At 33.8% G+C, this 115,608-nt stretch overlaps 15 protein-coding genes across 26 annotated transcripts in view; 5 read left to right on the top strand and 10 right to left on the bottom strand.

Annotated features, from left to right (window-relative positions):
* The first annotated feature begins 4,957 nt into the window (after positions 1-4,957).
* LOC130803847 (nuclear transcription factor Y subunit A-4-like) lies at positions 4,958-9,916 on the top strand. 2 transcript variants are annotated; one of them, XM_057668050.1, is made up of 7 exons: positions 4,958-5,377; positions 6,104-6,478; positions 7,144-7,253; positions 7,430-7,498; positions 7,903-8,067; positions 8,787-9,227; positions 9,481-9,868. In XM_057668050.1, exons 2-6 carry the CDS (start codon positions 6,202-6,204, stop codon positions 9,177-9,179), a joined length of 1,014 nt encoding a protein of 337 aa, XP_057524033.1. In that variant the 5' UTR covers positions 4,958-5,377; positions 6,104-6,201; the 3' UTR covers positions 9,180-9,227; positions 9,481-9,868. The 2 variants fall into 2 exon arrangements, with proteins under 2 accessions (XP_057524033.1, XP_057524032.1); XM_057668049.1 differs by having other exon boundaries at positions 4,959-5,280; positions 9,481-9,916.
* Positions 9,917-10,168: 252 nt separating this feature from the next.
* LOC130803846 (carotenoid 9,10(9',10')-cleavage dioxygenase) lies at positions 10,169-17,633 on the bottom strand. The gene is made up of 14 exons (XM_057668048.1): positions 17,176-17,633; positions 14,224-14,294; positions 14,096-14,110; positions 13,128-13,239; positions 12,892-12,991; positions 12,553-12,615; positions 12,170-12,280; positions 11,902-12,086; positions 11,545-11,683; positions 11,218-11,335; positions 11,043-11,144; positions 10,713-10,964; positions 10,490-10,601; positions 10,169-10,326 (listed from the first exon to the last, which is right to left on the bottom strand). The coding sequence occupies exons 1-14, from the start codon at positions 17,422-17,424 to the stop codon at positions 10,297-10,299; spliced, it is 1,659 nt and encodes a 552-aa protein (XP_057524031.1). The 5' UTR covers positions 17,425-17,633; the 3' UTR covers positions 10,169-10,296.
* A 7,336-nt stretch (positions 17,634-24,969) lies between these two features.
* LOC130804775 (uncharacterized) lies at positions 24,970-31,892 on the bottom strand. The gene is made up of 3 exons (XM_057669365.1): positions 31,606-31,892; positions 28,414-28,769; positions 24,970-27,081 (listed from the first exon to the last, which is right to left on the bottom strand). Exons 1-3 carry the CDS (start codon positions 31,802-31,804, stop codon positions 25,216-25,218), a joined length of 2,421 nt encoding a protein of 806 aa, XP_057525348.1. The 5' UTR covers positions 31,805-31,892; the 3' UTR covers positions 24,970-25,215.
* An 827-nt stretch (positions 31,893-32,719) lies between these two features.
* LOC130804776 (aspartic proteinase CDR1-like) lies at positions 32,720-34,301 on the bottom strand. The gene has a single exon (XM_057669366.1). The coding sequence runs from the start codon at positions 34,122-34,124 to the stop codon at positions 32,838-32,840; it is 1,287 nt and encodes a 428-aa protein (XP_057525349.1). The 5' UTR covers positions 34,125-34,301; the 3' UTR covers positions 32,720-32,837.
* An 87-nt stretch (positions 34,302-34,388) lies between these two features.
* Positions 34,389-34,859, bottom strand: LOC130804779 (photosystem II 5 kDa protein, chloroplastic-like). The gene has a single exon (XM_057669371.1). The coding sequence runs from the start codon at positions 34,857-34,859 to the stop codon at positions 34,551-34,553; it is 309 nt and encodes a 102-aa protein (XP_057525354.1). The 3' UTR covers positions 34,389-34,550.
* Positions 34,860-35,762: 903 nt separating this feature from the next.
* Positions 35,763-42,075, bottom strand: LOC130804777 (uncharacterized). Of its 4 annotated transcripts, XM_057669367.1 has the most exons (13): positions 41,835-42,075; positions 40,750-40,810; positions 40,524-40,650; positions 39,216-39,343; positions 39,017-39,086; positions 38,801-38,903; positions 38,309-38,426; positions 38,019-38,100; positions 37,692-37,753; positions 37,029-37,098; positions 36,856-36,939; positions 36,245-36,325; positions 35,763-36,089 (listed from the first exon to the last, which is right to left on the bottom strand). In XM_057669367.1, the coding sequence occupies exons 2-13, from the start codon at positions 40,782-40,784 to the stop codon at positions 35,925-35,927; spliced, it is 1,125 nt and encodes a 374-aa protein (XP_057525350.1). In that variant the 5' UTR covers positions 40,785-40,810; positions 41,835-42,075; the 3' UTR covers positions 35,763-35,924. The 4 variants fall into 4 exon arrangements, with proteins under 4 accessions (XP_057525350.1, XP_057525351.1, XP_057525352.1 ...); XM_057669368.1 differs by lacking the exon at positions 41,835-42,075 and having other exon boundaries at positions 39,017-39,343; positions 40,433-40,650; positions 40,750-40,771; XM_057669369.1 differs by lacking the exon at positions 41,835-42,075 and having other exon boundaries at positions 39,017-39,338; positions 40,433-40,650; positions 40,750-40,771.
* Positions 42,076-47,030: 4,955 nt separating this feature from the next.
* Positions 47,031-50,365, top strand: LOC130803492 (protein TAB2 homolog, chloroplastic). The gene is made up of 5 exons (XM_057667607.1): positions 47,031-47,655; positions 47,767-47,836; positions 49,093-49,264; positions 49,398-49,541; positions 49,963-50,365. Exons 1-5 carry the CDS (start codon positions 47,135-47,137, stop codon positions 50,220-50,222), a joined length of 1,167 nt encoding a protein of 388 aa, XP_057523590.1. The 5' UTR covers positions 47,031-47,134; the 3' UTR covers positions 50,223-50,365.
* Positions 50,366-50,533: 168 nt separating this feature from the next.
* LOC130803491 (uncharacterized) lies at positions 50,534-59,982 on the bottom strand. Its single transcript, XM_057667606.1, has 13 exons — positions 59,753-59,982; positions 59,275-59,617; positions 57,088-57,265; positions 56,970-57,019; positions 56,211-56,303; positions 56,038-56,126; positions 54,739-54,817; positions 54,380-54,462; positions 53,888-53,966; positions 52,716-53,430; positions 52,233-52,313; positions 51,559-52,147; positions 50,534-51,140 (listed from the first exon to the last, which is right to left on the bottom strand). The coding sequence occupies exons 1-13, from the start codon at positions 59,782-59,784 to the stop codon at positions 51,005-51,007; spliced, it is 2,547 nt and encodes an 848-aa protein (XP_057523589.1). The 5' UTR covers positions 59,785-59,982; the 3' UTR covers positions 50,534-51,004.
* Positions 59,983-61,491: 1,509 nt separating this feature from the next.
* LOC130804177 (DNA topoisomerase 2) lies at positions 61,492-70,302 on the bottom strand. 3 transcript variants are annotated; one of them, XM_057668531.1, is made up of 20 exons: positions 69,568-70,265; positions 68,417-68,721; positions 68,255-68,333; positions 67,905-68,175; positions 67,612-67,814; positions 67,301-67,519; positions 67,088-67,201; positions 66,856-66,978; positions 66,603-66,767; positions 66,182-66,523; positions 65,942-66,075; positions 65,466-65,859; positions 65,197-65,383; positions 65,043-65,092; positions 64,532-64,954; positions 64,291-64,456; positions 64,132-64,196; positions 63,924-64,029; positions 63,223-63,734; positions 61,492-61,839 (listed from the first exon to the last, which is right to left on the bottom strand). In XM_057668531.1, the coding sequence occupies exons 1-19, from the start codon at positions 70,150-70,152 to the stop codon at positions 63,223-63,225; spliced, it is 4,443 nt and encodes a 1,480-aa protein (XP_057524514.1). In that variant the 5' UTR covers positions 70,153-70,265; the 3' UTR covers positions 61,492-61,839. The 3 variants fall into 3 exon arrangements, with proteins under 3 accessions (XP_057524514.1, XP_057524515.1, XP_057524513.1); XM_057668532.1 differs by lacking the exon at positions 61,492-61,839 and having other exon boundaries at positions 62,995-63,734; positions 63,924-64,026; positions 69,568-70,302; XM_057668530.1 differs by lacking the exon at positions 61,492-61,839 and having other exon boundaries at positions 62,995-63,734.
* A 7,539-nt stretch (positions 70,303-77,841) lies between these two features.
* LOC130803986 (protein DUF642 L-GALACTONO-1,4-LACTONE-RESPONSIVE GENE 2) lies at positions 77,842-79,952 on the top strand. Its single transcript, XM_057668245.1, has 3 exons — positions 77,842-78,086; positions 78,669-79,160; positions 79,432-79,952. Exons 1-3 carry the CDS (start codon positions 77,984-77,986, stop codon positions 79,950-79,952), a joined length of 1,116 nt encoding a protein of 371 aa, XP_057524228.1. The 5' UTR covers positions 77,842-77,983.
* A 26-nt stretch (positions 79,953-79,978) lies between these two features.
* Positions 79,979-87,834, bottom strand: LOC130803987 (cytochrome b5 domain-containing protein RLF). Of its 3 annotated transcripts, XM_057668248.1 has the most exons (7): positions 87,496-87,816; positions 86,490-86,567; positions 83,156-83,233; positions 82,702-83,074; positions 82,077-82,211; positions 80,719-80,769; positions 80,199-80,399 (listed from the first exon to the last, which is right to left on the bottom strand). In XM_057668248.1, exons 3-7 carry the CDS (start codon positions 83,192-83,194, stop codon positions 80,314-80,316), a joined length of 684 nt encoding a protein of 227 aa, XP_057524231.1. In that variant the 5' UTR covers positions 83,195-83,233; positions 86,490-86,567; positions 87,496-87,816; the 3' UTR covers positions 80,199-80,313. The 3 variants fall into 3 exon arrangements, with proteins under 3 accessions (XP_057524229.1, XP_057524231.1, XP_057524230.1); XM_057668246.1 differs by lacking the exon at positions 86,490-86,567 and having other exon boundaries at positions 79,979-80,399; positions 87,496-87,834; XM_057668247.1 differs by lacking the exon at positions 86,490-86,567 and having other exon boundaries at positions 83,156-83,287; positions 87,496-87,834.
* A 7,123-nt stretch (positions 87,835-94,957) lies between these two features.
* LOC130804259 (cycloartenol-C-24-methyltransferase) lies at positions 94,958-100,279 on the top strand. The gene is made up of 14 exons (XM_057668639.1): positions 94,958-95,114; positions 95,230-95,322; positions 96,816-96,882; positions 97,596-97,669; positions 97,781-97,865; positions 98,049-98,104; positions 98,584-98,638; positions 98,769-98,816; positions 98,928-99,011; positions 99,110-99,226; positions 99,345-99,428; positions 99,518-99,643; positions 99,736-99,833; positions 99,928-100,279. Exons 2-14 carry the CDS (start codon positions 95,240-95,242, stop codon positions 99,986-99,988), a joined length of 1,038 nt encoding a protein of 345 aa, XP_057524622.1. The 5' UTR covers positions 94,958-95,114; positions 95,230-95,239; the 3' UTR covers positions 99,989-100,279.
* A 9,457-nt stretch (positions 100,280-109,736) lies between these two features.
* On the top strand, positions 109,737-115,594 carry LOC130803486 (pentatricopeptide repeat-containing protein At3g53170). Of its 4 annotated transcripts, none has more exons than XR_009039912.1 (4): positions 109,737-110,275; positions 112,114-113,209; positions 113,315-113,430; positions 115,456-115,594. XR_009039912.1 is itself a non-coding variant. In XM_057667599.1 (3 exons), exons 1-3 carry the CDS (start codon positions 109,937-109,939, stop codon positions 113,335-113,337), a joined length of 1,458 nt encoding a protein of 485 aa, XP_057523582.1. In that variant the 5' UTR covers positions 109,737-109,936; the 3' UTR covers positions 113,338-113,772. The 4 variants fall into 4 exon arrangements, 2 of the variants coding, with proteins under 2 accessions (XP_057523582.1, XP_057523583.1); XR_009039913.1 differs by having other exon boundaries at positions 113,315-113,436; positions 115,456-115,593; XM_057667599.1 differs by lacking the exon at positions 115,456-115,594 and having other exon boundaries at positions 113,315-113,772.
* Positions 113,914-115,068, bottom strand: LOC130803487 (ras-related protein RABA4d-like). The gene is made up of 2 exons (XM_057667601.1): positions 114,827-115,068; positions 113,914-114,747 (listed from the first exon to the last, which is right to left on the bottom strand). Exons 1-2 carry the CDS (start codon positions 115,066-115,068, stop codon positions 114,300-114,302), a joined length of 690 nt encoding a protein of 229 aa, XP_057523584.1. The 3' UTR covers positions 113,914-114,299.
* Positions 115,443-115,608, bottom strand: part of LOC130803488 (membrane steroid-binding protein 2-like) — a 1,621-nt gene continuing 1,455 nt past the window's right edge. Inside the window, exon 1 of the mRNA XM_057667602.1 lies at positions 115,443-115,608. This exon is cut by the window's right edge and continues 1,455 nt beyond it. The gene's annotated coding sequence lies outside the window, so the exon portion shown is untranslated.

The following is a 115,608-nucleotide window of genomic DNA, read 5'->3' as shown; positions in this document are numbered from 1 at the left end:
CTTACGCCCCTCTTATGAACCGGGCACCTATACACGTTTAAAGTAAGACTAATAAGCCTACTTCACATCATTTACGAAGCACCGACTCCATACAAGCTACGCTATTAGCCAATTAAGTTTCGATTCAAGCTAATACGCATTCTACGCATACTCATGTAATAAATTCAACCCATGTTCATACATGAACTACGCCATCAATTCCAATCAAACCATAACATTAGATTCTAGTCAGGTTTATATCAAGATATGTTCAAGAACACGTAATACATGACGTTACACTTAATAACAATCATATCACCTATGATAGTAGTGGTTTATTATTTTTCCAAGGTTTTTAGAGTGAAACGATTAAGAATAAATTAGATTTGTAGCTTGGCGAATCAATAACGATTCGTATAATTTGGGTCAAAGTCACCCAACTTAGCAACCGAGCTCAAAACTAACCACCTCATCAACGACTATAACCACGATAATACTTTCATTAATGACAATCGCTAACTTAATCCATTTCAGTAATTATTATTATCGTTTACTCTACAACAATGGATATTAACAATACTAGTCACCATTCATCCAAACCACAAAAATAGTATATACTACTTTTAATTCATCCACCCCTAACTTATTCAAGTTCAATTCACACTTTCAAATGCTTACCCACTTTAAATCCTATTAAGATATAACTTAATCCAAGCTAAGATTCATGAATTTACCCAAATTACTACCTTTAAATTCATCATAATATAAACCCTAATCATTTTATTTCAATGATAATTCTTTTAACTACTACCCATACTATAATTCAATGAGACTAATACAATATACAATCAACACACAACTCATGAACATGGTAGATTCTAATTAAAATTAGCAAATCAATCAATTGAAAAGTGAGATGCTTACAAAGATCAAAACTAGCAAGAATGGTAAAGAGGAGGATGAAGGTCGTGGTGGTGGTGCACGAAAGCCAAGAATGGCTGGAGAAGACCTTAAATCGATAGCAGCTAGCGGCTGCTGCTGGTTTGGCTGCCGGCTAGACACAGCGAGAGAGGAGGGGGTGTGCTGCGGTGGCTGCTGCTTGCGTGGGGAAGGAGAAGCCGGCTGCTGCTGCTGGTTTGGAGGAAGAAGAGCGCAGCCCTTGCTGCTGCTTGCGAGTGAAGCTGTCGGTTGAGGGAAGTGGGAAAGAGGCGCACGGGAAGAGAGAGGAAGAAGGAGAAGGAGAAAACGGCTTGTCTTCAATGTTTAGGGTTTCGTGGGTCTTTAACCGTTTTCTTTTTTTTTTTTTTTTTTTTTTTTTTTTTTTTTTTATCTCGGTTCATTTTGTTGCAAGATCCAACTAAGAGACTCACCTTCGCGGCCTCATACATTTTAATAAAATAATCATTTTGATTCGAACCTCTTTATTTGAGAAGTCGTAACTATATTTTTAGTATATATATAAGTCGACATTTAAATCCATATGTGAAAGAAATTTATTAAAACTAATTCGGAAATAATTATATAATAATTGTAAAATCTTTAAAAACTATTAAAATATTAAGTGATTACGTCATTAAAATGTCGGGGTGTTACAGGTGTTTTTTTAGAAAATTTCTAAAATGTTAAAAATCTTACTATAGATGATTATACGACAAAAAATTGGTAAATTAGTTAAGAAAAATTTGCAAAAAAACACCTTATTAACACCAGTTTTTTTTGTAAAAAAACACCTTAAATTTTTTTTTTTGTAAAAAAACACCTTTTAAGAGACTTTTTATTAAAAAAAAAACACTTTAAATCAGTTTCCTGTGACTTGTCAATTTTCCGGCGTTGAATATGCCATTTGAGCTCAAAAGTCAACGCCTGAAAATTTGAAAAGGTGTTTTTTTACAAAAAAAAACTAGTTTTATAAGGTGTTTCTTTGCAAATTTTCCATTAGTTAATAAACTAAAGTTAGTACTCCCTCCTATTCAGCTTATGAGTCCCATTTTCTTTTATGGTCAAGTTATTTTAATTGTCCCATTTCTATTTTTGGTATGGGTTTTTGACTTTTATGCCCTTTGCAACTTTATCCGATTTTCAATTATATCCTCCATTACCCATACTAATTTTCCTTCCTTACATTAAAAAAACTCATAATACCACTTTCTTTCCTACCACTTTTGACTCTTCTTAAAACCCGTGAAAAGTCAAATGGGATTCCTAAGGTGAATAGGAGGGAGTATTATTTTAGAAAAATGCCCCTCTAAGTTGGTACTCCTTTCGTTCTCTAATGTTCTTATCATTTAGAATATTCCACCTAAAATGGAGAGAAATTTGATTATGTTTTTGACATATTTAAATGGTAAAATATATCCATGAAATCTCATTAGATTCGTTTTAATATATGCTTTTTTATTATATATTTTTTATAATTTTTTATTATATGTATTTAGAGATATTGAGGTTTAAAATTTACATTGAAAATTGTGCAAAAAATAAATGGGAAGAATAAAAAGAAATAAAGAGATATTATTTATGGTTAATCAATAATTAGTATTATTATAAGAAAATAATTCAAAAACTGCATTATTTACGGTAATTTTTCTTTATTTTATTTATTTAATATAAAAATAAAGAGATTTACGGCCACGCCGTCCTTGCTATCATTTAACTCATAATATCTATTCTCTGGTATCAACACCTGTCCTTTTAGAGATTTTGTACTCGTGTCTTGTAGTTGTTGCTATGATCCCCACCATATTCGTATATCATGTTTCCCATTACACGTGGTTGCGTGGTAACCAATTTCAATATCACCATTCACCGCCATCCGCCAGCTTATTCTCTCTTCTCCTCTCTCCTCTCTCTTTTACAACTCTCCACTACTTTTGTATATTTGTACTATTACTAGTACGAGTATGCCTATATCTATGTGTTTCGAATATTCTCTTAGTCACACTATTTTCTTTTAATTATTATCACTATCACTTATTATTCAAATCATAAACTATGAGCTTTTTGAGGAATTCAGACTATGTACAATTCACAACTATAATTACATAACCAATGTCTTAATGTTTATATTTATATTTTATATCATTGTATGTCCTCTTAATTGAAGTTATTTTATTTGTGGCAGAGAAAATGAAATACATTGAAATAACCATGGGTTAGCTTAATGATTTAAAGCTTTTTTTTATTTTTTATCCTTTTAATACTTCACACTGATATTAAAAGTCTAACGTGATAAGAGGGTATGACTTGAATTTTATCCATTCCTTAGTTTTAACTAAATATTCAGAATGAAGTTTGAGGAGAGTATGTGTGTATGTACATTTTTAATCCTAAAGAGCACTTGTGTTTTCAACCAATAAATGAAATATGTAGGCATTTGTTGAGTATGCTTAGATGTGAAGATATATATTGTGGATTCTGTCATGAGGTACCAATCCACATTAATTGGTGGGATCGACAGATTAATGATGGGTGATGTCCTCTCAGTATTATTTACGTTATAGACAGCTGATATCTCGTCGCATTTGTATTTAGTGTAAAGGAGTATTATACTATTTTAATGGCTTTGTTAGTATTGGATTTGGAGGAGGAGGAAAGGGGAGGAGAACGGGAAGAAGAGAGTTTCCCCGTGAAATTTGGACCCAACCCTCACTGTGTTTTCTCTTCTTTATTTATGTAATTTAAATTAACATTATTAATAATTAAACTGTAACTTGTTATTATTTGTTAAAACTTTATTTTGACTGTCAAATGTGAATGCTTTATTTGTAGTTGTTAAAAATTAGAGTATTCTAAAAGTCATTCATCGTGCTTTTATTTACTAATTAATACTCCTACTTACTTGTATGACTTATGTTAATGAAACCCATGTGTGAGGTTGATTTTAACTATTTTTACTTCTTTATTTATTGATTGACTTGGTAAATATAAATACTCTGAATATCCTAATTCCTATGTGCGATTCTGTGGAAGGATTTACCAAAACAAAGACAACACTAGGGAATTGTTGACATCGTCTTGCTTTGTGCTTCTCCTAAACACACATCTTTTTACACTGGCTGGAATTAGATTCATCTTTTTTATTAATCTTTTCCCTCATTATATGTCTTATTTCAACTATTCTTATCTAATTAACTATATTTTTAGTGTGTCATCGCCAAAATACAAATAATAATACAATCATACAATTATAAAATATAATTTCATTCTAATATTTATAATTATTTTCTTTCTATACTTATTAAAATAGGAATATTCTATTCTAAGAGTACATAACAATAAACGTATAACTATGGTTATGTATTTCATTGATTCAGTCGTCCTCGATTTGATATATGGATATATGTATGTTTTCCCTATCCTCCATTTTCTATTATTATGTACAATTATTCCATCTTCTATTATTGTGTATGTACAATTATCATTATGTATATTAATTTAGTTGCATAGAATCTCCTTAATTAAACTTTACATACAAAATATACTAACAAGAAGAATTATAGTCTGGTAGTTGAAGGTTTCCTTTGTCCTTGTGATCAACATTTGATTTTCGTCATTTATAAGGAGTAATTATCGTTGCATAAAAGATTCTATAGACTTATCCGAAGATAAAAAATAAAACAAGTTGTTGCATCACCTACGCTATTAAAACTTGGCTTGAAAATACTTCTCCCCTTGTTTTTTAGGCTTCTTAATCATTTTCATGCTACATTAATGTTTTTTAACTTTTCTCTCATATCAATACAATACATAAAAGTAATCAAAACACTGTTGATTGAAAAGTTGCCTTGATTAAAAGTTTCAACAGTAATTTTGTTAGTGACTAATCCAACCATGGACGGATGGACCATTTCCTTGGTGTTGGCTGTTGGTTCACAAATCAAAAAAAATAAGTTTTTACTCTATAATGAAGCTCTTAGTCTAATGCAAGGAGATAGAAATTTCCTTAACAGGGACACCAAAGTTTAAAGAACAAGTCTTGCTTGCACATACCAAATAAAAAACTCCCAATTATTACGCTCTCTTGTAGTTGTAGTTATAGTTGTCCTCACCTTGTTTTATTATTATTATTATTATTATATTATTATTATTATTATTAATTAAATTAATTAACGATAAACCTTTCATTAGTGAGAAGTAGTATTAAGTAAATATTAGTAGTTGTTACTCTATGATTTTAAAAAAAAATAATTAATGAAAAGTTGATATCTCTCATTCTTATTGTGTGTCTTTTTTCCCCTCTCTTTACTGTATCCTTGTTCTCCGATGTTGGTGGTGCTGTCTCTCTTAAGGATGCAACTGCAGGTATCAACACTTACATCTCACTTCCATTTTTTCTGATTTCCTCTTATGAATTATCCTCTGTTTTTCTGCTCTAACTCCAGTCCTACTATACTTTTCTGTAAGCTTTCATTTCTATTATCTCTACTTGATCTTTATTCTTTTTTCAATTTTACTTACTGTGATGCTTTTTAGATGTTATACTTACTCCTTTCTGGGTTTCGATCCCAAAACTTCTCTTTCATATTTTCATGAATTTATGTTTTTTCATGTCTTGATTGTGACAAATTTATAATTCTCTTTGTTGAGTATTTAGATGTTGTCCTGAATTTCAAGGATACCTGGAATTTTAATCAAACATCAGAAGCATATTTTTCCTTTTTATTGTAAGCAGCAAGTAATTCAATAGAAGTAGTTCTAGTTTTTTTTTTTTTTTTACATTTAAAACTTATGTCCTCTTCATGGGTAGGTAAGGAACAAGGATTTTTGTTTGCTGGGCTGTTGAGATTGATCATCTGGGATAAATTATCAAGGGTTTCCATGTGTAGTTAGTTTGCTTTATCTATCTCCAAAACACTTTCTTTTGTTGCATTTTTACTTTTTTCAATTAGTTCTGATCTTTTGCCTTTTAAGAGGTTTAGGCTGAATTTTTTTATTTGTTCTCTGTTGAATTCTATTAGATAAATTCAAGTTGAATCATATTGTGATTAATGCGTCATCTTATGTTTCAAATCTGTGAATAAACTTTGTATTTTTGAATTCCCATACATCCAACGTACTTTCTGCTACCCTTTCTAAAAGCTACCATCTTTGAAATTGATGTAGGAATTTACCTTGATTTTTGCAGGACACCAATTTATAAATTGCCTTTCCTCTTTTTGAATTGTACGATTTATTAGATCTTGAGTTTAGTAGTATAGATAGATTAACTCAGGCTGTGGAGAAATGCCCACAAAAGCCGGAAATGTGGAAGATGGATTCAAATCTGGTGGAGGGTCTAAACAAGTAAATATGCTGTTTGGACAGCCATGGTGGCGTAGTCTGAGTAACAATGGAATCTCTGCAACTTCAACTTCAAATGATTCCACAACTAGAACATCTAGTGGGGAACCAGTGAATGGTTCTGCCTTGGCTGGATGTTTTTCGGTGCATATCCATGGGATGCAGGATACTGGAGCTAGTGCTTGTAGACAGATCCAAACTGCATTGGCCCCTCAATCGGGTATGCATCTCTTTCTATTCATGCTGTGAGGAGAAGTTGTCCATTTAACCTCCATCTTGAGGAATATATTTTAATTGACATGTAAATCTTATACTGCTTATTCATCTTGTCTTGTCATTTGACAGTTGGATGAATGTGGATGATACTCTTGCTAATGTTTAAGACATGCTTTATTGAATATCAAGGACTATATTTTGCTGCTGAATATTCTGAGAGACCATTTTAATCTTGTAAAGTAGCCCAAACTTGAGAGTTTAATATCACTTTTGAATCTGTATCTGAATCAAAATAATTTCTTCATGAGATTGTTTGTCTTTATGTATGTGCTGCACATTTTAAGAGAGGGGGAGCATATTATGGACTCCCGCACCTTCCTGTCAATGAGAGCGGCTATTGTGAATTTCAAAATGAGATGTACTTATCTTGCTGCAAGATTCTGTGAATTGTCATAATCCTAATTATGTTCTATCGTATAGTAGGCAAGTTCGTTGTGGTTTGTATTGACCATATTCTGTAACCAATATGGTGGACTATGTTCGATGTGTTTAATCAAAGTTAATTGGATAATTGTTCCTTTCATTTTTGAGATTCTAATATTCTTGTTCTCTGGCAAGTGTGATGTATATTTACGTACCTTTCAATATGTGTTTTTTTTGTACAATCAGATCGGGATAATGCACATGGTCAGCAGCCTTGTAAACAATTGACATCCTCAATGCCTCAAAATATCGCGGACCAGTCAAATTCACAAATGGAACTCGCTGGCCACTCGATTGTAAGAATTTCCTTGTGAATTGTTTTAAATTATTGTTGACCTGTATTAGAGTTTATTATTATTATGGCTATGTCGTGGTATACTAGGTGGTTCTCATTATGACGATTTTGATTTGCATTGAACTTTTTGATTCTTACGATGTTCATGTGATACGTTCGAATCTGTTAATTTTGCAGGTATTGACATCATATCCATATCAAGATCCAACATATGGAGGAGCAATGGCTTATGCCCAGTTACAACAGGTGTGCTTGAAAGAGTTGATCTTTATTTTCTGCTACTGAAAATTGCCTAGATTGTCCTTGCAGTGATTAGAACTTGGGATGTTTTAATGTTTTCTTGTGAACTTTTTATGTTTGGTTTTCTGTGGATTTCTTCTCTGATTTATCTTAATAGGATTCTTGCAGTGTGGTTAGCTGTTGGAAAGTTTTTCTTTCCTCTTTTTGGGTCAAATTTTGAAAGATTAATGGACTTTTTCTCTGATTTTTTTCTTTCTGAACATGGTTGCATGTGGTTTTATGATAGCAAATATTGCATCTCTTCAATGATAAGCAAGCTAGATTGCCTCATGTTAGGATGTATTCTGTTGTTATATGCTGGAAAGTCCCTCACCAAATATTCTTTCTTTTCCCCTCTCGTTTTGCCTTAGGTGAATCCGCAGTTGTATGGATTGCACCAGAGCAGAATGCCACTTCCCCTTGCGATGGAGGAAGAGCCAGTTTATGTAAACGCCAAGCAGTATCATGGGATTTTAAGGCGCAGGCAAATACGAGCTAAGGCTGAGTTAGAAAAGAAAATAATAAAGTCAAGAAAGGTATATGGTCTTCTAGCAATTTAGTGTATTAGCTATCGTGTTTGAAGTTCAGATAAAATTCCTTGCATATACAAATAACCACTAGTGGCTTTTTCTTCATTTGGCTTTTTGGTGGAGCGTGGGAAGGCACAGAAGAGGATGTATATCTGTTGTTGGTCTAACTATTTTACGAAACTTTTATTTTTTTTCTTCTGGATAGTTTATTTTATTGAATTTTTCCAACTTAACATGGTAGAGCAACTTTCTTCCTACTCACGGAGCGACGGCTCACATAATTGATATCTGGAATGTTCGGATACGTGAGATCCATTGCCATGTTTTTGTTCATTGCCTGGCTCAAGACGCAAGTAGCCTTGTATATATCTTTGGTGGTAGTTATCAGATAATAGACCTAACCGAGTTGTGTTTTAGTTATATTTTTCTTCCATCAAGTGAAGCTTGTTGAGTTTTGGAGACCAAAAGAAAGGCTATTCATGTCCCTCCCTCCACTTCCTAGGTTACACCCAACGACATAATTAATTCTTTAGTGTTTACTGGTATATTCTGAATTGTTGTGCAAGAATTTCCATGTAATATTTTGATCGACGTCTTCATTTGAGTTGAACATCAGCCTTCTTTCAATTTTAATCTAAGTGTAATAAAGAAATTGCAGCTCTGTCCTGTTGGATCTGAGTTTAAGGATTATTTTAACGAGTGTTTTGGGTGCCTTTTTCCGACAGCCATATCTTCATGAATCTCGTCACTTGCATGCTTTGCGAAGGGCTAGAGGTGCTGGAGGCCGTTTTCTGAATACAAAGAAGCATGAAGACAATACTGCTGATTCATCAAAAACGGATGGAAATTTAGCTACCAACCTTCAGATATGTTCTGCTAGTTTAGGACATTCTGAACGTAAGTCATCAACCTGCAGTGCAAGTGCTGGTTCTTGGAATCAAAAAGAAGCAAGAGGAATGATGATTTCAGACATGCACAAGGCAGAGTCACATTCTAGTAGCGGCACTAATGTTCATGGTCTGTCATCAACATACCGTTCCTTTTCTGGTCCTAAGGAAGAAAGAAACAACTATGGCCGGGGAGGAATGAAACTGAATGGCGTCGTTTCAGTCAAGTAGCTAGGAATCACTTAATGCTTGAAGAGACGGCTGCCATCTTACAGTCTGGTACTACTTTTAACTCACGAAAGATCCATGCTGTTCATTTTCCCAACTTTCCTGAATCATATTTCCATTAAACAGACTTTCTGTGGCTTTTGACGTGCAAAAGCGTAGGAGTTACAATCTCAGCGGATAGCTGGTTTATATTGTTTGGGCATTTGTTTTTTACTTCTGAAATTAGTAGATTCCCAGGAAAGATGAAGATAGCTGAACCTGGAACCTTACTGTCTTGTCTAAATGGATATCTGTGTCGATGCAGGTTACATGAGCAGTTATGGGCCCATTCCTTAAAGAAAGTGGAGTCCCAGGCAATTCATTCTTGGCTTTGGTGTGTGGTTTAAAGTGGTCTGGGTGTAGGAGAAAAAGATGGAGTATGTTTCTTCTACCTGCTGTTCCTCCTTTCACAACCAAGTTATGTATTGTGTATAATGTAGTCAGCTTGTCATGTGAAATAAATAAGGATTTTACCCTCCTTTCAAATTATGTGTGAATTACTTTTTCATTATAAAACAAATGTTAAAATAGTGTTTCTCTTGGATTTTGTCAATGCTTTCCTTTTGGTTGGGAAGATAGCATTGCCTAATCTATCCACACTACAGTTTCCCATTCTTCTTATAAATTATAAACTGACCATTTTATTTTACCCTATGTTATCAACTTTTCCTATAAATTCACTCATATATATATATATATATATATATATATATATATATATATATATATATATATATATACACTTTTTTTTTTTTACTTGAAAAGCAAATTCTTATCATCCCTAGGCAACCTCTGCTCACTCTTAATAATATTTGCTCACTTTTTACGTTTAAAATAAATTAAAGTAGTATATTTTACTTTTGAGAAAAACCAATTTAATTTTATAAAAATTGGAAAGCAAAGTGAGCTTAGGCAACCTCTGCTCAAAGGTAATATTTTAGAAGATTTGAATGTAGTTTAAGAGTTGTATAAATTATGGGAAGAATTAGTGAGAGTAGTACAACACAACTTGTATTGTCTGGTGCAATAATTTTACAGCGACTTCCATTGTTGGAGTTGATTTATCCACTTCTATCTTGACTTAAAATGCAATCTGTTGTTTTAGTTGTTCCTGCCGACATTAACACAACCAAAAAACTCTCAGATATACTACTACTACTACTACTTCTTTTTTGTTTGAGAAAGGCATAAAAATGACTAAATACATTTAAGAACGATGGACTTCAGAAACTTATTCAAAGAAAATAGCAATAATGATGATGAACAAAACTAACCTCTGTTACAAAGAAAGCATGAAACCCGTAGGGAACTCTGTTAGGTAGTTTCACAACTGCAACTGGATCAGCAGACATTGTTTTTGCATCAATTACGTTCACGAATGATTTCCTGCAAACACAAATTACAAGCTCCATTCATTGTCACACTCAAAAGCCAAACCCTCAAAGCTTTGGTCTAATAATACATCTAAAAAAGAAAATTGCAGGCTATTGGACTTACCCTGTGTTTTCATCGTGCACAAAGAAGATCAGATATCCATCATCCTCTTCACTGGTAGTACCTTGTTCACGAGGAACAAAGATAGCCTCTGATCCAAATCTTCCTGGACCAAGCTCAAAGATACCTTGCACTGTTCCTCCTACTTCCAGCTTAGTTTTGCTGGAATCTGGTTCGGCATGCAAGTCAAATTTGACTATTCCTTGTACTTTTGCAATGCTGTCCAAAATTGTGCCATAGACATATCTCTGTCTCCTGTTTTAGGTACCCAATGGAAGATGAATAAGAGGAGTTTATAAAGGGTGTACATATAATACTACCAAAACTATGTACCTGCCCGTGTAGTTTTCATTGACTCTAGGGAAATCCACAGCAGGTGCTGATAGTTTTCTTTGAGAAGCAAGACCATTTTTCATGTTGAATCTCATCTCGTACCTATTTTAGAATATGACTAATAAAGAAAAGATTGAAAGAGAAAGATAATCTCCAAGTATAGAAGAGTCCTTACAATTCATTTGAAAAATTTTCAACTCTATCTTCAGCAGATCCATTGACCATATCCAAATCTGGATTCTCAATGCGACAAGTTATTAATACAACCTCATCTCCTTCTTCCCATGCATTGGCTGTCAATGTAATCAATACCCAATTAAGAAGTGCATCAAACATATCATAACACTAAGATAAAGCTTAATCCTCTACCAAAGCTAGCTTTCAATGATCTTACTTTATTCAAACACAAACTGCTAAACTACATGAGCACAAATGCCCTTTATAATTGTAAAGCCAAATGCATTAACTCTCTAAATTACAGGCAAAAGGTGACTAGACGCACCATTATGGAATATGAAACAATTTGGCAGCTCAAACCATTTAATTGTACTCTCATTCTTTGCATATCGTGGTAATACACCAAAGCGAGACTTTTTTGAGGAGTCAAAAGTGAATATCAGTTTCTTTTCCTTCACCATTTCCTGGATAGAGTTAAAGCATAAGATCAATTAAAACCAAAAGTACCAGAGTCTCCATATCAAAAATGTGGGATACAGAACAGCAACATCAAGCATTAGATTTTAGATTTCAGACACGGTTACATGAATGTGATCTCAATAGAGAAATGAACATAGATCTTGACAGATTATGGTAAAATAACGAAGACCAGTTGCTTCCTTAACGGGAAAAGTTCCAATACCTTAGGTTTAAAGTATAAAGGAAGATCCATGATAATAGCATAATTCTCAGTGATGGCAAAATCATGCATCATGATAGGTGCTGGGATTGTAATTGGCACAGGGTCATGCATAAATCCATCCTTTGAAATTACTCTGTATGTGATGTATGGTGGGCTGTGAGAATAGCCAAAAGTAAACATCTCCCCTGTACCAAAAGTTTGGTCAGTGAGACTATAAAAAGACAAATTCCAGATCAAAGTGTGCATACATGTGAAATATAAGTCTCACCTGTGAATGGATCAACCTTAGGATGAGCGGTAAAGGAGTGGTTCAATCTTTTATCATAATCAAGCAATCCAAGGGTTTGCAGATCCCCATCTTCCAAAACACGAAGAACATCTGCATTATATGGAATGTACGAATTATTGTCACATACAACTAGCATTGGCAAGAAGCTATCATAAGTCACTCTTCACATCAAAAAGCACAAGAGCAAGATGGTGTCAGATGGCCTGAAGGAACCCTCCAGAGCTTTAATGAAAACGTAAAGCCAGCCAATATACACATAAGGCAAGGCATAAAGTGGCTGGTTTTGGGGGGGGTCGAATGTACGTCAACAAATTGGTACTGAGAATCAAAAATAGTACCTGAACAAATTAATACATACTTACATGGTTTATCTGCCTCTGAAAGTGCTAGAAGCTTCCCATGATGATATATAAGAGCAGTATTAGCTGAAAAAAAGAGGCAACATTAAGAAACATTCCCCAAATTCAATTAAAAGCACACACAACCGCAGAATGTAGAAAGAAAGGGAAATGTTCCTTTAATAAATGGAGTACAATTTCGCGGTACATGTTGCAAGGTAGCCTACAATAATGCCAAACCCTTAATCCCAATTCCCAACAATATGCGGGTATGAAAGTAGTCAAGCAATATTTATTTTCTACTTTGTTAGTTTCTGTTAAACAATATGAAAGATTTAAATAACATAAATAAGAGAACAAAACCTGTCCCATTTCCATACGACATATCAACTACTTTCAGTTTAGCCCTGAGCAATTGCAAGTTGACTGTAAGTAATCCAAACAGCCCCTTCAGATCTCCAATCTGCAAAAACAAATGAGAAAGGAAAATATGGAATCTCCATCAAAATTCCACAATATATTCATTAAAAATAAGGAACATGAAAAAGAACATCTATACTAGATGTCAAGTATTTCAGTAGGTCTTTATTAATGTCCACCTTCATAAACTTAGGGCCTTTAAAGAACTCCTCTTGTTTCAGCCTTGATGTTTTAACATAACGAGCGACGTATGTTGCTTTACCATCTTTAATACGCATTCCATGAATCATGCTGAAAGAAAAGAAAATAGTCTTTATTGTAGTCAAAAGTAATCTGGATTGTCATATATATAACAGCAAATAATAGATCATCGAATCATGCGTCTTTCCTGCATCTCTGTAAGGCATATAAAGATAAATTTAGGAACCCATCAATTGTAAAAATAAGTAACTCTTCAGAAATGGCCACTTGTCAAAAACAGATATTCAAATTCCAACTTGAATAGCAATTTGTAACCATGCTCGCCTAACAAATAAGTCCGAACTACCTTCACCAATTGTGTAAATGGAGCGAGGACTTTGATGGCGTATAGCTGAACAGAAAATAATCAAATTTAGAGGTTTGACCTCAGTATTCCTTTCATTCAGGATGAAATCAATTTTTCACACCATCAATGCCTCGCAGAAATATGGGCTCATCTTAACTCACAGCCATGCAACTTGCCATTTAGCTGACTTGATTGCAATAAGACCTCCACTGGTCTACTTCAAATAATCAGTCATCTTGGTATGCATCCAACCTGAACCCTGATAGATGACTTCCTTCTGTACATATCCAACCTTTATATCTACTGTAGTACTATTCAAATCATTCCACAGTCTCCAACAGCAATCGTCAAATTATTTTAGATTGGAGATTTAGAATTTATTGAAATTCAAATCTTGGCTCTCAACTCAAAAAATACTTCAAAATGATTTAGATAACTGAATCAGAAGCTAGAAATATAACTCATAGGCCCCTAGTTCAACCCCAAGACATCACAACCACATGCGGTGAAGTGTATCATGGTTACCAAACAAAACAAAATACAGAGCTCAATTTTGAAAAACCCTAAAGCAGGTACAAAGAAGAAAAAAAAATAACATACCCATCACCATCAAACCTGCAAGAAAAAGTATGAAATATTAGCATGATCAACAGGAAATCACCCATCTTCTTCTCTGCCCAGTTGAAACTACATTAATCATAACAGACCAGTTGACTAATAGCACTTACCAGTGATAACCAGCCACAGGAGCAAACTTTGGATTGGGTCCAACCCTGACAAACTCTCCATTCAAGCATTCCTGCAATAATTCTAACTTAATTACTACGCACTCCTATTAAATGGGAAGTAACTTGAGCCGAACAACCAGAAGGAAAGCAACAGAGAAAATATCGTAGCAAAGTTACAGAGAGTATAACAATGTATTTTAGTTTCTTAAAGAACCAAATCAAATTTTAAGTTAAAAAAATTATAAGACCAAAATTAAAACCATATGATTAGCTGAGCACAATCAGACTTTCAATTTACATTCATAAACTAGAAAACTTTGATACGTCTTCATGTCTTTTTTCCTTTCTCATTTGTTCCATGTCCTTAATAAGCTGCAAACTCCCTCTGTCTCCTTGAGTTTGCACCATATGAGTAGAATATGTTTTAAAGTTTTTTTTGTCATATAGTGTAAATCCAAAGGGACGGAAAGAATACTTATTAATAATATACTTTTAGTTTTGATCTTAAACATACTATGCATGTTCTAAAGCATCTAGGAAGACGCGCTACAGCCAGTCCAGAAGCAAACATACCGCTTAGTCCAGTTTCATTTACTCAAATATTGACAGAATCATATTCAGGACTGGTAAATTAGAAGCAAGAAAAAACATAATAATCTATTTTTTTTCTTTATAATTAATATTAAATGCGACCTTTTAACGGTCACAATAGAAACAAGAAAAAACATGATAATCTAACGTTTTCTTTGTAAATTTAAATAAAATGCTATCTTTAAACAGTCACAATAATGCATACGCATCATGACGTAGCAATAATGCAACACGGATAAGAAAATAATACTCCAATGAACTTTTACTTGATAATCTAAGAACGACACATGGAAGTGCTTCAACCATGCAAGGCTCTCATACTAAAACATTCAAACATTTAGTAAGGCTTATCTTTTAATTATAAGAAAATTTTTCACTTAGAAATGTGAACAATAAAGACATTTAGTCTCTAATAAAACATCTTCTCATATGTGGATTTACAGCAAAAATATAGCTTGTTGTAATATTTATTTGTTCACCATCTGCCCAATGGAAGTATCAACCATATGAGGCTTATCTATTAGGCTATGCTTGGATTGAGGGTAAATATTTAAGGAAGAATAAAGGTCCAAGTAGAAAAATAGAGGTAATTAGATATGAAACTAATGGAATTTCATTGTTGGAGAGATGGAAGAATTAGTTGCAAGGTAATGAGAAATGAATAAAATAGCAACTAGTTCTCTCATTTTGGAGTAAAAATTTACCCTAAGAGAGGGTGTGGGAATATTTTCCTCCAAATAAGGGAAATCATCCTCTTTTTTATTCCTTTTTTATTCATCTTATTTAGTTTACTCTCGTTTTGGTGTGACTTTGAGTACACCAATGGTGTATGATGAGTTTGGTGTTGTATGGATGTGTGTATGTGTGTGTATGATGATGTGAGAGTCATTTTGGGTCTCTAATGACCAGCTCGACCCATCTGAAGCATGCTCGACCCGAGCCAGTAGGCTCGACTGAAAAACAAGCCGCTCGACCAAGGCCATTTCGCTCGACCGGTCGAGCGGGAGTCTAGAAAGCACTTTGTTTCCTTGCGTGATAAGTTTTACGGGAATGTTTTAGTGTGGGCCTTTACCCAATCATTGGTACACGGCTACTAATATAAATAGGAGCCTCATACACTCATTTCTAAGAGGATTCTTAACCCTAGCCAAACACAAACCCATCTCCTTTATCTTCTCCAAGTGTAATACTCCATTGTAAGAGTTCTTGAGAACTCAATTGTTATTCACATAATCAAGCAAGCTAACCACCACCGAGGACGTAGCCTACATTGGGGTGAACCTCGTAAATCTTGTGTCTTTTGTTTTGCTTTCTTTCTTATTGTTTCTCATTGTTTATTATTGAAGATTGTTGTTTACTTGCATTGAACAACCTTGCCATTAGTCTTGGTGTTTTCTAGGGATAAAGTTTGAAACTTTAGGCCCTTGTGTGTTGGTTTTATCAGTAAGTATTTCTATTACTTCAGTTGCTCCTCTACTTATTTTTATTTTAATAGTTTGATATAACTCAAAAAAAATAATTTGACTTTTTTTACCTTGAATACTTACGCCGCTCAATCCAAGTGAGCCCTTAATGTTTGTTTCTTCCTCTCAATTTCCTAGGTTAAATTATGTCATATTGAGCTTCAGTAATCACTGATCACTTAAAATAGATTAAATCATCCAAGAGATTGCCATTACAAGGGGTAGATCAGGGAATTATTGACTCACCACATGAAACTTATTGATATTACTAATACTACAATATGCATAGCCGGAAATGGTGAGATTAAAATATTAGCACAAATCCTTGAAAAAATGGTCCCTCACTTCTATACTATTAACAAGAACTATGCTTATGTACATCACCGAAAACTCCCAGAAAACGATCTTTAATCCCGAACAAAGTAACAAGAAGATTTTGTTTGAACTTGATATTAATTATAATTTCCGATGACCATTATATGCTCTAAATGAGCACAGTTAAAACAATATCCATGCACATTTGGTTTACCAAAAATAAAATTGGTCATATCACAAACACAATTGAAACCAAGGATACATTTCGTTCATTCCAAACGACAAAAAATTTAACTAGTCATTTTAGTAAAGACTGTATAGTCTGTATAATCTGAAAAATCTTGGGGGTTGGGCTCTATCAAGAATAGACCTAATTCTACTAAAGATTTTGCAATTAACATAACCACCATAGCTATTGGAAGCCATAATTAATCTGACCCCAAATTATAATTCATTGGAAACCAGAAAGTTAGAAACATGATCATCATGAGTATGATAAGGCAAACAAACAGTAGAATTGATATCAAACAAAGGAGAGGGGTAAAATCAAGAGAAAAAAAAGAAGGATGAAAAGGGAACGAACAGGAAGATGGCCCTGAACAGGTAATTCCTTGCAAGGAGGAGTTTCATCTTTAACAGGAGCAAAATTCCCAGAAAGATAATGAAGAGGTTGTGAAGAATCATACATCAGTTTCACAATCAGTTTTTCCAACAAATCGATTGCTTTAGAAGTGAAACCTTTGCTGGGTTTTGGATTAACTTCCACAATTCCATGTGTATCTTTAACTTCCATGTCTTCCTTGAGTTTCTTCGCTTCTTCTCCTCCACCCATTTTCAATTACACTCAAATTTTCTTCACTTCCTGTTTAAATGGAGTGGAAGTGTAAGGGTATGTGTAGTGATATTTCAGAATTCATGAATGATTGATTGGTAATCGTGAATTCTGGCCAGAGACCTTTCCATGTTCACAATGACAATAATCTTTGGTTGCTTTCTGTAGAACTAGGCGAACACCATGACACGTGGTCGTTCATATTTCTGACAAGTGTTTTAATGATTTTCATGTCATACGAGCATTAATATTATATTACCAACTAGATTATCTCCCTACAATGCACGTTATTTTTTATTTTATTGTTTTGATTATTAAAAAAATAAATTTTAAATTATTGGTTATTTATTTTCAATGAATTAATAATTGCATATAAGAGCTAATATTTAATTTATTTTTAATTTTAAAAATATATTTTACAAGTTCTGTATGAAGTTTAACAATGTTATTTTGATATAATTTTTGACTAACTAGTTCATAACAAACAATGTTAAAAATAAATTACATTCAACATATATTATAATCTTAAATTAACTCAAATATTTCAAATGATGATAACATAAAATATTTTAAATAATAATATAAATATAAAATTAAAACTAGCTTGTTTTGTATGAAACACTACTACAAATTGTCACTTGTGCCATTAATTATGCCACAGAAATTCAAAATCTGTAGCAAGTTTTGATCTTGTCACGGAAAAAATAGGTTTCAAGACATTATCATAATCATACCCAAAATTTTTACCACGAGTAAATATATATCGTGGCAAAGATGTACTTGTGCCACAAATTATGCCATGGGCAAATATATATCGTGGCAAATAAACAATTGTGCCACGGGTAAATTAATATCGTGGCAAACAAGCGCTTGCGCCACAAATCATGCCACGGAAAATTTTTTTGTGGCAAACAAAAACTTGTACCAAAAATTATGTCACAGGTAAATATTTATCGTGGCAAATAAAGACTTATAGGTCACGAGTAAATAGCTATTGTGAGATTGTGTTATAAATTATGGCACCTGAATTTGACATTTATCGCAAGTTTTGATCTTGCCACGAAAATAGTATATTTTAAGAGAAAATTAAAAAATAAAAAAAGTTTGTCGATGATTTAAATTTAAAATCTTCATCCAACTTAATTAGTTCTACATTTATTAGAAAATAAGTAATTATTTTCCTTTTTTTAATTTAATATAAGAAATAAATTCTTTAAACAATGATTCAATTCAATATATTTCAAATAAAAAGCTTTTTGCACTTACCAAATAGGCAAATACTCAAACTAGACTTTAAACAATGATTTTAGGTAAGATTAAAGTAACCTATTCCAAGACTTTTCCAATTTTAATTATTGGTTTATAATTATAATTGAGATGTATAATTTCAATACCAATACGACTAATTATGTACTAATACTACATTAACTAGACTAATAATGCACTAATACAACTAATATTATACTAACGATACACTAATACGACTAATAATACACTAATACGAGTAATAATATACTAATGCAACTAATAATATACTAATAAGACTAATAATATAGTAATATACGACTAATAATATAGTAATATACTAATAACTAATAAGTGTTAGCTAAGTAATATATATTAATACGAGTAATATTATTCTAACATACGACTAATTTTGTTGCATTTAGGAATATTAGTTGACCAATTTATTTTTAGTAATTTTGCGACTAATTTTTTTCAACTAATTATAATTTTGTTTAACTTACTTTTAATAATTTTGTTCAACTAGTTAATAATAATAATAATAATAATAATAATGATAATAATAATAATAATAATAATAATAATAATAATAATAATAATAGTGGATAATACAAGATTTTGTAAATTTTCCTACAATAATACCAACTATTGATTAACCATGAATAATCCCAACTTAAAAGGGTGTTTTTCTAGAAAATCTCCAATATGTTAAAAATCAAACTATAGGTGATTATAAGACAAAAAAATGGTAAATCTATAATCTATAACTATTACTAAAACAAAACACAGATGACATCATCATTTTTAAAAATTGCTTACGTGTCACAACCTCAACAAAAGTTTTCCTCCGAAACTCAATAATGATGTCATTGTTATTATGACTAATATTTATATCTTTGACTCTACTATTTTGTAATTATGACTATAATATTATTCATATTGATTGATTTTTTACTTTTTAGGTCATATACTTATATTGTTTAATGTATTAGAAAATCATGTATTTAATTTCTGTTTTTTCAATTATTTATAAAATCTCTTCAATTTTAATTATTAAATGATTATAAAATCTTAGTTTATACAAATATGTCAGAAATTTTAATAAAACCGTGCATCGCACAGGCACTATCTAGTTAGTTAAAAAACTGAAGTTGGTATTATTCTAAGAAAATGCCCCCCTAAGTTGGTATTATTCATGGTTAATCAATAGTTGATATTATTGTAGGAAAATTAACAAAATATTGTATTACTCACGGTAATTTTTCCTAATAATAATAATACACTAAGTGGTAGGAGTGTTATGTTATAAGTATATTAACATTACTTAGATTATCACTAAATAACTAATGATCTAGTGGTTAGAGTGTTAGTAAACCAACTAATGTTATTGATTGTTAACATTAAATCCATACTACTAGTTGAATTTCCATGTTTACGAGTCTAAAAGTGTAAATGATTTGTACTCACGTATAGCCGAATATAATTTACAATGAGTCATTGTATGTGGAAAAAGAATATGATTAATCACGGGTAAATGCATGTGGCAGAATGAAATAAATTGTAACACCCCTGAATTTCCAACCCCTTAAACGAAACCAGAATCGTGAAGGAAGGGAGGAAATTCGGGTGTTACATAAAAAGAAAAAGAGAAAATACTTAACATAAATGCTAAGGATTAATTAAAAAGGGTGAGTGAGTTGAAATTTCGGCAGCATCTCTGCTGAAAACTGAGGATGTGACTAGAATATGTATAGTTATAATTGATTAACATGATTAAACTAATCTAAGGCCTATAACGCCTTTCAAAAGAATACGTCACGACGGAATAAATCATCGTCGGCTTCACAAAACATCAACTCTAACGAGGATCGTGGTTCGAGTGTCAACGCATCGATCTGACGGAAACTAAAGGAGTATTCTCCCTACTGTACATCCAAAACTACGCAGCGGATCAATGGATCATACGAGGAGTCACGTGGCTCCATACAAAAGAAGTTTTACAACCCCAAAAGAAAACTGTACAAGTATCATAGAAGCTACAAGCATTAAGACAATTTTATATACAATTGTTACGTTCGTACTCCGCTCTTTCCCCAATGCAAAGCAAAAGAAGCTCCTATACCTGTCATGCCAAGTTATGATCCTCCTGCTGCTCAACATAATGACCATAGTCATATGCGTCATAGCAGGAACATCATAGAGAGTCATGAGCAAACAACAACAACATGTACACGTCAGTAATAATGAACTTATAATAATTGAAATCATTAAACAAAACAATAGACAACGATATAGTATGGCAATAGCAAGTCTACTCATCTGTTTGAACACCTCTATCTATTCATAATTTCTCTTTCAAACTACTAATCTCTCGGAATATATTCAAGGGTAGTGAATCCTTTCTCTATTCATGGCATAGTGACACGGCCAAGGGCGTTATCGGCCATCCGGCGCCCATTGGCAAAGTATGAGCTCATGCCCCCTCCAGCTGACCCTCTCGGGTCCTACCTTCGGGAAAAACTAACACACTGGGGTACTAAACCAGTGAAGAGGCCACCATATTGGGGTTTGCAAGGCCCGCATGGTATCGCCTCGGTCAAGGGGCGGTATCGGCCATCCGGCGCCCAATGACCCAAGCATGCTCATACCCCCCTTACGGTGGTCCCGTCGAACCTCACCTAGGGGACTATTAAATCAACCGGACATAATCCAGTCGAGTCACGCCAATTAATCATACATCAAGGCTCAATAAGTAGGAAATCACTTCGACACCACACACAACTACGATGCGTTCTCTACTATTTAGAAATTTGTTCTCATAGTCTCCTAATGTTTTCATTCTACTTGCCTATATTACTAGTATGACTATACGCTAGCATAATTCACTTTCTAGCGCTCTATAATTCTAATACGATGTATACAATCATGAAATATTGATAATACTTTGTAACGATAAACATGATAATAAATTACTGCGTGTACGTACCTGTAAGCGTCACTGCACGACCACAAGTTACAAAAATCACCCAACTAAGGGTCTACTTTCCTCTTATAAACTGGGAACCTATACAAGTTGGGAATAGAACTTATAAGTTCTCTTAACTACTTGGGTATACCAGCAAGAAACCAAGTAACCACTATCATCCATTCACGACAAGTTTTCAATTACTTCTAGCACGTACGCATCTCATTCAACATCAAGCATAATCGTCAATTCAACAATAACACAAGTTTTTCCATCGGCAAAGAATAAAAGGATCATGTCGACTGTTTCATTATGCCAACTAACTTTGAGTTATAACGGTTCACATCATCTTAATATAAGGCGACGATTCACACTTAATGTTGATGTAGTGCTAATATGACGACAACGACGAGTCTTACAGTTATCACATCACAGCATCATTCATTATATTCTCTAAGGTTAGAAAGAACTAAAATCAAGCATCATAACAAGTAGCTTTAATAATTCTCAACAGTTGACACTATGTTCATAGCCTTACTAATATCATTTAATTATACTTCGATAATCTAACGAGGGCACTTGTAATCAACATTAATAATTTCTTTTACTTCAACAAGGTCAATTAAGACCACCCTACCTAACAAAACTCCCACACTCAACACAATTAAGGTTACTCATTACTAAGACACCATCAAAATAGCACACTACCATTATTTTCATTCATACTTCAAACTCTAAGTCAAAAATATTTTCAATTCATCAAACATACTCTTACCCACAAAAAGATTCTATGAAAATAATACAAAGCTCAACACTATTTATTCATATTTCTAAAACCTAATTCATGAATGCATTCAAATCACCAATCCAATTATCACTCACAGCAAGATTTAATAACCATCATACAAAGTTTAACACTTTTCATCCATATTTCAAAAACCCGATTCATATACATTCAAGTCATCAATCAACTTCTTACCCACAACAAGATTCAATGAAAAATCATACAAATTTAACACCAAGTTCATAAACTTAGTAAAATTCTAATTAGTTACTAGGAAAATTACTTAGAGTGAACTTGAGAGGCTTACAATGGGGTAACAAGAAAAGGAGTAAAGACTAGACGGTTGAGAGGGACACCACGCGCCTGGCCGTGGCTGCTGGTAGCGGCCGCCTTTACTGCAGAATGGGAGGAAAACGCAGCCTTGCTGCTGCTTGCGAGGAGAAGCGAACGCGGAGGCTGCTGCTTGTGGGGAGAGGCGAAGGCAGCGCAGAGGAGAAGGGAGAAGGAAGCGCACGGGAAGAGAGGAAGAAGGAGAAGGAGGAGAAGGAGAAGGAGAAAACGGCTTGTCTTCAATGTTTAGGGTTTCGTGGGTCTTTAACCGTTTTCTCCTCCTTTTTTTTTTTTTAATTATTATTATTATCATGCTTATTTTATTTATTTTTATCTCGGTTCATTTTGTTGCGAGATCCAACTAAGAGACTCACTTTCGCGGCCTCACACATTTTAATAAAATAATCATTTCGATTCGAGCCTCTTTATTTAAGAAATCGTAACTATATTTTTGATATATATATATAAATTAACATTTAAATTCATGTATGCAAGAAATTTATTAAAACTAATTTCAGAAATAATTAAATATAATCGTAAAATCTTTAAAAACTATTAAAATATTAAATTATGTCATTAAAATCTCGGGGTGTTACATAAATAGTCATGGGTTATGCTTGTGGCAAAAGAATATAATTAGCCACGGGATCTACCGTGACAAAAAAAGAGTTTATGCCACAACCATAATTTCCCGTAGCTGGACATCATAGTCATAGGAAATTCTTACTTGTCCCACGACTGCTACTGTAGGATAAGTGATGATTTGTAATAGTGAAACTATATATTTGAATGTTGAGACGAATCCATGTAATTAGCGCAAATATCTTATTAATCACAATAAGATTGTAATTGACACTTTTAGAATTGATGAATAAAAAAACATTTTAAAGTAATTGCGTCTATTTAGATAAATAAATATTAAAAGAAAGTTAGGGTATAAACTTAAAGTAAATGTCAGGTGATTGCAAAATGAAGTTGTTTGCTTTACACGTGCAAATGTTCGTTTTCATCTTTGTCTGACCTTCAATCTTTATTTATATTAGGTAGATTATTGAAATGTTGATTGCATTTACTAATTCTAATAGTGTTTTTACATATTTTGATTAAATAAATTAATTCAATGCGTTTAGGCATTGTTGAGAAAATTACCAATTTCAATGTAATTGATCATTATGATATTATTTATTAGAATAATCAATGTTAATCAATGCTAATGAAATCCAATTCCATTTATAGTAGGATGACATCATCATCTTATATTGGAGGAAAAACTTTACTCCACAACATGACACCTCATAAGTTTTGGGTATGATGATGTCAGCGTTATTTGCTTTAGTTATAGGTATAAATATGAAAACTCATGCAAAAATTTAATATTTTGAAATATATAAAATATAACTTCACAAAACAACACACGTATATATTACCGTTTTTAAATTTATCGAATACATGAATTTTTTAATTTAAGGTATTAATGAAATACTGATGTCTTTAAATTATTTATCGAATACATAACTTTTTCATTGAGTTAATTAAAATATCATATATATAAAATTGGTATAATAAATTATAAATACTTTACCTAAGTTAGCTTCAATTTTTAAAAAAATCAAATTTTAAATTAAATAAATATAGTCATGTAATCAAATATCGTCCACTTAAAGTAATTATATTTGTCAAGACTCTTAAAAAATAACATTGTTATTTTTTAACATTTTTATGAATATTTATGATATGATTATTATCAATCAATAAATAAATTTAATAAAAATCGAGATTTATTTCGATTAAAATAAATATTATTTTTTTTAGAAAACATTTTATAATCAAATCTTACTTAACTCTCCTTCCATCAGCTAGCCTGTAATCAAAAAATATAATAAGTAACCTTAATTATCAATATTGGTGAACAATCTATAAATAAATATATTTACTGATTTAATTTCTAAAAGGGTTATGTTGAAAAATATGAATAGGCTTAGAGATACAATGTATTTTTTTACTTTACTAAACTCCTAATGACACATGGAACCAATGTACTCACTCCGTCTTGAATTTGTAGCATTTGTTGTTTTGATACGCCCCACTTAATTTACATTATTTTTATTTTGAATAATGTCCAGAACTTTCTTTTAATCTCATCCATATATTTTAACTCTCTTTTAATTTTATCCACACAATTCATTTTCTTTGGAAATGTACTAAACCACATGACAAGGTCTTGGAGAGTAAAGGAGGTTGCTGTAGTATTAAACCTTGGGCAATATATTCAAGTATCCAAACAATATTATGACTGTTCCCTCAGAAACAGGAAAATATCTAAGCTCATTGCACAAGCACACAATGAAAAACATTGAGGCAAATGAGATGCATGTCAGAGCAGAGGATGAAGGACAATCAATTAAGTACAGTGTTAAGCAAGAAATCTATGTGCAGCAAAATATATATCTTCTGTGAAACATAGCTATCATATTAGACTTGCACCCATATCTTGTGTGCTACATTTGTTCTGTTCTGCTTCCTCTCTATTTAAAGGCACGCAATCAGCATCATGATAATCTAAACAAAACGAGAAATTAGTGGATGTTTCAGAAGTTGCGGAGTCCACATTGTCGATTATAACTAAATCACATTGCTTATTGAATGGAGTAGCATTGTCTAAATTGCTTTGCTGATTGAATGAAGTAGCATTGTATTCTTTACCATAAGAAACTTCACTGTGCAGCTCGGGATCATCCACAAGAAGGCCATCAAGAGAGTACTTAGAAGAACTCTCTTGTGATAAGAACGTCACATCCAGTATTGGTGTTTCAAAATCTACAACAAAAGGGCTTTGTAACTTGAGGGTGTTTAGTAGTATACCCGCACTTTCATTTGCAGTCTCTATTCCAGATGAGGAGTTGATGCAGTCTGCTGGTATTCTTAACGCAGTAACATTGGTATCATTGACAGGGGAATCAAAAGAAAACAATTGATTCGAGTCATCCTCAGCTTCTATGGATCTGACATCTACACTCAAATCACCAACTGTTTTAACTTGGTCAACATTAACTTCATTACAAGTACTAATGTGCGTCTCATTATCCCCTTCATATATAAGGCTGTTTTTGTCAACGAATTTTGTTTCTGTAAAACCATTGTCAGCCACAGAAGAATCTTCTTCTATTTCCACATTATACTTCCCAGAAATATCAGGGACATCAAAAAGGACAGCTTGATCATCAGATTTAATAACTTCTGATTGGGAAGTCTTTCCAGTTTCTTCTTTGCTATATGTATCAGCAGTTTCTTCATCCATATTAATATTAATAGATGCTGAAGATAAAAAACCGGCAAGTGCAGAAGCGAGACAATCATCAATTGATAATGGTTTCTTCAAAATGCTTTTTGGGGACTCTTTTAACGTTTCCAAGGGACCATTATCTCCCTCGTCATCAACAAAAGAAAAGTCTGGTGCAGTGAGCACAAGACTAGGATGTAACTGAGAAGCAGTGGTGGATGAAGGCACACCATTGGGTTGATTACAGAGAGATGAATAGGCATCTGAGGGAGTGTTGGACATGTCTTCAAAAGAATCTTGATCTTTTTTTATTGACTTGCATTGTATAGTACTTGGAGAATCATTTCCTTCAGTGAAGATGGAATCTGATTCAGACTCGGAACAAATATAGTTTGGGGCAGATATTCTTGTGCACTCTGTCATGGAAGACTTTGCAGTCTTGAAAAAGGTGTCCAATTGATGCTCTATCCTTTCGAGCCTTGCTTCCATGTTGCTAACTGGCTTTACCAAAGTTTCCTCAAACCTCAAACAGAAGTGTTCAATTTTAGTAACTCGAGAAACGAGTTCATCCAGAGTTCTCTCTATTCGACTGCAAGAAAATTCACTCCTGTCACTTGAAGGAAAAGACTTGACTTGAGAATCTAGCCTTTGTAATTCTGATTGGGACATGAGTTCAGATCCACTACTAAGCAGGGCTTCCTGGGTACTTTCTGACTGAGAAGTACTAGCTATCATAGGCATGCCGATTGGCTTATCTTCAGGATTATGGCACTTATTAACTACTGCAGAAGAATCACTTTGACCTTGCTTTTGGTTCCTCTGATTTTTAGACATCTGCAGAAGTGTTGGAATGAGCAATGACATGGTGGCCATGTCAGATGAGGTCTCTGGTTTATTTGGTAAAGAATTGGTATCAGATGATACCACAGGATCAGCAAACACATAAATTTCATCAATGTTAATGTACTCTCCACTCTGAATAGATAGCAAACGGATAGTTACAGACACGACTGGAGCACCATCAGAAATCTCTGCAGTAGCCTCAAAACTGTCCTGAAATTTCATCAATGGGATAAATCAGTTGCCGTAGGTTAGTCAAAAGGAAGAAAAGCCTTGTGGTGGCTGCATCCTTGAAATGGAAGCAAGTAGTCAAAATTGAATGTATGAAATAAACATTTATCGCACCAATGAACGCAAGCTTTCATCATAAAATCCCAAATATATTAGGATGTCTATTTAATGTTCAGGGGCTCAGGGCTGCATACAGGAAAATCCTTCATATAAGAATCATATATATGATCATTTTTAGAGGATTCATAGGAGCGTAAAGGGAATTCATTAATGTTATCAGATTGCATAGATAGTTTAGATGCATAATTAATGGCTTAAAATGGTAAATGCTGGAGCAAAAGCAAAGTAGAAGTAAGTGAGAAGCTTTAATTAAAAAAGAAACGCTATACATGAGCAGAATGCCTAAAATCAGCTACAAAGCGCACGGTGGAAGCGGGTAACTGGCAGAAACCAACAACCCCTGAAAGTCAATACCAACAGAAACATGTTTTTGCGACCTACAACCTAACTTACCATATCTTAATGACCTGCAAAATAGATATTGTGTCAGACCCAGTGATCTCTAGGTCAGCCCATAGGGTTAAGGTACTTAGATATATAATAAATTAAGTAGTTTTCAGAAGCAAATAGTGTAATTCATACACGCCAGAATAAATGGAAAAATATGGACAAAAAAAAAACATTTCAAAAAATGTCTAATAAAATTCTAGAGTAACACACATTTAAATAAGAACTATGAGGTAAAGAAGGGAAAGGGAAGAAGGAGAAAAGGGGAAGGAGGAAGGGAAAGGAAGGGAAGGGAATAATAAAACCCCATGTTTGTTTAGGAAGGAAATGAGAGGAAGAGAACATATCATTTTCCTTCCAAAGCTTTCCATTTTTCGAGAAGTTTGTTCACTAGCAAAATCAAGAGCCTCAATCCCTTCAACTCTTTTCCTTCAAATTCCTTCCTGAAAAAATGGTACTCAAAAACAAGAAAGCACATCCCTCCAAATACATCACCATCTTTTCTCTTTGATTCCCTCAATCCAACTACAACCTAAGAGTTCATTGTATAGGCTACAGCTTACAATAGATATCACTGCTACACCTAAGAGTTCATTGTATAGGCTACAGCTTACAATAGATATCACTGCTACACCTAAGTCACCAGAGTCAGCTTAAGAGAGTCCAAAACTAAGACACTTAATTGCAAACAAGCAATTTCCAAACTCAAAATGAAATGATCCAATATTTAAAGGACTAGACCATATAGTATCCGAATAACCAAACCCGACTTCCTGTTTTGATGGATCTATAGTCATACGCTCATACCTGATTGACTCGATTCATACAGCTCTTGTCTTTTTTTGTCAGAAAACTATCTCTGGCGTCAAGCATAGAGGAATTTCGCACTTTGACATCCACCCAACCATCTTCATTGGTGCTGCCTCCACTTTCAGATCTGGAATGCCCTTCACAAGAACTTCCATTGGAGTTACTAGTACTTGTAGGCAAACCAACATCATCAGTTTCGTGTAGTGACTCCTCAGTTCTAGCAGCAACGCCGCAGCGAACTGTACATAAGTACTCATTTCCACCCTTTTCACACGCTTCATAATATATCTCATAAACCCTAGCTGTACTCCGAACATACACCTGCCTAATTTCATGCTGCTGTGTGAAAAAAACTGAAAAAAGAAAACATTAGTTCAATGCAAGAGCAAATGCAAAAAATAAAAATGAGAAAAGGACAAGATGAAGAGGGGGAAAACTCAATGGTATAAGCTCTCTAGAGTAATATGAAAATATTCAAACAAATACAACCATGCAATTTATCTCTACAATTTTCAAAATATGTCTCTCTTCTAAAAGGAAACTACACTTTTGGAGTTTTAAAGAGGGGATGTAGCTGATTCAGTGAAGCAAGAGGCTTGGGGCACTTGCAATGATACTCAATCGTGTTTTATACTCTAAGAATATCTATTATGTTTGTTGATAGTGCTTATGATATTTGGAACAACTAGGGCAGCGTTTTTCTATTACTAATAGATCAAGAAAATGCAAATTGAACAAAGAAGTTTATGACACTAAACATGGAAAAACCATTTCAGAATATGATATAGAACTTAGATCAGGCTTCCCACTATCACAAATGTTACCCATGAAGTTGGAATTTTTTTTATGTCTTTACAAATGCATCAAGATGAATTAAAATTGTTCTAGTTCTTGAATGGTGAGGAGTCTTTCGGATCCCATAAGACTCGACCATTAATGATGCAACACCTTCCATCCTTCAATGAGGCTTGTAACATTTTTCAACACGAAGAGAACTAGAGGGATGTTCCCAAATAACTAAAACTGATCCTGATTCTTTGGTCATGCTTGGCAAAGGCACTGAGACTGGATCTAGGGGTAGAGGTTCTGATAAAAAAAGATGTAAGTTCAACAGAGGGAATAGAGGAGGGGGAGGTAGTTTCAATAGATGAATAGAGGAGGGAGAGGTGGCAGACCTGCCTCTGCTCAATTCAGCTTCTGAAACTATAGCCTAATCATTTACAAGGTCCATCCAATGAAACAAACAAATAACTTGATGTCACCTATACTGGATGACCACTTGTTACCTTGCTAGTACTCAAAATCCTTTATAGATCATAGACTCTGGAGCCTCTGCCGGCACCTAAGAACTTCTTCCCAAACCTGAACTATGAATCTAATAAGTCAGATCAATCTTTCAAATGGCAAAAGTTCTCCTACTTTTCACAAAGACCAAATTACACATAACATTTAACTCTCATTAAAAAATGTTCTCTATTCCTTACTTTAAACATAAGCTTCTTTGTGTGCAGAAACTAAGCAAAGATATTGAATTTAGAGTGATTTTTTATCCTTAATATTATCTGATTGGGGATAACAAAGAAGGGAAAATTCAAGCACTTGGGAGAGCTATGCATGAACTTTACTACTTTTCTAATGAAACTCTTCAACTCTTCATACTATTCTTAATAAAACTTTTGTCATTACTGCTACTTCTTTTCTGCAAACTCCTCTAACACATTTATGACATTACACCTCTCAAAGATTCCATCCTAGATTTGTCATGTGCCACTACACAGGATTTCTCACATCTATGCTATTCAAGCTTTAATCGATGCAAAGAATGCATTTTTTACTTGTCCTATGACAAAGTTCACTAAACTTCCATATCTTTTAAGTTCCTTAAGGGCATATACTATATTTGAGCTTGTGCTCATTGACATACGGGGAGCCTATAAAGTTTTTACAAGAAGAAATCACATGAATTTTCTAACCTTAGGTGATGACCAGTCTAGGGTCACCTAAGAGCCAAATATAATTCTTTTTCTGTTATTAAAAATTTGTTCACATGGCCAAAAACCAATACAATGCTCAAGTCAAAAATATTAGGTTTTGACTAGAATTTGATGATAACAAATGCATCAACTTTTTTAACAACCTAAGTATTATACATCAAATATCTTGTGTGAATAGACCACAATCCACAGCAAAATGTACGGCTGAAAGAAAATATATAAACATACTTGAAATGGCCATATCTTTAAGATTTCAAGCATCATTGCCTCTTCATTTTTTGGGGAGATTGTGTTCTAGTAGTTGTGTATCTTGGTAATACACTACCTCCAATCATCCTAAATAATTCTACTCCTTTTAAAATTCTTCATAAGAAATCTCCTCATGCTCACCTAAAAGTTTCTGGTTGCTTAATTATTTCATCCTCACACAAAGGCTCCAACAGGAAGAGCCATTACAATTCAACTATTCATTTTTGTGCTATTCCTTCGAAACCCAAAATAATAGTCCCTTTCACCTTTTCTTCCAAAAATATGGTCTTATTTATCAGCTCACCAGCAATATTATGTCTGAAGATCTTAGTTGTCTCATCCTTGTCCATTGAGAAGAGCGATCAATAATTCACCTGACCATACTTCGTGCTTTTCCTCTGAAATCTAGAAGAACAGACGCTCCATTTCTGTTCAAAAAGTTTGTTCCTATTTCATCTCCTCCAGAAAATTTAAATCCAAAGACGCCGTTATTCCATCCTAACTCCAACAAGAAGAGCCAATAATAATTCATCTACACATATTATGTGTTTTTCCTCAGCAATCTAGGAACTACATTCATTTGGCTCCTTTTTCCTAAGATCTGCTCCTACTCATCTACTCGACAGAAAAATTACTTCTAAACTTGACACAATTGTATTAATTCACATTACCGGAAAACCAAAGGCAATGCCAAAGCTCCTTGAAAATAACCTAACTCAATTGATCAATTTGAGACTAAAGTCGTATGGATTACATAACAGGATAATTACACACTGCAGATAAAAAGAAAACTGCAATTTAATCCTGCATCTCAAAGTACTACTTGAAATTAAAAAAAAATCTCAAAAACACAACCAATCATAACAAAATAATCAAAAATTCTGACAAAAGAAGTTAAAAAAACATAATTTATCGACATTTCAGAGTAAAAGAAAGGAAAACATACTTGTGATCTCGCAGGGGTCCGAATCCAGTGAAGGACGGCGCAGGATAAGAGGATGTTTACGACTCGAATCATCGGAATCGACGGCAGAAAAGGAGGACTCGCAAGTGACAACATGGTCGAGGGAGCCGGAAACAATCGGCCATGATGAAGATTTCCTTGTCGAAGAAATCAGCGAAAGGTCAAGGTTTTTGATGTCCATTGATTCTAAACTTTACGTCTTCGAAGCTGTGAACAGTTATTAAAGTTGAAGAGGATAAATGAAGGACGAAATGAACCTAAATTAAACAGTTAAACCAATGTTTTAAATGAGTACATAACATAATTACATTATTTTGAGTTCTTATGAATTATTTGGAGCCTTAGCCTAAATATGGATATCAATTATCAAAGTATTAAAGTCTATATTATTTAGATCAAATTACATAATTTTGACAATTTAATTTAAAATTTTGAGAATAAATAAGTTAAAATTATTTAATTTGACCTGCTGTAAACTTTTATACTTTGGTAGTTGTTCTTCACCAAAAATAAACAAGCTTTCAAGGTTATAAATCGCAAATTATTCTTTATTTTATTATATCATACTATATGTTTGGTTTTCTAGACCAAATATTGTCCATTATGAGAATTCTCAATCTTGTATTATTATACGCATAATGTTAAGTGATACCATATTTATTTTTAAGCTGAATTTAAATTTGAGAAATAAGTTTCTATTTTAGTTGAAGAGTAAGTACTAATTTTCAGAAAAAGGTTGATTCTTATCTAGATCTTTTTTTCCCTATATAGGTATACTCTCAGCTCAATAAAATATTATTAGTATTACGCACCCCTATTTGAATTATTAAAGAAATAGTAGTAAAATGTAATAATTTTAAGGAGATATGGATAGTGGTGTAATATTGATATTCAATCGTGTGTTAAATATGATATATTTAGTGAATACAAAAAATACTATAGGAGCTTTTATAGTTTCATTCAATTTGTTAAGGTGTTTCATTGAATAGATTATTATAATTTGGAGCCAATGTATGAGAAAGTTGTTATGTTACTTTCACAAGAAATGGTTACCTCCAATATGTCTCAATTCTCAAACTTGTGCAAAGTTAAGATATCAGGGTCAAGGTTATATTATCATATCATTACTTTTTTTGGATGTAATACAATTACTTATTCACTAAAACATTGAACAACTTAGTGGAAGAAATGAAACGAAACTAACAACCAAGATTTCATGATTGGAACTGAGAGCAATTAGTTGATTTAAAAGAGACTTTCCCTTGTTCAAGATCATACCCAACTAGAAAATCCATCTGAGCCAAATTCCCAAATATAGCCACTTCAGTTGCTGGTACCATAGCTAAGCATACTATATCTTCCTGCACTTTGATGAAAGTATTCCAAGGTTTAAGTTCCAGGTCTGCCCCGGCAAAACGCATGTTAATAATCGGGACATCGAGATCCCTATCACTTTTATAACACAAAGACATCATTCCTTCTGGATCATCAACAGGCTCAGCTTTTATGTTTTTCTTCACTTCTGCTTCTAAATCTTGGTAGAACTTTTGAGGCAGAAGTGTTAATGTTGTTCCCGAATCAATTATAATGTTACCTTCCTCGGCATACTTAATTCTTGATTCTTTGTATCCTAAATTCACATTTCCGATTTCAATGCTTTCTAGAGTTAGGTAGTAGAATGTGGATGGACTTTTCTTTATAAGAGGCGTTGAAACTACATCTGTACCCGAGACTAAGGCCTCAGGGCCAAAGCTGATCTTACCGACTAAACTAGTCTTAAAGAAGGGAACTAGGCAATACGAAAACTTCCCATCAATAGTGAGTTTTAGTTGTGTCACAAGCGAAAGCTCACCTCCACCCAACCCAATTAGGCCCGACCCCTCCTCGTTAAAAGAACCGCCATTGTCATGCCCACACCCTACTATCACTCCAGAAAATGAGTTGGACTCGAAGGTGATTGTTTCGCTTGCAAGAACTCCATAAGTGTAGGACTTATCCCCATAGGAGTAGGAGTATGTGCAATCTCCATTCGAGTTACAATCACTAGTAGCCAAGTTTGAGGAACAAATAGGAGACCCACATGGTATGGGTTGAAAGGAGGAGGATTTTCTGGGGTCAAAAATTGGTAGACTTTGGTTGTAACATTGGACACAGGGTTTGCATTGGGTCCAAGTGAGATCACTTCCAGTATCAGCTATTCCAAGGAGGGTAACTGGGGGACTACCTATTGATATGTTCATTATATACTCCCCGCCAGCGGGGACCACCAAAGACCCAACCATTGCCCGAGAGTCCGACAACCCAAAGTAGCGGGCTCGGGTGGTGGAGCGTCGGAGGGCATCATTCAACTTCTCCCAATGAGTTTTAGTAGGATTGTACAGAGGAGATATAATGGAGTCTCTGTGGATGAGGTCTGTGGTAAAACCTAGTGCTGCCGCTATAATGAAAAAACAGATGAACAAAACCGAGTAATGCAAGTTTACTATGAATGATGCTTCCATGACTAATGAGGAGAATAAAAGGATAAATGAGTACAAGTTCACAAAAAACAGATTTATATAGCAAAGATTAAGGTACAAGTGAAAAGGCAAGCATTAATTTCAATAAATAGCAATAAACAAAGAATGCAAAGAGGTGTGGAAGATGAACTAAGTAGAACATAATAAACACAATTTCTCCCCGTTTCAATGAACTTTTAATCACAGGAAGATCAAGCAATAAGAGTAATAGTGGCTGAATCACTGCAGCAGTGAATGAAAACATAATAGACAATTAATTAATATTTTAATATATACTAATAATAAGATAGGACTCTATAGAATAAACAGAGTTCTCAATCAAACATCAGAAAAGTAAATAAATTACATGATAATCATGATCATGATGAAATATAAATGCAGAAGAGTAACAGAAAGGCAAGGTTTTTTTCAGTTATTACAGATCCTAGCAGTTGGGTTGGCAACACAAACAGGATTGTAAGCTTTCCTAGCTTCCGGAGTCCCACGTTTTGGCTCAGCCATCGCAACTCCGGCAACAGAAGAAATGGCGGCAGCTGCAGCCGCGAAAATAATGTCTCTCCTTCCATTGCTGCTGCCCTCTTGCTTGGTCTCGCCGCTGACCTTCACAGTGTTGGGTTTAACACTGTTGGTTATGACCAGCCTCCGTGGAGAGGCTGCTGCCGGAGATAGAGTGGCAGCGCCACCGAGGAAAGAAGCTGCCATGCTGACTGAAGCCATGAATGCCCTTTTCTTTTCTTTTCTTTTTCTTCCAAGTATCTAAAGATATGAAACTCTTATGTTTTGTATATGTTGAGCAATGCACAAGAAGGGGATAGCTTAATAAATTTCAACCTGAAACTTTTGGTGACAATTCAGCACCTTATCCATGTATTATATCCACACCAACAATAGATTGCCACCTGTCAAAGTTGATCTTGTCCTATCTGGTATTGGTGCTTGGCAAATCAAAAGTTTCATATTGTAGAATTATATGGCAGAGAAACGCCATATAATCTTATTCGTTAGACATTATAGAATTTTTATTAATCTATACAAATACATTTGTGTTTTTATTATTATGGAGTACTTTATTAAGCATCGGCTAAAGTAAACGAGAGAAAGAGACCAAAATGAGTGGGTGAAAGATGTGCGGATGAGATTAAAAAAGAGAATGAATTTGTGGATAAAAAGGTGGCTGAGATTATGGTCCCGTCTATCAGTTAAAAAACATATAGTAAATATATAGCAAAATAAATAGGGTAAAGAAAATTAGTGAATTTTTCTAATTGATCACCCTAAAAATTTTTGTTAAAGGGTGTCCGTCACCCTAAAAATTTTTGGATCATTTTATAAAATCAAAATATTTTCCAATTTGTACAAAAAATATATGTGATTTAGTGGTTAAGAATGTAAACAAAAGTTAGGAATTTCGAATTCTGATCCCCTAGTTTTTTTAGATAATAATAATATTGACCCCTTCTAACTTACGGCCCAAGATCAACCCACTGTTTTTTAGTGATGGCAACTCATAGCTAGGACGACAGGAGTAACTATCCTATGACACAAAAAACTGAAGCTGGTAAGTTATCCAGTAGCTTAGCCACAAGCACAAAATTAAGACAACATAATCAACCAGAAAGATGCGAGGAGCAATATGTTAGAGATGGTTTCATTATCATTTTCTTAATTTCCGAAAACACATGTAGATTTCTTTGTCTTTCGAGTTCCTCAAAGTACATTCTATCACATGGGAATTAGATCATATCCCAAAGAATGAAGAATAAATTAAGCAAAATTAATAGACTAAGCATATTGCAACTCCAATTCACTGGATTTATATGGGGAAGGCATCATATCATTGACATTTGCAAAAATATCTCCACGATTGGGAGGTACCTTGGCAGCATGTGAATCAAGAACGTCATCTGGAATGATCGGCAATGTCTCCTCAAGAACTTGTTTAACAGTCTGTAAGGGTTAAATAATCATTGTCAGATGATGTGACTTCTATGACAGGCAAGGGCAAAGGAGCACAAAAACCCCCCATCTAGCTTGCAATCTCCCGGGCATTACAGGGAGCAACGTCCTCTAAAAAATATCAGTAATAACAAATAAGAATGTACCTTGCAATGGAAAAACGCTGCATCTACATTGCACTTCCAAACAGAATTTCTGGGCTCAGAATGAAAAAGGTTCAATAGAGGCTTTTTCACGCAAATAAAAAGAACATGTCAGTATTTCAAGGAAAAAGAGTAAACTTATAGTAAGACAAAATTTCTCAAAAGGAAACAAAGCAACAAAAATATTCCATTACCCCAATGTCACATTGCTTTGGGGGTTTAGATATAATAACAAAGATGTTGCCAATAGACTTTTGATTGCAAACAAGATAGGCTTTTATATGGATCAAGAGAAATAGCTAAGATAAGAAACTCAAAATTATCTGAGAATTTATGGAGCAATCAGAATTCATTTAAATGCACTGTAATTGGTATTCCCTTCAGAGTAAAAAGTATTAGAAACTGGTTACTGTTGGATAGCATCCGAAACAAGAAAGTGATAGAACTAACAAACTTTCCGTAACTGAAAAATGAAAAGCAAAAACAATGATAGAAGAAAATCATTAACAATTACAGATATTTCATCCTTGGAACTACCTACGGCAACTCAAAACAGTGAAGTGGCATAGGATAGAGCCAGAGGCGACACATAAATAATTAATTTAGATGTATACCTTGACCAAGTCCCGAACATTTGGCCTGCTATTGCCATATTTGCCAAGAACCGAATCTGCATACTCTTGGTATTTCTCCAAAACCTAAAATATAAGTGGTCAGCAATATGTGTGATACCAAAGTACTAAAAATAAATCAATCACAGCAATGCAAACCAATCTGCAAGGCTAACCTGACGACGTGTAAGATCAGTAGGAGCACCATAAACTTCAGTGTCAACATTCCTCAACAATTGCCAAGTGCTGTACAATGGAGATATAGTTCTCAGTTAAACTTTGCAATAGCAAATGAAACATAATGATTTGAACAACACGACACCAAAGAAAGTTGAAAATAAGTTGAAGCACAGCATCTTTTGGGGGCATACGCTCAAATGGAGATTTACTATTAACCTGTACAGATGATTGAACTAGCCTTCATACTCCTATACAAAGACAAGATGTGGAAAAAAGCAAAAACAGTACTTGTCAATCGCTGGTTATCGGAATGGATCCTTTCAATATCAACGCCAACTCCAAGATCTATAACAACCCCCTATACTAGTGAAGAGGAAACTTTGGGTTGGATAATCAAAGATAAAATATGAAGCACAACATCATATGCAAAAAAATTGCTACAAAATAAGCATTTGCATTCGTATAAAATAAGACCACCAACAAAAAATCATGAGATGACAAAAGCATCTAAATGTCAGCTTGTTTACAAAGAATAAAATAGATCCAATGCCAAGTGAATTCATCTGAAAATAAACTTGAAAAAAAAAATCAAGAAAATAGCATTTGAATGTCTCAAAATAGACACAACACAATCAATAAGAACTTCAGAATGAACTCACTTATTGTAAGCAGCGCGTCCAACCATTACCCCATGAGCTCCTTTTTTAAGAGCTGCATTCACCTATAAACCGGAAAAACAGACAGCAAGCGAAAAAATGACCAGATCTAGATGTAGGATACCGTCAAAAAAAGAAAATCGTATTAAGAACAGACAGAAGACTCAGAATGGAAAGCATGTCATATGGCCTCAAGGCATCATACAATCATAATTGTTGACTACATCAATCTACAAAGCCCCCAACCCACCATCCCATCACATGCAGAAAGAGAAACAGGTGGACAAGAACAATTATTCAACCACAGAAAAAGCTACAAGGAAATTTTACCTCTTCTAATGAATTTATGCCTCCATTTATTGTAAAAGTTAAATCTGGAAAATCACGCATTAATGCATAGTAGTATTCGTATCTGCAAAATAATTGAACAAAACACACCAGATTTCGATATCAACCCATCAGTCTTCAACTCAACTTAAGAACTCTTAGAACACAAATCATAACCAAAGGGATCTCCTCCCCACCACTGACTTCAACTTATTTTAGTTTATGCTTGAAGCTGGGGATAAAGCACTTGATAACATACATTATTTAGCATACATTTAAATAGCATTACATACTTCAGTAGAGGGATTGTTCGATTTGCAGCTGGATTAATGCCGTTGAGAAGTGCTTTACGCGAATGTATAATAAAATGTTTGGTTGGAGATGTCGAAGATACTTTATAGATAAAATCACCTGGTAAACAGGAAACATCACATTTTGATATCATTATAAGAGAGCACCCTAGACAAAGCTTCATGAAACATAAGGATGAGAAATGCCTAATAGAAAAACACCAAGAGAACACCAATACAGCCATATGGTAAAGGTGCATTAAACTCTTCCACAGAGCAAATACAGCTATTAGTTTATTAAAGGCAAAAACAGTCTCCAGAAAATCTAATGCAATAGCAAAGGAGAACAAGGAGGTGGAGAAAGGAGGACAAAGAATCAAGAAGCAAGAACACAAACCAGAAGTAAAAACTGTATAGGTGCCAAAGAACTAAATTCCACTAACCCAAAAATGGATAACTTGAAGAGAAAAATGATGCACAAAGGAAAGCGCTTACATAGTTCATTATAAGAATCATGATCATCAACACCAATACGGCACTTGACAGTCACGGGAACATTTGTATTGGCAGCAATAACTGACATGGCCTCGCCAACAAACTTTCTTGCATAAACCAAAGAGCAATAACATACGAGGATCATTGATCATTTTACCAAGTCCAAAAAATAATCTATTTATACAGTTCAACTCGTCATTAAATTGAGCTCCTGACCTTTGGATCAAGCATCAAGCGTACACCAAAACAACCACGTCCAACAACCTTTGGGCTAGGACATCCACAACTAACAGATAGAGAAAAAGTCCAGAGCAATTTGATGAGAGAAAGATCACAGGGAGCAGCCAAATAAAAGAAGATAATGAAACTAAAAAGATTGAAAGCCATGCATAATCAATAAATATCAAGTACAAACTTTAGGTTAATCTCATCGTAGCCATAAGTATTAGCAAGTTGTGTCGCTTTGGCAATATTCTCCAAGTTATTCCCTCCGATTTGAAGAACAATAGGATGTTGTTCTGGATTAAAAGCCAAAAATCTGTCCTGGACATTTACAATAAACAAATTACTGATAATTGATGACATTCAATATTTCTCTTTTATAAACAAGCTTCACAAACATAATTCTTTTAAGAACTGTACACACCTCTACCATATCAATGCCTAAGCATTAATCTATTATAATATCAACTTTGTTTCTCTTCTAATCTAGCCCTTTATATTCCAGTTTGAATATCTTTCTCTCTCTTATGAATCTCTTAACCTTTCCACTAACCCACCTTATTTCCTTCATGAAAAGAATGATAATCTTAAATTGTTTTCATTAACATCTACGATTTCTAAGTACTTCTATCCTATAGTATAATTCCAACAACCAATCGTACTTTCGATCAAATTTTTTTGATTTGTTATCCATAACACTTGTTAATATATTTCTCATGAACGTCATATCTGAGATATGTGGTGCACGGTGCACCACTATCATGCAACGACCAAGCAACTCTTACATACTAAACACTACACTCAAGCTTGGGAGGTGAAACATAAGGTCCTAACTCATTTGAGTCCATATTCAGGCAATATGGTGTGCCGCTGAGTAGGAACGCCCTTGATTTAAATCGAATTCAGTTCAATTCATAAGATTCAACAATATTTTATGTCGATCGTCACTAACTTACCGCAACCCTCCTCCTAATCTCAAGATTAGGACCAGCAATGAACGTCACAGCGCTGAAGGGCAGAGCTGAAACGTAAAGCATATACCACCCACAATTACACCACCACCACAACCACCCCCCCACCCCCTCCCTTTCACATGTATATCAGCACTAGCCAATACCTGAATAGATATATGAAATCACAATAGCCATTCAATCTAGTCAACCCAAAATTACATCACTTCACTTACTAATTTGCTTGTATGATCAGCAATTTTCTACAGATTAAAAAATATCAGTATTACCAGAGGTAATGTATGAAATCACAAGTTGCCACCTATGTTAGCTAAACTAAACCAAAATTTTTGCCACTTGCACTTACGGATTTGCTTGTTCACTTAAAAATACAAGGGAATTGGAAATTATGTAGTGACAATCTATATAGAGTACAGAAGAAGTAAGGATACCAGCGTACCAGGTTTTTCAATAGAAACCCATTTTGTTCCTAAAGTATAGCATCTAAATTCCAAGTGTTAGGCCTTGATCAACAGAAGATTATCACTAACCAGATTATCCTTCTGATAAACAATAGTTTCAGCAGCAAGCATCTCTGTGTAAAGCCACGCATTTTTTGATATGAGTCGTGCAAGTTGTCTATAGTGATTGTTTGTCCACTCCATCATTGGGGCAACACTAGAAAACAGTAAGATGAGACTTCATATGTCAAGATGTAATTATTCAAGAGAAAATATCGTAGCTTAGTTTAAGCCACATTAGGAGAATAAAATACACCTGAATAGTGGAGGTTGGTAGCAAGCGACAACCATGGCTGATCCTCTATCTGATATGTGCCCTGGGCCACAACAGTACAATTTTTATGTTTCTTAAGTTCAAGTACTAACTTTGATGAAAACCTATGTTGAGTGTGAACAGAAACACAATGTACATGAGCAAGCAAAGCAACAAAATTATATTCCGCAGACCCATCATGCCCTAATCAAATCTATGAATAAGCTCACTAGCATGACAAATAAGAGTGGCATTACAATAACAATAACTCTTGCGGTCGGTATAAAATGGAGAAAATAGTAATGACATGTTAGTGTAATTTTAGTAGGAAAATCTCTTTACAAGTTTAATGGCCTTACTTGTTGCACTTCAATGTCTTATTTTCTTCAAAAAATATATTCTAATGCATTATAATTTTGAGATGTGGTATTAGATAGTGATGGAAAATTGTAAACAAAATAATTTTTTGTGACCAAAGTTTCATCACCAAGGGAATAACATTGTACATTTCATCAAATTGAAACCACATATCATCCCCATTACCAACATAAAATACCAACAACAAAACAGACAATTGAATTAATATGCCCTCGAAATGATTGAACATGAGCACTTTAGAAGAGAAACTACATCAAAATAACATATATGATATACTCATACATCAATGAACTCCAAGTAACTAAATGTTTGCATAAACAATACTTCATACCATCAACAAATAATAATCTTTTTTAAAAAAATCAAGACTTGGTATCATCAAATACTCATCCACCAAAATTGGCTAGAACACCTAATTACAATAACACCAACTTAATATAACAAAACAATGATAACTCTATCTCTAACAGTTATGATCACAACCCAAAGTTCTATCAAGAATTTAATTCAAAAAATATATATATCATAAAAAAAACATTCAAAGAATGAGCAAGTATAATTCATCCATAAAATTCCTATACTTGTATTTAATAGTAAAACAAAAGTAACCAATGAAAATAGAAAAGTGAACGGTACGGAACAACAGAAAATAGGAGCTTGAAAAACATAGTAACAAGAAAAAGTGGAGTAGAAATAGATTAGGGTTTTACTTGAAACTGAAAGCAAATTTTAGAATTTGAGACCAATTGAAGTAGCAACAACAAGAGGCCTGAGGAAGAAGAAGAATAATGCGCCTCAATTTGAAGAGGGTGTTGTGTTTTCGTATAGTCCTATTGTCGGAGAATTTTGGCTGAAAATGCTGCCCCAATAAACTCAAAGGCCCAAGTCCCAAATAACTTTGTATTTGGTGGTGTCAGGTGTGTGTAGCGATTTTCAATTAATATTTTCATAATAACTTATATTTCAAAAGTTATCATACACGCTAGCTTTATCGACAATATCAACGTACGAAGTGTATTAGAGAGTTAAATACGTATGGTTAAAACTACCTCCTGATACAATTACAGCTAACGGCTCGACGCTCGTAGTCTTGGGTATAGATAGATTAGCTTAAAACTATCAACAATAATTTTTCTTGGTATTGTCCGCATAAAGTTGTTCTAAAATTGTCTTAAATTTTACCGAAAATTAATTGGTAATAACTCACAACTAACCGTTATTTTACCCGTATCCAAAAAAAAGCCATCATTTTACCGTAACCAATTGTTTTAACCCGTGTTCTTAAATGGATTCATACCGTCATTTTACCCAGAATGTGAGGGAAATTGAAAAAAATAAGATGTTTTAATGAATTTATTCAAAAAAAAGCTTCGTTCAAACTTTATTCCCAAAATAAGTGTCCTTGGCTTCACAGCAATGCTTGGTGTAAACCCGCTCATACTAACAGCGAATTAAAACAAATGGTCAAAAAATTAGTCAAGGGTCAAGTCGCTGTTACTAACAGCGACTTAAGGAGTTGACTGGTCAACTCATATGTCGCTCTAAGTAACAGCGACTTGACCCTTGGCCTGGTTTGACTTTTATTGACTTTTTTGTATGATTTAAACTAGCCATTGTAAAATTGAAAAATAGTCGTTATGAAGTTAAAATAGTTGTTGTTATTATGTTCTATAAATAACTCCATCATTTTCCTACTTCATTGTATCCAAACTCCATCATTCTTGTTCTACTTAATCGATTTTGAAGGTAACATAAAATATTATGTTAGTATTATTCTCAATTTATAAATGTTAATATTATTTGTGAATGTTTACTTATGTTACTATATCATATGTGTTCCGTAGATGTCACGGGAGCATTCTATTGAAGAGCTTTGTGATTGTGGTTATGAAGTTGAGATTAATACAGATTGGAGTGACATCAATCCTGGCCGTGATTTTGTTGCTTGTCCATTCAACTTGGATGAAGGATTCGATTACACCTACTTTAGGTGGGTTGCTTTCAAGGGTACCAAATGGCTTGAAAAAGAAAAACAAGAGCTTAAAGATGAGGTATTTAATCTCAAGAGACAAATAGATGATATGGCACATAGGAAAGAAGAGACTGAAAGGATTCTGAGAAAGTTTAAGAAGCAATCTTAGTTAGCGGCGGTGGTTTAAGTTAACGAATGAACTATGTAATTTAATATGGATTCGTTGAACATGAATGAAATTGTGTTGAATTTTCGAGAGCATTTTCCCTATTTGAATATGATTGTCTGTTTGATTTTGATTAAGTTCATACTTAATTCTTGGCGGAATGATTCATCGCCAAAAACTTTGAGTAATTAATATCATTTCATTCATAATAAACATGTAATAATACGATAAAAATATATACTCATCTACATATATATTAAAAAAATATACACAACAGTCCACATGTTACAAATATCCAATATATATTAAAAAATATACACAACAGTCCACATGTTACAAATATCCAATATATACAAAACGTTACTAATGTTTAATATATAAAAACACTATACTAATGCTAATCCTTCTCCTGTACCCTCTCTAACTGTGACGGTCTTTTACGCCTCCTACGAAAGTAAGAGGTCGTCACATGACGCTCGGGTAGGGGAGGTGATTGATACTGGGATGATCCAGCACCCTGTGAGAACCCGGCACCATAGTCGGGGCACGATAAGTCTACCTCCTCAAGATGAACGTCGGCATGATGAGGAGATGAACCCTGCTCGTCCATAGTGGTGTCAAGCACAGTGACTTCTGGAATGGCGTGCTGAAACTGTGTCCCTTGGAGTATGCCTTGGACAATCTCCCGTACAGGCTCCCCTTGGGTGGAGCCGATGACAACTGCAATGCCCTGTGCCTGCATTCAATTTGGAGTTAATGAAATCTATAACATGTATGTTCTATGGATAATAATCAACATGGAAGAATACTTACAAACTGTGTCATCGTCGGTGCTGCAGGAGCGTACTGGGCGGCTGCGATGATACCTCGTGGTATTATCCATCGACGAGTGATGGAGAGGAACTGTAACACCCCGAGATTTTCTGACGTCATTAATTAATATTTTAATGACTTTTGGGTATTTTATAATTATATTAAATTAATTTTGAAGTAGTTTTAATAAATTCCTTTCATATACAAATTTAAATATTAACATATATTTATATTAAAAATACAATTACGATTTCTAAATAAAGAGCTTCAAATCAAAATAATTTTTTTTATTAAAATGTGTGAGCATACGGAGGTGAGTTCTTAATTGGGCCTCGCAAGAAGATGAATCTAGATAAATAAATAAATAAATAAATAATATAAAAGGATGTGTTAGGGAAGGAGTACTCACACCCTCACTCACGCAAACGTCGACACTGGAACCACGATTCATGCTTGGCATGTTGATTTGAGAAGCCGGCGACGAATCATCCCGCCGTGACGTGAGATTTTAAAGGCAATGATGTCTTAGATTAGTTTAATGTTTTATTGTGCTAATTGTTCTACCACATGTTCGATTTATAGAAGAGATGCTGCCGAAATTTCCACTCACCTTTTAAAGTTAATATTTAACGTTTATCTAAATTCTCTTTTTTTTTCTTTTATGTAACACCCAAATTTCCTCCCGTCCTTTACGGTTTTGGTTTCGTTAAAGGGTCAGAAATTCTGGGGTGTATCATGTAATCCGCCGAAGTAGGTGCGCCTACAGCCTGGATCAGCGCACCTTGGACCAGCAGCTCTAGCATGTGATCCCAACGAGCTATATGGCGCCAATTGATCTCCAACAAGCTCTTGGGTTTCCGACCCTTACGTGAGCTGTGATGGAGATCCGCCACTGTGTCACAAGGCGGCGGGATGCCCTGTACCATCCCAAATTGGCGTCGTACATGCTCAGGGAGATGCACTTCGACTATGTCAAAGCATATCAAAGGTACAGAGGCTCTCCACGCCCCTGACAATATCCCTGAGTGCTGAGGCAATGCAGCGTATGCCTCAGCGGGGTAAGGGTCCCATCGAAACTACACGTGAAAATGTAATTAATAAATTACGCAATGTGATAGTTACAAGACTAGTAAGTGAAGCCTTTACCTGGTCAGCTCGAAGTAGATCGAATTGATCGCGATAGAACCCCACACCAAATCCTGTGTGGGTCCTTGTACGCCTATCAAAGGACCACTACGATCCATACAACACATGTGGGGGGTGGAAGAAGTGGTGGCGCAAATGCACCACGTCCCACAGTCCTCATCGGTTGCCCAATGAGAATGTGCTCCCACGCCCAAAGCTATGAATTACAGATATAAGTAAGTAAACGAAACATAAGAACAAATTAAGAAACAAAGCAATAACATGTAAAGTTAGTATTACTTGGAGAATAATTATACCCTTTTGAAACTCTCCTTCATCGGTGTAGGTTGTATCACATGCCCAAGACCTCCAAGAGTTGTCCACAACGTGTTCATCTAGAGGGGGAATTAGTGCGTAAGGTGTAGGAGCAAGGATTGTTGGAATGTTGCCTAAGGTCATGTCATTAGCTAGAGCCTCCTCATCAACACCCACTTTGTCCTCAAAAGGAGCTTCAACGAATTCATTACTCTCACTATTAACATCATCCCAAGGCTCATTTGTATCTTCTAAGTTAAAAGTATCATCATTAGAAGGAGAAGAGGAAGATGGCATAATGGGATTTTAGGTTTCTTGGGTAGGAAAGGGCGTAAGAGAAGGAGCAGAAGAAGTTACATTCAAGAATGCATTTGTTTCTACAACATTGACATCTTGATTCCCTAGGAGTACCTTTTCTACATATAACTCTAAAGAAGGAATAGAGGTAGACTTTGAATACTCCCACATTGCATCTATATTCTATAGTCTCCTCATCCTCAACCGGAAGAGCTAACAATTCTTCACTCATATTGTATTTAAAACATACATTAACAGTACTTCTTGTAGTGTAAATGACAATCTTAGAGCATATAAGATGTTTAAATTCATTCAAATCCATGTTTTAGTTGCACGCAAACAGTTTACGTCTTCCCCCAACATACTTAACATTTCTACTACTTGATCGAATTGAACCATTCCAAAAACATACAACAGTCACACAAAATGAAGCCAATTCTACAACAATACGTACAAAATCAACATCACCATCAAGCTCATAAATATATACATATATAACAACATTGATTAAATTTAGGGTTTGCATTCAAACATTCTCTACATTAAACTCAAATTTAGCGTTTGCATTCAAACATTTTCTACATTAAACTCAAACATTTTCTACATTAAATTTATGAACAAACAATCTCATTATGAAGATCATGGCAAATAACAAGTACATTTGACATATTCATAGAGTTTAAGTGTAAATGACCACTATAAATGACATACTTTTTAAAAACAAACAGAACTAAAAAAATTTATAATAAAAAGATTGTTGTAGATCAACAAGAAGTAGTAAATTGTAAGTTTATGAACCTGCATTTATGTGAAAGTTGATGAAGAATTTGTGAACCCTAATTTATCGAAAAAAGAAATAAAATACAAAAAAATAGTACCTTAAGTGAATGTAGGAAGATGACAAAACTAAATAGTAATAGAAACTTGAAATTTGATGAGATTAATTGAAGGATTGAAGTTGATTTTAATAGTGGAAAGAAGAGGGAGATTTCGTGGGTAAAGTCGCTGATACGAAATCGGGTGAAATGAGAAAGGAGAAAGAAGGCTGCTGTATTTAGGCCCGCTTAGCTTTAAATCCAAAGACGTTTATTTTGGGAATAAAATTTAAACGAAGTTTATTTTTTGAATAAATTCATTAAAACGTCTTATTTTTATAAAATTTCAAATGTGAGCTTATTTATTGTATGTCATTCCAAGTGTTGCTAACTTGCTATCTATAGGCAATAGGCTTAAGGAAGAGAAGTAAGCTACACCATTTGTTTTCACTTTTATGACGCGCCTTATCAATAACAATAAGCACTAAGCTCTAACAAAAATCTTCAATGGCTACTCTGAGCTTCAATCCCACCAAGTTCAGAGACCAAAATACTTCAGTTCCTTACAAACCCATCTCCAATTTCACTTCTTTTTCTCAGCCCACTAATTTTCCATGTACTTCAAATCATCCTCATATAACAACAATTCATATCCTTAAAACCTCATCAAAATGCAAACGACACCGTTTTCATTTGATCAACTCAGTCTCTGAGAGCTCAATTTCATCCCCAATTGAAGAATCTGATGAACCCATTGAAGATGACCCAACTGCAGAATTGAGCTATGTTGACCCGGAAACTGAACCCGAAAGCTTAACGGAATGGGAACTGGATTTTTGCTCCAGACCTATTCTTGATATCAGGGGTAAAAAGTTATGGGAGCTTGTTGTTTGTGATAGTTCCTTATCTCTTCAATATACAAAGTATTTCCCTAATAATGTTATCAATAGTATCACTTTGAAGGATGCCATTGTTGCTATTTGTGATGAATTGGGTGTGCCTCTTCCTGAGAAAATTAGATTTTTCAGGTGATTTTTTTGCGGTTTCTTCAAGTTTTAGTTGGTAGTTTTTTGGATTAGAAAAATATGGAGTAATCTTACTAATTTTTGCTTGTATGTGTTTTGTGAAAATTGGTGCAGGTCTCAATTGCAAACCATTATAACCAAGGCATGCAAGGAGCTTGGTATTAAACCTGTTCCAAGTAAAAGGGTATAAATTGCAGTACTAGTATGGTTATCTATTTGCTATTGCTTTTGTATGAATACATAGATTGAAAGATATTGTGATTTGTGAATATGGGCACATAGTGTTGTACATTTAGCTTTTGTCACACCCAAGTAAACAAGAAGATGAAAAGAATAGATAAAAACTGAACCAACAAAACAACACACGCAAACAATACAAGAATAACAAGAACACAAAGTGAATAAGGTATCGTTCCCAAATCAAAAGATTAATTGATAGTATTATTTAATGTTGATTCAACTATTAAATCAAATTTACACTCAAACTCACTGTAGAGTTTGTTAGCACTCGTATGGAATTTACTCACTATACAAGCATACTTACTCTCCAAAAGGTTCAACGACCTAAAACAAAGTATCTTGCACTCAATATACTATTCTTCGAACCTTTGAACCCCTTTCATAAGCCCAATAAGTCAAAGAAGTCCAACTTAGGAAACCCCAAAAGGATTCATGCATGCAAACACGAAACACTAGGTTGACATGTCCGCTCGAACACATCTGCTTGATCGCACTACCATTAGGAGACCTGCTGCCTGCATGCTACAACTTCGCTCGATCGAGCAGATTCTTCACTGAGTCGAGCAGCCCCTTTTCGATTTATCCTCCACTCTTATTTTCTTTAAAACTCTTGGCATATGTGAGCCATTGCTTGCCCCACCAAATACTCAAACACCTCATCATCAATGGATGATTTAATTCTTGACTCAACAAATGTGAATGTAACTGTAGTTTGCTTTCAAGTGAATGAAAGACTTTTAGATGTTTCATGGATATGAATTAGTGATAGGATAATGGTATTTACAGCCCTTAGGGCTGTATATAAGAAAGAATCTTGTATTTAATTTATGTAATTTAATATTATTTTTGTAATTTAGTGATAGGATAATTTATATAATTTAATTTATTTTATTTAATATTAATTTATGTAATTTAATATTAAAAAATTCTCTTTATCATTAATTAAATTTTCAGGAGAATCTAATCTAGAAATTGGAAAACAATTAATATTTTATATAATAATTTTAACTTCCTAAGAAAGAGTAAATGGTAAAATAATAAAGTATAATTAAATGCTTATGTTTCCAAAGCAAAAATAAATGTTTGGTATTTTCTAAAATTAAGTTGTTTGTCATGATTAATGGCTCATGATGTGAGTTCATGGATCAATCAATCAACAAAGTGTTGTGCTTACAGAGTTAACATCCGGCTTTATTGTAGTGCTTATCATTACTTCTCTGGTTGGAAGAGCGGTATGAAACCATTTACACACGACATCCAAACTTCCAGAAAGGAGCTAAGCCACTTATGGTGTTAGATAACCCTTTTCCGATGGATCTTCCTGATAATTTGTTTGGAGAGCGGTGGGCTTTTGTCCAGTTGCCTTATTCAGGTATATAATCTTAAATTTGGTTTGATGCCTCGAAGAAAAAAGATGTTGAGGATATAAATGGAAATTAATAAAGCTTGCTTTAATAGTATGTGATAATGGTTGGTTAACTAATTATCCGAGCTTACTACCTCAGCGGTGCGAGAGGAGGTTTCATCATTGGAGAAGAGATTTGCGTTTGGAGCTAGTCTAGATTTAGATTTGCTTGGAATTGACATTGATGATAAAACACTGATTCCTGGTTTAGCTGTTGCATCTTCGCGTGCCAAACCATTAGCAGGTATAGATCATTATAAACTTTTGCTTTTATCTCATTTAAACTACTAGTATTGAATTCGTTATGTGCGATATATTTGTGAGCATAATGATGTAAATTTGTATTCCGTTACATATCTAACGTCTTAGCTTGCATTAGGCTTTCAAGAGATCATTTCCGTCAATCTTTTAACACTTCTAGTTGGAGGTGGAGATTGAAGAAAGGGGCTCCTGACTAAGTTTTTACTTGTTAGGAAAAAGATCTTGTGCAGAATTTGTTTCTAACCTGTAGTTGTGTTGCCTTGCTATAGTTACAAATACTTCCGTGTGATTTGATGGCCTTGAGTTTCATTTTTCTGTCACTCCATAGTCCATTCTTTCACTACCCGACCTAGTTCCCCACAGAATACTCCTTTAATATGACCTTATGTTTGTTCTAATTGCAGCGTGGATGAATGGATTGGAAGTCTGCTCTATTGAAGCAGATACTACTCGAGCTTGTTTAATTTTATCTGTGGGAATTTCAACACGGTATATTTATGCTACATATAAGAAAACACCTGTGACGACTCAAGAAACCGAGGCATGGGAGGCAACTAAGAAATCTTGTGGAGGCTTGCATTTCCTTGCTATTCAGGAAAACCTCGACTCAGATGATTGTGTTGGATTTTGGCTCCTTTTAGATTTGCCACCACCACCTGTATAATTATCTCACAACCAATCTATGTAAATCTTTTGGGCAAAGCTTGAGCTAGCACCCTTATTAATACTCAGCCAATGCCTCGTCTTCTAGTTTGTGCCTCAGAAAGGAGCAACTCTTTGACATATAATAAAATGAAGTTTTCACAACTTATACAAGCTTTATTTCTTGATAATTGCATGACACGGTTTTCTAGTTAACATTGTACGAACAGCACTTCTTGATCCTCAGAAAAGAATGAAATGTTTAAACATTGCGAACTAACCATAATAAAATTGCCAAATTTATTTGTGAACATATAAATGCAACTTAGGCTAGAAGCTTGTAATTTCACAATATGTAAAATTAGAAATCAAGTTATTGAAAGTTACAAATCACATGTCAACTTTAGCTATAAGGCAAAGAAGACTGCATATATTCCTTATCATTTACAACAAAGGCTAGAAAGGCGACTAAAAACACTGAGAAACAGCAGTCTACACTAGTTTTCTGACTAGATCCGTATCAAGATGCATTGTATAAATGTGAACAGACATAAGGGGAAAAGAAGAAAAAAAAAAAAAAAAAAAAAAGAACTGCATCCTAAGCCTGTCTAAAACACTGCTGCTGCTAAGAAATTTCCGCACAATCAGCAACTGCTTTCAGGTGCAAGAAGTACATGCACCTAAACTTCAACTGAAGAAATGAGGATGGCAATAGATTACATGGGATCTGAAATACCTTGCTACCAAAAAATCTAAGAACCTTTTGAATGCTACATGACTAGGTTTAATCTATAAGCTCAATCATCAAGATTTCAGTTTCTTTTGTTTCTGTGGAACAAATCTGATTCCTTGCTTTCCAAGTTCCAAAGACTTTGCCCTTCCATCATCAAGATCAATAGACAACATCCCCTCAATAACATCACTGACAACTCCCTTGTGCCTGTAAACAGAATATAAAGCAATTAAGCTCAAAATCTAAGATGAAAGACCAACTATTCATGATCACATATTCACATCAGAACAGTTCAATTGAGCAAAAGACGAGCAATATATCTAGATACCACATTACTAGGCCCCAGTTAGCAGACTTGTGGATGATTTGGGTCATAAATCATGATCACTACAATAAATAAAATTTTCAATCACATTCCTTCCGTAAGTAGACAACATTCCATTACCGCAATGGCATTAAGTGGCTCCCATCAAGGCTTCCACCTAGGTAGGGTTCAGAGGGGTTGGATGTATGCAACTTTATCCTAGTAATAGCAAAGAAGTTGTTTCCTATCCTGCAACCTTATCCTTGTAATAGCAAAGAGGTTGTTTCCTATCCTTCCGTAGTATGTATGAAAGAAACTCACCAGGAATTATCAGACGGCTGATGAACTTCTACTCTCTTTCCAATAGCATCTCTACCCAACTTCTTCAAAATCCAGTTTGCATCCATGATCTCATTCATTAAATTGTTATCTTGTGATTCTGCCACACCTTCTGCTTCATGATGTTTGTGCTTCTCTACTTGGGGTGATGGCCTCTTTCGTTTAGACCTTTGACCTTTCACAGATCCTCTCTCTTCTTCACTATTTGGAATCCAAGATGCCGGATAAGGAGTCTTGAATTTGAGTCGAAGTAAAGGCCTGGAGTCCTTGGATGATGCATCTAAAGCAGGTGGTGCTGGATGGTTACTTTTATTACTATCACCAAACATTCCATGCCTTTCATCTGGATGTTTTCTCTTGTATAAGTTACTTTGAGACCGCTCAGTGGGTGGTGTACTTGCTTCAACGCTTCTCTTTGATGATATGATATGTGTGCTCTCTAAACCAAACAGTCCATTTCCTCGGTGAGATTGAGGGCCAAAAGCTTCAGATTTCCCTTTGCCAAGCTTTATAATGTTGTGATCCCTTGGTTTCCATCCTTTAATTTCATGAGTCCCATCAACTAAGTAACCTACAATAATGCATATGGCTAAAATATATATAATCATTCCAGAATACATAAACTAGTAAAAGAACGGCCATTACACTGTACATACCTTCATCCGAGTTTGATGTGCCATCTAGTCTTTCTGTCAGATGATCACCAGTTCTTGGCTGACTCACTGCTTCATTCCCTCCTGAATGCAAAAAACACAAAAACGATAACAAAGACTGATTTTCAAAAAGAGATAAGCTAAAAATTTAACAAAATACAGTAGTTTTCAACTTGCATCATATCATTTGAGTTAAACAAGTGATAGATGGAAATATTCAGGTTCAAAAAGGCTACCCATAAACCCAAGAGTGCAACTTTGTCCAAATCAGTTATAACTATCCACCTTTTGAATTAACTAATCAAACTTTCTCCTTTTTTTATCCTATAGACTACACATAATTGATTAGCAAGTGAAGAACAAACAACAAAGAGAAACAAAGCACGTTCTTTCCGGGGGAAAGAATGCGACTAAGAAAACAAACACCCATGATGATTGACAAGCATCAGCCAATACTATTATATGAAAATGAAATACAAGACACACCACTTATAGTCGTCAATTCTGGTTCCCTCTGGTAGCTAGAAGAATCAGATCTCGGAGAGTTGGTCATTGTTTTATTTCGCCCTCCCAAATGTATCACTAGCTTAGTTCCTTTGATGGTCTTGGGCTTGCTGGCAACTTGACCAACATCATCATTAATGCCGGAGTCGTTAATCTTCTTGCTCTTGATTTGTAAAACTGTTCTTCTGTCCACATTGTTTCCTGCCACCTCATCCACAGATTTATGCTTCAAAACTCCTTTTTCCGTATCGGAGAAATTTCTGTCAGTTGGATTTAATCTTCCAGAAAAAGGAGAAGAAAATAGCTCTGGTCCACGTCGAAGTGAAGCCTCTTTCTTGTCCCCCAGCCTACAACCAACCAACTGTGTTTCATTGTGAGCTTCTGTCTTAACCTCCATTTTAGCGTCCGAAGACGTGTGATATCCCTTCTTCCCATACTTTTTGCTAGATGGTTTTTTGCTGAATTCCTTTATCTTCCTAGGAGAAAAATCAGTCACACTTCTGACTGAGAATTTCGCCCGTCCATGTTCATCCTTCCTAACACTTGGACTATCTTCATCATCGGAAAAAGGTGAAATAGAAAAAATTTCTTCCTGAGTAGGCAAACCAGCAGCTGCCCGCAAACTTGCTATTAGATCTCGATCTGCTTCGTCTCTTCTCCTCCACAGCTCTTGCACAGCTTCTTCGAGACTTCTCAACTGCCAATAGAGACACAAGCAAAAAATTGATTTAAAAAAAAGGAAAACTTACACAAACAAAAAACTCTCATTAATTGTATGCAAGAGATTTGGGTTATGACTGTAGAAAAAGAACAAAAGAATTAAGAAAACAAGATAAGAAATAACAAGAACAAATTAGCAGATTTCGAGCACTGCAATACTTAAGGTTTACTCCATTCATTCAAGAAATACCATTCCTTATTACATAATAGGTATATATAGTCATTAAGCCAAGCAACTTAACAGATCTCTTTCTAGAATGACCTCATAATAGACTAATGACCTCGTTACCAACTCTGACTCACTGATAACAGTTTTGATTCCTATTACCGTCCAGCTGGCATAACAGAATTGCCACTGTTTGTGACAATATATAACAATAGAAATAATGTTATAGATAAGAAACAAGAAAAAGCCCTCTCAGGCCTTCGCACACCTGATTGCACTCGCCTCGACATGTCGGGCATGTGTATGGAAGATTTCCATCTATTTGAAATTGCAAATATCTTTCATCACTGCATACAATTGAACGCAAGAATAAGGAATCTCATCAAAGTTGAGACAAAAGACACCCTAACAATTGACATCAAACAAACAATCCCCTAAAACTGGAATAAAGCAACAGAGACCATTTTTTAAAATTTTCCTATATAATGAATATGCCTTAGATAGTCCTGCATTGGTGCATCTGTGAGAGGAAGACAACATGCAGGTTTTACCCTACAAAGCACAACGGCCATATCTTCATAAAACCAGTTCTTACGTCTTAATTAGCCCACTAAACTACAAAAGCAACCAAGGGAGTCGTCTAAAGAAACACAAAGTAATTTAATACACATTAACAAAATTTTCAAAACCCATCTAGTTAGACAATTTACAGTTAACTGCAAAACGGAAACACAAGCATGACAAAGTAACATAAATTGACCTTATTCCATCACATTGGATGTGCACCCAGCGCTGGCAATGATCACAGCAAACCATTGGTGTTGACTCAGAATCTCTATAGACCTACAACATTGCAGAGAAACAGCACAAACAAAAATGATGCATTCTGACCATAAATCAAAAATGTAAATCAGAAAATAGAGCAGCTCCACATGATGGAAGAAGACAGAAAAGTGGAAGGGAAGATCATAGCAAGTCTTGCACAAAATCTATTATCTTCAGATCAATTGATCAAAAGTGGGGGGAAGAGGGAGTGTACTATAATAAAAAGTCAATCAATATAGCATACTATCATCAAACTCAGACCTAGCGGCTGCAAAATGTATCACAAGTCCATACCTTCAGGCAAGCAGGACAATAATTGCCTTTCGTAAACAATCTCCCACAAGCATCACAGCATGTATACCCTAAAAACCACCTGCAGAATTCATAAAACAAAGGTCAACAAAGAATATAAACAATTCTAAAATCAACAATAAATCTCTAGCTGTATTCAGCATTATTTACCACTGCTAGTTACATATGATTACAGAGCTCTAGAGGTGATTAAAATAGACCAACGACTCGATATTTTACTCGACTTTGTAACCAAACCCGATTCGACCCAACTTAAAAACGGATTTACAATGTAAAAACCAATGTGGACACAAACCCGATTTCAAACCGACCCAAAACATCTGATCTAAAATCGACCCACGACCCGAATGAACACCTCTACACGGCTCAAAACAGAGCACTAATGTCCATAGCACTAAACAGAAAAATGTGGGAGGTCAAACATGCACAATAGACTTATTCTAAACGTAAATGCACAAGAGACAAATTGCATCAAGCCTCTTAATACTTCTTCTGTATTGTTTCAAATGCACCATTTCATTAGGCAAGTGTAATAAGATACTCATGTGAGTAGACGAGACAGACTGAGTAACATGTGGTAAAATTGTCCATTAAACCGCAAACAGTGTAGATAAAGAGAAATGATGCACTTATAATCAGAAATTAGCTGAAAAAAAAAAACTGGTGAACTTAAAAAAAAAAAAAAGAAAGAAAGCACAACTTAGCAAAAAGCTCTCCAAAAGTTCACCAGCGAGCTCTCATGCAATTCTGCCAAATTTCTCTTTAAACAGTGGATTAATGGTAATGGTAATAGAAAATTTTGGATTAAGTTTGAATGTTCGATACATTAAACTTTAACAATAGATTAATGATAAATAAAAATGCAACTTAGACATTTAGCATAAAATTCAAGCATTGTTGCATCTAATTTTTCTTTTTATTTTAATTAGTTGTGGACCACACTTGTTTTTCGCTGGATTTGCCACTGCTTACTCACTGAATGAAAAGTTGAATTTATTTCTATATTCTAATTATGTTAAATAAGATCCTTAACCTAACATTAATTCCATGCATAATTGTTCTAATCGTTTCCTCGACTATTTTTTATTTTTTGATAACACCAGGTAGCTTCGAAATTTACATCAATCGTATATTAGTTTAAGCACAAAGACATTCATTACACATAGTGTTTGTTTCCACAGGGTGTTTATCAAAAGTTATATACAACTTACAGCAACTTTAATGCATAACGCAAATAGATATCACCAATCTAATAAGAGAACCAAAATCTTTGACAAATACCTTACACTCAGACCATTTCCTGGAACATTTGATTCACAGCTGTGGCATTTTGTATGCTTAGGGCACAAGTAAGGTCCAGAACTAACATTCTGCAGAACAAACTATAATAAGGAACAACAATTCACATAGTACAATAAACACCAATAAATAAATAAAAAGAAAAAAAATACAACCTTGTGTGGAGGCTGCATGCAATAACAATGAAAGGCACCGTCACATCTCTTGCAAAATTTAAACTTATTAGGTTCTCCAGTTCTACGACAAACCTGGACAGAAAGAGAAGAGAAAATTCACAGTTACAAAAAAGAAACCAAACACCAACGCACCAATTTTCCACCAGTCATTATAAAACTAATTGCAGCAACTAATCTATGAACTCTTTAGTGGAAGCATCTTAAAGATACCTTCCAGTAGAACAACATACTTCTATGAGTACGCAACACGAAAGTCCAAAAGACTGAGAAGCATCTGGAGGTTAGATATGCCATTATTTACTAGATGGCACATCCTGCATATGCTGGATATGAAACTAACCTTGAACTAATTAAATTATAAAGACCGATAAGCACATAGCACTAATTCATCATCCTAAAAGTATCTTGAGCCTCCAACTGTAATATTTTGTAGATTACATAATTTTTAAATCTAGATAGAACAATTGGATGAGATGACAGCTACAGGTGATTTGTGAACCAAATACAACATGGAAATACAAAGAAAATCAGACAATAAATCCGTGTCAACAAATTTTCACCTTAAAATGTTGTAAGGAAAGTGAAAACAATACAATGAACCAAAGCGGCCAAACAAGTCACTAGTCAGGCAACCTACAAGAAAGACGCTATATATCCAAGGGACAAGTCGAGAACTATAACAACAAGATGAAATACAGACATTTTTAACAGAGTAGCAGGCTAATAGCATATAATTACCTCACAAGTACGGCAGGAGGGGCATGACCACGAACTCCAGTGAAATAAATCTGCAGAAAGAAACAAACTTAGAAAGAGAAAACAGTTTAAACCAAACCAAAAGAACTCAAACACATACCTCTATGTTGAGACCAATTTTTCACACAAAACTTGTGATACTTCTTTCCACAAGTACTGCATGGAACCATTTTCTTAGCAATTTCACTCCCTTCATATTCACCAGAGAAGCATAATCTACACATCACTTTGGCATTAGAAGAGACCAGCTCTTCTGTACCAGAATCATTGGTGGCTTCCTGTTAATGGCAGAAAATGGTATACACTTAACTAATTCCATAACAGCCTAAAAGGAGCATAATTCCTGAAGTCCAAAGAGAGAAAAGGTGGGAAAAAAGAAAATGGAAGCTCAGAAAATCAAATTTCGAAGGAGCGGCATGCATTATATTACAATTATCTTTGAATGCATGCAAAAGCAGGATTAAGCAAAAAAATATAAGTTAAGGGGATCGGGAATATATTTAGTAAAATTATTAAGGAAAAAATAACTCATCATCTCATAATAAATAGCATGTGTTTGAATTTTGGGTTGAATTACATTATTATCAGCTATACGAAATCAAAATACTACTATAAGAAAATTGCTGCTAAATAAAATTGAATCTCAATCCCATGTAATATCACAGGCTTCCTTTACCATTAAACCAACAACTCTTTTGCTACACTTGTAACAATACTAGTAGTATAGAGTAAAATAAATCTGCATGGGGCAAACTGAAAAAAATAGGCCACAGGACAAGAATGGACCGCAAAAGTGGGTCGACGGGACCTGTGAGCCCCCATGTGGCTTCGACTCTGTAAAAGATGATTAGCAATGCCAGAATAGAGAAAAGCTTCAAGGTTTTCTGGTATAACGATTAAGTATCATCTGAAAATATGCATTTTCTTTTTTTAAACTGTGAACCACCTTTGATCATAGTGTATATGCAAAAATGCATATCATCCAGGCCTTGGACTAACATATACATTCTACAACTAAATTTTTTAACACTCATCACAGGCAACTAAAAGTAGAAAAACTTTGGTTTATCTTCAACCTTTATCTTCAGTTTTTGCCTCAATCAGGCACAGATTGAAGTAAGTAACTATGTAATATGTTTTGAATCCACAACTAGTGATAAACTAGCATGAAAAAAGTATGTGGTTAATCAGCAGTAATACAAAAGGTATTACAATAAAATTGAGCCACAATACATGAAATTTTTTATCATCATTGATCAATTCCAAAACACAGCCAAATTTAAGAAAAGTAAAAGAAACAGCCACATATATCTCATCACTCAAAGATTGTTAACAACTCACATCCAAAAAGTTGAACTACTTATTCAATAGTACAGTATCTTCATACCACATATTTCATTCCACATATTTTTGGATTTTTACTTTTTACATTACTTAAATCACATTTATCATTATCATATTTAACCTTCATCATAACCTTGAGGGCTGAAGAATTTCATCATACAACTTTGCTACAATTCATTTTGTAGCTCAGAGAACATCCCATCTACCTTGCCATCCATCTCTCCCACATTCCCCGTCCATAAGACACAACCTACGAAATGGTCCCTCAATAACATGCCACATACAAATACTAGCTCTTCTATACTCACTAGTTCACCCTTTATCTTCGGTGACTAAATCCATACGGATTCTCCAGAAAGAGGTAAATAACAACAAAAAATCACTCCCTAAAAAACAAAAACTACATTTTAACGGTCTACGAGGGCTCCTTCCAACATAAGCCCAAGTAAAAGAAGAGGCTTGTGGTAGATTAGTGACATTTCACAACAAAAAACAACACCATATCAGAGCCGAGTGTACCGGTAAGTATGCAAGGATATCTAGGCCGTCACCCAAAAGCGGAGTGCCACGTTGGCCAAATGTGAAGTCAAATGATCAAGGGTAGTACTAGTACCCATCACCTCTTAGATACTGAAGAAGTATTATGTATGCAAGGGTTGTTAGGTTGCCCCCAAAACTCTTATATATCAACAAATTTGGGATGCAAGGGTAACCTTTTTCATTCCAAGAATCCAAGTATAACGCACTAATTATATCCATGCAATGTCAGTGGTCAATCAAAATTCGCAATTAATATAATCAATACATTTGAGTAGAAATGCAATCACTCCAGATGACGCAAGGAGTAAAAATTAGCAGAACACTAAAACCCTCAAGCAGGTAAACACAAGAAACAGAAATCAAGTGCAAACATAAGTACAAAATAAAAATTCAATCAACTAACCACCAAAACACCAGACTCAAACTTGCGAGCGAAATCCTCAGCAGCCAAAGAAGCAACAGCGGCTTTCTTCTGCAAAGCAACCCGTTTAGTCTGAGCAGACAACAATTCCTCAGCAGAGGGCGCAACATCATCCCCGTGAACAATTGCAGAAACAGGCGGCGGAGGCGGTGGAGGAACAACTTTAGGAACAGGAATTTGAACCGTCGCACCTTCCTTAACCCTAATTATCCATGGATCCTTGAAAAAGTGTTCCAGTTGAGAAATTTCAGCCAAGAAATCAAATCTACCAGTATTGGTTTGTAAATTGGGCGGAAAACCCAACGAACAGTAACAAATCCGCTTGCTGGATACGAAAGAGAGAGAAAACAAACCATCGAAGGATGGAGAAGAAGAAAAAAAGGGGTAAAATGTTAGAAAGAGGGGAGAGTAAGAACAAAGAAAAAAGAGTAGGAGTAGTAGTAGAAGTAGAGTGACTTACCATGTAATTGGACATCCGACGTGAAATGCCATTTTATTGAATTTTGGGTTTAACGATGGATTGGAGATGAATGGATTCGGGGATTTCAGTTGAAACTTTTGAGTTTTGAGTTTAGACTTTACGAGGGTGCGCCTTCCTTTTATTTATTTATTTTTTTTTGGTCTCCTCCTTTTTTTCCCCAATGTTTTTGTACTCCTAATCCTATACTATATTTCCTACTTATACAATCCTAATTCCAATATAATAATACTTTGAGTCGTATCAATACTTTTACTATTTTTGAAACAAATTAATTAATCCATATGTTTTATATGATACTGTTTCACTGTGAGACGACCTCAAAACAAAAATTCATAAGCTAAAAGTTACTATTATAGGAATATTTAATCCAAGTATAAAACATGACCGTTTCATACATAAATTTGTGTTAATTTATAGTTTCAATATGATTATAGAGTCATATAATAACTTAATTATATATCCTACGATTAGTAATTTTTTATTTAAATAATTCATAAATCATGTTTTACACTGAAATTTGTCTAGTATATTATATAAAAAAAAAGAGGGTTTCTCTTATCCCTATCCTTTCCTTTACAACCTAAACTTACAGCTCATCTAGTACGAGACTATCTCACCATTAGATAGACTTATATAATTATCTTAATTTTTTATTAATTACTTTAAATTTTTTGATAATTATTTTAATAGACTAAATATACATGGGTTATTTCAATAGAAATAGTCACATCATAAAACGGTTTCATTTTAAAATTTGTATTAAAATATACTCAACTCCTAGCTTGATTTAGGACTTGGGATTTGGGGCTTGGTAGGTGAAGTTTAGTGGTTACCCTTAAGGGGCTTGTGGTTCCTTATTTTTTTCATTTCATAAAGTAAATTTTACGACTATAATTTTTAAAAGTCATAACTTTTAAAGCTTCTTAACAAATGCTTTTTTTGCTATATTTTTATTTTGACCGTAAACTCGTAACTTTTTTTTATACTCTTATTTATTTTAAGTGTCTTATTTACTTTATTCACTCTATCTAATGCACTTATTCAATCCTTAATATATCGAGTTATGTATATTTAAAATTTATAAAAAGTTGATATTAATAATTTTTACATCAAAACGAATCAAATAAGATCCCACATGACTATATTTTAACTTATAGATTAATAATAAATTACATTTTAAGAGTGATAAATAAATAGTATCTCAAAAGTAAATAGGACACTTAAGGTGAATAAGAGGGAGTACTATGTTTTGTCTTATTCACATATTTTTCATCTACTTATTTTTGTCTCATTTTATATCAAAAACTTATCAAGTAACATCACTCTCTTATAACAAAATCAAAATGAATATTAAGAAATTCTCTTTATCCTTGTGATAGTGATTTGATTTTCATTTTTCACTATTTACAAGAAAGAACATTAAGAACTGAATCAACACTCTACAACCTTAAAAATTTTCTCCAGCCTAACTCAAATAAGAAAAAACATACTCTTAAACCTAGTAAAAAAGAAAACAACCGTTAACAAGTGAAAAACAAGGCATCATTGTATCGTATTGGCTGTATCACAAAAGCTTTTAAATTTATCAGATTAGCGTTATTTAAATTATAAAGGTGTTATAAACCGCTTTTTATGTCGTTTCAAGCAATATTTCATAGTTAAGGTTGACATTGGTGATACCGCAACCCAAGGCTGGCCATACAAGGAGACTTGTGCCAAGACGCATCTAAAAAATTAGAAAAATAACACTTTAATATTTAATAATTAATAATCTATAATAGTATATTTAGTAACTAGAGCCTATAAATAATATTTCGTCCTGGATTTCTCTATTTTCCGAGTTGACCCTACAACCTCACAATTCTTTTTCCGCAACAATGACCATTACCGCATTTGTGAACCATGGCTCCAGGTCTAACACCCAAAGTCTGACTCCCAACTGTCTCCAACATTGGTAAAAGTCCAAATTATTCTTTTGAACACACGCATATATTCTCTAGAATCTTCTTCGACATTGGAAAAATCACTTCCATTCGTCTTTCACTTGTTCTCCACTCTCCGGAAATCTGCAATTTTGGTATGATTATCATTACTAATTTACTATATATAGACGAATCATGCTATGCTATAATTCAGTTCAAAATGTTCAATTACAGACCTTAGTCTTCAATGTTTTTCTCAATTTGGTTTGCAATTGGATTGTCGCATACAATTTACTTTAGCATCTTCAGAAAGTTAGATTCAGGGACATTATTTGATTTCCCCTTTATGGGTATTGTAATGTTAATAATGTCAGTGAATGTCTGTTTGTTACAATATGAATATGAGATTGCAATTATGCTGTAATATTTTGCTTTTCTCAATATTTTGTAAGTAAATTTTGACTAATGATTGAGCTGTATGAAGCATGTATGATTCTATTTGCCTTAATAAAAATGTAAGTTGCTATTCAATATTCAATCAAACAAATTTTGATTCGGTTGGTTCACTTGACAGGTGATCGATCATAGTGTGTTTGTCTAAAAAAATTGGAGAATTTTTATTTCAAACAGCATTTGATTAACTCAATGTTATTGAGTGTCTTTATCTGTGTTTTGAGATTATAACAAAGAGTTTTTTTTTTAATTGACACTTTGTACCAAATATCAACCATAAATATACAACTATATATCTTTAAAAGTACACGTAATTTGATAAATCATTTTAATATAAACATTACAATCCAAAACAACATTACATTATTCAACGTTATTAGCAGCTCTCACTCAAACAAAGTTTAAAATCAGATTTGTTATTGATATATAAAGGATGTTTTCAATCAACCCTATGATATAGCAAGAATCAAAATTCACTAGTTGATTTAACCTTATTGCCAATTACAAATGCATTATAGAGAAATAATGTCACTTGCATTGTGGGGTGTGCTTCATGGAATTGAGTTGAATTTTTGAGATTTTGAGGGATTCATTTGATCTTCTTGAAGTAGATGTACATTTTCAAAAAATTCAAGAGTATTGGTGAACTTCTCCATATCTCTATACCTTATTAAAATTCCAAATTCCAATACTTAAATCCTTAAATAGAAGATCATTTTTTAATAACTTCTCCATTATATGTTGGTTATTAAAAGTCAATCAAGTCATACTTGATTTCAATTTAAAAGTCAATCACAAAAAAGAGAAAAGAAAAAAAAAAACTAACTTTTCATTTACAACCAAGGATTGCGCCAGCCTGTTAATGAAAGTCACCATTAAGCAAGTATCTTTCATCCAATGATGTACACATTTGAATATAACAGTTCTACAACAATTTCAAAAAATGAAATAGTCGTAAAACAAATTTAAGTACTGCTTTAGTTTAGACCAGAGCATAACAAGCATTGAGTAACACAAAGACTAATGCACATATAGAAAACAAGAAGATTTTCCTTTGAATTAGAGCTACATCACCTATTCAAAATCTGAATCGTCATCACCATCGTCATCAGCCTCAGAAAAATTATCAGATGATAGCTGTTGAACATCATCACTGTCAGAATCACTCAGAACATATGCTGCCTGCCTCCTGTTAGCTCGTTGTGGTCGAGCCCTTGCCGGCACTACTTCTTCATCGATACTATCCAAAGATAAAGCAGAGATACCAACACTCCCTATGCTGCTTTTTCCAGAAGAAGTGTCGAGTTCTCCTGTGTTCATCACTGACCCACTTTTCTTATTGAAGGGAGACTCCCTCATCCGTCTCACCTTCTTCTCAGGTGATATGTCTGTCGTATCTGAAGTCGTTGCTGCCTTCGGTATCACCTTGTGTTTTGCAGGTCTACCCCGTCCTTTCTTTGCTGGTTTTGAAATTTCGGGCTCAAAGCTGTCATCATCATCTGATATATCCTCAATTACAGCAATTGGCTTCTTGGCTTCTGGCCTTTTTCGTACTACCTTTGCTGCAGGTGCATCAGTTTCCATACCTGTTCAACACAAGGAAGCAATTACTTGAATGAGAATCTGATGTATTTTTCTAACTAGATTCATACTGATTTGATAGTCGCATGAAAATTCTTATATACAAGTACAACAGAAATGGATGAAAAGTTACAATTATTATTATTATTATTATGAAGCTTAATGGGGAAGAAAAGCAAATATTTTTTCCATACCATCAGATTTTTCAGGAGAGGAATCTAGGTGGTAGGCAGCAAGCCGTTGTTGTAGAGAAGGTATTTCCTCCTCTTCCACCTCTTTCACAACAGCGGGCTTTACCTGCTGACAACACAGATCATGTATATTAACTTTTTTCCAATCCAAGTCATTAGGTTAGTAAATTGAAATTATTAGAGTAAAAACTGCATGTTAATTAAGCCATACCTTCTTAACAGGAGCCTTCTTTGGACCCGCCCTGCCATTTCCTTTTACTTGTTCTGAACAAAATCCTAATCAGATGAAAAATGGCAGAAGTGTCAAGTAATGAACAAAATCTACTAATTCAGTATTTGTGGAAAGCATAACATGATATAGGTGACGAACCGGTGTCCCTGATGACTGTCGTATTTGACGAACTGACTGTTTCTCTTACTGATTTGGCTTTGGTCACATTCCTCACAACCTTGCGTGGATTTCTCCCTTTTTGGGCGGAAGCTTTCACCTTCTTAAGTGCCTCTTTGGCCTCTTCCTCTTCTGTCTTCTCTTTCTCCTGCAAAGTTTACATGAATTAAAAATGCAGAATGTCAAACTAAGTGTTAACTAAAATTTAGATGCTAATGCAAACCTCAAGAGCCTTCTCAAGAGCATCAAGATCTTTTGCCCACAAAGACATTTCAGTCTCCCTTTTCAACAACTCAATTTTTTCAACGACTTTATCCCTATCGGCAATAAGTTCATCCACTTTTTCATTTGTCAAGCAATCAATTGTCAATTGTAGAAGATAATCAAAGTCACTTTTAAGGTCTCGCACAAAATTCCCACTTCCATCCTCATGTTCCTCCGGGGATTCTGTCTCATCACTGTCTTCACGGTGCTCAAAAACTTTGTTCTTTGGAATAGGAACAAATCCTTTTTCCCTCAACTCATTAACCAAGTCACCCTTATTTTTTTTCTTCACCACGATTTCATCTTCAACTACTGCAAGGATGAACCTGACTTGGTTATCCAATTTCACCTTTTCAGCATCATATATCTTTAAGTATGCTTCCTGTAAAATTATTAGAAAAAAAGAAATCAGTGGCTTATATAAGAATACTATAATCTTGCACTTTTTAGATTATTCTAGCATCATATACCTTTCTTTTAGTATAATATCCTAACCTCAGTTGAAAAAATGACTCCAGAACTGCAAAAAATTATTGCCATCATAAATATGTGTAGCATATAGAAGTATATAAAAACAACCATTCTTATCAAAATGAGCCTGGGATAAAGGTCTTATATACATACTCTGTTCAGGGGATTCATATTTGACAATTTTATTATCCTTGTCAAACAGGTGCATGTTACTAGTGCTGAGATTATTTGTGAGCTTGAACTTTTTCATCAAACCCTCTTGCTTGGCTAGGTTATAGTTCTTCTTGCTCAATATAACCTCAAAACAAGCAGTATCATCAGTACTATGATCAAAATAATCCTGCTAGGAAAAATAAAACATAATTAATTGCAAAATTCGCTTGTGAAACACAATTCACATGTAAAAAATGAACGAAGTTAACCTTAATGAAAGGTTCCTTGCTCTTATCATTCGCATTGGTGGCAAGCGAGCTTAAAAATTCCTTATAATCTTGAGTCCATTTCCGAACTGGCAGTTCAGTGATTCTAAGAATTACATCTTCACCTTCACTAGCTTCAATTGCGCTCTCTTCATTCACTATCTCAATAGTTCCACTAACGGTATAAGTGATTCCAGTGTCTTTCCTAGCAGTTCTCTGTATGGTTCCATTGAATTTATGGTACCACGGATCCATGGGCACCATAGCCTCACCATTCAACAATCGCCTGATATTTGCAATAATGTCTCTTGGATTGTAATTTGGAATGAATGTACTCCAACCAGTTCCAATTCCTTCGGATCCATTGACAAGGACGGTGGGAATAATGGGCATGTACCTGAAATGCTAAATTAAATTAGCTTCATCTGAAACTCATCAACACATGCAATGTTAATTTCATAAACAATAAAGGTTCTGACCAAAAAGGTTCAATTGTTAAGCCATCTTCCTTCAAGTAATTAAGCAGCACGTCATCTTCCTTAGGAAAAAGAAATCGTGTGATTTTATTGAGCATTGTGTGTATGTATCTGGCACTGGCAGCATCCTTTCCTCCCTGCGGAAAAATGTAAAACAAAGGGAATCAGTGAAATCGAAACCCCACAGTTATGAAATCAATTCATTAATGATTTTGGCACTGCATTCTACTTGAGGAATCATACCAGATTGCGTGTGCCAAACTGTCCTTTTGGCTTTAGAAAATTGATGTTATTTGCACCCAGAAAATTTTGTGCCATGCCAATAATTGTACTCTGTATGCTGGCTTCACCATGATGGTAAGCAGATTTCTCAGAGACGTAACCACTGAACTGAGCAACTTTGATCTCTTTTACCAAGTTTCTCTTAAAAGCAGCAAAAAGAACTTTTCTCTGGGTGGGCTTTAGCCCATCAACCATGCATGGAATTGATCTTTGAAGGTCTGCCCTAGAAAATAATTTCAACTCCTTGTGTACAAAATCACTGTATCTTATTATTTCTTCTTTATGATCAAGAAAATTCCCAACCTGTAATCAACCAATAGATGTCAGACACTCTTATTGAACTTATTGAAGACTCACAATCAAAATTTGCCTTGGTAAGAACCTCATCTTCACGAAGCCAATCCTTCCTGGCTTCAATCTTTTTCTTACTAAATGCAAGCTCTATAGCACAACCATCATTGTCATCCTTCCAAGTGAATATCTTTCGATGCTTTGCAAGATTTGAGAAGTACTCCTTTCCTTCATTTGAATCACTAGTTCCCAGCCCCTGTTAAAACAACAATAGGTAATGAGATACAACCCTCTTAACTCCACAAAATACAATAATAGGATGTGAATGATCTATATAAGCACACCTTATAGTACTTGACTTGCCACTTTTTTTTCAAATTACTTCCCTCTTGTTTAGCCCATTCTTCATACTCAGGCATGGTGTAAAAAGATAGTACCTCCTTCTTTGTCCCTTCGCCACGACTTGCCTGCATGGCATAACTTAAGAGTTGTTAGTGTAAAAAGATAGTACCTCCTTCTTTTTGACGCATAGCATCTAGCATAAGATAGAGATGAATATAGAGAGGTGCTGCAGACCTTCACAATAGGTGTTATAAATTCAAGCATAAAGGAGGGGTTTTTCAGCAAGGAAGGCCAGAATGTATGAATGAAGTTGATTACCAGCCCCTTTATGTGAGACCCATCATGATCCTGTACCAATAAAGAAAAGTACTTCAAGTTAAGTAGTGGTAGTTGATAAGACACGTACAATAAACTCAAAAATAAGAAAACCGCAAAGTGGTTTTCTACCTGATCAGCCATAATCATCAGATGACCGTACCGCAGCATCTTTACGCTGTTTTCCTTGTCATACTTTTCTCCCTGTTTGAGCCCCAGAATCTTTTTGAGATAATTTATCTCTGCATTTTCTGTGATTTGTTTAGCACTTGCTTCCCTTACGTTCAGCAATTTTCCTCGCAGAGGAAACACCCCATAGTAGCTTCGGCCTACCACAGAAAGACCGGCCATCTAAAGGAAATTGTGTCATTAACACAACACTTAGAAGCTAAACACAAGTAAAAGTGTACATCTGAAAACTTAAATCTTGTTAGCTGACTTACTGCTAGTGCTTTTGCTGAATCTCCTTCAGTGAGAATCAAAGTGCATTCATGAGACCTGCTGCCTCCAGCTTCATTGGCATCTTCTAGCTTTGGCACATCATGTAACCTTTTAGTCTTTGATCCATCAGTTTTTTTCATATCTTTTTGCTCCTTAAAATCTGCCCATGAGAGCAGGCTTTCCACTACACCGGATTCATTAACCACTGAAACCAAGGGTGTGGAAGCAAAAATAAACAAGAGTCCATTACGAGGAAAAAAATTTAGTCAGCTAACCAAGCGCTACATGTACAAACCTTTCCTCAATAACTTTTCCGACAGATCACATGTCGTCCCAAAACTGTTTACCCGAGTAGTTAAGGTTTCCTTAGTTTGAGAATCAAATGCTGGATTGTCAATTAGAGCATTGACAAAGATCCATAAATAGTTCTTCACGACATGTGGCTTAAGGTTCACTTTTTTATTTTTCTTCTTAGCAGCTTCAATCACACACTTAGTAATCTGGGCTGTTATGTAGTCCACATGAGTTCCACCTTTGATTGTGTTTATGTTGTTCACAAAGCTAACCTGAATCACAAAACCTAAAAGTTAGATGACCTTGCATTCATCACATTCACTTGTAACTGACATGAATGTTTATTAGCACCTGTTGGAACTGCCCATCACTGACACTGATCGAGATCTGCCACCTCGGATTCAAATCCTCTTTATTGTTATTATCAATCCTGTTTATCAAAGCATATTTCATTCAAAATAATTTCCGAATCTTAAATGAACAACAAATAGGTAATCATGTAATTCTTTGCACCTCGGTAAAGGAAAATCTTTATTCTTATTTGCAGAATTCAAGTACAGCTGAGCATATTCATGAAATGACTTCACTTCAATCTCTTGGCCGTTCAAAAGCACTTTAACTTTCTTCCCAGGACACGCAGCCAAGCATCCTGCCAGATCAACCACTCTTTTCTTCATCAAGGCAACTACATCATCTTCAAGATGTGTCATTTGGAACTTTGCCAAATCTGGCTTAAATGTCACTTTGGTCCAATTCTCACTGGATTTGCACTTTTGAGTAACAGGATCCCCCTTGTACGACATATTGTTTTGGAAGACCTTCACATCATCCATCGAACTCAAATTTTAGTTCATATACAAATTTTAAATGAACAGACAAAAATAATCATATAAAATAGGATAAGTGACGAAAAACCTTTGTTCGATCTACAAATGTTTCAGTAAGTCACTCAAACAAGCAATGGTAAAATTAAAAACGGAATTAAATTCCAACAAATGGCTCAAAATTTTATATTGCTTACAGTTATTGATACCAAAGCATCACTATTTATAAAGTAGAGCTCCTCGATTTTCAAAGACTTAAGTACGATGTTTACAATTAATTTTTGTGACTTGTATTACTGTATGTATAAACCATTGTAATACTGCATTATCAGCCATATAAAATCCACAACTGTGAGTCCGTGACACAATGTGTGATAATGTTTTCAGAAAATATCCATGATTAAATGTAAATACTATCTTGACCTAATTATATATTGCCCAAATTAACCTAACAATCACCAGCAACAGTAAAACACCATCACTCAAATTGAATATAAACATGCAGAAAATCGTGCGGAATGCAAAGCAATTTACGAAACCCTAAAATTACAAACATGAACCACTAAACCCTCACAAAAGCTCCACGTAATGGAAAACTATTAGTTTTTCTATACAAAAAGTACTCTGTCAGATCTTAGATTTTAACAAACAACAATAGATTAGTAATTATCAATCATACACACAAAAACTCATAACGCAAGTTACAAGCAACAAACTATCAATCAAAACCTAAAATCAAAAATAAGCAAAATCACAATTCCTCTCAAATAATCCCTAAAATGCAAGCATCTAATCCAAAGAATACAAAAAAATCGGCAGAAACCCTAAGATATTGAATACCTGTTTATATTTCAATTGGCGTTTCCCGTCCGCAGTCTCAATTACAAACTCTGTAGAGAAAATATTGGTAAGCTTAGCACCATAACCATTTCGACCACCCGTAGTTTTCTTCTCATTATCATTATAATTACTGCTGGTTAACAAATGTCCAAATATCAATTCCGGCACATAAACGCCTTCTTCTTTATGCATTTCAACAGGTATACCATCTCCAGTATTATAAACACTAATCAGATTCTTTTCCTGATCAATCACCACTTCAACTCTATCCATCTTTGGATCTCTCTGCTTGTTATCAGCAGCATTAACAAGGATTTCATCAAAAATTTTGTAAAGACCAGGAACATAGCTGACATTTTGGTAACTCATTTCGCCCGAAGGAGTATAAATCCAGAGAGATTGTTCATGTTTTTCAATGGATCCGATATAAGTATCGGGTCGAAGAAGGATGTGTTCTAGCTGGGTTTTTTTCTGGTACATTTCTTCGACTGTTTTTCCGTTGGTTTTTAATGGGGGATTATCGGAAAGAAGAGGTTGAATGTTCATGGCGGTGGTTGGTTGAAGAGGTTGTTTTTTGGGAGCCATTTTTGAGAGAAATGAAGACACAGAGATGTTGTCTGAAGTTAAGGATTTGAGAAATGAAAGGGGAAGATTGAAGAAGGGTTTTGTTGGGGACCGGGGTAGTGTTTTAACGGTCAGGTGGATTTGAAAAATAGGTTTCAAATTTCAATTTTGAATTTTAAGCGGGATTTGTTGAATGCCACTAGACATTTTCTTTAATACCGAGTGGGCCGGACAGTAATCAGTATACCTCGTTTTCTGTGTTGATGGGTTATATTATATAAGAGAAAAATTGAAACTAATAAAATAATTATTAAAAAAATAAACGAAATAAAATAAGTTTTTAATTATTAAAAAAATAAACGAAATAAAATAAGTTTTAACTTATATTCAATAATAAACGTGTTATTCACAAATTCAATGTTTTGAGCTGTTCGCAGTTACAGGTCAAAAAAGCAAATTAGCTGTTCGCAGTTACTAATTGCGAACAAGTGTTTACTTTTGTTTGACCCTATTAGCTAGTTTGCTTTTTTTGACCACATATTTTTCCTAATTATTGAGTTGTTTTTATTTGATATGTTTGCATTAGCGACATCATCATAAGTTAATACAAGTCAATGTATCTTTCAGGCGGGATAACTCATCGCCAAAAGTCCGAGCATTCGTAAGTCAAAGCTTAGAGGCTATAATATACTAAATAAACATATATATACAACTAAATATATACAAATCTTTGAAATATACAACTAAATAAACATATATATATATATATATATATATATATATATATATATATATATATATATATATATATATATATATATATATATATATATATATATACATAGTCAATCCAAATATACACAAAAACCTAACGCTAACGCTCATCACCTTCTTCTACCTTATGCAACTGAGTTGGTCTCCTATGCCTACTAAGGTAGTAAGAGGCGTTTGTGTGTCGCTCTGGTGGAGGAGGGAACTAGTACTGTGATGGTTGGAGATGAGACATGCGCATCGGCGGTAGCCAGTGATAACTCTGCAGCAACTTCCGGTATGAAGTGTTGGAACTGCGTGCCGTCGAGCATGCCTTCCGCAATCTCCCTCACCGACTCCTCGTGGCTATACCGCATCACGGCTGCCGCACCTTATGCCTGCAATTAATATTTAGTTAATGTAATATTATATTATGTAATCGGCAACTTAATCATTTAAATGCAAATGAAGACTTACAAATTGGGTCATCGTAGGCGTAGCAGGAGCATAATGTGACGCTACGATGATGCCACGTGGTGTCATCCATCGACGAGTGATGGAGAGCAACCACGGCATGTTGTCAGGTGTAGTAGGTGCGCCATTCCCTCATGGTGAAGGCTCTAGCATTTGGGCAATCTTGTTTGTAGTTTCCCCTGCCATTATACTTAAAGCATACTACATCTTTGAAGGTGCTACCATCTTCACAGTGCTAGGTTTAGGTAGGTCTGGTTGGGTGTCTCTCTTAGGTGTTGTTGTAGTGTTAGTGCTCCTAGGAGCGTAGGTCTTAGTGGTTCTATTGTATGAAGTGGCTGCTTTACCCATATGCTTCTCAATAACAATGGCCATCAGGCCTGCTGTGTGTATGATGAGGTGAGGTGTGTTAATCATTTTGCTTCTAATGTCTTCCCTCAGACCTGCTAAGAACTTACCCACTCTTAATTCCTCATCATCCTGAACATTACACATCACAGTGAGCTTTTCCCACTCCTGAATATACTCTTTCACAGGTCTACTCCCTTGTTTTAAGGTGCCAAACTGAACATACAACTGTTGTCAGTAGGTTGGGGGTACATACTTCCTTTTCATGTGTTTCTTGAGTTTATCCCAAGTGTGAATTCTACCCCTACCCTCCCTAAGTCTCAGTCTCTGCACTTCCTCTAACCATGTCGAAGCTACCTTTGTCATTTTCACCTTTGCTACCTTGAATTGTTGGTGTACAGGTGCTCCCTTGAACTCAAAGTATTGGTCCATTCTATTTTCTCAATCTATGTAACGTTCCGGGTCATGGTTAAGGCCATCAAAGTCAGCAATGTCGATCTTTATGGTTCAATCTTCGTAGGGTCGAGGATTTGGGTTTGGTGGTCTATCGACTTGTTTATCTAATCCCAAGTGAATCATCAATCTACGCATACCATCCTCTAACATACCAAATCTTTCCTCGTGGTCAATGGTCTCAATTAAACAACTAACAATAACCAGCACAAAAATTTTCCAGCAACAATCAATTCAACAAAAACAAGAATCGCACAATCGCAATACCAGATAATAATTGGTGCACTGATGTGAATCGTGTGACTAAATTGAATGAAAATCTTAAAATGAATGATAAAAATGAAATGAAAAAAGGAGGAATCACTCCCTGAATATCATATGAACAATGTTGAAAGATTCTGCAATGTTGTTTCCTGACAATCACCCTGCAACTTCCTTCCTCTGAAATTTTCCAGACAATTGACAATGTTCTTGAAATAACCGGTTTTCTATACTACCTTTGTCCCTTTCGTGAATTGGCTCTGATACCAATTTGATGCAAAACCAGGGCTGATTAAGGCCTTGATTATGCAGAGATTAATGTGTAGCGGAAGATTTGATCAATTACACACTCAAAAACACCAAATGATGATAAACAGAACACTCAGCACACAAAAACAGAACCAAGAAATCCTTTCTTGGTTTTCTGATGATGATGATCAGCGCCTATATCAACGTCCTTATGCCAACGATATATGTACAATGCCTTCCAGGTATTGTACCCACAGTTTCCTTGCATAATCAATGATTGCTCCACAACCTTTGGCTCTACAAGGATCAAAGGATACTTCGTATACCTTTGATGAAGTCACCGCCAACTTCAAAGAAGGAAAAACAGAAAACAACTTTCTGAAATACCTCTACTTGTATTGAATTAAGATGAAATCAAATGTTGTCTATTACATGGGGTGAGGCTCTCCTTATATAGAGCACTCAACTACCTTAACGGCTATATCTTAATTACACGCCTAATTAAACAACACGTGCTAATTACAAGGCTTATAAGGCGCCTAAACAGAAAATAGAAAATAAAAATACTTAGACAAATTTTGACTAAGCAAAAACTGTCGAGCAGCCCTTCTTCCACTAAGTCTCTAGGATTCTTCGTGGACTGTTAGTGAGAAACTGGACCCTTGGTGGCTTGGTCCATGTGCAAAGGTGGCTTCCCAAGCTTGCTTAGGGTCTAGATGGGTCGGGCTTGCACTCAGGAGACTCAACAAGGTCTGCTGGTCGTCAGAAAGTCCTGTGGCCTGGGTTCTGCTGTCTGTTCCCATTTTCAAGTGTATGATGTTGTTCTTTGGTGTTGTCTTGGCTTCCAAATTCCCAACATAATATCTTGAGGTTATGTTTAGTCTTTGGAAAGCATCCTTGACCTGGTTCCGCCCTTCACGTACAATTGGCGTAGATGACAAGTCAGAAACACTATCTTGTACTTGTAGGTTGTTTGCAAGGTCTTGATCACTTGATACATTTGTATCATAAGTTAAGTTTGTTATAGTTTGTTAAATCTTAGTTAGTTTGTTTTGTTAGTTGTGCTTAGCTGTCATGAAGTTAGTTGGCAGTTTATTGCACGGAAATGTTGCTATAAATAATATATCCATTGTATGCAATTCATATGAAATAATACAATTAAAAACTTCTTTCTCTTATCTTCTGTCTCATCTTCTTCTCCCTTTCTCTAATTTTTCCTTATTGTATAGGACTTGATCAACTCAGAATCTTGTTAATTCAAGATTCAACCAAGAAATAACTTGCTAACCTTGACCAAGCTATCATGTACCGTGAGAAGGTCTCCAAATAATAACTCTAAAAAATATTTATGAAAAATTTAAAAATATATAATATTTTAAATGGTAAATATATCATTTTATTAAATAATAAAGTTAATAAAGAGCAAGTAGGAACCATAAATATGAAAAAAAATATGAAAAATTCTACATGGTAACCATAAAAAATAGGTTTTCCATGCTGTAGTTGTAATCAAAGTGTTTTTATAATTTACGTGATAATCCTGAGGTTTATCAAATTAAACCTTTGTGACCATTATTGTAAAAAAAAATGTTTGGGAACGTTAATGCTTCTACCAATTAGGTTGGTTGTATTGTATGGTACACTTAAATTAACTCGTATATTTCCTTTATTAGTTTTTTCATTTTTCTCCTAAAATATAAACTCTAATTAATCTATTTTTCCCCCAAAAAGTCAAACGCTAGTTTTTTTTATTATTCTTCTACTATCAAATTGCGATTCGTTCTTCAAACACAAACAGTTCATTGACGAAAAATTCTAGCAAAAGAATCGAAATTGACATATAAATATTTGAAACTCATCCACCAACAATTGAAATTCTTATAAACTAAAGTTATACACTTTTAATGCTTACTAAACCAATCGAAAGTCTAGTAAAACCTTTGACATTTTGGGTTGATGTTGATCAATACCTTTAGTTGAATGCTCGAAATTTGTTGTCAAACTTTGAGAAATCGGGAATCAAGATTGGGGAATTAAGGGTTGGAGAATCAAGAAAAATTGAGGAATTAGGGTTAGGAAATTAGAGGATATGTGATCTTTTGGATGATTTTCGATGTATTGAATCTCACAAAATTGGTATTCTTACTTATTCACGGTTTTCTAAAGTTTTTTTAGTAAATAAGGTCACAAAAGTTTAATTGGGTAAGCCTCAGGGTTACTGCGTGGATTTTAAAAAAGTTTTGTCTGCCACGTGGAAAACCCAATACTTCAGGGTTATGAAGAATAAAAAAATACAATCTTTTAAATGGTGAATTTATTATTTTGTTGAATAATAAATTTAATGGAAAATGAATGGGAACCCAAAATCATAAGCATTTAAAACTTATTAAAATAAGGTTAGTGAAAAAAAATATGAAGACCTTAATTATTAAAAATTATTTATTAAAGTAGTACTCCTAAAATATTTAGGACCATGGGGAATATATTAAATTAACATCAAAATAAAGTTAGTGAAAAATATTTAGAGACCATAAGCACTAATAAAAATATTTACATGAAGATAAATAAAGTTAATTATGTCTAAAATTTATAATTAATAAAAATATTCTACACGGGTATAAGATAACAAATCGATCGAGTCAAACTTGCAAATGAAAAAAGCTTTAAGTAACGAAGAAAATATTTTTTTTTTGTTTTGGGTTATAATTTGCTCCAAATTATTTTCGTAACACTCATTATCTTATTTTATCTAAAAATTCAAACTTTTAAATAAAAGTGAAAAATGTGTGCAAACCATCAAGATAATAAAAAAAGTTCAAAGAAATAATGTGAACCATAAACTAAAATAGAAATGATTCAAAATCATAAGGATAGATCATCATGATTAGTGTGTCAAAGTGTAAAACTCAAGTATATTATTGGGGTGTTTAGTAATTAGCTTTTGTTAACTTTTTGGTTGATTTTTTAATTTTGTTTTTGCTTTTTTTGTTGGTTAAACAATAAAAATTATTTGAAAAAATACAAAAATCAAAAAGGTACTCATGGTAGTTTTTTTATAAGCTTTTAGCTTCTCAGAAACTTTATCCTAGTAAACAGTTAATAACCAACAAATAATTTTTACCTAACAATTTCATCATAACTAGTTTAAACAACTGACTTTTCACCCAACACTTGAACGATCATTTGTCAAACATGCCCTATAACAAATCGAGCTTGGCAAAGGATTAGGGTAAGAACAATGTAAATTTGGAGAAAATCTTGTAAGTTTTTGACGAATACTAATTTTGGTGAGGTCAAAAAAATATTGAGTCTTGCATCGAGCCTTGAAAATTAAAGAGCCCTTTTAGGACTCTTGAGGTGGGAGACAATGTTATGATATTTTTTTTCTTGGTCAATAAGAACATGCTAACTCATCCATCATTTAAATATTTGTTTATCTTGATCAAATGAAAATGAGTTTAGAGATAAAAATGCAAAACGAGAATAACTTGTATGAGTCTGAATATTAAAAAGATTGAATATAAGTCAATAAACATTTAATATGTCAGAGTTTAAAAATTTATGTTTGAATTTGGAGGTATTCATTATAAGACTCTATGACCTTTTATATTTAAAATTTGGGGTTTTCAAGAGTTTAAAAACTATATTTGTAGGCATAATTCTGTATTTTTCGTACTTTGATAAAAAAATAATTTTATTTTTGTAAGAGTAAAAACTTTTGAAAAAATAATACTTTAAATTCAATTATGAATTTAGGCATGAAAACAAATCTAATAAAATTTCTAAATTAAGTTTTTTAATACATAAGTAATTATTTATAGTTAAAATTGTTAATTTGTGAATATTATTACTAAATAATGTGGTCCAATAGAGGTAGTGTTATATATTGAGTATGTCATAAATTTGGTGTCAAAAACAAATTTAAGATGATTATTATCGTTAAATTGTGGAGTTTTTGTACTCATATTCATATATATTGAGTACGTCACATTGTAGTTGTAATTGTGTGCACCGCTATCATCTTGGTTTCAGTGTGCTAAGAGCGGTGAGCCTCATTTTTCAGATTTACAAATTCATACTTGTGCTACTTGCTACTCATAGCTATTCAAATTACAATATTCCGTAAATAATAGAAAATGTTGCAATTTCAATGAAAAATAAAATACTTTACTAATTAGTGTAATATTTTCACTATTTCTTTTATTTTACATTATATAATTTAAAGTTTTTTTTATATATTTTAAATTCATCGAAATAGATGAAATATGTAATTTATGAATCACATTACATTTACAAGAGTACTAGTGTTACTTATAAAATATAAGTTTTTTTTAGTTTGTCGTATTTTTTTTACTTCATGTGACAACTTATTGCGCTTATTATATCAAACTTACTTTTCTTATCGACATTTCTTTCATCTACTTATTTTTTCTTCTTATTTACCAATTATTCTACCAAAAAAAAATAAAAACTCTTATTTTGCAGCAACCTCAAAATGAAAAACTAAAATCATCTTGTATTCTCTTGCTGCCAAGTTAGCTTCTTTCACTTAGCAATTTTTCGGATTTTAGAACCGAGTTGGTGAACTAGATTTTGAGATCAATTTATTTATCACATTTTCATCAAAACTATAACAGCTTTTTGAAAGTATAACATATATATTGAGACTCAGAAAGTGCATTAAATATTGTGTGCAATATATATATATATATATATATATATATATATATATATATATATATATATATATACTTTTTCTGTCCTGCATTATTTTTATTTTTGGACAATGATCTATTATTTTCTTTTGACCTTATTTATATGTTTTAACTTTTTTTAATTTCATCTAGACAATATATTATCTCTTTTTATTTATTACCAATTTCTTAAAAAACCTCATAATTCCTCATCATCATATCATGTGCATCCCGGTCATAATTTCTATTTGCTTTAAAATTAATGGAACAAAAGGGTATATGTCTAAAGTTTATAATAGGACTAAAATTACTGTGACTGAATTTATTATGAATTCATCATTCATCACATGAACATTATTACATTAAAGAATAAAGATCTTAAAGTCTTTGAAAGTAGATGAGAGGTTCAATAAAAGCTAAAATGCCACCTTAAATTAAGGAGAAAAAGGGGATTTGAAATTTAGTCAACAAACAGACAAATTTATCAAAATGTAAAATCTTAGCCCAATCTCTGTTGCTGCCAATACCCTTATAAAAAACATCCCTTTCTTTCCGAACATTCTCACTCTAGAAAGCTACTCCTACTTCACTACATTACCTCCATTATCCCTCTTCTCAAAGCAAAAATGGCAGTGCCCATATCTCCTTTCCTCTGTTTAGTTCTACTACTCACAGTATGTTCTGCCTTGGGAGCCTCTCATAGTCATAATAATCAAGTTCACAGGGGAGGTAATAATACTATTGCTTACACCTATCTCAGCTTTCTCATTTTACTAATGCTCTGAATTTCTTTTGGATTTTTTTGTATAAATTATTTCAAAGTGAACAGTGTTACTAGAATCAGTATTGTTTCACATTTTAACCAACTTCGGACCAAATCTTCACCATGTCATGTGTACTTTAACTTGGCAAAATGAGATCTTTATCTGAATCTTTCTTGTGAAACAACCTCTTGTTTTCTGTATGATAATCTTTGTTGAGGTTTTTTGGTTTGATGTGAAGATAATTTGGTGTTAGAATCTTGGGGTCTGTGGGGGATTTTAAGGGTTTTTTTCTTCTTATATGTAGTTCATTTTACCTACTAGATTTTTAAAAAGGAATAGAAAAACAGTTTCCAAGATCATGGGAGAAGTGCTTACTTTTCTTCAAAGAATGGAGTGAACACGTAAATTTGAATTGGCCAGACTGTTTCTTCTTTGGCTTGTTGATTTTAAGTCTGAAGGTAATTTAGGGTAATTTTTGGGGTTTTGGGCTTATTCCATATGGATATAGCCATACAGAACAGTAATCACTGTGTGCTGTTGTTTACAGGACTGTTGCCTAATGGAAACTTTGAAGAGCCACCAAAGCAAATGAAGCAAACCAAAATCATAGGGAAATTCTCTTTACCTAAATGGGAAATTAATGGTCTTGTTGAGTACATCCATGGTGGGCCCCAGCCCGGAGGAATGTACTTCGCCGTTGCCCATGGCGTACACGCTGTGAGACTAGGAAATGAAGCCTCAATCTCGCAGTCGGTGCCTGTGAAACCAGGGTCATTCTATGCACTGACCTTTGGAGCTTCTAGGACTTGTGCCCAAGATGAGGTCTTGAGGGTTAGTGTCCCTCCTTTTAAAGGTGACTTGCCCATTCAAACGCTTTACAGTAGTGATGGAGGTGATACTCATGCTTTTGGATTTAAGGCCACTTCTAAGGTTGCTAAGATCACTTTCAGTAACCCTGGGGTGCAAGAGGATCCTACTTGTGGCCCTCTAATTGATGCTGTTGCTCTCAAGGAACTGTTGCCGGTTTACCCTCCTAAAGGTATATTAAGCAGCTTATTTGGATGTTTGCCGTTACTATTTTTTTTTTGTTTTCAGCATAATCTGCTCCTAAGGTGCTTGTTTATCCTGTATAATCTTCCAATTGATGCACAAATAACTACTGCAGCTAATGATTTTATGAATCCTACTGCAAATAAAACTAGTACTTTTTACCTGTAAATCTAATGGATGTCATCTAATTTTACCTGTAAAACTAGAACAAACTATTGAGTGAACCAACACCTCTCTCTCTCTAACTAACGTCCTTACAGGGAACCTTGTAAGGAATGGTGGATTTGAAGAGGGTCCTTACAGGTTACTTAACACATCAAATGGTATACTACTCCCACCCAAACAAGAAGACATCAATTCCCCAGTCCCCGGATGGATAATCGAATCCCTTAAGGCGGTAAAGTTCATTGACAAGAGGCACTTCAATGTCCCATTCGGCCGTGCAGCCATTGAGCTTGTAGCAGGAAGGGAAAGCGCAATTGCCCAGGTTATCCGTACAGTTCCCAACAAGATGTACAATCTCACCTTTACCATTGGAGATGCTAAGAATGGATGCAAAGGATCCATGTTGGTGGAAGCATTTGCTGGGAAGGATACTCTAAAAGCACCCTTCTTGTCCCAAGGGCTGGGGAGGTCCAAAACAGTTAGTATGAAGTTCAAAGCAACCTCGGTTAGGTCTCGGCTTACTTTCTACAGCTCCTACTACCACAGCAAGGTTGATGAGTTCGGAATACTTTGTGGTCCTGTGCTTGATGAAGTTAGGGTTTTCCCCACTATATAGATATTAAGTTAATTGTAATGCTATGCTTAAAGAAAATGTAGTGCCATTCTTAAATTTCTGGCATGTATTGCAGACTATAATTACAGCAAAACAGTAGTGTACCAACTAACAAAGGATACATGTTATCTGCTTAGCATGTGCTATTATATATCAGTGAGCTTCACATGAATTATCAACAACTCACAATTTGCAGACCAACATTTACATGGGAGCAGCGGAAACAATTTACGTTCATACTTCACAATATATGAAAAGATGGTTATTTATTCTTTAAAAATATTGTCATATCCAATGTAGTACATTATTGTGAGATACTTCATAAAACAAGTTGCCCATTTCAGCTCATTACATATGGAGAGGTTTAGCAATTAGCATTGCTTTGATCTAAAATGCCCACCAAACACTTCTCGAGTAAGAAATCTGCATTAACCCAAGCATGGTATTTATCTGAAGAAGAGTCAAGGACTACAACTCAAGCCTTGTGAGTAAAGCAGATTAGACAAGAGTAGCCGGAAATGGTTAAACAATTCTTACAGTGGATGAGGCAATATAATCACATTCTAACAAATAATTTACTTCTTTATTTTGATTTTTGAAAGTCAATATACTCGGGCAGTTCAGCGTGACAAATCAGCCATCAGGAAGAGAAATTAGATACATGTTTGATGGTTTGCAATTTTTTGGTATATGCTTATTAAGGCTTAAAACTATTTACCAGCCCACTATAAGGATTTTTTTCTTGTACTTTACATGGGCAAAAGGATACTGAATAAAGATGTGCAATCTTTTCCTACAGCTTTCATTAACATATCAACTCCTGCAAACAAATTCATGAGCCCAGTGTTAATAGGTAGCATACTGTGTCTGGTGCATAAAACACAATCAAGACCAAAGCTTTAAAGATCTATAAAATTAAGACGAGAAATATAAATGTGTTTAGCTTTATAACAAAAAGAAAATTCCGCACGCATTGGCTCATTTGCAATTGCTTAGTATATATAAATAGCTTTATCATGAACACGAGGTCGAGCGAACTTGGCAATACAATTCTAGGTCTACTTTGGTCACTTTTACATGGAACGTATCGTGCACAGTTGACATGATAGGCAAGTTCTACCGCTGGTCCAGAGATTTCCTTACAAGCCAAAGGACTGCCTGAATAGTGAATGGGATGTGACCCTGTTATGATTGGCTTCTCAAAGTCTTTGAAAAACTACATCAAGTTAATGGAGACACCATGGAACAGTTGTAGTTCCTTTTCAGGTGGTAGCAAGACAGATAGTTATGCCTATAAGTGTTACAGCAGAGTGGGTGGTACATTGGTACCAACAAAATTTCCCAACTGTGCACTTCCTCTCCATTCATCACAGTTACAAATGTGAATCATGAACATTACACCACATAAAAATTTACAATGTTTTGATGGAAACTACTATATTCATATATCACAGAAACTTTTCTTATATGAGTTGTAAACAAGTAATCTTCTGCACCTAGAAGTTGAGGACTTGAGGCTTTATGTTCAAGACAAGATATTGGAATCAACCTGCTTTTCTCTATAGTTCTATCATTTTATTTTTCTCACTTCACATCAGCCAGGTTCTATTTTTTTCCTTTTTGCAAACATAAACATTTCCAAACTTTTCACAGTCTGCAGAGATTACCTCCAGATTAGCCCCAGCAGTTAGGATAAGGCATAAATGCAACTCTTAACAAACTAGATGAAGCCAGATGATATTCATTTTCGACCGTAAAGCATGTCGAAAGTTATCCTAAAGTACCCAAAATTCACAACTAATAAATCTTTGTCGACATTGATATCCGTATGTCAGTTTGTACCCTTTTTCTGTTCATTCCTAATTAAATGAACAATTTTCTGATCAATTTTAAAGGTCCATAAACTTTTATGAGTTAGTTCTGTCTATTTCACATGTCAACAAAAGGGGCTCGTGTTCTCTTTCCCTTTCTAAACAAGCAAAAGAAGAGAGTTTTTATTTGGGCAACATTTTAAAAAGGCAGGTTACCGGAAAACATGATCATTGTTGGAATTAATAACAGGATGTGGATAGCTAGCCAAAAAAATGAATCCATAAAACGATAAAGATAGCAAAAAAAGGTCCATACCTCCCGGATGGAAATTCATATACGGATAAATGTTATACACATGTCCCTTCAAAACTGTCCACATTGCTCCTTCTGTTTGATGTTGTTTAACTTCACTCATAGATATAAGCCTCTTGTTCGACTGACCATTCAGTCCTGTTTCACGATTCAAGGAGAATAGAACTTTAAAGAGAATTAATGATAAGTAAATAAAATGAAGGGGAATTAACAATAGGAATGTTTTCATTTCAATTGATATTGTGACGAGGACATAGCTTACTATCATAGGATTCAATCATGCAACTTTGTATTTGTTCAAGACATTGCACAATGCAAACCATAGCCTCTCTCAAAAAAACTGACCTTATGAACAAGGTTGGTAATAGGAAGTAGTATTATGTAACTTATATCAAATTTGGAGGCTGGTGATATGTCATAATCCAATGCTTAACTAGACTGGAAACACGAGTCACAAAATAAGCAAATAACATGCATGACTTACAAGTATTTAGTTTGGCACCCTGATGTACATTCACCCAGATATATCAAAGATAAAGATCTAGAAGACTGCATAAATTCACTCTTAAGTGACGAAAACAGAAGAAAATATAAACAATAGACCTTAAGAACAAGAACTGCAACACACCTGCAAGGTCCGGATGCGTACGAGTAAGCTTGAGCCAATCCATTTGGCTATAGCCCTTCTCAAAAGGAACCTTCGTCCTTGTAATAGGCTTCTTGGCCACAGGTTTCTGTTCTGTAGGAAAGGTTGACGAATATTCAACCTGTTTTGATGCATCACTAGACTGCATTATAGGAGTTGTACTGATGACATTGAAAGACAACGATCCAACTTTATCCGCCTTCACAGCAGTAGCCTGAGAAGGAACCTTGTTGTTCCACAGACTAAATAGATCACCGTTGTTACTACTTGTGACTTCCTCATTTATAGTAATATTGCCTATGCTCGGAACCACAACTTGCTCATCAAAACCTTTCTGATTTACAGGTGCACTTACCTAAATTCATTTAAAAAAAAAAAAGCATGTTTACTACATGAAATTTTATTTACTATATTGTAATAAGTGTAACTACCTTACCTGACAAAATGTAAAGTCGTCATCTTTTTCGTTTTCCATCTGACAAATAAGTATGAAGCTAATGAAGAGAAGACCTTCCTGTTAATCCAATATGCAATCAATAAGCTTTCTTCATTGGTGAGCTATAAAAACCTTCGCCAAACATTAAAAATATGAAATATTATAAGAAAAAAAAACATAGATGATAATGTAGCTTCCAGCTACACAAGACACTAGTCACAACATAAATGAAAAGTCATTTCAAAAGTTGCTAACTTTTGTGAAATAGGGAGGAGAATAGACTAGTGTTTGAGAGGAATTTGCCACATTATATATATATATATATATATCAACCAATTTAAAGCATCAGTCTCAGTCACTGTATGAGATTGAAAACATTTATTGGTAGAAACGATTATGCCACACTAAAACTCAACACCAATGTTATTATAGCTAATTACAAAGGTCGAGAGCCTCAATCTTGTAAGAATTATAACTTCAAATGAAAATATTAAGGCGATTCTAGTTTGAACAACAATACTAATGTGATAATTTGGTTCAACTAATATAGCATTATCTTTAAACACTTAGAGACGTTGAAAACAATCTCTTAACTTCAACTCATCAATATATAAAGAATATATCAATAATACTCTTATAGATCATGGCCCGAAATTGGGGGTTGAATTCTCAAATTATAAACTCTTAACGTGCTCTCGAACTTCTCCTTAATATTTAGGTTTTAATGCATCTATACTTTAGCTATGACCGCATTATTATCATCAACTGGTGATTAAAACTTTATTTACAAGGTATCGCATACAAGACCCTTCCTTTCATTTATGATATATCGAATTCTTATTACACTTTAACTCTTAACCTTGTTCTGGTTCAAACTACTTACGATCATACTTGCACAGTCATAAAACATATTCAAGAGAATTATGATCACCACCTTCTATGTTATGATAACGAATGCACTTGACAAATGAAATGCTCAAGCAAATAAATAAACAGTGGGTTCATGTATAGGATCAATATCAAAACTCGTAAGCTTTATAAAAACAATTAACATGAACAAATATTCAGACACATAAGACTAAATTTCATATTATCATCACAAGTAAGAGAAAGTTCCCGATGCAACCAACTTCTCTAGAATTTCCTCATTCATACTTCATATCTCCATAATGACTACTTATAATACAACTCATGAGTTGAACCAAATACTCAAAAGTTTCATTATTACTTGATGATATATAATTCAAATCTACTGATTTGTTAAATCATATCATCATTCAAACCACCATCATAACTTTTAATTTTAATAATAATACATGTGAGAATGAGTCTCATAACAAGCTAAACAAACTATATATTTATCTATGCACGTGCAATGATAATCGTTATGCATGAATATGTAATATAAACCTATCCCATATCTACCCAAACTCTCACGAATAACTTCTAACTTCAAGCAATTTCTCAACAAATTTGAAAACACAAAGCGTCAAAAATAGGGACCACTGGCTCTGGTAATCACCTGTAACACCCCTGAATTTCCAACCCCTTTTACGAAACCAAAATCGTGAAGGATGGGAAGAAATTCGGGTGTTACATAAAAAAAAGGAAAATAATTTAGATAAACGTTAAATATTAACTTTAAAAGGGTGAGTGAAAATTTCGACAGCAACTCTTCCAAAATCGAACATGTGGTAGAGCAATTAGCACAATAAATACATTAAACTAATCTAAGGCATCATTGCCTTTAAAATCTCACACCACGGCGGAATGATTCGCCGCCCTCAAATCTACATGCCAAGCATGGATCGTGGTTCTAGTGTCGACGCTTGCGTTTAAAATGACTTAACTCCTCAAACCATACAGAGTTATAAACTACGCAGCGGAAATACAAATATACAAGGAAGGACACAAGGCCTCATAACAAAACATATACAACCAAAGTTTACAAAAGATAACAAGAGCTACAAAATCGAAAGATAAGGGTATGACACAGGTTATGCTTCACCCTCATCACTCTCCCCTAATGCAATGCAAAAGAAGCTCCAATACCTGCTACGCCTGTCTATGATCCTCCTGCTGCTCGAGATTAGACCAAAGGCCAATGTGTCATAGCAGGACAATCATAGAAAGTCATCAACAATCAAACATAAATACAAACACATAACTAGCAACAAATATAATAAGGCCAACTACTAGATAACATTATGTTATACAACAGCATAAGATGATTTCATAAGACACAAGCACAGATAGTAACCGTTTATCGTCCACTTATACTTTTTAATCTCATTACGTCCTTTCCAACCTGAACCATGCATTCTTGGGTAGAATGCAGGTCTTTACACTCCTTTCTCAAAACATAAACACTTGCAAAACACGCATAGCATTAACTCAACCAAGGCATTAACAGAATACCTAACACATGACCTTATAGAGCTTGGTGTGATCATAGTCTGTAATACCCTTGAGGTAACTTAACTTAGGCACACTTCTCATTAGCATAAACTATTTTATCAATGAGTAAACATTCTATCAATGTGTAAGCTTTCTATCAAAGAATGAACCTTCAATCATTAATAACTTTCGATCAATGAATAAACTTTCTATCACTGAATAACTTTCTATCAGTGGATCTTTTCTCTACTTCCGGGCATAGTGACACGGCCAAGGGCGTTATCGGCCATCTGGCGCCCATGGCAAAGTATGAGCTCATACCCCCTCCAGCTGACCCTCTCGAGTCCTACCTTCATGAAAACTAACACACTGGGGTACTCATCCAGTGAAGAGGCCACCATATTGGGGTTTGCAAGGCCCGCATGGTAACACCTCGGTCAAGGGGCGGTATCAGCCATCCGGTGCCCCAATGACAAAAGTATGCTCATACCCCCCTACGGTGATCCCGTCAGATCTCACCTAAGGGGCTATTAAATCAACCGGACATAATCCAGTTGAGTCACGCGAGCTAATCATAATCCAATACTTTCAAATGGGAATAACTCTCACTTTCGACTGTTAATGAGTGCTCTGGGATAGCAGAACGCCGATACCCACTGAGCAACTCAAAAAAAATATGAAATTCACCTCTAAAGGAGATTCTAACTCCGAGTAAGGCATAATTCAACTCTTAAATAAATAAGGGGGTGGTCCTCGCCTTAAACTAATACTCTCATTCTCTAAACTATTTTAAGCGCAAGGATTTCATAGTCGATAACTCTTCCTATACAGTGTATTCACTAGTATCTTATAGTTTCGATACAATGCATATAATCACAATAAACAATAATATTTTAGAGCAATTTGCATATAAGGGTTAGTTACTTCGTGTACGTACCTATAAGCGTCACTGCATGACCAAAAGTTACAAAATTCACCCAACTAAGGTTCTATTTTCCTCTTATGAACTGGAAACCTATACAAGTTAGGAATAAAACTAATAAATCCCTTTAACTACTTTGTCATACCATCTAAATACCAAAGTAACCACTATCACCTATTCAACTTGAGTTTTTCGATTACTTTAGCACGTACACAACTCATCCAATACAAGTCAAAATCATTAACTCAACACAACATAAGTCTTTTCACCAATTTAAAAGTAAAAGCATATGTGAATCGTTCCTTTTCATCAACTAATTTTGAGTATATCGATTAGAGTTACAATAACAACCTTTATCAACCATTGACGATAAGTTGACATTATGCTCTTGGCTTATTAACATTATGCATTATAACTTCAATAACAACCTAATAAGAGTACTTGTAATTCGCAACAATCAAACCACAACAATTAATAACTATTATTCCCAATTTAACAACCAAAAATCACTTCCATAGTCAACTATAATCATCACCATTACTAATTATCACAATAATAACCAATCGACTAAGTTTTAAAACAACTTTTAAGGTTATCAAATAAATTATCACCAAAATATAGCATAAAACACACATCATTGGAAATTTCATTTCTAAATCCAAACCCTAGTCATTCCATGTTCAAAGATAATACTTTTAACCATTATCCATAGCAAGAATCAATAAACTAATACACCACCATAATGTACATGAAAGCCCACACTGTTACTAGTTTCAAAGATAACACCTTTAATTGTTGCTCATAGTAAAATTCTAAGAAACTAACACACAATCAACACAACCCATAATTTCTAATCACACTTCAAACCCTAAATCATAAATATGTTCCATTCATCAATCACTTTCTTACCCGCAAAACATTCAATGAAAATAACACAAAAATCAACATCACACTCATAAACTTCATAAAACTTTAAATTGAAAACGAGAAGAATCAAATGGGAGAACAAGAGATGGCTCACCAAGATAAAACTAGTAATGAAAGTGAAAAGGAGAATTAAGCTTGTGGAGGTGGTGGAAAAGCCCAGAACCGGCTGGAGAGAGGCCCAGACCGGCTGCTTGCTGGCGGTGCTGCACACAGCTGGTCCCTGACGCGCGGCTGTGGTTTCTATCGTGGAGGAGGGAAGAGGATCAGTGTTTCTGTGGGGCCGTGCAGCAGGCTCGCCGGTTTCTGGTGGTGGCAGAGCTGCTCACTGGCGGCGCAAAGGGAAAAGAGAGAAAAAAGGAGAAGGAAGGAAGAGAATGACGGCTAGTTTGAGCAATAAGGGTTTCATGCCCTTTTATTATTATTATTATTATGTTTATGTTTATGTTTTATTTTTCCCACTTCTTTTTTTCTCCATTTTTTTTTTTTTTTTTTGATTCTTGTGATTTTTGTTTCTTTCTCTCTTTTGATTGCTTATTCTTAGGATTGAAAATGAAGATTACAATAATATAGAATTAAAGATTGTTGATTTTTGTCGTTCTGTTAACCACGTTTATATATATATATATATATATATATATATATATATATATATATATATATATATATATATATATATATATATATATATATATTTGTAAATAATCCAAATTGAATATGTTAATAGTAAAATTATAACATATAAATTGACGATTGATATTTAATGATCTAACTCAATTTTAAATGTATAAGCTTCAATTATCTTTTTAAAAATAAGTGTTCAAAGTCTATAAAGATATTGTATAGATTTTAGTTCAAATTGAATATGCTAATAGTTAAATTATGACATATAATTTAACAATGATGTTTTATAATCTAACTCAATTTTGAACTTATAATCTTCAATTATCGTTTTAAAAATAACTAAAATAAGTATTCAATTGTATAGACATATTGTATAGCATTTAACTCAAATTTAATATGTTCAAAGTAAAATTGTGACAGATAAATTGATAATTGATGTTTTTTTATCGAACTCAATTTTGAACTTATAATCTTCAATTATCGATTTGAAGATAAGTATTCAAATTGAATAGAGTTATTGCAATACATTAAGTTCAAATTGAATATGTTAGAATTAAAATTGTGATATATAATTGACATTAAATCCTCGTCTGCATCTCTTCGCAATGTTTGTAAAGTCATTTTCATATCGAATTCATTTATTAAATTCTCCATTAGAGAGATTTTTTGGAGATTTACAGATGAAATGTCGGTTTTCTTGATAATTTCTTGAAGATTTCCAGAGATTTATATATAATTGAATGAGCAAATCTTCACCATGTCGAATTCATTCATTAAATCCTCTATTAGAGAGAAGTTTGGAGTTTTAAAGATGAATTATCTATTTTCTTTAATGATTTCTTGAAGATTTTTAGAGATTTTGTAAATAATTGAATGTGCAAATCTTTTTGATTTTGTTTCCTAAATGTCGAGTTGAAGTTTGGCGGTTTGAAAATCAATCCGTAAATATCGTTTTCAAAAATAACAGTTTTATATTTCCTCTTTTTTCTTTTTTTTTAATTGTTAATGAAGATTGGGCTGCGAGGTAGATGGGTCATCTCATATTGAGACGGTCCCGACCAAGACTAGTTGAAGGTATAACCATTATGTGATGGATAATGAGATATGAGAAATCATGGACTTATTGTAACTTCTTAATCCAACTCAAATTCACAAGAAATGAATATTTCAGCCAACACAAATTCTTAAATGAGATGGTTTTATGGTGAGACTTATATTTATAGGCCAGCTCATATATATTTAGTGTATTAAAGAGATCATTTACAATTTTAAAGTGATTAATTAGAAAAATAGATTTATTATACGAGTCTTTCATGATGAGACGATCTCATACAAATGAGCTCTTTATCGATCTCGTATGTTCATAATGTGCTTACATGAGTTACTTTACATGGGAAAACAAATAAAAGAACCGGCGATGTATAGAGAGAGGAAGTGGAGATGATTTATTCATTTAATATCGCATCTTTATGAAATTGCTATCAGTATTGATGTAACACCCGAATTTTCTCCCGTCCTTTACGGTTTTAGTTTCGTTAAGGGGTCAGAAATTATGTTACAAGCGATATATTTGTAAGAAAAATATATCACTTTTAAATTCCAATAAAAACTCATAAAGGCCGAGAAAATACCAAATAAGTTATGTATACGTAGAAGTACTAGGGGTGTCAAACAGGTCGGGTTGGGTCGTTTTCAGGTTCGGGTCATATATAAATGGGTCACTAGACCCTTGACCTGAACCTGACCCATTTAATTAAATGGGTCAAAAATTGAAACCCCGACCTGATCTGTTTCAGGTCGGGTCAACCTGAAAATGACCCATTTAACCTGCTTTTTTTTTTCAGGTCATTCAACCCATATATTTCAGGTCATTTGATCCATTTGACCCATTTGACCCATATATTATATTCACATTTCATAATAAAATTAAACATGCTTCAAATCAAAATTCTTAAAAGTCTTCAAAAGTTAACAAACATCAAACAAGCAAAATAGCACAACAAAGTATCATAATTAGTTTCTAGTTTCTACAAATCATCATAATCTAAAATATGGTGGCCGAGGAAGATGCTTTTGAGCTGAATTCATGTTGATCGAAACTTTGACATGGACTTGGACTTGGACTAGGGTAAGATATGTCTTCTTCTTCTTCAACTTTAATCTTCATTACCAACCCACAAAGCTCATCCAATTGTGATTCCATTTTTGCTTCATTAACAAACAAAAATATAAGTTATCAAACAAACTAAAACCAATATTAACTTAAGACATATTATGATATAGAAAATTACCTCCTTCAAATGTCCAATCCTTTAGACAAACAATAGCTTGGACAATATTTGGCTTCAAAGCACTTCGATAGCAATCAAGTACCCGACCACCAATGCTAAAGGCAGATTCGGAAGCCACGGTAGATATAGGAATGGCAAGAATATCTCTAGCCATTAAAGAAAGTACCGGATAACGAGATACATTTGCCTTCCAATGCGCAAGAATATCAAGATTAACTGAACGAGGCACTAGTTGCTCCTCAAAATACATCTCCAAATCAGATTTCATACTCACAGTACTATGCTCATTAGAGAAACTATCAAAGTCCTATAAAACAAGCATTTACATTAAAATCTCTAAAAGGTAAAGAAACAAACAAAAACTTATACAATTATGAAAAAAAAATCAAACTTACGGTCATAAACTCATCGGTAGCATCTTCAATATTTACAACATGTAAACTTCCATATTTTTGTCTTGGAGAAATTGCAGATAGTTTAAGAGCATATATGTTATAAATTTCTTGAGTTTTCTCCCTCACCTTAGCCAATTCTACCTCATAATCAACACCATCTCCATAAACTTTTTTGAAGCTCCATTGAACAAATTGAAGCTTAAACCTAGGATCTAACACAATAGCGACTGCCATAATAATGCTAAAATCACTCCAATATTTTCCAAATTTTTCATACATTACAAGCCATTTTCTTCATAAAACCATCTGTACTCTCCATCTCACTTTTTAAAAGCAATCTTACCCTCAACACATTAGGAAAGTATAAGTTAGCAGTAGGATATTTAGTCCCAGAAAAAGCAAGAGTAGCTTCATAAAAAACTTTTAAAAACTTGAAAATTTTTTCAATTTTAGCCCATTCTTCCGCAGTAGGACAATGAATATAGTTTGCATCAACTTTCTGAAAATGAATTAAAGCTTTCTTGTAATACAATGCACTTTCAAGCATTAAATATGTGGAATTCCATCGTGTTATGACATCTTGTTTTAAACCCTTAGAGCTTTGAAGGCCTACATGCTCAATACAACTTAAGAAACGTTGTTTTCTAGCTTGTGATCCCTTACAATATTTCACACTTTCTCTCACCTTAATCACAGCATCATCTATTTCTTTCAATCCATCTTGAACTACTAAGTTCATGATATGTGCACAACACCTCACATGGAAAAATTCTCCTGCACATAACAATTCAAGCTCACCCTTAAGACAATCCGCAAACACATCATTTGAAGCCGCATTATCAAGAGTAATGCTAAAAATCTTTTGCAAAATACCCCAATCTTTCAACAAGGAACACACATGATCACTTAAATGAACTCCGGTATGAGGGGGAGGCATAAAACAAAAATTCAACAACTTCTTTTTCAAGACCCAATTATCATCAACATAATGTGCAGTTAAAGTGATATATCCATCTGAGGTTATTGAACTCCAACAATCAGAAGTAAGGCAAATTCTACTACTAATTGAACCTAACAAAAACTTCAAATTCTCCTTCTCCCTTTCATACATCTTAACAACATCAGACTTAGATGTATTACGTGAAATTGTTTTAGTCGTAGGATTCAAATAACTAAATAATCTCCTAATCCCTTCATATTCAACAAATTGAAAAGGAAGATCATGTCTTACTATTGCAAGAGCTAATAGTTCACGAAAAATAGCAACATCAAATACAGGCAATTTATTTGCTAAACCAGCAGTGGAATTCTCCAATATCATTTGACCAACATCACGAAATGTCCTCATTTTACAATTTTTTACATGACGAATTAAATTTCCTGTCCCCATTTTACTATCTGCCCTAAACATTTTTTCACATTTTTTACATTTACAAAACAAATTTCCATCTTCATCAGTTTCATCCACAAATTCAAAGTTTACCCAAACACCAGATGTAAGTTTACGTTGTCGTTTAAAATTCTTGCCAGATATATGAATTGTTTTGTTACCTACGTTTTTAGGATCCTTCTTACTCATTGTGTCACTACTCTTAACCTCCACCAGATCTTCTTCTGAGTCAACATGAACACGTTCAGATTCAATGGTATTGGTATCCATTACCTAAGAAGAAATACACAAAATTAAGGAGGAAGACCAAAATCAAAATGAATGGTATTAAAAAACACAGAAATAATCAAATAATAACTAAAACTTATCAAACCCATTTTAATCGATTTAAACAGAAATAAACCCATTAATAATTCACAGATGTAAACAGTAAATAACTTAGCAATACTCAGAATACATTGAATATCAGTATACACAGAAATAACAGAACAAACACCAAACACAAAATGAATACACAGAACACCAAGAACAAACACAAAATTGATTGAATATCAGTATACTCAGAATACAAAGAACAAACACAAAAACTAAAACTCGAAATTCATTGAATATCAGTATACTTAGAATACAAAGAACAAACTCGAATATCAGTATCAAAAAAAATTCATTGAACAAACCAAAATGATGATTATCAAAACGAAAGTAAACACCAAAGAGGCGAAGATACTGTAAACCAAAATAACTGTAAAACGAAAATTATCAAAAAAAAAAAGTAAACACCAAAATGAATGAACTAACCCAGTTTACACCGAAAGAATGAAGAAGAAGATGATGATTGGAGAAATGGAGCTAAGATACTTCGGCAGTTCGGCAGAAGGAAGAAGAAGAAGAAAGAGGAAGAAGAAGAAAGAAGAAAGAGGAAGAAGGCGCAGCCGCAGTTTGAGGAAGACGAAGACCGAAGAGGCGAAGAACTGAAGAACAGGAATGACCGAAGAGGCGAAGAGTCAGGAAACCGAATTAGGTTTTAATTTTTTAGGGTTTTTTAGGCGCGGATTTCAGGATTTGGGCTTGGGAGTTGGGCCGCTTTAGTTTGGCAGTTGCCAGTTTCAAACTTTAAAAAAAAAATTTCAATGGGTTATTAAATGGGTTAATATGGGTCGACCTGACCTGATTGACCCATTTAATAAATGGGTTAAACAGGTTTTTTTCGGGTTTAAATATTCAACCTGAACCTAACCCATTTAATAAACAGATCAGGTCGGGTTGACCCATTTAATTAATTGGGTCAAAAATCGAAACCCAAACCCGCTAATTTCGGGTCGGTTTCAGATCAGGTTAGCAGGTCGGGTCAGCTTTTGCCAGCCCTACGTAGAACAATACAGGTAATGTAGACAATGACACAACTAGATCTCCATAAGAATAATAGATCTTAAATTTATTTCAAAAATATTAAATATAAATAATAGGTGTCAAGAATAAAACACATTAAACAAATCTTAGAATCATCAATTGTGTTGAAGAATAAAAAAATAGCTTTTATAATAAAAAAAAATTACTAAAATAAGTGTCAAAACTAAATATTTCCTATAATAAGCGTCTTTCATACAAACTTGAGGAAAGGAATAGTTCATTGTTAGTAATAACGTGCCATTACCGAACTTAGTCAAAAGTTAGCTCAATAATAATCCTCCGTAAACAAATTAATTATTATGGCTTTATTAAACAAGTGATTACATTTACATATTGTAATTATTATATCATCTTATGAACCACCAGTGAGTATTATATCATCTTATGAACCACGAGTGAGGATTCCAAATATTGGTAGTTGAAATATTAAAAAGTCCTGAAAGGACTTAATCTATACTATTTTAGTATGTATCGACCTTAAAAAGTATAAAAATAGTAATTTCTCCGTTTTTATTTAATTGTATCCACGGACAATTTGACACTGTTCATCAATGTCACTTAATTTTCATATTATCGTTAATCAATAGATAAAAATATAGTTATATGAGATCTTATTAGAATCGTCTCAACATGAATTTTATAGATTTTCAATTTTTTGTAATTTTTCGATGTGTATAATTAGAAATATTAACGATCAAATTAGTGTATTAGAAGTATGAAACTATAGAAAAAAACCCAAAGGAAGTTAGTTTTATGACTTAACAAGTATAATTAAATACTACCTCCTATTCAGCTGAATTGTCCCATTTTTTTTTTGGCACTATTCACTTATCACTCTTAATTTGTATTTTACTCTTAATCTATAAGTTAAAACATAATCATATGGGATCTTGTTTGATTTGTCTCAATACAAGGATTATTAATATCAACTTTTTATAATTTTTAATTAAGCATAATTTGAGATATTAAGAGTTAAAATGTTGCCTCGGCAAGTGTGAAAAGTCAAATGGGACAGTTCAGCTGAATAGGAGGGAGTATAATTATAGAGAGATATTTATTGTTTTAATATACTTTAATTTGGACCAAATCCTAAATTGCTTTTGAATGATCGATTAGAAATTTAGAAAAATCCATTGTTTATCGAGACTTGAGAGGATACCAAAATACAAGCTGTCAAAAAAATGGATAGAGAGGGAGAAGTAACAACGTGCAATCAAAACACACAACCAATCATGACAAATCACACATGACACATGCCAATGGCTCTGACACACACGCTCTTTTTCTCCACATGCTAAGGATTAAAAATTAAATATTTAACCTTTTTTTAATTGCTACACTTTAATTAAAATCAATTATTTTAATTAAAATCAATTATTTTAATTAAAATGACTAATTTTTTATTAATAAGTTTCTTTTTAACATTGAAAGAACATTTTGTTTAGTTGGTAAATCTTGATGAGTGAGTCTTGAATCTATCAGTTTAGTTTATAGTAGTCTTGATGAGTATTTAATATTAATAAGATCCTCTCCTCCATTCCATAGCTTTTCTACTTTTACTTTCTTCATTCAAACTCTCTCTCTAAACTTCTCTTCAGATCTTCAAGTACACTTTCTCTCTCCTCATTCACTATCGTACCTTTTCGTTTCTGATGATTTTTCAATGATAATTCAGTTCAATTTAACAACTTTCTAACTTTCTTTCATTTGTTCATTTATAGGAAAATTAAGATGTCAAAGACCGGAGCTTTTGATCTGGCCAGTGGTGTTGGCGGAAAGATCGAGAAAGATGATGTTCTCGCTGCCGTTGAGAAGTATTCTTTCCCTTTCTATTTACTGCCACTGTCCAATTTTATTGTTTTTGTAAAAAGAAAAATGGGATATCTTGTTTTGCATTTACTTGCGATTTGGTATACTTTAGAATTATAGTAAATGCACCTGAATATTTTTATTAATGTATCCAACCAACAATTTACAATCATCAATTTTCAACTAATTGTTGCTTGTTTGATTGAATCTATCTTGAAAATTGATGGTTTGTTTCATTAATTGACTTCAATTGTACTTTTTATTTGTTGTTGTTGTTGTTGTGAAAATACACAAGAAAGACTGAAAAAGAGAGCTAAGATGTGATTGAGATTATATACAATGAAACAGTAGCAAAGACTTCACCATTACTGCTTCCAATAAGTTTTTATGCTCCTCAGATTTTAGTACTTTATTACAGAAGAGAAAGATTTTACAATCTATTTTAGAAAAGAGGAAAAACTAGATACAATTATCATCCAAATGAGAAGCATACATCCTATATATATAGATGGCTGGCTAACAACTCATTACAAGAATCTGTTATAACAGAATCTTGTTATAATAGAATCAAAGAATTTGTTATATAAGATTGTTGAGGTGGCATATGAACAAGAACCCAAAATACCCTTATATACTAACAGCTGTAGACTGTCTATTTAGGTTGGGTTTACTAGATTTGTACTAGGTTTTTGTTGGGAACTCTTTACTTGTTAGTGTAGTGTACAATGTTTGATTTTGACTTAAAAGTTTTCTATTTGGTGGGGAAGTCTTGTCGGATGAAGTAATGTTTCGTTTACATGAGTTATCTCCTGCTCCGAAGCATAATGATTTCATCAATCCATTAATGAATTAACAATTAACAATATCACAACTCGAAATGGAATAATTTTTTGAATCATGATGTTGATAGTATTTTAGTTCAAATGGTAATTGGTTATGATGTGCTTTACATGAAATTGCCACCCTAAATAGTGAAGTATACTATCATATGATAATTTGTCTCGTCATCTTACCTCAAGTATCCGTGTTGGGCACTTGACACTCCGACAAGGAAATAGAATCCTTAACCCACTTGTCAGTTGTAAAACCGATACACCAGTCATTATGAAATATACTCAGACATAGACAGAGAAGAAAACACCATGTGATACGTTGTCATAGAGAGGCATGGAGTTCGATTTTCACAAAACTAGCAAACAAGTTAAGCTGATATGCATTTGCAAGTATTTGTGTGTGAAGGACTCATAAATATAGTCTTTAAAACATGGAATATGTTTTGTGTCTATAGTTTTTTGCTATGACATGTTGGACACTTGGACGTGCTTGACACACACATGTATCCGAGTAACATAGATGCTCATTCATTGGAACACATATTTATTATATGATGCTAAATCCATATGTAGGATATCGTATTGTACATTTCATGTTTACAAACTAAAATGCAAGTACTTGTCTCATCTTGCATCAAGTAACAAGTGATATTTTGTTGTCTCAGGTATGAGAAATATCATGTCAGTTATGGAGGAGAAGATGAAGACAGAAAATCTAACTACACGGACATGGTAATTAACACTAGTTCTTTTGTTTACGATTTTTTGATTTGGAGGCCGTGTCTGTTCCCGTGTCTTTTATAACATCTTCTCTTGTATTATGAACTTCTATTAATTTTTCAAAGAAGTCATTGTGGGAGGTAGTATCAAACGTAAGACAGATAGGAATCACATGTTGTGAAGAAGTGCCCTTGCTGCCTAGGTAGTAGATACTATTGACCGAGTTGCGGGAAGTGTAGCCAGCATGACCAATTTATAAAGAGTAATAAGCGTTTCTTATTGTACGGTAAGGGTAAAAAAGGAATGTTTCTTCCGTTTATAGAGAGCATGTGAAATTTATTTATCCGATGATCATATAATCATCTTTTGCTTACTGATTAAGTTTATTGGAAAAAAATACATGCTTTTTAAAATTGTATTGCAAAGCAGACCACGAGCATTGCTTCATTTAAAGGAGTTGGCTTTACCTCTTTCTGTTATTGCTTTTAAAGGCTGACTCTTTAACGCGTGGCTTGATACTAAACGGGATGGACATGAACAACTTACTCTTATTCTATTGTTCCGATTCTTCTAACACTTTCTATTCTAAGGTCTAATGTTTATATTTAGCTGAAGTGACGATTCTACATTCATTAAGCTGAAATAATTTGATTAAGAATTATTTTCTTCTTTTCATAGTAACGTATACCTAATGAGCTGTATATCCTGGTGTGTTCTAATGACAGGTCAATAAGTATTACGATTTGGTTACTAGTTTCTATGAGTTTGGCTGGGGAGAGTCCTTTCATTTTGCTCACAGGTTTGCCTTTGTGTCTACAACATTTTATTCATGTCACATTGCCCTGTTTGGCTGTTCCTTCAGTTTGTACCTTTTATGGGAATGGGTTTATATGTAACTTTATGCTGGCAGATGGAATGGAGAATCTCTCCGCGAGAGCATCAAACGCCACGAGCACTTTCTTGCTTTGCAACTGGGATTGAAGCCTGGGCAAAAGGTTGTTTTTCCTTTTCTTTGAGCTGTTGGTATAAAGTTTTCAGCTGTGACGTTTAGTTTCAATGTTTTTCTGAATTTTGGTGTTATTTTTTCCTTTTCTTTGAACTGTTGGTATACAGTTTTCAGTGCAGTGACGTTTAATTTCAATGTTTGTCTGAATTTTGGTGTTTCAATATATTATCAGGTATTGGATGTGGGATGTGGTATTGGAGGACCACTCAGGGAAATTTCTCGATTCAGGTAAAACTATTGGTACATAACTTTAAGCGCTTATTTGTTCTTAGCTCTTAAGTCTTGTTACTTTGTCTGCTTGACCCTTGAGGCATACTATCAGTTTACATTGTTCATTTGCACTATCAAAAGTATTGCAATACACTCTGAGGTTTTGGTACATAACACAGTTTGATACTTTGATTGATTACTTGTCAATATGCGGAAATTTAGTTGAAACTTTGAAGGTGAAGCTATCTACTTTTAGGCTATATCGATGACTGTTTCGTTCGCCAATTTAGCAATCAGCATTATTGAATAAACTGGCATCATTGCAACTTTGTAACTGCTATGCAGCACTGCTGAATGCTGATGCGTATAGCCTATAGTTGGTTAGAATATTCTGTGTAATATAAAGCTAAATGTCCAGAGCATTTTGGTCATATGTTTTATAGGTTTTTAGACAAATAGTTCTGTATGAAAATCTGAAATTGCCATATTTTTTGCAGCTCAACATCTGTGACTGGTTTGAATAACAATGAATATCAAATAACAAGGGGGAAGGTATATTCCCACTGTCACTGGCTGCTCTTTCATGCCATCATTGTTTTTTTATTGCTCCGATTGATGGATTAGATTTTCACTTATTGGGAAAAATGTATCTGTATAAGCTTATACCTTTACTGCATGACAGGAACTGAACCGGATTGCAGGGGTCGACAAGACTTGTAATTTTGTCAAAGTAAGGTTCAACCACACTATCGGGATTAAACCTAAGCAAATGTTGCTCAAAAGAGTGCAGAGATACTCTACTGCGTTGGAATAACGTTTGCTTTATTTCAACAATTTTCAGGCTGATTTCATGAAAATGCCATTCAGTGATAATACATATGACGCTGTGTATGCCATTGAAGCAACATGCCATGCACCTGATGCTGTACGTTCCTCCATAGTCTTCCTTCTTCCTCAATGTTTTGTATTCCTAAAAGCTAATATTGCTCACATTTATAATATTTCATCCTTGTTGGAGAAAAGCTTGGGTGCTATAAAGAGATATACAAAGTGTTGAAGCCTGGGCAACATTTTGCTGCATATGAGTGGTGCATGACAGATGCCTTTGATCCCAATAATCAGGAACACCAGAAAATCAAGGTTGTTATACAAAAAGTGATGTGTGCCGTGTTTATAGTAGTTAATTAAACATGAAATTACGTGTTAAAAATTTAGTTTAAATAATTTTGTAAGATTGTCGCTGTTGTGATGCGTTCAGGCAGAAATTGAGCTTGGTGATGGGCTTCCGGACATCAGATCAACAAAACAATGCCTTGATGCTCTAAAAAAAGCAGGATTCGAGGTTGGAGTCCATAGTATTTTGATGGGGTGTGATTTTACTTTCTATTTCGTTGGATTATTAAATTTTGGATAATTGTCCCTTGATTAAAGGTGATTTGGGAGAAAGATCTTGCAGCTGACTCTCCAGTTCCTTGGTACTTGCCTTTGGATACAAATCACTTTTCTTTGAGCAGTTTTCGTTTAACTTCTTTAGGACGTTTCTTCACGAGAAACCTGGTATGATTATAATGATTATTTTTTTAAAACTCTTCAAAGTTGCCTTGTACGCCATTTTAATTTTAGCTATTGTGTGTATCTTTCTTTTGCAGGTCAAAACTCTAGAATTCATCAGGCTTGCTCCTAAGGGGAGCCTAAGAGTTCAATCTTTTCTAGAAAAAGCTGCTGAAGGACTTGTTGAGGGTGGAAGGTTAGTCTCATGTTTGTCGAACTGAAAACGTGAATTTATTTGTTGCAAGACTTCTATCCTTCCCGACTGCATGTTGAATCATGTTTGTTTACAGGAGAGAGATCTTCACGCCCATGTACTTCTTCTTGGCTCGGAAGCCAATTTCAGATAGCTAGTAAGAAGTAATTGTAGACTGATTTGGATTCATACCTTCAGCGCAAGTTGTGAGTAGGAGGTATATATGGACTGATCTGGATTCAAGCTTCAATGCGGTCTTTTGTGTAGCTTTTAGCTCATGTAGAATGTTGCTTGCTCACTAGGGTCTTTTTCTTCTTATACCTCTCGTTTATTTCATTTCTGTTTCTAGCATATCGTTTTCACTTTTCACCATATGCTCTTGTACTCTCTAACTTCGACAAAATGATGGCTTGATATTGTCAATGTGAAATTTTGCTGCATTATCACTTCTCAGTTAGTTTACCATTTCAAACAATCAATGAATTTGGCTTCCCAGCCGTCCTAGGTAGCGAATCTATACAATTGCGACACTGCACCTAAACGATGTGGGATATATAATGCTCGAGAAGTAATTGTTTTTTTACGATTCCCCTGTATGCTAAGGTTGATTCTCCCTCTCCTTCCTCTGCCTAGCTATTAGCTACAAGATGATTCAAATTTTACAAAATGAGCAAAACCAGAAACTAGGAAAAGGAACAATATCAGCGAAATGAAGTACACAAAAGTAATCTTGCAGGTTATCAAATTTCCCCAACATTTTATGTAACTTCAAAGTCCTCTTTTAATAGGAAGGGATATTTTATATGGTAAGCAGCAATTATTGCAAAAGATTAGTTGGTAGCAATTTTTTAATTTTTTTCCACAAAATAGCACTTAACTTTAGAAAACTTACTACAGTAACATTAGAGAGGTAAAAACGTTTAATTTTTGATAAATTTTGGTGAAAGTCATAAATGTCCCTAATAAATCCCAAATATAAAGCCCAACTTAACAGAAATTAAAGTTAACGGAAGAGTTGAGTGTTATTTTGTGGAAAAAATTGGGATTTATTAGGGGCATTTATGACTTTTACCAAAATTTAACGGAATCTAAATGTTTTTACCTCCATAATATTATTGTAGTTAATTTTCCAAGAGTTGAGTTATTTTATAGAAAAAATTTTAAGAATTGCTGCCACTCGCTTTTTGTCATAATTAGTATTTACCATATAAAATATCCAGGAATAACATAAAGATAGTAGTATGTAAGATGACATGATAATATCATATATGGAGGACATTTTAGGCCATATCTTCAACATAAGTCCTGTCCATTGCTTAAAGATCCATTCATTTATTTGACTAAGCATAATCGACCAAAAGAACTGTTAACGTAGAAGCAATCCTTGTGCCTATGCGGCTATTGCCCTGTAGTGTTTAGTTTTTACTGGGGAAGGTAGTACTGTAATAGATATTACTTGTAGGTAATAGGTTAGCCACTAAATCTGTCTTGCAATATGAGCCGTTGATTATGGGAAGAATCTTTCTTCCATGCGATTTGGAAGTAATCGTATTCCCACACAATTTTCTTATGCTATGTCATCACTCATGTGAGGTGCATAATTTTAATATAAAATAATCTTTTTATTTTAATATAAATTAATGTTTTTATTACCCCCTACAATTTGACAATTTGCTATGGCCTGTGGCCTTGGGTTAAGAAAGGGTACTACTATCTTATTTGTTGCTTGGCTCAAAAGAGATCTCGAACAATTCATTTATAGTGTATGCTGAGATGGATGTATGATAATGCTTTGATGGATAGGATAAGAAATCAGAAGTTCAGGGAGAAGTTAGGGGTTGCACCTTTCTCCGCAAAGATGCGGAAAAACAGGTTGAGATGATTTAGACATGTGCAGAGAAAGACCCATGATGCCCCAGTAAGATGGATCGAATGCATCATAGTGGAAGGCAAGAGAAGTCGAGAAAGACCTAGGAAAACGTGAGAAGAACAGATTAAAAGTGATCTGAATGAACTTCACCTTTCCAAGGACCTGACCAGGGATAGGGGCAGTTGGCGGCGCCTTATCTACGTCTTAGATTACTAAACCCGTCCCTCTTACCCATCATTTGTTATTGTTCGTTGCCTTTGATTATCGCTCTTTACCTTCTTCTTTACTTTTATCTTTATTTTTAGTTATCTGTACGTATTTTATTTATTCTATTTGTAAGTTGCAAGTTTTTCTATCTTTAAAGACCTTTTTCGAGCCGAGAGATTCTTTGACCGCACTCTCCTCTAACATATTATTCGCTCTGCCTATGAAAATGCACCTAAACATTTTTGGGAATAATTTATTAGAAAGGAAAATTAAGTTGAAAAATAAAACAAAAAACAAATAAATATGAGTGATTAAAATGAAGTAATATATATATTTATGAATAAAATTATAAGAAAAAGTGGAACCATTCCATTACTAAATAAGAAAAAGGTGTAAAATAAATAAGACAAATTAATATAAATTGATTTTTTTATTTACTTTTTTCGCAAATTCCAATGCAAACATTAAAATCAGACAATTTTAATTGTGAGTTTTTAAAAACTCTAAAAAATTAATATTTATAAAATATATATTAGACAAATCTATCAAGATTCCATATAAATATATTTTTATTATAAAATAATAGGAGTATGAACTTATACTTAAAATTTGACTCTAAATTTCGTAAATTCTATTTATAAAAAACATATGAAAACAAAGAGATTATTATTATTATTATTATTATTATTATTATTATTATTATTATTATTATTATTGCTTCCTTAATAGAATAGAATGTGCAACTATGTATTTTCTTTGTATAGTTACATACTTACATTATTACTCCTAGGTTTTTAGGTCAACATTTTAGGGGTATAAATATTTCCATTTCCTATCATTCTCATATAAAAAGTTAAAGAAACCATTAAAATAGCTCTAGTTAAGACCATAAACATCGTAGAGGATTTAGCTTTCTTTAGTATTTTTTTTACTCCTTTAAACTATTCTCTTGAATGTCCGGAGGAAATAACAATTCTTTTGTCCAAGAGGATTGATCTTGATCCTCTCCATAAAAAGGATGGAGATGGGAGGAAGAGAATTGAGTAGTACACATGTCACAATCTCATTGGTTGCATTTAACTTTGATTTTTGTACAATAGTATTATTTAAAATGATTACTAAAAAAAGGGTAAAGTAAAATTTCAAAACAATTTCGCCCACGACTCTTTTTTTCTCTATAAAATGAACCAAACTTTGCCTATATTTCACACATTTTTATTTTTTGTGTGAGCTGAATTTTTACGACTAGTAATCCGCTAATTAATTAAATATGCAAATTAATTGGCTAAATAATATTTATTTTTCTGTCACACCAAACAATATGATGATCGTAATTTTACGACACTCTTAGCTACAAGAGAACGGATTCGTGATTGACATATACATGAAGAATGATTTGGTAGAGCATATGTGGGAAAAAAAGTTTGGAAGCTCCTATGAGACTAATTCTCAGAATAAAAAAACGTAATAGTAATTTTTTTTTTAATTCTATGTTTTCTGAAGATTTAATGTATGTACTTTGTTCTAAAATTGAATATTTTTTTTGATTGCAAGACTAATAATCCGCTAATTAATTAATTATACAAAAATTGAATAAATAATATTTATCATTCAATGATTACATAAATTACGATAGTTAAATTTAACGGGAAAAAGAATGTATGGTGGGATATTCACGAGTAGGAGAGAAAAAGTAAAAAAGGAATAAAAAAATATTCCCTTAAATATTGGATAAATTAAAGGAATAGAATGAAAAAATAATGTAAATATTGAAAAAATAATGTAAATATTGAAAATAATATGTCAAATGAAAAAAAAAATATTGTGAGGAGAATATATTTGTCCTCTTTATTGTTCATGCTCTAACAAAATGAGTTTTAAATGAATGGACGATGGTATTAGACATTATTATCAATACATGTAAGCATAAATCAAATACCGTAAAAATCAAAGCTGCAATAATCGATTCTCAATCATCACAATAAATAATAACAAATCCAAAAATCATTCTCCATTTCTCAAAATTGTGTATAACATTAACCGTTATTTTTTTTGTTTTGGTTATAAACAAATCTAACAAATAGAATTAAAAACCAAATCCTTTGTATAATCAATCCCAGAAGATGAAGCTCCTTTGCAACACAAAACGCCACCGTTTTGAGATGGAAATTGATGGAGAGAACCGGAATTAGTATCTGGAGGAGGAGGGTGATAATACATCCGGGCAGTTTGCGGGCAGTGAGAATGAAATCGGGCAGCTATTCTTATCCCTGCATCTAACAACTCTGTATACTTCGCCATCTTTTTTTTTTTTTTGAATTTTCCTTTGAAGTTTCTCTCTTCTTCCAGTGATTTTTCTGAAAAAAATCTTTGGAAGAGAGAGAATGAGAGAAAATCAAAGGAAAAGGAGAAAGAATGAAAGAAATTTGCAGGAAATAAAGAAGAAAATGTGAGAACCCTAAAAAATGGGGCCTTTTCTAAAAGGGTTGGTCTTGAGTTGTTGGAAACTTGGAATGGGAGGGAAGGATCCTTGGTTATTTATAGTAGGTAGGGTTTTACTTTGCAGCTGTTTCCTTGGAATTTTCTGTTTTCTTCATTAGTCCTTTTCTTATATTTTTATGAGGTCTCTTAAATATCATATGTACCCTTTTTTGTTTAAATGCGTATTGGTCTCTTCAGCACCCAACTGTTACACTTACACATGAATTCTTACCTAATTTGACTTTATTATCCTAATAATTGTGTTAGTTTCATGGTTTATATAATTTGCTTTTTGAATATTATAAGTACTCTTACTATTTTTTTTAATTTATTTTATTTTGACAAATGCATGTATGAAAACTTATTAAGTTAAAGTAGTAAACATGCACATGCTCAATATCGAATGTATTGCACTTTATATTACAAGTATAAAAATTTGTGCATGCATGGAATTTTTAAATTAAAATATATAAAAAATTATGATTTTAAGAATACAAATTCAAGTATAAATTATATTTATCAAGTTTGAATTTTTTCATTAAAATGTGATAGTTTTTACAAAAATATAATGATATTTAGAGGATTGAGAAATTGATGTAAACAATAATATAAGTATAAATAACAATTCATTTTAAATAAGCAATAAATATTTTTTTTATTAATAATAACAGTTTAAAAGATTTAAAACACCTTTTATGATTATAAATGTCACCACTCTTATGACAAATTAATTATATTCAACAACTATCAAAATTAATCTAGTTTTTATAGTTGATAATAAGACATATTGTTAACTATAAAGAAGTTATATTTATTCATAAAAGTATAACATAATCTTATTATTATCCTTACTTCTTTTCCTATTCTTATATGATTAATATCTATGATTATTATAGTACCCTAATTACTCTAAATTCAGCAAATATTAATTTCAAATTATTTTATTATTAGATTAAATATGGTAATTAACTAAATGGAAGATTGATTATATTATATTGAAATTAATTAAATTTTTTAAATATGGTAATTAATTAAGTTTTTTTCTTCTTCTAGAAATTGATAACTTGCTTAAGTATATGCCATGTAGGTGAATTTAACCAATAAGAATTTTTCAATTGTCAAAGCTTCTCTTAAACTATTACCTGTTATTACATATACATCTTTAATATATAGTATGATTCTTATATGATTAATATCTATGATTATTATAGTAGCTATGTATTGTAAATTTAAGCAAACATTAATTTCAAATCAATTTATTATTAGGTTACACATGGCAATTAACTAAATGAAAGATTAATTATATTATATTGAAATCAATTAATGTTTTTAAATAAGGTATTAGTTAAGTTTTTTTTTTTAAGAAATTGACAACTTATTTAAGTATATGTCACGTAGTTGAAATTTAACTAATAGGAATATTTCAATTGTCAAAGCTTCTAGTATGGTTCTTATAGGATTAATATCTATGATTATTATAGTATTGTAAATTTAAGCAAACATTAATTTCAAATCAATTTATTATTAGTTTAAATATGGCAATTAACTAGGTGAAAGATTTATTATATTATATTGAAATCAATTAATGTTTTTAAATAAGGTAATTAATTAAGGTTTTTTTAGAAATTGACAACTTGTTAAGTATATGTCACATAGTTGAAATTTAACCAATAGGAATTTTTCAATTGTCAAAGCTTTTCTTAAATTGTCACTTGTCATTATATACATCATCTTGAGTTTTGCTAGGTAAATAACATTTAATTAGTAGTTTTGACCGATCCTACCGTTCCTACCAATGATCCTAACCGATCCTGCCCACGATCCTAGCCGATCCCATCGATCCTAGTTGATTTCGATCCTATGCCCGATTCTAGTCGCTGGCACCAATCTGGGTCATAAGATTGTACGATCCTACGATCCAGATTGCGATTTTGATAACCATGTCACCGTGATTAACTTATATTTTCTACATCATCTTTAATAGATAGTATGATTGTTATAATAAATCATATAAATACTTTACCTAATGTTGCTCCAATTTTAACAAAATTCAAAATCTAAATTAGGTAAATATTGTCTTGTAATCAACTATCATCATTAAAATAATTTCATTTGTCGAAGCTCCTTAAAAATGGCATTTGTCATTTTTTTATCATTTTTATGATTTATGATTTATGATTTATGATTATGCGTACGGTTATTATTTTTCAAACTGAATACAAAATGTATGTTAAGTTTATCTACGTTTGACTATACACTCACCTTAAAAATAGCGAAATATTACCTATTAATCAAGAAATCTATTCTTATCAGGAGTACTATATAAAAATATATTAGCTACTTACATGTTCAGAAATATAAATTGTATTAAGAATTATCGGTCTAAGTAGTTTTATTTGGATGTTTTCTTTTTTTTTTTTTGCAAGATTCTCTATATTAAAACGCACAAGTCAAAGAAACCATAGTTAGTTTTACTGTCATCATCAATAAATCGGACAAAATCCTTACAAAAATTATTTAAATTATAATATGATAAAGACATTAATCAAATAATCCACAAAAAATAATGATAATTTTAAAATGTATTTTCCATGTAGTCTTAAATACAATTTTTTTTGATAAGAGAATAAAATACATAAACAAATATTCCATTCATCCCCTGAATTTGTCATATTTTTCTTTTTTGTCTGTTTGGATTAATTTGTTGTATTTAATTTTATGAAAATGTTCCCTCACACGGTTCTTTGAAATATCTTTATCCTCGAATTATTCTCTTGTTTTCGTTTTTCTCTTAAGAAAAAGTTTAGTATGAAGCCCTGAGATGTAGCGTATTTAAGTTATACACCCTGGAATCCTGGATCATTACATAGACTCGGTGTGATATTGCATGTGAAGGGAAGGGAAGGAGCGTTGAATTGGGGGAGCCCAAATGGTTCAAAGAACCGCGTCATTATTATTTTAAAGCTACGCTAGTCGTTGCTGACTTGCTGGTGATTGTTGTCTAACATCTCATTAAATTTACGACCCGTTTGATAGGTGGCAATAAATAGTGGAAATGAAAAAATTAGTGTAATTTTGATTGAAAAATCTATTGCTTACTTTAATGTTCATGCTTGTCCTACTTCAATCATCTTATTTTCTTCATAAAATTCATTCTTATGCATTACTACTGGGAGGGATGGTATTAGATGGTAATGGAAGTTTGTAAGCAAAAAACTTTTTCGTGATCAAAGTTTCTTTACCATGAGAATGATATAGAAATTTTGATGAAATTTTACATTATAAGTCAATTCCATTACTACCATTTAGTACCACTAATCAAACGAACCCTTATAGGACTAGCTACCAAGTACCTACTTTTTTGCTCAACTACTCTTTTCTTTGAAGTATTTGAAAAATGAATGAAAAAAACAAAGTAAATACTTAGAGAGTAAAATTTGGTGTAAATTTATATATAAACTCATACAATATACAAAATTGTTAATATAAAATCATACATAACTAAAAAATTTAATAAATAATACAAAATATATATTATAAAACAATTTTATTAATGTTAAATAATTTAGCCCTATTCTTTCAACCATTTAAAACCACTTTTTAAAAACTCAATTAAATTAAAATAAAATACTTAATTTAAAAATAAATAACAAAAAAATAAATAGCTGAACTACTCGATAGGTAAACTTAACATTATGCACATAATAATCACTTGCTATCATCCACTTTATATATATCATTTAGAATTTTACACTATTTAACAATTATTTTTAATTTATATTTTACTTTAAGCTATTATAAATTAAAACATAGTCAAATAAGAATTTACTTGTTTTGTTTCAACGTAAGTTTCAATCATTATCTATTTACTCAAAATAATTTCTATTATTAGTTATCCATAATAATATTAAATATGAAGTGTATTTTATGGAAGGTAGCCTTAGAGGGCAAGTGGTTGCGTATAAGCCGTACGAAGACAAAATATTTGCGATTGCGACTTCAGTGGGACAGTATCGATAGGGGAGCCAAAGGTGACCATAGGGGGAGAAGTTGTTGCATGTACGTGCAAGTTCAAATATTTGGGATCGATGATTCAGAGTAATGGGGAGATTGATGGAGACGTTTCTAATCGTATACAGACGGGATGACTTAAGTGGCGAGTAGCAACGGGGGGCTTTGTGATAAAAAATTCCTTAGTTGATTAAAGGGTAATTTATCGCGTTGCAATTAAACCGGCTTTGTTGTATGGGACAAAATATTGGCCCGTAAAGAAAGTTTTCGAACAGAGGATGAAAGTAACAAAAATGCGTATACTGAGGTGGATATGTGGTAAATCCGTAAAGGTATGATGGATAGGATAAGAAACCAGGAGCTCAGGGAGAAATTAGGGGTTGCACCTCTCTCTGCAAATATGCGGGAGAACAGGTTGAGATAGTTTGACGTGTATGCAGAGAAAGACCCATGACGCCCCAGTAAGAAGGATCGAACGCATCATAGTGGAGGGCAAGAGAAGCCGAGGTAGACCTAGGAGAACATGGGAGGAGTACATTAAAAGTGACCTGTACGAACTTCACCTCTCTAAGGACCTGACCAAGGATAGGGCTAGTAGGCGGCGCCTTATCCACATCTTAGATTACTAGACGTGTCCATCTTAACCACCTTTGTTACTATTCTTTGCCTCTACTTATTGTTCTTTACCACCTCTCTCAGCATTATCGTATTTTTAGTTATTTGTATGTATTCTATTTGTTGTGTATATTTCTTTAGTTGTTTACTATTCATGATTAACGTGGGTGTTATTTGCAAGCTTTTGGATAGTTGCAAGTTCCTCTCTCTTTGAAGACACTTCTTGAGCCGAGGGACTCTTTCACCGCACTCTCCTCTATGAGTATAAACTGCCGTCTTTCTTCCCTCCCCAGACCCTAACCATAGTTGTCTATGAACGGGATGTACCGAGTATGATAAATTGCAAATAATAGAAAAAGTACACCTCATATTTGAAATAAAATAGGAGTAATCAATAATTTAGATTATAATAACCTATTGAATAATAGGTGAAATTATTGATGTTTACTTTTAACTATAAACTTTCTCACTCGAAATTTAATTGCTCTAAGCCTATGAGAGATGAGATGATAGTTTAACATAATAGATTACTAGTTGTCCTAGTATCTAAAAAAAATTAACATTAATAATTTAACTTTTCACAACTAGATAAATATTAAATTATTAAAAAATAATTTAAAAATAAAATTATTACTGTGGTGAAATTATAAATTTCAATTTTACTTGGATTTATGCGACAATACTGAAAACTTATAAAAGACAAGATTTGCAAGACCCACAGGTCACAAGCGAGTGACTAGTGAGCAACTAAGAAGGTAAATTCAAACTCATAGTCACAACTAAACTAACTGGCGTTTACAAAGCTCCCTAAATTCCCTTCATTCTGTTTCTGTGTCATATCTCCTTACTCTCTCCGTATTACATAAAGAAATCATCCAAATTATCTCCAACAGATATTCTTCATCAACCCTTGATCAATTTTATGGAGAAAATGCTTGTAAAATCACCTAATCTGAGCTTGTTATCGTCGTCTTTTCTGCCGTCAATGTGTTCGAAGAAATGTTTGAATAAAGGAAATCAGAAAAGAGTAAAATTGTCAAATGGGTTTCGCGTAAAAGCAAAGAAAACCGGGGAATCCTCGTTAAAGGGTCTTCAAAAACAGCAGAATAAGGAGTTATCCAGGATAATGTGGACTGAGGCAGCAATTAAAGCTATAGAGAGAAAATCAGGATCTAGAAAGTATAAAAATTTGTGGCCAAAAGCTGTTTTGGAAGCTTTAGATGAAGCTATTAAGCAGTACAAATGGGAGTCTGCTCTCAAGGTGAGTTGGGTTTTCTTCTCTTTGTTTTCTTTGCTGGAATTTTGGATGAATTATGTAGTCTGATGGCTTTAAGTTCAGCCATCTTGTAATGATTGTATATGAATTATGAATTATGAAGTATGGACTATGGACTATAGATTGCTATGCTCTGTCGTGTGATCTCTGAGATTTTATGGGTTCTTAATTATGATAGTATAAGAAAGTGATGAGTATGATTATGAATATCCAGCTTCTTTTTGGTGTTTGTGCTACTGTACATTCAAATTTTTTAGGGTTTTCCACGAAAACATGCAAGCTTCTCATGTCATTTCTGTAGAAAATTGTAAAGAAGCCGACTCATTTTGAGCTGATTGAATGTAGTTATCTGCACCCACATTGGCTTCTGAGAAATTCGTTTAGGTATTCTATGTAGCAGTTTTCTGTTGTCTTAGGCAATCATGGATTAGTTTTGGAATCGTTGTGAAAGAGTATTCAAGGCTAAACAATCAATCTTGAATTGCCCAAGATCAACGGTAAGTGACACAAAACCAAAAATTAGGGATTTAAGGCAACAAAAGTAAAATCAATGCAAATCAATCAACACCAAGAGTTACCTAGGTTCACCCAATGTGAGCTACGCCCTCCCCAGGCTTATAAGTGTTACAATGGAGGTTCTCCAAGAGTTCTTGAAGAACTCAATTGAGGTCTATAATAGAGGTTTTCTAAGAGTTGAAGACTTTTTTTAGTGTTTAGGGCTAGAGGTTAGGATTACAATTGAGAGGGACTAAACTTAAAATTGGATTAAATTAGGATTTGAGTGTATTGGGTATTATTTATAAATTATACCCCCAATTACATTCATTTGACTTAGGATAAAAAATAGGGCAAAGCACAAAACAGATCAAAACGCGGATGCCGAGTTGACTTTCGGGTGGCCAACCATGAAACTGACTCAACTTTCATCTGCCCAATTCTGAAAAACCAGCACAATAAGCCGATTCAGCTTTGAGGCACTATGAAGGTAAGCTGACTCGACTTTTACCTTCTGCCTCAAAGCTTTATCTTTTCCTTCCTTTCCTCAGTTACCCTTTTGGCTTCCCAAACCAATCCTCATACATAGCCAATGCTTACCGCACACTTAGATTCGATGCCTGAATATGAATCAGCCACCTACTCAAAGGCATACATAACACTTTTGATGAGGTTAATGTTGATTTTCGTTCTTATTCATGACTGAATAAACCAACCTGAAGTAATATAATTTTCAAGGATGGGTAACCTAGATGTGAGGCTACAAGACTTGTTACCTTTGTTGCTTTTGCTCTTATATGCTCTAGGCAAGCTGAAGTCAAGCCATTTATTATTGTTCTTGTAATGTCAAAGACTGATTGGGATTGACCTCATTTAATCTAACTCCATGGTATGGTTGTGACTTTACATACTGGTTCCACAATAAGGATCTAAAATTTTAGAAGCTTTTGTGTATTCCTTACTCAATTGATATAACATTCATAGATGTTAAATGTATAACTTTAGTTTTGATGTCCAAAGATGTCATTCCAAGAAAGAGTTCTGGACATATTTTCCTGTATATACTTGAATTGAGCTTGTGTTCTGTTTCTTGCGTTGTTTGCTGACTTCCATATTCTGCAGTTATAACTTATAAGCTTATAGTCAGCTTTCATTCTCATGTATTTCCGTTTTTTTAAGCACCTGGTAGACACTAATTAATACTTGTGGCATTTCTATGATTCCATTTATTTTTGTTTGATTGAATGTTTTCTTTTAGATCCCTAAAAATCATCACTATCTAATCACATAATTGCAAAAAATCATGTCTAACAAAGACGATCTCCTAGATTTTTGGACTCCTGCGCAAACAGCATTGGTACAAACCAAGATGCCAAACATACACAAAGCTTCTGATGATGCTGGGGAAATGTAGGAAAGTGGAGCAGGCTAGCTTGCTTTTTGAGGTGATGCTGTCCGATGGGCTTCAACCTACTGTTGACGTTTTCACTGCGTTGGTAAATGCTTATGGGACATGCGGTCTCTTTAGTGAAGCATTTTCAACCATCAATGACATGAAATCTGTGTATGACTGTAGACCTGATGCTTATACATACTCGATACTTCTTACCTCCTGCATTAAGCACCGCCAATTTGATCTTGTAATTCAGATTCTTGCTGAGATGTCATTTCTGGGAATCAAATGCAGTACAATTACATACAACACTTTAATAGATGGATACGGCAAGGCTAAATTGTTCGAAATGATGGAAAATTTATTATCTGACATGATTGATAGTGACACATGCCATCCAGATGTTTTCACAATGAACTCATTCGTTTCGGCATATGGGAATTGTGGGAAAATTGAGAAGATGGAGAGGTCATATGAAGAGTTTCAGTTGATGGGGATAAGCCCAGATGTGAGGACCTTTAACATCTTAATCAAGTCGTATGGGAAAGCAGGTATGTATCAGAAAATGGAATCTGTTCTGAATTTCATGAAGACACGGTTCTTCTCTCCAACTGTTGTGACATTTAATACTGTAATTGATACATATGGTCGAGCTGGTATTATTGAGAAGATGGATGAATTTTTCCTGAAAATGAAGCATCAGGGTATGAAGCCTAACACCATTACATATTGCTCACTTGTAAATGCTTATAGTAAAGCTGGGAAGTTATCCAAAGTGGACTCAATTCTCAGGCAAGTTGAGAACTCAGATGTGATTTTGGACACTCCATTCTTTAATTGTGTCATTAGTGCTTATGGGCGCGCAGGAAATGTTGATAAAATGAATGAGCTATTCTCGGATATGAAGGAAAAGAACTGTGAGCCAGATTATATAACCTTTGCTACCATGATACAAACATACAATGCCAAGGGGATGACTGAAGATGCAAAAAATACAGAGGCAAAGATGATGTCCTTGCAAAATTTTTCAGGTCTGTGCTTAATACTTATATAGTATTTTACTCATTTGGTCCATGCCATATTACCAATACCAACAGTAGTTTCTTGAAGTGAAATTCTTTTTGCTTTAACCTCAGGACCTAAGCTGCTTGGGTGCTAGTTGATTTTGCTCTGTGGACTACCTTCACGTTTGGCTATCGATGCAAATTGAAAGCTTTGGTGGGCTTTAAGAAGGCTGGCTTGTACTGTTACGGTAATGGTATAACTTCCCCACGCTGTTCATTTATTAGTTTAGATTAGCTTACAGTGTTATTATATGCACTCTTTGTTGGTCACTTGACAAATTTAACCCTTGAATCAAAAGTCTCTTATTACTCCCAAGGATCCCTTACTTGTCATGACCAGAGGCATTAGAATGGCTTCTGTGTTTTATTCGTACTGATCGTGGTTACAGCTTTACTTCACTTAATATAAACCAAATTGGCATCTTATTTTTCATCTTTAGTTCAGTAAAATAAACTTTCATGTGATGCCAATGATTCATGTTTCACGTGTTAGATCAAGTGGAGCGGTTTATTTAACCACTAGCTTGACGATTGTCTGTTAAAGGGCATATGGTAGAATTGCAAACTTAAGAAGTCTGAACAAGGAACTATCTTCCTTTACCAAACTTAATTATGAATCTCTCATTCTCAAGGGGCAAAGGATTATGTGACCTAAGAAAACACAAATAAACTGCAGTTTAATATCGTGATTGAATATGATTTCCTTTCTTGCTGCAATGACAAAGGGGTGCTTGACGTGATTACATATTATATAAATTATAACGCGACAACCCATATTCTGAACATCAATTCATATTCTACAAAAATGTCAAAAAGGAATAACGAGATTGTAAGAGCATGAACTTTATAATCTATGAAATTGTCAAAAGCAAAAAAGAGACTGCTAAAATAAGGAAATCTCCAAGAATTCTATTTGCTGTGGGGTTTAATGTCTGGAAAAAGTCGAATAGACACTGATATCATCGTCAGGACATTAGGATAGCGATATTGTTAAGGAGAAACTTCAAAATGTGGTGGCAAAGGTAAAAATGTACCAGCAACGAGAAAGCAAAGAAGATCATGAAGACGTACAGCAGCTGAACATTCTTCCAGCAGATGCTTGGTCCTGTCCTGAAAGAACGATTCTTTTGCCTTTAAGGGAAGAATTACCAGCAGCCTCAGTTTTATCATTAGCGAGAAGGGCCTTCTTGTTTATAACATGGTATATCTCAGTGAGAACCGTAAGAAAGGCAGTTTCAACGTTAAGAGCCTCAAGAGCAGAGGTTTCCAGAAAGAAAAGGCCTTCCCTCTCAGCAAACTCTTTAGCATCCTCAGTGGATACAGCTCGTAGGGAACCCAGATCTGTTTTGTTTCCTATAAGCATTATGACAATGTTGTTATCAGCATGGCCACGCAACTCCTCCAACCAACGGGAAATATGATCAAATGTCTGGCGCTTGGTGATATCATAGACCAACATAGCCCCCACAGCACCTCTGTAATATGCACTTGTCACTGCCCTGTACCTGCATAAGTTCAAAAGAGTTAATGGGATCATTCCCAGAGATTCTTTTACATGTGCACGGAAAAGATTGAGGAGTATACCTTTCCTGGCCCGCAGTATCCCAAATCTGGGCCTTAATGGTCTTTTGGTCAATAACTAGGGTACGAGTTTGGAACTCAACACCAATGGTGGCCTTGGAATCAACTGTGAACTCATTCCGAGAAAAGCGAGCCAAAAGCTGTGATTTTCCCACAGCTGAATCTCCTATCAGCACCACTTTGAACACATAATCTATCTTTTGATTCAATCCTCCATACAAATTCTTACTGCTATTGTTGGACATCCTTCCCTCCCGTGATCTGATCACAAGTCCTTCTCAATACCTTATCTCTTGTCAACCCCCTTTTATGCTTTCTCCCTTTGTCCAAATAGATATTTAGGGCTGCTTTTCTTTGACAAACCCACCAGGTTTCTCTGTTCTTCTATGACAAACAAAATAGAAAAGGAAAATTGTTCTTTGACTACTTCCAAAGGAAAAAAGGAACTAACTCACAAGAACCGATCAATAAACCTAGAGTTGGAAATATATTGCATCAAGTCAAACCACTCAAGATAATAATGATGTTAAGAAGCAAACATATATTCCAACTAGTATTAGAAGAATATTATATGATAGCCGCCAAGAGTATCATAAAATGATGATTATGATTGTTTTCATTTATTTTAACAGGGAAAGAGGACAGACCAGGCTGTGGAATATATGTTTTCATGAAATAGTATAATACATATGGAGAGAAGACTTGAATCAAGACAACAAAGACAGCACTACTACAGATGTAATCATTTTAATAGTTACAGAGAAGATGACTTAGAGACCGAGTCA

The sequence above is a fragment of the Amaranthus tricolor genome, chromosome 17 (genome assembly GCF_026212465.1).
Source record: "Amaranthus tricolor cultivar Red isolate AtriRed21 chromosome 17, ASM2621246v1, whole genome shotgun sequence".
NCBI classification, from domain to species: Eukaryota; Viridiplantae; Streptophyta; class Magnoliopsida; order Caryophyllales; family Amaranthaceae; genus Amaranthus; species Amaranthus tricolor.
The sequence above is the reverse complement of the archived record's forward strand: the minus strand, read 5'-3'. Positions and strand labels throughout refer to the sequence as shown.

Coding starts and splice junctions, on each gene's coding strand:
- LOC130803486 (XM_057667599.1), top strand. CDS start 109,937: ATGGAGAAAATGCTTGTAAAATCACCTAATCTGAGCTTGTTATCGTCG. Junction 110,276..112,113: donor AATGGGAGTCTGCTCTCAAG/GTGAGTTGGGTT, acceptor ACGATCTCCTAG/ATTTTTGGACTCCTGCGCAA. Junction 113,210..113,314: donor GTCCTTGCAAAATTTTTCAG/GTCTGTGCTTAA, acceptor CTTTAACCTCAG/GACCTAAGCTGCTTGGGTGC.
- LOC130803491 (XM_057667606.1), bottom strand. CDS start 59,784: ATGGCATTTCACGTCGGATGTCCAATTACATG. Junction 57,020..57,087: donor AAATTGGTCTCAACATAGAG/GTATGTGTTTGA, acceptor TTCTTTCTGCAG/ATTTATTTCACTGGAGTTCG. Junction 54,818..56,037: donor GGAAATGGTCTGAGTGTAAG/GTATTTGTCAAA, acceptor TGAATTCTGCAG/GTGGTTTTTAGGGTATACAT.
- LOC130803487 (XM_057667601.1), bottom strand. CDS start 115,068: ATGTCCAACAATAGCAGTAAGAATTTGTATGGAGGATTGAATCAAAAG. Junction 114,748..114,826: donor GATACTGCGGGCCAGGAAAG/GTATACTCCTCA, acceptor GAACTTATGCAG/GTACAGGGCAGTGACAAGTG.
- LOC130804777 (XM_057669367.1), bottom strand. CDS start 40,784: ATGGTTGTCGCTTGCTACCAACCTCCACTATTCAG. Junction 40,651..40,749: donor TACCAACCTCCACTATTCAG/GTGTATTTTATT, acceptor ACTGTTTTCTAG/TGTTGCCCCAATGATGGAGT. Junction 36,940..37,028: donor CTGATCTTACACGTCGTCAG/GTTAGCCTTGCA, acceptor CTTATATTTTAG/GTTTTGGAGAAATACCAAGA.
- LOC130804259 (XM_057668639.1), top strand. CDS start 95,240: ATGTCAAAGACCGGAGCTTTTGATCTGGCCAGTGGTGTTGGCGGAAAG. Junction 97,670..97,780: donor TCCTTTCATTTTGCTCACAG/GTTTGCCTTTGT, acceptor TTATGCTGGCAG/ATGGAATGGAGAATCTCTCC. Junction 99,012..99,109: donor CATGCCATGCACCTGATGCT/GTACGTTCCTCC, acceptor GTTGGAGAAAAG/CTTGGGTGCTATAAAGAGAT.
- LOC130803492 (XM_057667607.1), top strand. CDS start 47,135: ATGGCTACTCTGAGCTTCAATCCCACCAAGTTCAGAGACCAAAATACT. Junction 47,837..49,092: donor AACCTGTTCCAAGTAAAAGG/GTATAAATTGCA, acceptor GCTTTATTGTAG/TGCTTATCATTACTTCTCTG. Junction 49,265..49,397: donor TGTCCAGTTGCCTTATTCAG/GTATATAATCTT, acceptor TTACTACCTCAG/CGGTGCGAGAGGAGGTTTCA.
- LOC130804775 (XM_057669365.1), bottom strand. CDS start 31,804: ATGGACATCAAAAACCTTGACCTTTCGCTGATTTCTTCGACAAGGAAA. Junction 28,770..31,605: donor GGACCCCTGCGAGATCACAA/GTATGTTTTCCT, acceptor TTCTTTTTTCAG/TTTTTTTCACACAGCAGCAT. Junction 27,082..28,413: donor GTATGAATCGAGTCAATCAG/GTATGAGCGTAT, acceptor ATGAAATTTCAG/GACAGTTTTGAGGCTACTGC.
- LOC130803846 (XM_057668048.1), bottom strand. CDS start 17,424: ATGGGTGGAGGAGAAGAAGCGAAGAAACTCAAGGAAGACATGGAAGTT. Junction 12,992..13,127: donor AAGGCCCTAAGTTTATGAAG/GTGGACATTAAT, acceptor TTGTTTTTGCAG/ATTGGAGATCTGAAGGGGCT. Junction 11,684..11,901: donor CTTTATACTTTAAACCTAAG/GTATTGGAACTT, acceptor AACTCTATCCAG/GAAATGGTGAAGGAAAAGAA.
- LOC130803987 (XM_057668246.1), bottom strand. CDS start 83,194: ATGGAAAACGAAAAAGATGACGACTTTACATTTTGTCAG. Junction 80,770..82,076: donor TATGAATTTCCATCCGGGAG/GTATGGACCTTT, acceptor ATTTGTTTGCAG/GAGTTGATATGTTAATGAAA. Junction 80,400..80,718: donor AGATTGCACATCTTTATTCA/GTATCCTTTTGC, acceptor ACTCTTCTTCAG/ATAAATACCATGCTTGGGTT.
- LOC130803847 (XM_057668049.1), top strand. CDS start 6,202: ATGCCCACAAAAGCCGGAAATGTGGAAGATGGATTCAAATCTGGTGGA. Junction 6,479..7,143: donor TGCATTGGCCCCTCAATCGG/GTATGCATCTCT, acceptor TTGTACAATCAG/ATCGGGATAATGCACATGGT. Junction 8,068..8,786: donor AAATAATAAAGTCAAGAAAG/GTATATGGTCTT, acceptor TTTTTCCGACAG/CCATATCTTCATGAATCTCG.
- LOC130803986 (XM_057668245.1), top strand. CDS start 77,984: ATGGCAGTGCCCATATCTCCTTTCCTCTGTTTAGTTCTACTACTCACA. Junction 78,087..78,668: donor TAATCAAGTTCACAGGGGAG/GTAATAATACTA, acceptor TGTTGTTTACAG/GACTGTTGCCTAATGGAAAC. Junction 79,161..79,431: donor GCCGGTTTACCCTCCTAAAG/GTATATTAAGCA, acceptor ACGTCCTTACAG/GGAACCTTGTAAGGAATGGT.
- LOC130804779 (XM_057669371.1), bottom strand. CDS start 34,859: ATGGCTTCAGTCAGCATGGCAGCTTCTTTCCTCGGTGGCGCTGCCACT.
- LOC130804177 (XM_057668531.1), bottom strand. CDS start 70,152: ATGGCTCCCAAAAAACAACCTCTTCAACCAACCACCGCCATGAACATT. Junction 68,722..69,567: donor GCCAATTGAAATATAAACAG/GTATTCAATATC, acceptor GATGATGTGAAG/GTCTTCCAAAACAATATGTC. Junction 66,768..66,855: donor GGCAAGTCAAGTACTATAAG/GTGTGCTTATAT, acceptor TTGTTTTAACAG/GGGCTGGGAACTAGTGATTC.
- LOC130804776 (XM_057669366.1), bottom strand. CDS start 34,124: ATGGAAGCATCATTCATAGTAAACTTGCATTACTCGGTTTTGTTCATC.